Source organism: Quercus lobata, chromosome 7 (assembly GCF_001633185.2).
Source record: "Quercus lobata isolate SW786 chromosome 7, ValleyOak3.0 Primary Assembly, whole genome shotgun sequence".
Lineage (NCBI taxonomy): Eukaryota > Viridiplantae > Streptophyta > Magnoliopsida > Fagales > Fagaceae > Quercus > Quercus lobata.
In genome coordinates this window covers 1,430,625-1,574,803 of record NC_044910.1, presented here as the reverse complement: position 1 = coordinate 1,574,803, position 144,179 = coordinate 1,430,625, and the positions used below count along the sequence as shown (strand labels likewise).

Here is a 144,179-nt window from a genome sequence, read left to right as displayed (position 1 = left end):
TCCTTCCTCTCTCTACCATGAAACAGCAAGAACTCTCTCTCCAAAGAACCACAAGCACAGCCAGAAGCACCAGAAGAATCCTCCCTTCAAATTCAGGCCACACTCGCTCCATCTCTGACGACAACATCACCGCCAACATTTCTCAAAACCTCTTAATCCCAAAACCCTATTCCCCACTAGTTAACAATTCCCTCTCTTCATCCACAAAAACCAAAACCCTCTCTTCCTTCCTTCGCTCTCTCCTCAACTTCTTTTCCTTCCCTTCCGTCCTCCCTTCTTGCAAATGGCTTTCTTTCCCTACAAACCTATCCTTCAACCCTTCCTCAGGCCGAAAAGTCACTGGAACCCTCTTCGGCCTTCGCCGAGGCCATGTCACCTTCGCTGTCCAGCTCGACCCTCGCTCTGAACCCCTTCTCCTCCTCGAACTCGCCATGTCAACCTCTTCTCTCGTCAAAGAAATGTCATCCGGTCTCGTCCGCATTGCCCTGGAGTGTGACAAAGTTAATGTTACCGTTAACAGGAAGCTCTTCCAGGAACCAACGTGGACGATGTACTGTAATGGGAGGAAGTGCGGGTACGCGGTGTCGCGCGCGTGCGGGGAGTTCGACTGGCACGTGTTGAGCACCGTGCAGAGCGTGTCGGTCGGCGCCGGAGTGATTCCGGTGGTGGAGGACGCGAAGAAGAGCGGCGGATCGGAAGGGGAGTTGCTGTACATGAGAGCGAGGTTCGAGAGAGTGGTGGGGAGTCGTGACTCAGAGGCGTTTTACATGATGAACCCAGATGGTAATGGAGGGCCTGACCTTAGTATTTTTCTTCTCAGAATATGAATGGGTATGAAAAATAGCTAGGCAAAGTTGAAAGAGTAAACGAAAGAAAAGAAAAGTAAAAAAAAGAAAAAAGAAAAAAAAGGGAAAAGTTATGTTAATGTTGTGATATGTAAGATTAGGAAATTGTAATGTGGAAAAGGAATGTTAATTTGTAATTTTGTATGGTGTATTTTTTTTTAAAAATGTATGTATTATCATGTGAATTTATCTTTGTTCTTAATTTTATTTTCGAATAGGCCTTATTACACACACACACACATATATATATATATACACACATGCATATAGAAGAAAATGTCAAATAGTTTTATTAATTTTCTTTAAGTTAATAATTAAGTATATTTTGTGGATTCTAATTAATTCAACCAGTAAAATATTTTATCATCTAATAAGAGATTTGTGGTTTAAATTTCTCTTATACTAAAAATCAATTAATATCTTGATCGAATAATTATATGGTGAACTTCATAAATTAAAATTCTATCGTATTTATAAACAAAATTATATTTCTATTTTATACATACAACAAGAAGAAAATGTCATGTAGTCTTATTAATCTTATTAATTTTCTTTGAGTTGATAATTTGTGAATTCTAGCTAGTTTAACTATTAAAATATTTGATCATCGATTAATATATTTGGAGTTCGAACTTTGCATACACAAAAAATTAACTGATATCTTGACCAAAAGATAAAAAGCAATCATTATTCCTATAAAAAAGCGTGGTTTATAACTAAAATTCGATCGTATTTATAATCAAAATTATATTTTTACTATAAAAAAGTGGTGTTTATAACTCATAACTAAATTGTATTTATTATTCCTATATTGGTGTTAGCACTTCTTAACAAGAACATATTATTTTGATTAAGGAAAAAGAAAACAATACATCTGTATATGCAATTTTTTCACAATTTTTTCTTACAATTAGTGAGATGGTAAAATATTAATGGCAGAAAACAAAATTGTGTTAATAGTAGGACATGTGCAAATCAAAAACAAGTTACTACTCTATCTAGTTGTGAAAAAATTATAAAAAATGTTGTACATGTGCATGTAGCATTACTTAAAAAAATTACAATTATTATTAGTTAAAAAAAAAGGTTTAGCTTACTTCTAGTACTTTTTTAATTGGACATCTCCCATTATTTTAAATATACATCGGCAAGTGATTGTGGGTTTTAATCTCCACATTTTATTTAGTTAGTGGGTGATGTGGCAGTTTTAATAATAATAATAACCCTTACAAACTGATTTGATAATAAATATGATTGGTTTTACTTAAATAACATATAATAAATGCATGAATAATATATATATATATATATATATTTATATATTTTTTGGGATAAACTACATATTTGGTCCCTATCTTTTACACCATATTTCAATTTTATCTCTAATTTTTCAATTGTGTTAATTTAATCTTTAACCTTTCAGTGTTGTGTCAATTTAGTACCCGTTTAGATATTGATTATATTGAGTGAGTTTGCATTTTCTAGCGTTTCAAGCTTTTTTTCATTGAGAAGAGTGTTTTAGTACTTTCCAGTGGGTCTCGTGCACTATTCACAGGACCCACAAACCTCTTTTTTCACCAAAACTTTCATTAAAAATGAATTTCACGGCACTATTCACATATTTAAAAACTATTTTGCTACAGTGGGTCTCGTGCACTATTCACAAGACTCACAAACCTCTTTTTTCACCAAAACTTTCATTAAAAATGAATTCCACGACACTATTTACACATTTAAAAACTATTTTGCTACACTGTTTTCGTTTTCAATTTTCAGTTTTTAGTAAAATAAACGGTATCCAAATGGACCCTTAATCCCTACCGTTATCTCTTGGATGAAAATCACTGACATGAAAAATGGCTAAAATAAAAAAATTAGTTTATTGTCATATCAACAGAAATTAATTTTTTATTTTAGCCGTTAGCCACATCAACAATTTTCATCAAAGAGATAATAGTAGGAATTAAATTAACATGATATTTAAAGGTTAGAGACCAAATTAACACAATTGAAAAATTATGAACCAAACTAAAATATAGTATAAAAGATAGAGACCGAATATGTAGTTTTTCCTTTTTTTTAATGATTAATTTCATATTTAGGATTTAAATCTCTAAGTATCAATATATATATAATCCCGTAAAAAAGAAAAAAAACCCTTTAAGCAAGCACGGGGATTTTGATTGTAGAGAAAGAGGATCTTTTTTCTTTCCGTGAGTGCGTGCATTTTGGTTGTACCAAATTAAGCGAACATTTTCAAGACTGATGGGCACGCTTGTCATCTCATCTATCCCAAAAACCAGGATTAAGATTACCACAACTTGTTTTTGCGGCGTTTTTTGGCAATATTTTTCTCTGCGTTCATTGGATGAGATTTCTGAAGATAGCTTGGTGAAACTTCTCTAAGCTAAGGTCATGATCTCTTTTTTGATTATTTTAGAAGAATAAGGGCGTGACACTCGGAGTAAGCAAAATGTAAAATTTGGAGGTACGTTGTGTTTATAAAAAGCTGCAAAAGTAAGATTACAACTTATGATAAGTTAAATTAAATGTTATAGTTTATAGTATGTAAGTGCATATTTCTCGTGCCACGCAGTAATCATTAAGGACGATATATTTTAAGGGCAAAATTTAGCTCCAAGTTCTATTAAATCAAATTGAAGTTTAGAAGTGAGGGAAGAAATTAAACTTGGCTTAAAGTGTGTTTTCTTTTAACCATTGAAGCTAGGTAATTGTTCCCTTACAATTTTTTATTTTTTATTTCATTGGGAACATACATTTTCTAAGTTCTGATTGCTTAATTTGCAAATTGCAACCATTGGAACAATAATTTTTCTAGATCCAATCAAATAAATGACATTATAGCAGAATGGTTAAAATACAATCAGTTGGGTAAGCAATTTGCTAGAGCCATAGTTTGGAGTAGATGGAATATTCGTATTGATAACTTAGGAATAACTTGTACTGAGGATATTATTATAAGCGGTTCTAGAGCCACTGGTCCCAAGGGATCTTATTGGATAGGGCCAGGGGTCTCTACTAGCATCATTAATTTTAGATGCCATTTGGAGCCATCGAAACAACGTGATACACAACGATGGCAAGGTGAATCTAATAACCACATTGGTTAAATTAGAACAAAATTTTTATGAGCATGTTATTGTCATGGACACAAGAATTTTTTTGAGCATGTAGTTGCTGCTGTAAAAATTGAGAAGGCAACCATTGCGTAGTAGCTAGAGATGATAGAGGAGATATACTAAAGGCATGGGCTAGAATTCTCGATATACTTTTGATCCCATTGGGATACATAGTGTGTTTGCCAGTTTATTGACTTAAATGTGAAATAAAAAGTGACTTTAACAAATAATTGGACTTATTTCAAATAAGTGAATTATATCTTTAGTATGTGACCAACTGGCCATATGTTCTTTCAAATGTTTAATGCACTTGTCTAAATAATCAAAGCACAAAAGAAAAATGATCCCACCAAATTTAAGTCCTATCAAATATAGTACATAAATGTCACTTTGATCTTATTAGATTCGTTCTTCGATCAATTGTATGTGACACTTTCAAATTGAAAGATTGTGAAATAGTTTCCTACGCCTCACATTGATCTTTCATTGAATATATATATATATATATATATATTTATATATATAGGGTTGGGTTTAAGTTACACTTGATGTAACTCTAAGAAATGTTATACTACCCAATAACTTGTTATTGAATTAATATTTTAAAAATCCAACCATTGAATTACATGCTCCACATATTCTTAACATGCATGCCAATTTCTATATCAATCGGATGCTATTTACCATTTGATCTATAAATTCATCTTTTATGCATTATTTTAAACTAAAAAAATTTGAATTTTAACAATTGATTGATGACATGACTATTAATCTTTGATTACTTCGAAATTTTGCAAGTATGAAGAATATACGAAAATAATGTAATTTAACAGTAGATTTGTCAATATTTGCATCCAATTAAAAAATATTGAATGATGTAACATTGTTTAGAATTACACTAAGTATAACTTGAATCCAAACCATATATCTATATATATAGAGAGAGAGAGAGAGAGATTTACTAACATGTGCCTTTAGGGCATATATTAGCAATCCATTTTAGGAAACTTTTTATGGAAAAGCGAAAAAGTAATTCATTGAGGAAATAATCAAAGATAGCTGCCCCCCATTTTAGAGTATATCGATGACTTTGAGGAAATAATCAAGCTAGCCCCCCATGCAACTTGGGCATTTGGTCCCCCAAGTGGACAATGTGATAATATATCACTAAGAAAGTGGCTCGACTAGTTGCCCAAACCAGAGAGAGCATTTGGTTAGTAAGAAAAATAATTGGGCGTATAGGCCTAAAATCTTCCAGGATATGAGGAAAGTGTCACTCATATAGTGCATATCATTCGCTATTGTCACACAGACAAGTCACAAGTCTTTTCCTAGCTACATGGTGAATATTCGCCTCTGAAATCTATATGCTGAGTGCAATAAGTTTGAAGATTCGGAATTAGTCAGGAAAGTGTGATAAGTATTTAGTACAACTGAAGGGAAAAATAATTGAAATCCTAAAAAGAAAAAGAAAATAAAAAGAAGAAAAAAGAAAGAATGAAGCACATGTTACTAGAAGCATATCTTGCTATTTTAGAATTGTTGTCAATTTTAAGATAATATAAGAAGTGTTCAAAGTATACACAAACATATACATTCATACAAATACAACAGTCCATATGTTTAGGTATTAACTTATTGATGAATTATTTGACTTTCTTGGCTACACTTAAAAAAACATTTCCTTGATGTAGAAGCTTACAATTAATAATTCGACTTTGAAAGTACAAGCATTTGTGTCATACTGCTAAGAGATAACTACTACTAGAATCTCTCTCTCTCTCTCTCTCTGACGAAATTAGCAGCATATGATAATACAGAACAATCTAGTGTATATATATATACATACCCAGAACATATAACAACAAGAGTTGGTGAGTTTGATCAATACGATCACATTGCACATGCATGCAGATCAAAGACATATGAAACGACAATCATGGTTGCACTAATATCAGCTAAAATTATGGTTGAGTAGCTAAAATCACTATTTCTTAGCGATTTAAATTTTTGAGATAATCAATAATTTATCATGATACTAAAACAAAGTTTAATCCCTGTTTCCACTCTAATTATGATTTAAAATGTTAAAAATTCCACATTTTCAGTTCACTTTTTAAGGGGGTAATTTATCAATATTAATCTAGATAGATATTACGCTCCAATGTGAACTAATATTTAACTTTTAAGACCAACTAGATCAACACAAAGAATGCAAATATTTTAATGTGCTTCAATGTGAACAGATATTAACTATTAGGACCTACTAGATTAACACAGAGAACGCAAACATTTCAGTGAATTAGAGGAAAAAAAATATAACAAGATATAGTTTCACATAATTGTACATGACTGTGTCCTTTCTTCTCCATTTTATTTTTTCCTATTTTGAAGGATTGAAGCTATATATATATATATAAACATGTAAGTTTAATTCTATGCATTTGTCCTTTTCATGAATGGCATCAAGCCAGATAGCAGGGAGTACTTTTGACAGCATTTTTCAGTTTTGGTTTTAAATTATTTAACATTGTAAGATGGTATTAGACCACTCATTAATTATTATCATCATGACTCATGAACTTGATTGTAGTCACATGACCACTAGTAACAATAGCAACCAAAGGTCTAGTAGATATATAGCACTAGAGAATAATAAATCAGATGAGAGTATGAGACACGAAATTAAAGAAACCGTGGGTTAATTAGGACCCCACCTACCACGCAAGACAAAAATGCCCTAAAAACAAGCTTACGATATGTCCTCTCTATATTTTCCTTGGTCTTCACCTTATTGGTTATAAGCATAATTCATGGCCTGCAGGAAACGCAAATTCTGGCTAGAGGAGCGGTTGTGCCCCCTTTTCCTTCAACAATATGATAAAATTTCTTTGCTTGATTCCTTAGAGAAAAATAAAATAAAAAGGTTTATGATGTATGATTTTGTTTATCACTTTTATTTATTTCCTGTTTTTATTGGGTGATTAGCCAATCTATTGAACAAATTTCAGATATAAATGGATTTGATAATACAATATAGACAAAGTTTAGTTACAAAATTTGTTGTAGCTTAAGGTTACAATCTTACTCAATATCATTAACATTATTACATATTTTGAAAATCTAATCGTTAGATTGCATGTTCTTTACGCTCTTAATACATATCAAATTTTGCGTCAATCTGATATTATTTACTATATAATCTATAAGATTATATTTAATGCATAATTTTAAATTACAAAAACTTGCAATTTAAACAATTTATTGATGACATGGTTATTGATTTTTAATTTTCTAGAAATTTTGCAAGTGTAGAAGATATAAAAATAAAATGTAATCCAGTGGTGGAGATGTCAAAATTTACTTCTAATAAAAAGATATGGACAAAATTTAGCTACAAAATTGGTTGTAGCTTTACTTAATATCATTAACATTACTACATATTTAGAAAATCTAATCGTTGAATTGCATGCTTTTTATGCTCTTAATTCACATATCAAATTTTAATTATGTCAATTAGATATTATTTACGATAAGATTTATAAGATTATATTTTATGAATAATTTAACTTGTAATTTAAATAATTTATTGATGATATAGTTATTGATTTTTAATTTTTTTGAAATTTTGCAAGTATGGAGAATATAAGAAGAAAATGTAATATAATGATGGATTTGTCAAAATTCACCTCTAATAAAAAAAAAATATTGAATAAGGGTGCGTTTGTTTCGACTTCAAATGAATTCCGGAAATCAATTTCCGGAAAATGGAGCGTTTAGCTGTGACGGAAAATATTATTTTCCGGAAATGAATTTCCTGTTGACCGAAATTTGAAGCCTTGACCACGGAAATGAAAATCTGCCTTCATTTTCACTTCAATTGATTTCCGTGGCTTGCAAAACGCAGAGAGAGGGAGAGAAAAAACAGAAAACACAACACGCGAGCTTGAAAGAAAGAACAAAAAAAAAAACAATCTACCTCACACCCAGTGCTCCGATCCGGCGAACGAGCGTTTGAAGTCGATTCAAACGCACCCCAAACGGCGATCGAACGTCACACCCAGAGCGCCGCGAAGATCGCGCCGTCGCGAGATCGCGCAGTTGATCGCGATCTCGCCTTCGACCGAGATCGCGATCGACGGCGCGATCTCGCGAAGCGTCGATCGCGAGATCGCGCCGTCGCCATTGATCGCGATCTCGCGCTGTCGCCGTCGCCGTTGATCGCGAGATCGTTGATGATTTTTTCTGGATTTGTGTTTTCCTTCTTCTTTTCCAAACACCAGAAAATATTTTCTGGAAAATTTTTTGAAATGCAATCAAACACATGGAAACATTTTCCTTTTCCGGAAATTAGCATTTCCGGAAAATATGTATTTTCCGGAAAACGATTTCCAGCAACCAAACACAGCCTAAGATTGTAACCTTAGGCTATAACCAATTTTGTAACTAAACTATGTTTAGAAGATATTAAGTAAAGTTGTAGTTTTAAGTTACAACTACTTTTGTAACTAAACTTTATCCATACAATACTGAGAGTTGCAGACTTGAAGTTAACTTAATTGATAACATGTTTTAAGGTTTGAATAAGAGTTTTGGAAATAAATGTGCATACACTAAAAGAAATATATTGATATTTTGATTTAATAATAAAACGTTATTATCATAAAGCATATGCCATGGATGAAGATTAGATTACCATGCAAACTGCCTCAGTCCTCACTGTACCAAGAGGACCATGTGATAGTCAAATCTAGTACCGCAGGCATGGCTGCACCTGCACTAACACTAATAGTCAAGAAGGCATTTTTCTTGACTTTCGAAGTATCAAAGTCAGTTTTCCCCGAGAAACAAGGCCACAAGTTTGCCATCCCACAATTATTGGTAAGAAAATTACGTTCTTATTATTATTATTTTAGTAAACATTATTACGTACCTCAAAAATTAATGGGAATAGTCAGGAAATTATAAGATATACTTAGGTTGCAATGAAATTTGAGGATTTGGAATAAAGGAGATTTTGACTTTGTCCGCAAAGTATTTGAATGGATTTTTAATTTTTATTACAAATGAAGTTTGAAACTACAAAAATTAAAAATAGTTTGCCAAATACCCTGTAATTTTTTATACGTGCTTTAACTGATTTTTGATGAACTTAAGAAGTTATGATAAAATTCCCAATTTCTTCCTTGACCTTCTTAAGGCTATAATTATATAGTAACAAAATTGGGAGTTGGGAATGGTTGGGAATAACCAATTAGTTAAGTAAACAAATTCTAAAATTCTTCAAGTTATCTCTATTTTTTTTAAAAGATAAAATAAGATTGAACTTATGATGTCTACTCCATATAATAATTATTTTATTTTTTGTGTAGGTGGGATTTGAACTCAAATTCTTTATTTGGTACAACAAACTTTACTAATTGAGCTAAATTAAACCCTATAGTTTAAATTATTTTTTTAAAAAAAAGGGTGATTGTAAATTAATGGAACACTGTACAATGAAAAAATAAATTATATGTTTGAATAATTAGTACTAATTAATAAACATATTTAGCATTCAATTATTAGAAAGAATAACTAAAAAAATTAAACAAGGAATAATTTGTACCGTAATGTACCAACTCTCGTTCATTTGATGTTTTCATTGATCTGGTTAAATTTCATGACAATTAGAATCATAAGGAATAATTTTCTTATATAAAAATTAAAAAAAAAAAAAAAAAAACCATAAAGATGCATGCATGTAACTTGCCTGCCTAGTCAGTGCATCCTTGTTGGCAATGGCACTGCACAAACGGAAAGTGAAAACTAATATGGTCTTCTTTTTCACCAAGAATAATGACAATAAGATGTTGTATATGTATAAGTTCAAAAAAAAAAAAAAAAAAAAAAAAAAAAAAATCTAAACAAGTGACAAAGAAAGCATAAGAGCACATGGAAAAGGAAATCTTGGTCACGGTTAGAGTAGCATATATTATTATTAATCCAAGAAAGATATGTGGTGCAATGCTGTGTGGCTTGTGAAGAAAAAAAATGCAAGACTGCAAGGAAAAGAAAGAAAATGAGTTCGATAAGATATTTGAAGAGAATATACATTGTCGGCCCAAAGACAGTTGATTGATATTTCTTCAATCTCTATAGTCTATACAGCTAATTAACCTAATGCATAAACATATGATTTTTTAAAGCTTTATACACCTGTCCTGGTCAATAGCCTCCGAAAAAAAGAACTTGTGTTAGAATCTCATACAATCATCTAGAATAATAATTGTTAAATGATTAAATTAACATAGTAAGTTTTTATGATAATTGGTAATTTATACTATGTTTCATTTTCTGTTGTTTGCTTCCTTCCAATTACTTTGAGAATGGAGAATGCTTCCAATCTATGCCCTAGGTTTGGTTTACACGTGCAAAGTAGGTATCATCTCCTAATCCAATCCTGAAGAGTCATGACCCAATTTAACAAGTCCAGTTCTACATGACATTGCATGGTGTAAGTGTCTAGATAATTGGGAAAATTGTGAAAATTAATACTGCTTAAACAAGTTTCAGATTGCCAAAGATGTTTAACTACTTCTACTTGTTATAATAAGATTTCCTTCCCAGCTCAAAAGACCAGTAATTAATACAATATTGTGTTAATATTATAGAATATATATATATATATATATATATATATAAGGTCCATATTATTAGACACAATCTAATGAATAAATTGTTACAATTGACTTTAATGGAACAATAAAGCAACGGCACAATAAAAGGCTACAAGCATTACTCTTGCTAATGAATAATGCTAGAGATATAAACTATTTTACAAAATTTTTTACAAATTGCTAATGTGATAAGTGATTATTGGTAAATGAAAAAGTGACATAAATAGTTGGCCTAGATAAAAACTAATAAGAGGTTGGTCACATCAACATTTTATAAAAATGTTGTAAAATAATTTGTGGATATAAAATTACTCTTGCTACTGAATAATACTAGAGATACAAATTATTTTATAAAAAAAATTTACAAACTACTAAGGTTGTAAGTAATTATTGGTAAATGAAAAAGTGATATAAATGGTTGGTTTAGATGAAAACCAATAACAGGTTGATCACATCAACATTGTAAAATAATTTGTGACTATAACATTACTCTTGCTAATGAATGATGTTAGAGATACAAACTATTTTACAAAAAATTTTACAAACTGCTAATGTAGTAAGTGATTATTGATAAATGAAAAAAATAATATAAATGGTGGGCTTAGATGAAAACCAATAAGAGGTTAACCACATCAACATTTTGTAAAAATGTAATGCTAAATATACAAACTATTTTACAAAAAAAAAAATTACAAACTGCTAATGTGATAAATGATTATTGGTAAATGAAACAATGATATAAATGATGGGCCTAGATGAAAACTAATAAAAGGTTTGCCACATTAACATTTTGTAAAAATGTTGTAAAATAATTTGTGGTTATAGCATTACTTTTGCTAATGAATAATGCTAGAGATATAAACTATTATACAAAAAAATTTTACAAACTACTAATGTAGTAAGTGATTATTAGTAAATGAAAAAGTGATATAAATAATAGGTTTAAATGAAAACCAATAAGAAATTGGTTATATCAACATTTTGTAAAAATATTGTAAAATAATACAAAATATTGTAAAATAATTTGTGGTTATAACATTACTCTTTGCTAATTGAAATTGATTCAAATGTTTGCTCACAAACAATAACTAGAATTCTTCTCAAAAAAAAAAACTAGAACTGCCCACCTCTTTTCCCAGAGGCTAGATATCTAAGCGTAAATGCCTAATGGGCAAAAGGGACTCTAATGAAAATCTAAATGTTGTCATTCAAACACAATCTAATAAATTTTCTTGTAGTAAGGAAAAAAAAAGGGGAGAAATGGTCGAAGAAAGAAATGAACAGACCAATACATAAGAGGTTGTGGTTCCTGTGAAAGAAAATTTGCTTTTAAATTCTAACTTTATCAGTTATATTTTTACTAATTATAGTTAAACTTTGGTATAAAGAAGTTTATAGAAATTTAGAATATTCAGTTATTAATATAAATAATATGGGAAAAGTGTTATTTTTTTCAAAATTCAAAGGAAACTAAGTGTTTTTTCCTTTCAAATTTAGGATGAAGTTTCATTTTTCAAAATCTCAAGAAATATGAGTGTAATTAGTAATTACCCATTTATTTTATTTTATTTCATTTTTTTAATTCCAACCAGACTCAACTTAATCCATGTAATACATAAATATATTCAAAACCATATGCATCCTGTTCCCTACTCGCTTTAGGCCTTTATCAACCAAGCAATAAATTCACTTAAAAAAATAGACATTCTTCAAAAACCATTAGATAGTTAACTCGCTTAAAAGTTTAAGGTTTAAACCCTAAACCTCCCAGTCTTCCACTATCATTTTCCAGTAATCGTAACCTGAACAATGTGATAGATATTCCCCCAAGCTAATAAGCCCTCAACTGTTATTATGTGAATTGCTTCTTCAGCAGCATTGTCTTGAACACTAAAGCCCAACCCGATTACACATAGAGCCCAAAAATACAAATAATTGAACATGAGTTACAATCAAATTACAGGGAATAAAGTCAACAAAAACTATATATATATATATATATATATAAATAGCAATACAGATCAAAACAACAAAGTCACCACCCAAAAAAAAAAAAAAAAAGGCAGCGTACCCAGGTCTACCAATGATCAGGACAGACCCAAAAACATACAGCAGAGCAGCTGCACAACGAAACAGCCAGACACACTAGTCACTAACAAAAAGAACTCAACACAAAGCAAACAGCACAAAGACAATGTAAATCAGCTTTATCAACTAGAAACAACCCAAATCATCTAAGCAGCCACCAAAGCACCAAACCAGCAATACAAACTGCTCAAAAGCTCTGAATTAATCCAATGGGTTATATTCAGCTTTAACCCCAAGGAATAATAGCTGCATCCCAAACCAGCTTGTCAAAATCAACCTCAGCACTCCTATATCTAATACCCTCCCAGGCAGTTTTGCAAGCCATTGGTAGCAGGAGTCCAAACCAGAGTTTCTTCCCCATAAAGCTGTACTAACTGACAATCTTGATGCAGATGTTTTTGGTCCAGGGATCTAGGAGATCTCCATTGCCATTGCCCATTTGCAAGAACGCTAGACACCTTAGCAGATGGATAACTACTTGCTGCAAAAATTGCCCGAACATCAAATTTAAAACTAAGAACTCCTTGAGGTTGCCAATTGTCATACTATGTGTGTATTTTGCTACCATCACCAACCCTCCATTTGAAAAAACCTCTTACAGTCCCTCTAATCTTCAAAATCTGCCTCCAACCCCATGAGCAGTTCTGGTGTTTTAACCTCTCAAAAGATTAGGAGGTTCCATGCCACTAGGCCCTGCTTGATTCATGAAATTGCAATGCTTCTTGTGATTCAAGTGTAGCTATACTTAGTATTTCTTGTCGTTCTTGCCAGCTAGTCCTCCAAAATTTGTTGTGCCAACCATAGGAATAACTTATCTTAAGCTGTATGATAAACATAAGATGAGAATAAATTTAGGAAAAATGTGTGCGCACAAAAGAAAATTAAATATGTAAAACCTTATTGTGCTCATTTTAGTTTTCGTGCCAGTACCTGGTTTTCCAAACGAGCATCACCAAGACGAACATGGGCGGAGCCATGTTGAAGGGTGGGAGGGCCATGCCCCCCCCCCCCCCCCCCCCCCCCCCCCCCCCAATTTTTGAAATTTTTTTTAAATATATATATAATTATTTAATATTTTCAAAATTTAGTCTACAAAAATAAGAGTTAGCCCCCCCTAAGTATTTGAATTAGTCCAATGATGCTTTAAAAAAAAATAATTGGTCTAATAGTTATAGAGACAATTTTATTTTTTATTATAAAATGTGTTTTTATATCTGTTAAATATTTGAAAAAGTTTGACACCAAACATGTTTGAATTTATCTTTTTCAACTTGTTATGTGGCGATTAACATGTTATTGACTCATTAAAAAATTATTGTCACTAAAACTACACATGAATGTCTCTTTAGTTGCCACATAATGGGTCAAAACAAAATAGTTTTAAATATGTTTGGAGCTTAATTTGTTCCTCCAAGTTTTGGATCATTTTTATTTTTGAAAATTACATTAGTTCAATTGAATAATTTTACTTACATTAGTATAAAATTTGACAATTTTTGTAGAAAATGAAACTTTTTAAGAATTTCACTATGAAAATTGTGAAAATGTATTTTATTGATTTTATGAAAGATAGCCATCAAACATAATTTTGATTGAATATATTAAGCTCTTTTTTTGTTGGGTGTGTATATATATAACTTATCAAATAAAAAAGTGTGTATATATAATAAAAAAAGCATATGTATTTATGTGTGTGTATGGGGTTGTCTTGATAAATATATTAGTGTTGCAACCTGGCCCCCCCAAACAAAAATTCCTGGCTCCGCCTCTGAAGACGAACCTTTGGTACATGAGCAATCTTTAACCAATCTTCTTTGCATTTTCTAATCAAATCAGGACACACTGTAATATTCAATCGTCTTAGTGTAGTGAGACCTTGCATCCCCTCAGGGAGAGATAACAACTGACAGCAATTGTCAATCCCAAGTTGCTGAAGTGATTTCAAACTTGGCAGCCACTCCGGCAAATTGGTGAAATTTTCACAATCTCCAATCTCTAGCATCTGTGAAGTGTTTGCAGATCGTCTGAGCCACTGGGGCAATACCTCCAACTTAGGTAAGCCTCTAATCAGTAATTTCCGAAGGCTCAACTTGAGATTTTGACTGCCTTCTCCCTCCATCAAATTAAGCTCTTTACAATTCACAATGATCAGGATCTCTAGGGCAGTTAGGTCTCTGATATTGAGGGACAAAGAGGTCAAACTTGGACAGTGTGCAATAGTCAATGTTTGAAGATTGATGAGGTTGAGTTGCTTATCCCCTTCAAACAGACATATGAGATTCTCACATCTAGCAATAAACAAAACTCGTAGAGAATTCAAGCAGCCTATTGCCTTCTCCAACAAGCATTCTTGATTACTTGTAACCACCAAAAACCTAAGGCTAATCATGTTCCTTATGCCTTTGGGCAACCGTTCAAGATTTTTGCAGTCAAGTATTAAAGTTTGTAAATCATGTAGCTTGCAAATGAAATTAGGAATTTGCTTGATTATGTCATTATCTGATAGGTCAAAAAATCTCAAATGTTTCAAAGAACCAATAGAACTTGACAACAACACCTATGTGGGGGGCGAAAAAATTTTCCTTTCGACAAATAAGATTTATATTGGGTTGGAAGTCTAAACCGAAACTCGATGATGGGCTTGATGCACGGCCCAAAGGCTATCAGTAAAGATCCAAGGAGTCCACTATATTTTATGCCTTGGGCCTAGATTGGGACTGACAAGAGTGGCCCACATACATATTTTAACTTTGTTGGTCGCTTAATAGTTGCTCAGTTAACTTCATGTTGTGTTAAAGGGTTCAGAGTCCAAGCCTACACAAACAACTTTGGCCTTGTGGTAAATGCATTTCACATCTTAAAAATGAAATCATTCTGTTTAGCCTCAGTGCATTAGATAGCTTATGAAGCGATTATTTAGAGGATTGTGATTTAGGTGATACATCGGACCATTTCTCACCAAAATATGATAATTGACAACCCATTTTCACTTTTCAGTCCACCTTTTACTAGCCTGTGTCAACTGAAAGAAACATACTTCATAACATCATTTATTATCTATTTTGCGCTTCTAAAACTTTTTTTTTTTTTTTTTATAATAATTATAACCGCCATCTTGTGTAGGATTGTGGAGACTCCTCGATCATAGGAATGAATTAAGGATTGTAAGATCTTACCTTTTATTAAAAAAAAAAAAAAAAAAAAACAATGATTCCACAAATTATGCACAAAAAATATTAAAAATTCAATATACCATATTTTCAAACTTTATATGACTATATCTCTATTAGCTTTCCTAGTAGTAGGACTTCAAACTAGTCAGGCCAATTATCAAACGTATTTCTAATTTTCTATTAGCTTTCCTACTACTAGGACTTTAAACTAATCAGGCCAAATATCCTTTTGCTGAACTAGTCGGGCTAAATATCAAATGTTCTTTATTGTTCTTTTAATTTTATTTCAAACATGAGCCAAGTTCGAGCTTATTTACAACTTAGATTACATATTTTAATTTGGTTCATTAAATTGTCAAACAAGAGCTAGTTTGAACAACAGAATTGCCAAGTTTTTTTTAATGATGTTCAAAGTCTTCATTCTCAAAATTTTATATCCACTGAATTAATAAATTATAGTGAAAATTATAGTATGATATAATGATTTTTCTTATGAAAATTATTACAATTAGATTTACCAACATTGAAAAATTATATACATATACATATATATATATATATATATATATATAAAATATTATATTATATAGATTTAAATCAAGTCTCATACCCACAATCTTGTTCACAAACACATTATTATCTTCGAACTTGACTCGTTCAATAATCGAGCCCAAACTTGGACTTAGATTTGGCTCGTTTAATAAATAAACAAACAAACATAAAAAAAAAAAAAAAAAAAAAAAAAAAAAAAAAAAATCCTTACAAGTTGAGAGTTAAATGGATTTTTTTGGAGAGCTTAATGCGGAAGATGGGTTTTATTAGTAGATGGGTAGAGTTGGTGATGGCAACAATCAAATCCATCTCATATTCCATTTTAATCACTGGAGTACCTTGAGGTTTCATCAAGCCAACAAGGGGGATTCGTCAAGGCGATCCTCTATCTCCCTACCTATTTTTGTTGTGCTCGGGGGGGTTAAATGGACTGCTTGAAAAAGCCATGGCAGCTGGTGATCTTAGGGGTTTCTCACTTTGTAAGAATGGTCCACAAATTTCTCATCTATTCTTCGTCGATGATAGTTTGATTTTTTGTCGTGCGAAGATGGGTGATGTGCAAGCAATTCAATCTGCCTTAGCCAAATATGAGAGAGCATCCGGGAAAAAAATAAATGGCGCCAAGACAAACCTCTTCTTTAGGAAATCTGTCCTTGATAGCACCAAAACAGATTTGAAGAATTTCCTAGGTGTACCGGAAATCAAGGAGTATGAAAAGTATCTTGGGTTGCCGGTGATGGTGGGAAGAAAAAAGAAGGAAAGCTTTATTTATATAAAGGAGAGGATTTGGGGGAAACTCCAAGGGTGGAAGGAGAAACTCTTGTCATAAGCCGGAAGGGAGGTGTTATTGAAAGCTATTGTTCAAGCTATTCCCACTTTTGCTATGAGTTGTTTTCAACTAGGCTCCACTTTTGCTATGATAAAGAATTTATTTTGGGGTCAACCTGGTGAGAGGTGTAAGATTCATTGGAAAAATTGGGAGTCTTTGTGCTTGCCAAAAATTGAAGGTGAGATGGGTTTTAAAGAGCTTAGAAAATTCAATGATGCCATGTTAGCCAAACAAGTGTGGCGGCTGGTCCATGATAAAGAGTCCTTATTCTACCGGGTTTTCAAGGCTAGTCCCTATTCTACCGGGTTTTCAAGGCTAAGTTCTTCCCATCGGGTGATATTTTTTCAGCTCAAGTCAAATCTGGTTCTTATGCTTGGTGAAGTATCCTTAAGGCTTGATATTTAATTGCTAAAGGTGCTAGATATAGAGTGGGTAATGGCCAAACAGCCCGGATCTACCAGGACTGCTAGCTGCCAAGGGAAGGGTCAAGTAAGGTCATCTCACCCCCCTCTTTGCTATCTGCTGATGCGAAGGTAGCACACCTTATTGATGCTAATTCGGGTTGGTGGAATGTGTATCTATTAGATAGGGTTTTTCTACTGTTTAAGGCACAAAAAATAAAGTCCATCCCCCTCTGTTTGACTCCTCAAGAAGATACTTTAATTTGGCCAAAATCCAAGGATGGTCAATACGTTGTGAAGCTTGGCTACCAACTGTTGTGTGCTAGAGAGAGTAGTGGTTTAGTTTCGGGGTCTGTTGGGCTTTGTGGATCCTAGTTTTGTTTGATTCGGTTCAGCGATCCGACCCGACTCGAATAATATTGTGTGATTTTTAATGGGAGATTTACTGAGGCTTAGTCCATGGAGCGGAGGCTTGGGCTGATAGGTCCAAGTCGGATTTTTTGGCTCGTTTAGCCCATTGTGAAACCAACTTTGGTGATTAGGGTTATTATTATGAGTCGGTTGCCGTGTTTTTATAAAGAGAAAAATTGTAGCCGCACTGTGTATTGTATTTTTCGTTGATAATAGTGAAATCCCTGCAACTCCGTGGACACAGGCAAATTGCCGAACCACGTAAATATTGTCTTGTGCGTTTGATTGCTTTCTTTGACATGTGTTTTCTCTATTTTTTTTGTTTCTCACAGGTTGGGATTTCGGTTAAATTCCCTACAGGATCAACTAATGAGGTGAACAAAAAAATGTGGTCGGGCCTTTGGAGGTTGAAAGTGCCAAATAAAGTCAAGACCTTTGCGTGGCAGGCTTGTACTGAGTCACTTCCTACTTTGGCGAATTTGGCCAGGAGAAAGGTGGTGCTTTCAAATAGCTGCACTAGCTGTAATAGAGAGCTTGAGTCTGTGATTCAGGCTTTATAGGGCTGTGAGAAGGTGAAGGTGGCTTGGGGTACTAACTTTGATGAGTTGCGTATTGCAACAAAACCAGCTTTATCTTTTGTTGATCTTTTCAAGTTGGTGCTGCAGAATCCCCGTGGAGCTGAAGGATTTATTATGGTTTGCTGGTTCATCGGGAATCAGCGCAATAAAATCAGATTAAATGAGGCAGTTGCACCCTTTGAGAAGACCTCTGATCTTGCGTAGAAGTACCTGGCGGACTTTCAGCAGCAATGGGCGAAGCCTGCATCAAAGAAGCTGCTGAGGAAAGTCATTTGGAAGCCCTCTGATACAGGTATGTTGAAAACAAATTTTGATGGAGCAGTTTTTGAAGACTTTGGAGCAACAGGAATTGGCGCCATGGTTCGTAATTCCTCCGGTGAAGTTCTAGCAGCCTTATCCGAGATTATTCCCTTGCCTTCATCCATTGTAGCGTTGGAAACAATTGCAGCTAGACAGGCTGTACTTTTCATCCGTCAGCTTGGTTGTAGTGGTTCAATTATGGAAGGGGATTTTGAAGAGGTTATTTTAGCTATCAAAAATTAGAGTTTTTAGCACCCGTTGGTGGGTCATTTAGTTAAAGACATTGTGTCTTCAGTCAGTACGTTGCAGTACTCTTCTTTCTCTTATACACGTCAGCAAGGCAATGTATTAGCACATGCTCTAGCACGACGAGTGAGATTGTCTTTTCCTGCTTTAGTTTGGATGAACTCCATTCCTTCGGATATTTATAAGTTTTTTGTATTTGATCTTCCAGTAATAAAATGATTTTTTCGGCCTGTTCTATCAGGCTTGTTTCTCAAAAAAAAAAAAAAAAAAAAAAAACCCTTAAGAAAATGATTAAACAATTACTTTGAAAAAATCTTAAAATTTTAACTTTAATTAATAATTCTTCTATGGTATGGCTTTCACTTCACCTATTCAACTAATAACAAACAATTGCAAATTTAAGCCGATAAAATTTACATACCTAATTATGAAACTCATTATACATAACTCAAGAGCAAATTCTACCATAAAAAGGAAAATATTAAAAACAATATATATCTTGTCTCTATGACAAACCCAAATTATCTTCTATAAACAAATCAATATTAGAAGTTTGGAACAACTGTTTCTTAGGGGAAATGGAACTACTTATTTGGCACCTAAATCTAACCCAAAAGATTAAAAAAGAAGTAAAGAGTGATGTTTAAAGATTAAAAAAGAAGAAGAGAGGGGGGGGGGGGGGGGGGACTAACTCACTAAAGTTCTGTACCAGTTTCCAATGAATGTAAATTATATCAATCAAGTTATGATATTTCTTCCTTAACTTTTTTAAGACTATAGTAACAAACTTAGGATTTTGAAATAGTTGGGAACCAATTAAGTAAACAAATTCTAAAATTCTTCAAGTTATCTCTTTCTTTTATTTTAAGATACAATATGATTGAATTTATGGTGTCCACTTTGTATAATAATAATTATTTATCATTAATTTAAGACACAAATTGTTTTTTTTTTTGTGTAGGTGAGATTCGAACCCAAATTCTTTACTTGGTACTACAAACTTTACTAAATGAGCTAAATGAAACCCTATAGTTTAAATTATTTAAAAAATGGGTGATTGTAAATTAATGGAACACTGTACAGTGTAAAAATACATTATATGTTTGAATAATTAGTACTAATTAAGAAACATATTTAGTGTGCGCGTTGGAAATGAGACTGTTGGGCTTAACCTCACTTGGGCTCACAACTTATTTATAGGGTGGGCTTTAGGATTTCCTACTTTGGGTCGTTCTCGGCACAGAAACTCAGAGTAATATCCCTCCTCCCTTCCTAAATGACTGTTTTTTCTCACTTTTTCTGAACCCCCCTTTCTTCCCCAACTTCTCCTATTTATAGCTCTAAGTTAGTGGGGAGATCATGATTACTGCCATTGTTAGTGCAATTGAAGGTCCAATATTATCTGTTGTAAGTGGATGTTTAGGTGAGAGTGGAATGCAGTGATTATGGCTTTGGAACTTGGTTCCAACTTAGGTGAATATGCTTGGTAGTGATGTTCCTTAAACTGCCGAGCATCCTATGGTACGTCCGGACAAGGTTTCATTGATTATTCGGGAAATTTATGCCGAGCATAGGTTAGGGGCCGAGGCTCAAAACTCGTAGTTCGTGAAGGTAGTTTCAAGCAGAATTTAAAGTGATGGGGCCGTGCCATTGGGCCTAAGCCCAGGGTCCATCTGGGTCTTAAGACCTCGGTGCCGTACATTTAGCATTCAATTATTAGAAAGAATAACTTAAAAAGACAAGGAATAATTTGTACTGTAATATACCAAGTCTCGTTCATTTGATGTTTTCATTGATCTGGTTAAATTCCATGACAATTAGAATCATAAGGACTGAACCATAGTTGAATAATTTTTCTGATAAAAAAATAACCATCAAGATGCATGCATGTAACTTGCCTGCCTAGACAGTGCATACTTGTTGGCAATAGCACTGCAAAAATGGAAAATGAAAACTAACATGGTCTTCTTTTTCACCAAGAATAATGACAATAAGATGTTGTATATATATATAAGTTCAAAAAAAAAAAAAAAAATACTAAACAAGTGACAAATAAAGCATAAGAGCACATGGGAAAGGAAATCTTGGTCATGGTTAGAGTAGCATATATTATTAATAATCCAAGCAAGATATGTGCTGCAATGCTGTGTGGATTGTAAAGAAAAAAGAACTAAAAGAAAATCACAGAGAATGTAACTATGCCAATAAAAGTGCAAGACTGCAAGGAAAAGAAAGAAAATGAATTCGATAAGATATTTGAAGAGAATATACATTGTCGGCCCAAAGACAGTTGATTGATATTTCTTCAATCTCTATAGTCTATACAGCTAACCTAATGCATAAACATATAATTTTTTAAAGCTTTATACACCTGTCTTGGTCAATGGCCTCCGAAAAAATGAACTTGTGTTAAGAATTTGTACGTGTTAGAATCTAATACAATCATCTGTATAGTGATCGTGCATGTCTCGTTAGAGTAATAATAGTTAAATGATTAAATTAATATGGTACATTTTTATGATAATTGGTAATTTATACTGTGTATCATTTGGCTTCCCTTTGAGCATGGAGAATGCTTCCAATCTATGCCCTAGGTTAGGCGTACACATGCTAATTTCTAAATAGGTATCATCTCCTAATCCAATCCTCAAGAGTCATGACCCAATTTATCAAGTCCATCTCTACATGACATTGCATGGTGTAAGTGTCTAGATAATTAGGAAAATTGTGAAAATACTACTTAAATAAGTTTCAAATTGCCAAAGATAACTTGTTATAATAAAATGTCCTACCCAACTCAAAAGCCTAATAATTAATACCATATTGTGTTAATATGGGTTTCAGTTAACTTAACTAGTAAAATCTCAAAACTTTATATATATATATATATATATATATATAAATTGTGCTAATATTATAAATTATAGGTCCATATTATTAGACACAATCTAATGAATCAATTGTTACAATCGACATTGATGGAACAATAAAGCTACAGCACAATAAAAGCCAAGGCTAGCAGCATAACACTAACATTTGCTAAATGAACTGCTTGCATCAATCACTGACTGTGAGATGGGTCAATAAGTCATTGGTCATTTTGGGATATGGATCACTCTAAATATTGACACCAAACCTTTCCAGTATTTTTTATTATCTTCCTTCTGTGTTAACTCTTGAATTTTTTTTTTTTTTTAGTTATAGAGTTTCAGTGAACAGTGTCTATTTTTGATGATTGTGCTCTTTATTATCAAATCAAGATACCAATCGATTTTTAGTGTAGGTGAAGATTGAACCTCAGATCTTTTATTCAACCATTAAAGATTTTACCATTTGAACTAACTGGAACTCACAATTATCTCTTTAAGTTGATTCCAATGCCTGCTCAAAAACCATAATTAGAATGGCCCATCACACTTCCTAGCAGGCTACATATCTAAGCCTAATGGATTAAAGGGGTTAGGTTATTTTCACTCTTCACTCTTATGAAAATCAAAAGGCATTACAGGGATTTATTCCTAAGTAAGAAGAAGAAAAAGAAAGGAGCAGATCAAACCATAGGCGGTGTCTTATTGGGGCCCAGGGGCTGTGAAAGAAAATTGAAATCCGCCCAATTAAGAAAATGCGGGCTACTGCAACGGGTTTAGCCTGTAGTATCAAATGGACCTCAACGTGACAAAGTTTGGGCCTCTTGAACTACTTTTTCTCTGTTAATTTAATTTCAAGGAGAAAAGTAAATGCGGTGTTGCAGGTGTGTATCCCAACCCACCTCAAAAAACCTATTATTATTTTTTATTATAGCTCCGTTAATTATATAATTACCCTTTAATTATTTTTTAATAATCATCATAAAATGGATACAAAATTTTAATTCTATTATATCTATTAAATATAATAATAATTGAATAAAAAACTATTTTTATTAAGTCTAAAATTAGCTAAACCAGAGTTAACCTAACCCAAATCAATTTGTACAGTGTTAAATTGAGAGTTTCTTATGACCAACTTAAGAAATACCGAATGTAGTGAAACATGACTATAATTATTCAGTAATACTATAGACATAAACTATTTAATTCATTTTTACAAACTGTTGTTGTGGTTAACTTCTTACTGATTCTCATTTGTACTTACCACTAATATCATTTTTTTTATTTACCAATAACCACTCGCTACATCAATAGTTTGTAAAAAAATTTGTCTCTAACATTTTTCATAATTATTTGTTGGACACACTAGGATACTTGTATTTTTAAGTTAACAGATTTAGTTTGTATGTTTTTTTCCAAAAGAAAAAAAAAAAAAAAAGTATGCTATGACTTACGAGTTATTCTTTTTCCATTTTGATAAAGTCCATCTTCACAGTCCCAATATTTATAGATAGTGTAAAATTTGAGAAAGCTATTCAAATAATATGAATGATTTCCTGATGATGATAATAATAATAAAAGGATGCTTTCAAGTTATGTGAATATATAAAATCTTCATATTTTACTAAGGATTGCTAATGCTAAGATTACATGTGAAGATTTTTTAAATTGTAACAATTTGAAACAATCTTTATATTCCTTCGTACAACTTTGTATTTTTTTATTATAAATATTTAGGTAATTTTTTTTTTAATTGTTACCTTACTACCTACCTCATAAATGTATTCACGTATATGTTTTAAAGAGTAAGTTACTAAAATATTTAAGCTATTAATAATTTGAATATATATAAACACTATTTATAAAAGGATTCTTTTTTTGGAACTGAACTTTTATATGATTCGAAAATACCCTCTAAAACTTACGTTTAACAAAAAAAAAAAAAAATTGAGAATAATTCAGTAAAAATATATTTCAAATTTCACTTAAATTGCCTATAAAATAAAATACTTTCCTACTAATCTATGTTTTCAAAACAAACTAATTCAAAATTTATAATAAAAAAAAGAAATTATGACACTAAAAAAAAACAAAAAATTCTCATCGACTGCGAGTGATGAGGCTATTATATATATTCAAATTATATTTTACCTTATATATTTTATATTTAACATAATTTAGTAAAAAAAAAAAAGGTAATTACTCTTTATTTTCTTAATTCGAACTAGATTGGATGGAAAGCTCATTTTCAAGTATTTTATTATGTTTTTTTTTTTTTTTTTTCAAAACTATATGCATCTTGTTCCCTACTCTCTTTTATCAACCAAGCAATAAATTCACTTTAAAAAAAGAAAAGAAAAAAGAAGAAGACACTGTTCAAAAACAATACAAGAAGTTACCTGGCTTAAACCCTATACGGCTAAAACCTCCCAGTCTCCCACCATCATGTCATTTCCAGTAATCGTGAGCTGAGACCAATCGTGATCAATAAGCCCACAACTCAACTCAACTGTTATAGAAGAGAAGATGGGATTGGGAGAGGCAAAGAGAGTGGTAACTAACAAGAAATTGAAGGGGTTGGGGGAGATGGCTTTCGCCGTCGGCGGTGGCCCCGTCAACTGGTTCCCCGGCCACATGGCCGCCGCCACACGCGCCATCAGAGACCGCCTCAAACTCGCAGACCTCGTCGTCGAAGTCCGCGACGCTCGCATTCCTTTCTCCTCCGCCAGCCACCACCTCCAACCCCAGCTCTCCTCCAAACGACGCGTCGTTGCTCTCAACAAGAAAGACTTGGCCAACCCTAACATCATGCCCAAATGGATTCGCTACTTCGATTCCTGCTCCACCAACCAGGATTGCGTCGCCATTAATGCCCATAGCAAGACCTCTGTTAACAAGGTTAGTTCACTGTTACTTATTACTCAATACTGACTAGGTAACGAGCACGGACACCTTCCAAACGTGTCCGACACGCCGGGATACTCCGCATGCGTGTCCTCTTCTTCGTTTTGTGTGTTTTGGGTTAAAATTCAATTGGCAAATATAGTCTCCCTCAATTTGTAAAAATATGGTCATTTTATGATTTTTATCAATATCTCTCTTAGCAAATTATGCAATTTATTCAAAATATTCTGTGTCATTTAATATATCTTATTGTTTGATGAGTATTAGTTTTAAAAAAAAAAATGTTTAAACTGCTTAAGAAGGACTGGATTGACTCATTTTGACAAATTGAGGTACTAAACTAAATTGACAATTTTTAAATGTTAAGGACTAATTTGACAATTGAAGTAAATGTCAAGAGACTAAATTGAAATATTAAATGTATCTATATTAATTAATTAATTATTTGTTGTATCAATTGTGTCCTAAATTTTTAAGAATTATGCTGTTGTATGTGTTAATGTCAGTGTCCTTGACTCATTATTTATGCTTCTCAGATAGTGATAGTAACTTGTCCTCTCTCTTGTCTTATCATGGTTCATGTACCGAAAGCTTCTTGAGCTTGTGGAGTTCAAGCTAAGGGAAGTGATTTCAAGGGAACCTACACTACTTGTTTTGGTGGTTGGTGTTCCTAATGTTGGCAAGTCGGCTTTAATTAATTCAATCCATCAAATTGCATCGTCTCGATTTCCTGGTAAGTTGTTACTATGTTTTTGCTAGATTATGGTTGGATGTCATTGTCTTGAAATGGGACTGTGGTGAAGGTTATTAAATTGTTTTAACAGTAACAGCTTCGGTTTTCTTTCATAGTGCAGGAGAAGATGAAGCGAGCTACAGTCGGCCCATTGCCCGGAGTTACTCAAGATATTGCTGGATACAAGGTCAACTGATTCTGTGTTTTATGGTTTATGTACCTTTGAAAGTAATAAGAGACTGAAATTTTAGCTTCATGTGTTTTTCATACTTGTTAAACATTCAATAATTAAGACTAGATGTTTGGGATTGGACCCTGATATTGATAATGTTGGTAGGAAGATGTAGGTTTGGTTGTGAATTGTTTGATTGACCATTATCGCTTTATATTTAGATGATGTTCTTGCTTTTATGTGCATTAGACTGTTTGCAAGGAAGTTATTTCTGACTCATGTTATATTATTTGACCACAGGTAAAGTGCAGGGGTTATACTATGAGTCTATGACTTGGATCATATTTTTGCCCCATTCGATTGGTTGTCACCCCCCCCCCCCCCCCCCCCCCCAAACACACACACACACACACAAATCCCATCCTCTGATTTGCTAGCTTTCTACTATTTTATTCATTTATTGTTTTACTTCTGATTTTCTTTTAAGCTGGTATGTTTTGGTAGGTTTATATGTATAGTGGAATAAACTATTAGGCTTAGGTCTCTGGTTTAATTATCAAAAGTTTGTAATAACTAAATCAGTTGCATATGCCTTACTTTTTTTTTGAGAAACCACCCCTGGAACATATGCCTTACTTAAAGACATGTTTTGAAAATCAGGTCAAATCATCAAGCATTTGGCTTAAATCTCACTGTTTCTTCTATATGCTGCTACCATTTTCCTTCCATTTATATCTTTTGCTGAATATTTCTGTATGAACATTTTTGAAACCCCCACCCAACACACACACAAAGACACAAAAACCCCATCCTTTGATTTGCTAGCTTGCTTACTATTTTTTTCGTTTTATTGTTTTACTGTTGATTTTCTTTTTAAGCTGGTATCTTTCAGACTTTCAACAGGTTAATATTTATAGTGGAATAAACTATTAGGCTTAGGTCTTTGGTTTAATTATCAAAAGTTTGTAACAACTAAATCAGTTGCATACGCCTTATTTAAAGAAATGTTTTGAACATCAGGCCAAATCATCAAGCATTTGGCTTAAATTTTAATGTTTTCTTCTATCTACTGCTACCTTTCTCCTTCTATTGTATATCTTTTGCTGAATACTTTTGTTTAAACATTTTTGTATGTTTAGTTGTTGACATTGAATTTTTTAACTGCAGATTGCACATCAGCCTAGCATATATGTCCTAGACACTCCAGGAGTATTGGTTCCAAGTATCCCCGACATAGAGACAGGACTGAAGCTAGCTCTTACAGGTATCATCCTCTTGCAAATAATTTCTCTTAAGTTTCTTATGAGATCTCTGGATCGGATTAAGTAATTTTGGGTGAGGCCTAAAGTTTTATGCCTGAAGTTGTGTTGGTTTAATCCTTCTTTTGACCTCCAACCAACACAGGTTGCCCAAATTGCTGCTTGTAAAATTTTCAACCTTGGTGTCTTGAATTTTATCCTTATTTTTTCTTTTACTATTGCTCTTTTTTTTGGGGGGGTTTTGTGTGCGCGGGGGAGGGTGGGGGAAGGAGGAGGGGGGGTGTGGGGCTGGTATTGGTTCAGGTCAACATAAAATTACTATTGCCACATTGTATTGCTTGTTCTATCAAATAAAGCTTACCAATTTCTTAAATTCACATGAAGGGTCTGTGAAAGATTCAGTGGTAGGTGAGGAGCGTATTGCACAATACTTGCTAGCGGTTTTAAATACTCGGGGGACCCCCCTTCATTGGAAGCACTTGAACAACAGGAGACTGGAAGGGATTCGGTATGATTCTAAGGAAAAACATGAGTATAACCTTAAAGATCTTCGGCCAAAAAGGAGGAAGCTGCCAAATGACTCTGATGTATTTTACGTTGAGGTAATATAGGATGGTTCTCATTTACTCAATTTATGTAGGATGGCCTAAGTATTTTAAAACTTTTTGTCATTGGGACAACATAGATCCGAATGAACTTCATGATAAGTCTTGTCGTAGGATTATTACATGGGTATTGATATCATCTTCATTCTCCTGAATTGATGGCAAATGATCAGCATGAGAAACTAGTTTTGGGACAGTTAGTTTTCTTGTCACGAACGAATTAAGTTTTGATAACATATTTTCTGGTCATGAATGATTTACAAAGAGCTTTTAGTTTTGATAAAATGTTTTACTTGCTGGTTATGGACATTCATGTAGAACATCATGAAGTTATTCTAATGTGCTTAGTGTATGAAGGGGTTTTTCATGCCCAGGCAAGATAATGTAAATCTAGAAATGTTGGTAAATGCTAGACAGTGTAAATGAACTATCATTTTAAATATGGCATGCTTAATTTGAAACAGATGATCAGCAATTCAGAGAAAAATTATCTTTATTTATTTATTTAGTTTTAGTTGATGGCTTTTTAAGAAGGATGAGAAGCTTTTTTTATTTTCGGTGACTGTAATGTTCTTTTGTTAATACTTAAAAAAAAAAAGAAGAATTGTTGAAAGAGTGAATGACAATAATTTATGGTAGGGATAAATGAGCAAACAACAAAAGCTTGTTCTAGGGTGGTTGAGATGATGTCAAGGTAAGCAAAAGGTAGTATATTGGTATTTGATTTAGAAGTAGATAAGAGAAAACTTACAAGGAACCCTATAGACTATACATAAATTGAGGAAGAGTAAATTCACATGTTTTGCAATATCATTGAGAAAGATTGTGTTGCTCAAGGTCGATATTTTGATTTTAATGAGAAGATTTGAAAAAGAATAAATGAGATTAGTGGTAAGAGATAGGAGAACAAACATTTGTCACTACATGGAATCAAAAGCTGCCAAGCTTTTCCAAATATATATATACACACACACACACACACACACTCTAGCTCTTTTTCAGGTTACTTTTTATGCCATTTGTAGTTCTTATTGTTGTAGCTTAGATTGGTTCTCCATATAACCTGTGAATATTTTGTTTTATTTTGTCATTTCTGATTTTTTTGTTCTTTATGTTTTCCCTTTCAGGATCTTGTCACAGAAGTCCAATGTGCTTTGTATTTAACTCTGTTAGAATTCACCGGTAATGTAGAAGATGAGAGTGACTTGGAGGGTCTTATAGAGCAGCAGTTTGTAGCACTGCAGAAGGCATTTAAGATACCTCATAAGGCCTCAGAAGCTCGTTTGATGGTATCAAAAAAGCTTCTTACTTTATTTAGGGCAGGTAAACTTGGTCCATTCATCCTTGATGATGTCCCCGATGCAAATACTGTGTCTTGACTTGTTAGTCACTTTTTTTTTTTGGGTGTAACATTACAATTGTATATGCAGGTCTTTTATTTTTCCTCCTCTTTTCCCTCCTACTTTGTTGTGTTAATGTCTCAAATTTACTCAAGTTGTATTACAAAGCTAACAGATGCTTGCATGTGTTGGTGAGTTCTTGTCACATTTTTAATGAAAAATCTGCATTCCAAATGCTAATGATGCTCCATTTTGGACACACTAGATGATAGCAATCTTTTTATTTTTATTTTTTATGGGATTATAGCTATCTTTGTGTCCAAAATTAGTAGTTATGACTCAAAAAAACTAATTACAAATTGCTGCTTAGATTGATAAGCGTTTTTTTTTATTCCAGGTAAAAAATAAAATAAAAAAACAAAAACAAAATGGCTGGCTCTTAAAATTCCATTACATAGTCTGTCTGGTTGGGTGTAAAAGGGAGAGGATGGAAAATGAGAGACTTCCCTTGATTGGTGTGGTGGAAAATGAGAGACTTCCCTTTTTTTTTTTTATTACAATCTTTTCTTTCATCTTTTGAGTAAAAAGAGTATAATAGTAGGGTTTTATTTCAACATGGTCACTAATTATTCTAGTGAGTAGCAAGCAGTTGATTCAACAAAAAATTCAAAGCTGAATCTAATTTAGAAAATGATTAAAATTCATGAGAGGAGACCAAAGTTCATTGGTCCTTTGCTTGTATGATGTAGAGCAAAGTTGATCAATATGAGATATTATTTTTAAAAAATTGAAGGCATTACTCAACAAGACTGTTTGGAAATGGTTGTTGCGTTTGAGGATTGAATTTTTTTTGGGTTTTTGGGTGTGTTTGATTTGTGGAGCTCTGGGTTTGAATTACGATGAAGTTAGCTTCCCTAGGATTTCGTTTTTTGGGCAAGATGACAGGGACCTCATCAAGGTGGTTTTTTTTTTTTTTTTTTGGCCAAGGACCTTTGCATTGTTCGAAATTGAGTAACACATTTCTACCCAAAAAAAAAAATTTGTGTAACATTTGCCTTAGAAAAAAGTTGGATTGATTGCATAATTTCTATTATTACTAAATACATTTTTTATTAAAAAAAATTGTGTAACATTTGCATCAGTTTGTGCAAAAATTCATGTTTATTTTAGTATAAAAACCTTTTTCTTTTTTTTTTTTAATTTCACACTCATTTTTCAAAAACACTTACATCATATTATCTATTATACTATACATTTTATTTTATTTAAATAATCACTATTCATTCTTTATTTATTATTATTTTCACAAAGAAATGGAGAAAAAAAAGAGAGGAATTTGATGAGACAAAAGGTGAGAGAAAAAAAAATTAAAAATAATGATATACAAATCTACAGTGTGTATATTTACAAGTTTACTGTAGTAATTTTGCAAATTTACACATCTGTAATTTGACTGATATGAGTAATTTTAGGGTTTAAATGTGTAAATTAAACATATTTTTCTATTATATACATCTTCATGATACAAATGCCCTAGTATAAATGTCATCATAAAGTATATTTTGGTTAATAGCAATGGTAGTTTGGAAGAGTTTATTTTCATAAGTTTGTATTGTATTTATAAAATACATTAGGCAAAAGCCGCAAAAGTATACTTCAAAATATTGTAAATAAGCTAAATAAACTTCTTAAATTAAAGCTGTAAATAAACCTGATAAACTTCTCAGGTTAAAGCTATAAGCCTATAAATAAGCTTGATAAATTTCTTAATTTCTCTTAAAATAAATAAATAATTTGAAAATGTAAAGTTATTAAATCTTAAACATTTATCTCATATTTGTTCTTTAACATGCACAATAAAATCCCACAACAAGCTAAGATGTTAGATTACCGTAAGTCAAAATAAAAAGAAATAAAATAATAATAAAAAATTACAGCTCAAAATAAGAGTGTTGTGAAAATGTTTTACTCCTAATTCCTAAACTTTCTAATCTCAAAAAACTAGATATAGTTTGTGTCAATGTAAGTTCTTCAACAAACAAAAAAGAAACATACTATAGACTAGGCAGAAAAAGAAGCAGCAACAAGACACTCTGTTGGACAATATGGGTCTCAAAAATCCCATTTAGAGCATTGATGATTGAACTGGGACCTTATCATAAAAAAGGCTTTTAACTCGCAAGACAAGGGAAAAAAGACTTATGCTTATCCTAAAGTAGAAAATGGGCGACAAAGACCCAAGACTTGCTAATTTTGATTAACTCGTTACTAATTCAAAACTCGTACTTCCGACCGCCACCCCTTTTCAATGTCGACTCCGATTCTAAGAGCAAATTACTATTCTTATGTCTTTGGCTTTCAACTAATTTTGTGTTTGATGGAGAATGGATTATCTCATATGTTGTGCCAATAATAGCTGTCTTCTATGAAATTTTAAATTAAGAGAAATATAAAGCTTAAATCTTAAATTCAATAAGTCTATGTTTTCGATAAATGTTTGACATGTAAAGAATCCATGAGCAGAAATTACACTTTTTTACTCTAAACTATATCTCATTTTACATTTTATCCCATGAACTATTAAAATGCATGATTGACCTCCTAAAGTTATAATTCTATAACACTTAACTCTCTGCCGTCTATTTTGGTGTTAAGTCTAATGGATTGAAGTATTAAATAACCTATTTACCCTCTATCATTTGTTTTGGAGTGAGAGGTGAATTGGTTTTTTAATATTAAATTTCATTAGACTTACACCAAAACAGACAGCATGGGGTGTAGTGTTACAAAATTATAACCTAGGAAGTCAATTGTTCATTTCGATAATTTAAGAGACGAAGTGTAAAATATGATATAATTTTATGGTAGAAAAGTGTAATCCCCCTAAGTAGAATGAATAAAATTAAAGTTTAAGTTTCAAAAGAGATGGGAAAATTAAGGTATAAACTTGATGAAATATTTACGTATCTCTACAAAAGTTCACTTCAACATTATAACATTATTATTCTCATACCACCTACCATTACTATAGTTGCTAATCGTTGCCACAACCAACACCATAACAATGCTACTGCTACAATTTTCATAGCCACCCATTGCCATCACCATTACAGTTATACATTATCATCACCACTACCGTCCACCTTCGTCACCACCACCACCATCATCACTAAATCATTACCCCAATAATACAATAGTTCTTTTACTTCTATAATATCTAATATCTTAATTATTAAAAATATAAATTTATACTGGAAGAACTAAAATTCCTAACAATTTAAATCATGCCATTTTCAAATTCCATTAATACCATATATGTTGTATGGAAAATTTTATGCTACAAATAATCTCTTGAAATAGAAATAGGTTATAGGGGTAAAGTACTACATTCCACTAACAAAAATTTACTATTTTTTGTGCAATTTAACATTTGTTGTGCTTCTTTGAAAAAAAACACTAAAAAAGAAGGGGAAAAGCTAACGGATTCTCTAAAAGTAATGGTTAATGAAATATTTTTGAAACTTTTTTATTAGAAAAGAGAAAAGCAACTAAATTTTTTTATAGTTTTTTTTTTTTTTTTCTCATAAAAGTGATATTAAAACTTTCTTAAAATAATTTATTAACAAATGTTTTAAGAGCGTCCATTAACTAAACCAAAAAAGAAACACTAGAAAAGAGATCATAAACCATGCTTCATTAAATGGAGGTTTACTTTAAGCCTAACCTTATGAGCTTCAAAGGAGTTGAATACGGGATTGTAAACAAGTAGGTTTAAGTATTAAAAGTTCAAACTTGTTAGTTTAATTTTATTTCAAACACGCTCATCACCAAATTAGATTATAAGTTCAAGTTTAGTTCATTTACTTATTGAGCAAGTTCGAGCTTATTCACAAATTAATTGATTATTTTATTTCCTACATTAAGTAAAATTCCAACTAAAATCTTTTACCCCTTCACAAATCTATAAATTTTTTCTACAAATAGGTTGTTTATGCTATAAATAAACTACAAATAATGATTTAACATCATGTGAACCAATTTAGAACGTTATGCAATCCAATTTTAAGTCTATATAAATATATTTTTGGACAAGTATACATATAAATATATAGTTAATTCAAGCCCTTGCCCTTATCTTCACTGGCTTGGCTTGTCCACGAATTCATAATTATGTTTGAGCTTAACTCGTTTTATAATTGAGCCTAAAGTTGACTTGAACTTAAACAAATGAACATTAACAAGTTTTTCTCAAGTCCAACTCAAATTGTTTATAAATAACTTGGTTCATTTTCTAATTCTACTTAAGTGTGCTTTTAACAACACTATTATAGGTAGTATTTATTACACACACTTGTTGCATACACTTTTACGGATGAGAAAGTTGCACAAAAATAGTGATTTGAGTCACAATTTCCAAGCTCAAAATTGTAATTTAAAAAAAAAAAAAATTATTTAGAGATACTTGCATAAAACAAGTATTTCCCTAAAAATAATAAAACTTAAGTATTCATTAAAATTCCCAATTAAATTCAATCACAATTGTATTGAATTTAATTGTCTTCGGAAAATTAAATACTATTTATGCATGTTTCATTTAATTAAGAAACCTAATATATCGCATCTAAACTATTCTGCCTAAATTTTACCCCCACTAACAAATATGACTGCAGACAGCAAACCTGCCAATGCGGCGTCGTTTAATGCCCTAAATATGTTGGGTAGGAAAAGCCCAAAAACACCCTTAACCACAATGCCATATGCTTTCATCACATTTAGCCCACCACTATATATCCAGGCATCCTACCATCATAAACATCCATGTAAAATCGTGAATTTATAAACCTTAGAATCTTGATCTCATAACCAGTTACCCAAATATATGTATGCCACAACTGGGTCATTCCAAAATAACAAACCACACAAATGAACAAACAAATCACAAAAGACAACCATTTACAAATAAAATAAAATAAATATCATGAAAGAAAACCAATCACAGTCCAGATATACATTACCATGTACATAAATCGTGAACCAAACAAAACTGAATCACAAAATGTTATTCATCTGAAAAATAAAACTAAGGCTATGAATTGTTCACAATAAAAAACCTGCATATGAGATAAGAACACAATGTGTATCATGGCCCAGCACCGTCGCTCAATTTTCTTACTAGGTTATAATGGCATCACCACTACCAGGACCAAAACTAAAACAATCGTGCCATATATGAAGGGGAATATATTGTTTATCATTGAATCGTACAATAGCTACATACAACAAAGTAACAAGATGACCTACTCATTTGCACGCCTAGACTAAAGGAACATGAATTCTCATTTAACCCCAAAGGAAACCCCCAACCCTCCCCAACAACTTCCAAAAACATTTTTTTTCCTCTCCTTTTCCCTGTTTTCTTCCTTTATTTCCTCCAGCCAAATGTAAAAAGGGCAAAATAAATGGCCAACCCACCCTAGAATAATTGAGATAATTAAACACTTGTTCGATAGCTGAAGCAATATCTTCATTGATGAGGGTCTGCCGAGCTCACAACAGAAAACACCTTTCAGAACATTCTATCATCTCAAAAATGTAAATCCTGACCAATTTAGTCACAATCATGTTAGCACAGTGATAATACTTCACAAAAACCTGCAGGATCTGCTTGAGTTTTGCAGAATCTCAAAAGACAAATCTATACGGTGGGGGTACTTTGCATGCAGTCATGTGATCAAGCAACTGTCAATGAAAAATTAAAAATGTGCAAATCACAGACTGCCAAGTGGCAAGGAAATGCTTGTGACCTTGTTTGTGCTTAAGCTGCAAGGCCAGTGAAGAAGTCAACAAATGCCCACACATTCCATATCCCACTTCATGACCAAAACAAAAGGCAGTACAAGCTAAAAGATTCCCAGATATGAATGGATGCATCAACACATGGCCAGGAAACATCAAGAAATTAATGTTTTATTCCAGTACTCCAAGAAATTCTTCAACAATCAATGTTAAGCTAAACTTTTAAAGCCCCAAATGTCTAACTAGAACCTCATTCAATGCAAAACCTACAGATATATAGAACAGACTTCCTATTTCAATTTCTAACATAGGAATCAGAAAATGCTGGACCCCACCCCTGCCTAAACAAGCAAAATGATTATAAGCCAACATAGAAATTTTCTTTTGACAAAAATTTCCCCTTCTCATCTGTTACAAACAAGACAACAATTTCAAGGTAGAAAACATTCTCTAGACTTCCACAGCCATGGATAGAACTAAAATTTCTCTTGCCTCACAATAGCTAACAAACAGCAACCCTCATGGTGTAAAAAAGTTAGGTTCCTTTCCAAGCCCAACATGAGGGCCAGCTCCACAGGATAATTCTAAAATTACCTGACACATGGGTGAGGGCATTTGCTATGTTCTTGGAGGAACGGTCTCATCTAAAGTGAATAAGTCAAAAAGGCTAATCAGCCTATAAAAGGAGAAACTGCAATTGTATTAACTGTTGCTTTAGCAGTACAGAAGATGCAAGACACATTGCAAAGAGCAAAAGGGAATAACTGGATAAGTCAAAAGTTAATAACAAATCATGCTCATAGAGATTGACAAGAGCATCAGTCCCTGGTACTTTGTTCAATTAGAAATTTGTTGTCAAGAAAAGCACAGTCCAGATAACAAGAAATATGCAGATAGGTTATAGCTCATACAAAACAAGTGATACATACATAAAAGAATCTATGTACCAGCTATTAGTGTAGCTGTTATCATCATCCAATAATAAGAACATCAAAGTAATTTCCTCTTTTTTCCTTGGGAGGGAGGGGGGAGATGTTTCTTTCACACAAAAACACAAACTTTAGAAGTATGAAAAAGAACTCTCAGTTGGTAATTAGTTCTAGCTCAAATCACTTAAGAATGGGGTGGAGGGTGACAACTTGTGTTCAGACTTCAGAATCCATTGTGTGAATTTGTTAATTATCAATTAAAAATAGAGCCAGTTAACCTAAAAAAGACAAATGAGAAAACAAACTACTTTCCAAAAAAACATTTTTACTTTATTGAACATAGAAGGTGGAGTATTATAGAAGACACACAACATATTCCACCTTTCTTAATCTCATGGCACAAAAATTATTCAATAGCTTACATGTCTACAGCCACAAATATACACAGCCTAACCCTAGAGAAAGATTATCTCACACTATTAACATCAACAAAAGACAAGTAGCTTGAACACTACTGTTCAATTCAATATGTAACCAATTTACCATAACAAACCATAAACTCTTATTTCAGAGCTTGCAAGGAGAATAGTTGTAAATTGACGTTATCATTAAGATTTGTTGTCAGAATTTTCAATTTATTTAGTTAGAAGAATAATTTGGGGATCATCTAAACATGTAAACCAAATAACCAATTTCTAAGAAAAAGAAAGCATAATCTGTTAAAAATCGTGACCATCTAAGGAGTTGTGTTACAAACTTTGTTTGCTATATACATGTATATTGAGTACCAACAAATTTGTTAAGAAGCCCATATTATGCAAGGCATTGCCAAGTAAAGAGCATAAATATGATAGCAAAAGCAACCAAGGCATCTACAATTATTGTTTAATAGGTGTGCATGAAAACTGGAAAATATCAACACAAATGGATTCTAGACTATTACACATGAATCAGAACAAGTGAGATCACAAGTGCCCCTTATGAAGTGAACTGATTGTATGCACTACCAGACATATATATAACATGCAAAATGAAAATTTAAAACTTGCCAATGTATGATGGACCTTTATACTCTTCTAGGGCCTAACTTGCAAATGTTTTATGACTAAAATATGCAATAATAACTTCATTGAAGTCATCGTTTTGAGCACTTTCTGAAATCAGTGCCAATCAAATGATGGACATAATCAAATTATGGCCAAAATATTGAATTACAAAGTACTTACCTTATAACCTGCCTCCTTTGGAAACACTAAGAGGTGCCAACCAATTGAGCTATAGGACTATTGGATACTATTTAGAAATATTAAATCCACACCGAGTCCATAAACATGTATAACACCTTTAGGTATCCATGGATGGGAATAAAGCTGTTTACGTGCAATATGCACACACAATCACTTGCAAGACTCTATTCCTAATTCCAAAGTAGGAGATGTGCATTTAAAATTATCCGTATTGCCTTTTGTAACCACATGATGAATTTAAAAGAGTTTATGCCGTAAAATTCTTTTTATATTCTTTTTTTATCATTCTGAAAATACATTCCATAACTTGTTAACTTACGTGGGTAAATGTCACCTCTTCCTAATCAAAGTAAACCTTACTTCTAGAACACTTAGGAGCTGATATCTGGGGGGAAATCGTACAAACCAATTGTTTTGCTAATGGAAAAGATTTGGCTCCAACCACCAATAGAAAGATGCCATGTGGCTTGCTATATGCATTGCACATGACTCACTTGGTTAGTTGAGTTAAGTGAGTCATGCAGTGCACATGACAAGTATAAATGGCATCTTCCTATTGGTGGTTGGAGCCAAACTCTGTCCTCTGCTAATGCTCTTCTTAACATTGTTCATTAATTTCTGCTCACCAGAAAACAATGCTTCAATCAAACTATTCACAGGCTTGACTGACATTTCATCCATACCATAAACCATACCATCATAATGACTTCAACTAAAAACAAAAAATGCCACTAATTTTATAATTTTGTAACTTAATAAATCAAGTCAAACCCCTCAAAAATTTCAAACCCTGCACAATTGGTCAATTTAACAGCTAATGGAGGAAATATGCAGACTGCCAAAATCTAATATCTTTAATAGCCACACAATTCTGAATTCTTTTACCTGCCACATAAGAACTGAAAGAAGACATCAAAAGACATTGCGTACGCTTAGAAGCATAATGAATATAAGAACAAAGTCATAAGCAAGGTACTTCTTCCACCTACCCCAAAATACCTTAAATAATAAGGCATATTTACCTTCTTTACAGTATGGAAAAGGGCGTGCAAGAGACAGCTTCAGCACCATAGCATTAGGATAGCCAAAAAATCCTCAAAATAAAAATGGTCATTATGATCAAAACTAAAAACAAGTTAGGAAAAGCAATCAACAAAAGTTAGCAACCCAAAAAGGTCGAATGAGATGTAACATAAAACGTCAGTAACATAATATTGGAAAAAAGTTCAGATAACTGATAGAAAGAAAACATTAGGAGACAGACATTCTGTAAAAGGTAACAAGCAAGCAACAAAAGAATTTTAAGTCCTACAAGAGCACCCAGAGATTCATAATAATAATCATATAAGTGGCTTCTCCAATACAAGACTCTACAAGCTGAACTACTCCAAGTCTCTGCAAATGTCATAACAGCACAGCAAGGTTAAAGATGTGAGTCCCAACTTCCAACAAAATCATGGCAAGAGGAAAGAAATCAGGTTGACACATCTCCATGAAACATCAGCCTGTCAAAATTTTACATAATAACAATGAAGAAGAGTTAAGAACAGCAAAAATAAGATAAGAAACTAATTTTACAGTGAGGGGCATACACTAAATCTTAATTATACAAAATAATTTATTACAGGTAGAAAATTATTGTTTAGAAAAGATATAAATCTTTTGCTCAGAACAAGGTGTGGGAACTGTAAGTGAAATTATAGACACAAGATTAACTCCATCACTGCATGCTAATGCTTTGAGGATGAAAAAAGTAATGGGGAAAAAAAGGAAAACCTTTATTAAAGCAGCACCTAAAACATAGGCTTTCCTCTCCAAATGTTGGCATGTCAATGAATATCAAACCAGGATGTTGAATAATATCATAATAATTTATTTGGATTGCTGTCTCACCTGTTCTCTAAAAAACCCGTCATATATAAAAACGACCAAGAGACATATAATGTATCCAAGTATAACAGGGTACACGGATACATCATCTTTAAAATCATTATGCTATAGCTTTTTACATTCTTGCATCCTCTATTCCTCTTTCTAAAATGCTGCACACTCATAACACGGTAGAAGAAGGTTGCTCTAGAACAACAAAATTATAATCTAACAGAAGGGCAATTTACCATAGAAACACACAACTTTAAATAAAAACGTTTTTTTTTTCCCAATTACATGTGACTTAAAATCTTAACTAAGATCCTTGAATTTCTAACAATGCCAACAAGAGATCTATGAGATGCTATCATTTTGATTTAGCTTTCACAGGTGAAAAAGATATTCACTTGCCACAACATATAGTTATGTGCCCTTCATACCTAGCTCCATTTTGACTAAACTGGATGCTGCAAAGACCACTTGTTAATCTTATAAAAAAAAGGGGGGGGCAAAGACCACTTGTTAATCAAAATAAAAATCAATTAAGTAGTAGAAATTTAAACCATCATATTCACAAAATTAAAGGATAAAATAGTTAGTGACCAAATCAGGTTCAAGCTTCATCAGATGGGCAGAGCAGCTATCAAGTCAATGAGCTTTAGAAAAAAACCAAAATGTAAATGTAAACAGGACCAAATTGAAGCAAAAGGATGTGAAAGGCATACCTATCAACTTGTTGGTAACAAAAGAACCCAAATTATTTCATCTCTGACATGAACTTCTCATACTCTGCATCTGCACCATAGTTTGTCTTCTCTGCAGAAGAACCAGGAGGGGGAACCTGTGGATTTGTGGCCCAGGGAACATTTCCAATGCCCTGTGATTGATCAGCAGTTGAGCCAGGAACAGATGCAGGAGGCGGAGGTGGCGGTGGAACTGCACTGTAATAAGATGGATAGCCATATGAAGATGTGGGATATGTAGGTTGTGGCGCTGCAGCCATAGAGTTCCCATACATATTGGTTGGTATAGATTGAGCAGAAGTACTGTTTTCAGTTTGCACTCCAAGAGGGTAACTTTGTTGTGCTTCACTTGAAGTTGGAGGCTGAGAAGGGGCACCAGGGGGAACTGGCTGCACAGGTGGAGGATACTGTACACCATAAGGTGGCATAGGTTGACCCTGGACAGGAGGATACATGGTTGAACCAGGGGGAGGAGGAGCATAAGGAGAATAGTGAGGAGGAACAGGAGGTCCCCATGGAACTGGAGTGCCCCCGTAACTTGGAGGTGGCGCATTCCCAAGAGGGCCACCTGCTGCAAATTGTTGAGATGGATAGGCACCGAGGGGCTGGCTTGAAACAGGATATGTGGGCATTGCCGAGGCTGGTGGGCCGGGAGGCACAACAGGCTGAGGAGGCCTACCGGCAACTCTCACCGCAATAGTCCGCCCCTCTAGCCGATAACCATTCATGCTTGCAATGGCATTATTGGCCATTTGAATATCTCCATACTTCACAAAACCATACCCTTTGCTCAGTCCAGTAACCCTGTCCTTGATAACCTTAGCCATCACAATATCACCAAAAGGTGAAAACAAACTGATCAAACCATCATCGTCAAGAGTAGGTGGCAAGTACCCAATATACAAGTTTGTATCATCAATTTCCTTCGTGGGTTTGACCACAGTTGCCCCTAATCCAGCATGTGATGTACTAACAGCATTCCTAGTATTATTAGCCCAAGGAGGATTGCTTTCTGAATTACTAGTTCCAGAACCAAGTGCCAACATAGTGCTTTGTTTGGTTGATGACTCAGGAACTGAACCTCCTAACTCTGCCAAAAAGTTCTGATACTCATCATCCATCTTCTTTCCAGTAGTCCCTTTCACTGGACAATCAATAGTTGGATGCCCACCATCACCACATATCTTACACAACACATCACTCTTAAAAGTCGAAGTACGCGAAGGGCACGCATACTGCCGATGCCCCGGTTCACCACACAACCTACAATACTCTTCATCCCTTATTGTCCCGTTCAATGCCGCCAGCTCCCTAAGCTGCTGCCTCTTATGCTCATTCAACACCTCATCCACCGGCTGCAACAGCTTCTCCACCATCCCCGCTGCAGCATCAAGTGCATCCTGCGTATCCGCCTCAACCAACACATGCAAATCCTCATTTTCAGAAGGATCAGGCTTCAAATCCCTCTTCTGCTGCAACCTACCCTCCTTCACTGACCCTTTACCCCGGATCACAATCTTAGCACCCGTCTCCCTCTCCATCCTCTTCTGGGTATTCCCTCTTGGCCCGATAATAAGCCCGATAAAATTATAACCCGGGTACTCCTTCATCGGTATATAAAGCTTCTTCTGAAGCTTGGGTGGCCTATAATCCGCAGGCGGCTTAAAAGCCGGGTTACGTTTAATAATCTGGGAAATAATCTCAGTCCTCTCTCGGTTCAATCTCTCTCGAGCACGATACTCCCTAGTGTTAATCCTAATTCCCATATTATCATAAATCGGTTCCGGTGAAGGAGATCGAGCCCCTTCAGGTCTATCATCTAAAGGCAAACCAGACGATAACATTCGACTAATCTCTAAAAGCCTACTATTCAAAGCTTGAATTTCAGGATCAAATTCAATACCTCCAGTGAGTTCTTTCATGAAATCAGGGAGCTGAATCGGCAACGAAGTCGGCAGGGGCTTGGGCTCATCGTCGGCCCATCGCGACTTCCTCTTCCGCGGCCCACTGCCCGATTCGCCACTGCCGTTGCCATTCTGGTTGCTGCTATCGACGCCGTAGACAACGATGCTGTTATTGTTGTTAGAATCGGGCTGCGGATCCCATCGGCTGCGGCGGCGACTACGTCGGCTGGTGGTTTCCTCTTCGCCGCCGGAACAATCCTTGTCGGTGGTGCCGGTGCCGCTGTGGGTGTTGTTGGTCAAGCCGCCGTTTTCGGAAAGCAAGGGTTTGTTGGTGGGAAAAGAGGAATTATTATTGTCGTCGAGGGTATTTTGGGGAAAATCGTTGCAAGGGTTTTGATCTGGGATTAGGGTTTCGGAGTGAGGAGGTGGTGGTTGTGGTTGGTTTTGGTGGTAGTAAGAGGATTCTAGGGTTTCCGGTGGAGGAGGAAGAGGAGGGTCTAGGGTTTCGATTTGCGCTTCGTTGATGTTTGCTGCTGCTGCTTCCATGATTTTTCACTGTTTGTTTGTGTATCTGAGAAATGTGAATCTCTCAGAGATTTATGAGGCAGAGGAAAAAAGCTAGAGGCTAGAGCTTTATTTGGTGTAGGAGACTTGGCGACATACGTGCCCCAAGTGAAAGTTTAAATACAATTCCCTTCAATGGGCTAGAGTCGTAGGCCCAAGCCCTGACATTATTAATTTGGGCTGGCCTTGTGGGGGCCCGAAAGGAAGTGACTGTTGAGATTAGAGAAGACTTTTTAGAGTTTGGAAGAAATGGGGCATCAAGACCTGTCCAATTCCTTCTGATTTCTGACCTTTAGAGTTTGCTTATAAATTATAATTGTTGTCCATGCATCTCGTAATTCATAGGATGGTTGTGGACTTGTGGTTGTGGTAGATGTGAGCTTGTTTAGTTGACAATTGTTGGTTTCCTAGTAGATTATTTGTCTTTTGTTGTTGTACAAGGAATACTAGATCAAATGTGATCAATATGAAGGTTTTTTTTTTTTGGCTAAATAAGAACTTTATTGCTCAACCTGAACAAAGGGAGAAACAAAAGAACAGGGCCAAATTCCATCTCTATCCAAAACCGGCAAAATCGAAGAAGGCAGATAAGAGATGGAAACCGGCCCAGTCCAATTTACAAGAGTTGCCCATTGGGCCAAAAGATGGGCAGATACATTGCCCTCTACAAACAAAAGAAAATTTTACATTGTTAAAGTACTTTACAAAATACAAAATATCATCACATAAAGATTTAATGCTCCAATTGGGATCAACATCTGCATTACGTGCTCAATAACATTCCAAGCATCACCCTCTATAATGATATTCTCATAACCTTCACTAGCAGCAAGCATCATGGCACTCCAAGCTGCTTTAGCTTCCCCCACCAATGGACTACTGGAAAGAAACTAGTCAGACTAAGCTTTCAAGGTATTACCCATATAATCTCTACTAACCACTACTATTGTGGTTTTTTTCTTCCCTACATGCAGCATCAAAGTTCATTTTAATCCAATTGGAAGGAGGCGACAACCAAGATACATCAAATATATACATATATTATACGAGTAATAGATCTAATGACACTTCAATACCACTTATTAGTTTGGTGGTATTGTCTAGTTTTCCTTTAAGTAGAACCCAAGTTCGAATCCCTCACCCCCACTTATATAGAGCACTCCATGAAACCTACAATCCTCTCTTTTGTGAACTCAACTACAAAAGTGTGGCCAAACAAGGTCCACCTTATTGACCAATAACTAGTTTTCAATGAGCCAACATTATTGGTGGCCCAAGCTTGGCCCCCAATAAACCATGCCCCATAGTTGGATGTATGGCTCCTCAAGCCCAAGGCCAATAATGCTTCACATGACCTACTCTCTTTCAATTGAGCCAAGGGCAGGCTAAACCAAGCATCACCAACCTACTTTGCTAAGAGCAATGCTAGGGATACAAAAAAGTCCACAACTTTTGCCACAATTTACCAAGTGGCAAGTTGTAAGTGGTGGAGATTTGGACCTACCATTTTACCTCCATCATTCACATCTCGTCACATGGCGAGTTGTGACAAAAGTTATAAACTTTTTTTGTGTCCCTAGCATTTTCCCTTTGCTAATGAACCATAGCTATACTAGCCTAAACACTTAATCTCAAACCCTAACCCACTATTGAAGATCCTTCTAGGAAGGAACTATATAACACGTCTACGTGACAAGCAAAGCTGACCTAGCACCATCACATGTTCTAATCAACTATGTCAATCAATCGCTCATCCATAGCTACTAAATAGGGTAATTGAAACTTAGGTGACATGGACAATACTTATGATTATACATAAGGTCTTTAAGTTGATCCCTAATCTTTAGGGGTAGGGCACTAACATATACTCAAATTTGTAATATGGCTAATGCCACTTGCTCAAAATACCAATTTGAAGTTAGCTTCTAACTAAACCAAAAGGTTAGAAGTCCTTCACAATCATTTTACCTTGTTGACACCCCATTTTGCAACCTGCATTTAACCTGACATAGAGAGTAAAAGAGTAATTTCACCTTAGAAATATGCATCTTTATTTTAGTCACTAGATCATTATCTCATTTCACCAAAATGATCTTGATGTTGTAACGATCAAATCGACAAATTATAAGCTCTAATTGGACTATCAGATTGAAAGTTATCATCAAATCAAGTTTTAATGGCCGAGATGTACTATCACAAATTGAGTCCGACTACATGTAATTATGAATAATTGATTTCAATTTGTTATAAGTATAATCAATTTGAGAACGATGATGTGTCATAATTTGATTGATTAGGACTATATTTTACAGTGGGGTTGCATACACTTAATTAACTAGATAGTTAAACATTAATTATTCAATGAGTAATTTGTGCAATTATCTTTTAATTATGGTAAATTTGGAACCAATTAAGTCTAAAATAGAAGTGATTGGAGCTATCTAATGTTAATTGGGAGCTAATTTGAGACATATTAATGTTAATTGTGCTGAAATCATTTTCTAACAAATGAACTTACATACCATTTCATCTATATCTCTCAGAATATTTTGAATCTGTGAATGTGGTTAATTTTTCCAAAAATTAGACATCTGGGGCTTCAATTTGAGTATAAGAACGAGACAATTCCAATCAAAATTGAGTCAGATATGACTATTCGAAGTTGGCTCTACAGGCTGTTACAACAGCTATAGGAAAACCGAATTTTGGCTTACTCCTAACTCCCACCAATCTTTCCATTTAATGCACTAGACTTCCCCCAAGGCTAAAATGAGGTCTAGGTTCATGATTCTTTGTCAACCCTCATTAAATGGCTTTCCATTCATATTTTCTCTACCACTACTATATAAACCTCTTCTCTCCTTCATTCCAAGACACAACACAAAAACCCCCTCTCTTCTCTTCTCTTGAGTTCTAGTGAAGTTGAGTAGTATTGTCATATCTTGGTCTTCCTAAGACTCAAGGTATTGAGTGAGACTCATTCTTCCTCTCCTAACTCTTTTTTTCCTCCACCATATAAATCTTGCATGAAGGTATAATCTATTTCCCTAACTATTTTTTGTGTTACCATGATGAGAATTTAAGATTAAAACATGATAGTAACTATTTAAATTCTCTTGAATATGTTTGAATATTCTTAAATGTTCTTATATGTTTTTCATATGTTCTTGGTTGTTCATCACATGTTCATGTATAACACTAGTTTCAATCTTAAATCCATATCAAAAACATGAAAAAGATGTTTGTTTAATAATTCTTTTTAATTCTTGAATCTAGGATATCACCATCCACACACATTCACTATAATTTATTTTTCAATCCAAATGAAATGCTTAATAAATTGAATTAGGGTTTATCACATGCACACACTTTAAATTCAACATGCAAATTATTGATAACATATTGGATGATGTGATATGAATGTTGGCCACCATAGTCTAGAAAACCGGCTTCACCGGGCAAGGTAGGTGCCTAATACCTTCCCACCTTGTAACATAGCCTCCGAGCTTAGATCAAGGGTTAGTAGATCAAATGTTTATCTATGTAATTTTCGATTTTTAGATTGTAACTAGGAAACAAAACCATGTATTTTATCTTAGATTATATTTAGGACCAAAACTATGTAATTTTCCTATGATCAATGTAAATTCAATTATAAATTAATAAAATGAGAAATTTTTCAATTTTGGTTTTCTTATTTATTCCAATAATTAAATAAGTGGCGACTCCATTGTAAAACTTTTAATCTAAAAGGAAAAATATAATTAGTCGAACCTCTATTTTGAGAGGCAATAACAGGACTCCACCCATTCACGTGGGTTTGGCCCGACATCCTAAAAAAGGGGGGCCGGGGGCCCGATCTCTTACAACACGACTCCACCCATTCATATGGATTTGGCCCAACACCATAAAAATGGGGCCAGGGGCCAGGGGCCAGGTCTCTCACATACCTTGAATACATTGATAAACAAACTTAGCATAGCATTTTGTGTGCCCTATCAGGATATGGCCATTGCTATTAACCCTTAACCTTGAGCATAGCATAAGGATGAGGTGTAGTTAAAGGGAGCATGAATGTACTTGATAGGAGTATGCATGTGTTGGGTTGAGGGGTTTTTCAATCCAACCCACCATGGTCGGGTTGTAAAAACTCAATCTAACTGAAACCATCATAGGTTTCCAACCCAACCCAAACTATGTGGATCGGGTTAGACCCATGGTATGAGCATTTTTTTTTTAATATTTTTAAAAGACAAGTATTAGAACAACAAATTTATAAGATCACCAACACTAATAATAGATTTACTAATCAAACCTGAGCAAAGTACCAAATTTTTACAAACTATTTGATTAATGCATCAAACCAACACAAAATAAAAGTAAATATATAATCTTATAAATTTGTTGGTAGTTCACCAAATCAAAAGAGTAAATAATAAAACCATATGATATATATTTTAAATATATATTAAATATAGGTAGGCTGGGTTGGGTTTGGTGGATTTTTGAATTTGTTGATTCGCACCCAACCCAACCCACTATAAAAAAAAATGGCAACCCAACCCAATCCACCAACTCCTAAAAGTTAGTTTGGATTGGATCGGTTTTGGCATATCAATGGGTTGACTGCACACCTCTAGTACTTGACGACAATGTGTTAATTAGCAACTACGCCTACACTATTGATGGACTACTACTGAGAATATTACATTAACAGTTTACATGCCTAATCAATACCTAAGTGATAATGGCTTAATTTTGCATATTTATAAAATTATTAGAAAGTATTATTGTACTTATTTTGTGTTAATTCAAGCATTTTACGTTCTTTGATTTGGTTAAATGCTAAGAATTCATCAATTTTATGCCACACTTGAATTTGTTAAAGTCATGGATTTTGAAGAATTATCACAATCCTTAAGAAATGATTTTAGGCTATCTTTGTTTATTATGAGCCTTTATTATTATTTTTTTCTTGGTACATTACCACATTAAATGCATTGCAGCTACCTTTCTGGATGCATTTATGTGGAGAAGACCTCTGAACAGTACTACCTTGGTTACCACAACTCACAGAAAACTAAATGGGGTGTTTGATGGGACAGATACTCAAGTAAGGGCTCGGATGATCAATAGATGTATGGTGAAGATGGTCCAAAGTGGGATATATAAGGGTGAAAGACCCTTCATGGAAGGGGATCAGAAAAATAGAAAGAAAACATTGTAGCAATCAAAATTGTCCTTATATTCAACTATGATTGATATATATATATATATATATATATATATATATATATATAATTGTGACTTCCTTGGATTGAAAGTCTATTGATATTAGTACCTCTTATTCGTGCTTGATTGTCATTTAATTTAATACTAACCGTTGTTCGACTCATTAGAGTTTAGTTATTTGACCCACTCTTTACAAATTTATTGTATTGGGTTCATTGGGTCGAGATCCCATACATTTTGGGTTTGGGCCACTAATCGGGACCCTACAATGAGCACAATTGATTTTTTAAGTTTTAAATGTGCGCTATCTGTCTCTCAAATTTAAATCCATTAATCTGTCAAAGAAAAGTATGTTAATTTCTTTGACAGAAAGCTTATATACAATATATTAAAAGGAGGTATGACTTTCATTATTTCAACATGGGCTCCTGCTCAACATTTTTAGCATGGGCCACTTGCTGATAAGGCTTGTTTAAAGTTTAGACCCGTTAAAATTTAAAACTAATTATTTTATGGGTTCATGTACATTTTTCTTTTTCTTATATTTCTCTTTTGAATTGTCATATATTTTTTGAATTGTTTCAATAATTTATTCTTTAATTATATATTTTTTTTGGCATTCTGGAAGTTTTAATATCTAAATTTGTGTAGTCATACACACACACACATATATATTATCTATAATTTGTAGGCTCTAAATCTTCTGATTCATTTCAATAGTTATAGTTATGAATTATTCTTTTGAATATAACCTATCTTTTTCTTATATTTATCTATTGTTTAGTTATATATATTTTATTTTGTTTCAATAATTTTTAAGCAGTGAATTATCTGACTCTTTAATATTTTTTGGTCTTTTAGAAGTTTTAATATCTGAATTTTTGAGTTATTTTTTTGCTGTATCTGAAACTGTCTGAAATTGTTTTTGTAAGCCATTGCATGTTCAAGGAATGATTTTTTCATCAAGTTGTAACACAAATTGAAGTCATATAATAACAAATTATACAATAGTGTAGTTTCTTAATTAATTTAAGATTTTATAAAATTATTTTAGCGTACCTTACAAATAGGTAGGTTTTAGCATGAGTTAACAACTAGTTATTAATATTAATGTAGCGATAATAATAATATTAAATTTATATCAAAATATATATATATATATATATTTATATATTAAATTAAAATAATAAAATTGATTAAAAAAATTAAAATACTAAATGAAATGAAATAATCAGGTAATAAAACATTGCGATTTGTGATGTGATGTTTAGCATATTCCCCTTTTTATTATTATTCGGCTATTCCTACGGAGTACGAGAAAGGGAAAAGGAATCTTTGTTCCTTATTTTTTGTGGATAATATCTATTAATCAGAATCAGATGACACCAAAATCGCCGGTGGCTTTCCCTCGTTAAGAATTAGAAATCTTTTGTTTTACCAAAACCAAATCGGATCAAATTTACTGAAATATGGTACTACTCTATCTATCTATCTATCTATATGGTTTGTTTGCTAAAATATAGTATAAAAAGTGTAGTGTGTAATATTATTGAATTGAATTGATTTTATGGGTTAGGCAAGCGTAAGCGGTGATGATAAGAAAGAAAGTGAATTGAAGCTGAAGCTGAAACTGTATTCACACTGGAGGAGCAGTTGTTCGTTCCGCGTTCTTATTGCTCTCAACTTGAAAGGTACTTTCTTTCTTATTTCTCTTTATTTATTTATTTATTAATTCTTCAGTCTATCTTAATTTTTGATGATGATGATGATGATGATGATTAGGGCTGGAATATGAGTACAAAGCAGTTAACTTGGAGAAGGGAGAGCAATTCAGCCCCGGTGAGAATAGAATTAGTATCAGATGACCTTTACTTTACTTTACTTTCTACTATTGTTTTTATTAATAATAATAGTAATAATAATAATTATGTATGTATGTATGTATGTATGCATGCATGGTGTAACTAAAAAGAGTTTACAAAGCTCAATCCTATTGGTTATGTTCGTATCTATCTATTTTTTTTTTTTTCCTCATTCTACTTTCCCTATTATTATAATTATTTATTATCATCAATTCTTCATACAGTTTTTAACTAACTAACTAACTAACTAACTAACTAACTTACACAGTATTTAGAAGAAAAGTACCCCCACCACCATCCATTGTTGCCTCAGGATCTTCACAAAAAAGCCATCAATTTCCAGGTATCAACTGCATCTCATACTGCCTATAAACTTAATTACACTCATCTCATTTTTAACCATCTTTTTTCCATTTCTTTCCTTTCTTTTTTGGATTTTACACTTTTCTTAATCATAACTATAATCTACAATTAATTGATGCTCACACCATAAAAAGCTTGAAACAGTTCTTTTTCTTTTTTTTCTTTTGTTGATAAATAACGAAAGTTTATTAATCAAAATACCCATGTACATCAATCTCTTAAATTACAATGATCAAGCATATCTAAAATTAGAACATGGAAAAGAATAAAAAACACAACTGCAATCCAGTAAAGAGTGTAGAAAGAAATATTTTAACTCAAGAATAGACCATTCTATTCCCTCAAAGCATCTTGTGCTCTGTTATCTCCAAATACACCATAAGACACAATGTGGCACAGCCCTCCACAAATCCATCTTTCAATGTTTACCAAAAAGGACCTTGCAAAGCTGAAAATAGGTCAGTAACACTTTGCGGCATAACCCATAGAAGACCAAACAGAGCCCATACCATAGTCAATGGGACAATGAAGAAGAAGATGATTCACTGATTCCCCACTTCTTTCACACATATAGCACCAATCCAAAACTGTAACTCCCTTATTCCATAGAATATCAAGTGTCAGAATCTTCCTAAGGTGGCAGTCCACGAGAAGAAAGCAACCCTGGGAGGGATCTTTGAGTGCCACACAAGTTTTCCAAGGAAAAAGAGTATCAGGTGTTGAGTAAAGGGAGAAATAGTACTCACGACATGAGGCTGCAAGGAGCTGATGGCATATAATTGCACTTGGAACTACCTCTATCGTTTTTTGCCACATTAATAACTTGAAAATTGTTTCTGCTTCAAATTCTATCTTGGTGAAACTTATGCAAATAACCACCTATAATTTACATTGAAGAATGTATATAAAGCCTACTTCACTTGCTAAGCAAACTGGGTACACATTGAAAAGGATGGCTATGCCACTATGCCAGCTATGGCTATTTTGAAATAAACTAATTTCTTGTGGATTGGTGCCTAGGATCAGGATCCTCTCCAATTTCTTTGAAAATGAGAGTTTCCACCTCATGTTTAAGATATAGTTTTCATGAATCTAAACATGTATATATATGGTGCAACATCATTTAAAATTCTATTCCACCAAATAATGAATGATTACTAATTTTAAAGGAGGTGGCATCATGTTCACCCTTAGATTTGTTAAATACTAGATCTACACTTTGAATTGGACACTCTCTATTTCAAAAGCAAATGGGGAGTATTATTTACCAAACAACCTTGCAAGCATGCCTACAAGTAATTGTGTCTCACATGGTGAATAACACTAGTATTGTTCTTTTTTATATGTTGGATAATATGTTTGAAAATCCCTCTTTGGCTTTACTTTCTTTTCCAGCCTTGAGGATATGGTATAATGTTTTGAGCTTCCTGATCTAATCAGGCATGATTCTTTGTTGTACCTGATCCATTTTTGCTAATATTCACACATGTTTTTGCAAGTATGTTTCAGATTTAGACACTAATGGGGTTGCTTTTATAACTGGATATGTAGGCTGCCAATATTGTTTCCTCGAGCATACAGCCTTTTCAAAATATAGCTACACTGGTATATATCTGAGTGAGACTGTTGTGGTTATATACCCCTATGTTGTTATTTTCATGAAATTGTTAGAACTTATACGATATAAGTTTTGTTTTGCTGCTTTTCCTCCTATATACAGAAGTGCATTGAGGAAAAAATTAGTTCTGATCCTGATGTGAAACTTGCTTGGCCTCAACATTATATCAAAAAAGGCTTTGTAGGTAAGATTTGACTAAGCTGCACAGTACTCCCCCCTTCCCTGGCAGGTGGGCCCCAAAGCAGGAAAAAAATAAAGATGTAAGATTTGAAAGAATAAGTAGATACCAGATCAGTTCTGGATTGTGCTACACACTATAACATTTAGACATTGTTAGATTAAATGATTAAACTCATAATTTCCTAATAGCTTAAGCTTTTGGGACAATTTGTAATTTATTATGGTATTAAAGTAGGAGGAGCTGGGTTCAAACCATGTCTTCAGTTTACCTCCCATTTATAAAATTCCCACATGTTGGGCCTTACTTAATAAGGGCAGTTTAGGCCCACGCGTGATGGTAGAGTGTTAGATTAAGGTTAAATTTACCATTTTCTAGTAGTTTAAGCTTTTGGGACAATTGGTAATTTATTAGACATAATACCTAGAATTAAAATTAAGAAGTTTTTGTGGCCCATGAAAGCAGAAAACTCAAAAATATCTTTCTACCATGCCAGACTTGGATGTTTGAAGGCTGGTTTAATTCAAAAGCTGATGACAAGACCAATCCCTCCAATCCTGTTACACTTTCTTTTAAATTGAGAAAACGCATATAGAAATTTAGTAAGATGTAAGTGAAGTTATCTAATAAATGGTATTTGCAAACATACGTGCACTATAAAGTTAAAAGCTGAGAAATTAGTCCTTCCATGAGCCATTTAGGAGATGCAGCTAACTAATGATATCGGATCCTGATTTTTATTATCTGTATCAGTTCCAAACTCCCTCCATGGTCCGTGGTTAATGAGATTAGCAAATAACTTTGGCACATTGTCAATAGACTTGATACTAATTTCTTTTGTAAGTTCAATAGAGCTTACTACAAATGGACACTCAACTGGAGTAAGGAAGACATGTTAAGTGGACAATTGACTCTTGATCTGGTGGAGGGATTATACATGTTTGTTTGTTTGGAAAATCAGATTAGTGTTCATATCTCCCCAAAAAATCATCCAAATAGTTTGGAGGAAAACAAGGGCTTGTATAATTTGATTTTCATGGATTATCTTGAACTTTTTGTGCCACTATGGGATGGTTTCTGCTCCTTAATGGCTTTAGGCTTATTTTGATTATTATTTGCATTTGTTTCAGCACTCGAGAGGCTTTTAAAAGACTATGCTGGAAGATTTGCTACTGGAGATGAAATTTACCTGGTTTGGTTTCCTGCATCATCTGTGTCTGTGCCTGCAAACTTGTATACTGTGTGCAAACATTTGAAGAGTCAGGGTTTTGGAAATTTCTACCAACGTTTTACAGCTGTTACAAATGCTTTTCCCATTTTCTCTATCTACATTGAATGTACAAGGTGCCTAACCATAAACACATAATCATGCACCCTAAATTTGTTGAAACTAAATTTAAAATTGATCACTGCATAGAGGAAGACTAAAAGAATGGCCATCGCTATGAATTTTCATTTTACTACCAAAATGTTCCAATATTGGTAGGGGCTCCTTTGCTAAGTAAGTCGTCAACCATCCTGAAGTTGGTCTATCTTCTACAACCAAACAAAGATTTTCTTTTGCTAGCTTGTAAATCTATTACAACCTTAAGTATTGAGACCAACTGACAGCAGAACACAATGTAAAATAGCAGAACCCACTTCTCAATCTTTAAGATTGCAATCTGAAGATGGTTCTTCTTCCAAACCCAAACCATGGATTATGAGACATGAAGGCACCATACTCAACTCTAAGCACTAAGTTTTTGATAAGCACTAAGTTTTTGACTTAAGTATATAAATATACATAATTGTGCTGAAGTCAGTATTTTGATGCAGGGAATGTGATGTGCTTCTGTTTAGGCTAGATTGAATTTGGGAATGCATTCTAATCACATGGGACATATGAAATACAGCCCTGAAGCTTAGCTGGCCATGTGCCATGTCACTCCTTCGTGCCATGTCACCATACCATGTTAACATCTTCCATGTATTGCATTAGACTTGCATCTTCCATGTATTAAATTAGACTCTTGCATCAGTCTTATACTCTACACGTATTAGTTTCACAGTGCATGACATGCTAGAATTTCACTTCCTAAAATACTACATAACAGCAGCTTGCATGGATTTAGTTTATGAGTTAAGGTGTTTCTCTTAATGTAATGTAATGCATTGCAATTTTTTGCAGGCAGATTTGTTTCTAGCTGCTCAGATTCATGCAGCAATTAAATGGTTCAATGTTGACATGGTAGTGCTCATTCTATAATTAATGTGCAGTTACATTTGATTTGTAGAAAACATATATAATTTATATTAATGGGAAAAACGTTGCAGTCTTGAGTCTTGTAACAATTATTTTTCCTTCAGAAAAACTACTAACAAAAGATAAAGGTTAGGGGTTGATTTTCAATGTTCTCATTACATGTATTAACTTTATCTTCAAACTGCTTTAATGTCAAATTGTTCTTTGACCTCGGCCATCAAGAGTTTGTGGAATTACAGTAGTTAAAAAAAAATTTATGACCTTGTATAGTCTTCTTCTGTCAGTGAAAATCTTGTTTCTGGTCTGAGATGTATGAATTTCTGCATCCTCAAGCTAGAATTGTTGCTATGGATATTTTTGGATTTATTAGTTATGCATTGGTTGCCCCATTTGTTGCTTCTTCTACCTTGTTTAATGATTATACAGCTACAAACTCTCTCTCTCTCTCTCACACACACACACACACATGCAGAGAAATATGCATGATAACACCTATATTTAGTAATCTTGAAATTTAGGGCCTACTTTAAAATTTTTTTCTGTATCTGTATCTGCTGACAGGTTTCTCCTTTTTTTTTTTTTTTTTGAAGACTCAATTCCCTCTCTTATCCAGATTGAATGAGGCATACAATGAGATACCGGCTTTCCAAGATGCTATGCCAGAAAAGCAGCCAGATACTCCTCTGGCAAGTGCTAGTTAAACCAATGGGTTGAAAAGGTACGTAGAAACATCGTAGAAATCAGAAATTATTAGACATTTCTTATTGATTAGGTGTGTCTAGAATGTTTGTTGTATATATAGACACACACACATGCACATGTGGCCGACCCTAACTAATCTGTTCAGGATTTATATCAACCCTAAATTTGGGATTAGGGTTTTGATGTTATTGTAGTATATATGAGTTAGGTTCAACATTGGATGATGTGACCTCCACGACCATCGAGCTTGCTAAATATCAAAATTAAGAACTATCTCATCTAAAAAATGGTCAAAATTATGGTAAAAAATGTTTGATAAGCATATGGAGGACATGTAATCCAATGTTAGACTTGAGAAAACATTAATTAACCTAATTGAAAGTTTTGAAGTGATGTAATATCGCGAAAAGAGACACCATTTGTAACTCGAACCACAACAATACCGCACATATCCTAGAACAGGGGGCTATATATATATATACACATATTTGAATTTTTTTGAAATTGTTTTAAGATTACGCTTCCAATCTCAAAATTACAGCATAAAGTGCCACTGCTAGATGATCAAGCTTCAAGATAAAGCTTTTCAAGGCATATTTGTATGAAGATAAAGGTGCTGTGATGAAGGTTGTCACCTCATGGAACGTTGTGGAATAATGTGAATAATAATAGATGGTGAGCTGATACATACAATAAATGGTTTGGTTACCTGTTTGAAGTTCCTTGAAGTTCAGTTTGCTTTTGTATCCACTAAAATTATAGTTTTGTTTACCTGTTTGTTTTCTTCCTATTGTATACCAATAAAATATCATATTTCTAGCAGAAAAAATGTGTTAGGACTTCCTTAGAAACTCTTTTACAGTTCATTTAATAACCAAATAAAAATCTGCAGTAACAAGTTTAGATGTAGACATTGTCCTTCGAAAGGATGAGACGTACCAGTTGGCTAGAAAGACCAGTAAATTAAGAAAGACTGTGGAGCTTTTATTTCAATTTTTTTTATAAATAATTTGTGAGAGGCTTATTTAACTATATATCCACAATTGGGAAGGAAATTATCAACCTGCATTTGAGAAACGATGGTTAGAGAGTAGTGAGCTGAAGTGCCTCATTCATTCAATTTGTATAATGCGAGTCTTTCCCTCCAGGAGAAGGTTATTTTTTATTTTTTTGTTTGGGGGGGGGGGGGGGTTGTCTCTGAAAAAGGATCTATATTAAAATGAAAAAGAGAATTATGAAACAGAAACTTGAGTTTACAGAAAACTGGATACAAGTTACAACATTAAGAAGCGAGGTGGTAAAATCCGATGAAAGTACAGGATCATGTACATTGCTTGTGCATGACCAATGGCATGGCTTTCTAATGCCATGCAGGTGCCTACACATGGCAGGCTGGTGGTTGCACTTAGGCATAGTATGGCAAGCTGCCATGGCTGCTACTTCAATGTTGACAACTTTGAGGGAAGATAGTGCCTATAAACAATTAAACATGCATCAGAAATTGTTCAAATAGTAAGCAATTTCAGCGTGCTTGAAAACAGTGATACATAATAAGCGAACCAACATGGCAGGTTAATTGGCTTTTTGCATATTTTTTGGTCATCCAAGCTAATGCTAGGCTTGACTTTGGTCAGCATTTTTTCTTCCTCTTTTTTGTACTACTTGTGCTTCCCATATTACTGGCATGATTAGTTTATAATCAGAGTATAGCATTTCGCTTGGCTTCCCAAACGTCTTTTCATAGAAGTGCCAGAGTTCTGACCTAATCAAAGGAGATATTAAGTAGCAAAATTAGTTGACGAGAATTACAAAAATGTTAAAAGAAAAATATGAAGAAGATAGTATTTGATACGGAATTATACTATTCATATAGGAAAATTTTTAGGTACTTCCGGAACACGGAGAAATAGTGCTCCCTCCTATCACATTCATAGTAGACTCCACCATGAATTTAATGAGCAGACTCCACAATGAATGTGAGAGGAGAGAGTATAGAATACCTAAGAATTATTCATTTGTATGATATATACACACACACCAGTATGCCAAGAACTGAAATGGCGCATACTTCCCATATACACGTTTAATATCTCTCTGTACCGTTTGAACGGTGGAATTTCTCACATGGACCTGCATTAAGAAAACGTCAATCATATTCATATGTTTAGGTTTTCAACGGTAGGGGAGGAATTTCTCCATGCATTAAGAAAACGTCAATCATAATGACAAAAGCATGCGGAAGAACCAAAAGGGTACCTTTCTTAGATGCCGAATAGTTTCAGAATCTGTTGGAATGACAGGGTAATATCCCATGCACATAAGCACATTGGCACTGTAAAAGTACCTAATCCATCAATTTCTTTCAACTGTTTAGCCAACTTATCGTAGTTGCTGGATTTGGCAAAGCTTGCTCCTTTACTGACCTCCTCAAGTTGTGCTAGTTGAATCCTGCCTTCAACAATATCCCGGGCAAGTTTCAAAATGCGACTTGCTCTATACCCAAGATTGCATCTTGAAGCCAGAAAGCCTTCATCAAGATTTGCTAATTCTGTTGGGCTAGGAAAATTTCCAATGGTATCATAGTCAGAAGCAATGTTGTGTGGCAATGTTGTGTGGTTCATCCGCAGCCTGACAAGTTTTGCAGTTTAGACATGAATAATCATCATCATCATCGCGTACAATATCAGCTGGAACACAGTCTGCTTTGATAGACCCAGAATTTGTAAAATTCGTTGAAACCTTGGACTCTTGTGGTATGGGTGTGTTGGGAATGAAGTGGTCCTTATCGGGTTTTGGGGTATTAAAGTTGATACTTGCAGCAGCAGCTGCAGAATCAGCCACAAATAACAGACTGGATGATTGAGGATGCAGTTCCAAGTGAAGCTCACAAAGTGCTCTAGCCATGCTTAAAGTCTTGGACCACCTCTATTGAAGTCTTATTAGTGTTGGCTTAGCTAATCTAGTGGTCTAGTTACTAAAAGGAAATAGACCAGTGATTTTGAAGTTTTTACTCTTTTTGTCGAAAGAGTCATATTTATGGTCCAAGTTTTATCTATTGCAAAATGGAAGTAGTAAAAAAAGAGAGAGAAACTGACTGGCAGTTGCAGAGGAGCATGCACTTGACCATGTCTTCAAACAAGGTAGGAGACCTAAACACCCTGCCCACAAAGCTGCTCTCCTTCTTCTTCTTCTTCTCATTGTTGTACATATTTCGGAACTCTCTCACAGCTCTCTCCTCATCTTCAGACAAACGCAGCATTCGTGACACCTGAGCCAGCACTGATTCTCGATGTTGTCGGGAGAGTTATGGCAGTAAACGCGGACATGGAGTGAGTGAGGGGCCCACTGGTGTTGAGAAATACGGACCATCACTGATTCTGAATCTGAATCTCCAAGACGGAGTGGACGGAGAAGTGTCTTGGAAACGGGGTCCCACTGATTAGGTGGCATCATGAACAGTACATGGCTACACACTGCTTTCTCCAGTTCAAAACTGTCCTCCTCCGCTGCCCCCTGTGGCAACTCTAACACACCACCACCCCACCACTACTCATCTTTTAGTTTTACCACACCAAGCAACCAAATGTATTTCTTTAATATATATAATACATGTTACTCCAAATGTATGTATGTATGTATTTATATTTATGTTACTCCTATGGTGGGGAGATTCTTACTTTTTTATATATGTGTTGCGCAGACAAGTACATGTACAACTACATTTAGGACCTATGCCATAAGAGTGCAGCGCATGGTAAGCAGTAGGAAAATTTTAAGTAGTCTAAGATGGAAAGATTGTGCTCAATCCTTTTACATTTAAGGTGAACTTTACCATGAATTTAATAAATAGATTCCATAATGAATGTGAGAGGAATGAGTATCATTCTCCGTGCTTCGAGAATACTTAAGAACTAGTCGCTAACCCGTGCGATACACGGACTAGTTAAATAAAAAGATAATTAATCAACCACATGGTAAAAAAAAAAAAAAAAAAAAAAAAAAAAAAAAACTAAAAGAACCAATAAGAGACTAATTTGTTCATCAAGTAATCAATCTAAGTAGCATCATAGCTCATGTACAAAACTATTAATCTATTGTCAAAGGGTCAAATGACAATGTGGAAAACATTTCATAAATAACTTATTGATAACAGGTATATAGAGAGGGGACTTTCGTAAATCATCAATGGAATTGGAGTCAACATCTCATTGCAAATGGAATGTAGCTCTATATCTAAAAGTAAAGTTTCAATCATTCTCTTTCTATAAAACATTATCGAAACTATATGTAGTTTACCTTGGTTTCAAATAGAAATTACTTGAAGAAACAACTATATCTATGTCCTCAGCACCATACATTTCCATCACGTATTGCTGTGTCAAGCACGCCAACACAGTGAAGAAATAGTTACCAATACATGCTCTCACCAATCATAGAAGTTGGAATGCTAGATTGTGACGATGCAGAAGATACCATTGCCATACCATAAAAAATATTCTCTCTTTTGTCTTTAGTCAACTTCAATTCCATTACTCTTTCCACAAAATTGTAAAAAATGAAATGAAAAAGCATGAAGTAAACTTTGACGTCACAACCATCAGGAATGTTGTTTTTGCTAAAAATTGAGGGATGAGGGATTCACATCCATCACAACTTGGCAACAAAATTCATTCCTCTGCTTCAAGTTCATAATTTCTGTAAAAGCCATAAAATGTAAAATACTATCCCAAGTTTCACTATTGCAACTAAAACCTTCATGACTACCTATTTTATATGCTTACAATTAATCATTAAATAGGAAGATAAATACTTGATAGATCTCATTTACCTACTTTGCCCAAGTGCTTCAACATCTTCCAAATAACCTTCTTTTTTTTTTTTAATTTAATTTTTTTAATTTTCTATTATTATTATATGGTAACATCTTCTAAATTACCTATGACATGGGTGTGATGATTTAAAAAAGAAAAAAAGAAAAAAAACATGAACTTGATATTTTTTTTTTCCTGAGATTGATTACCTCAATCCTATCTATGTCTATAACCTTGAGATTTTGGAAACCTGACTGAGCCAAGTCTTTTAGTAGCTCATAGCCCAATCCATTAGCCCCTACTACTAACACTTTTGCATATTTTGCAAGATCCTCACTCAAGTCTCAACTACCACCAATTAAAACAAAAACCTTAAAAGTTTTAACATATTTGAATAAGGATTAAACCCAAGAAGATTGAAGCTGAAAATTGATAAGAAAGAGCAGTACCATGTAGGGGTACCGTGTTTGCTGATTAAGTCCATGAAATAAAAGAAAAAGAACTGAACCCATAAAAGTTGAACGAAAAATAAAGACCCGGATATTATAAACTAAAGAAAATAAAAATTACTTTAAGAAAGTGAGTGAATTTGAAGGAAAATTTAAAAGAAACATTGCCATCACATAACCAAGTATATGCTTTGAAGAGCATCCCAAAAAATAAAAACCTATACCTAAAAGGCCATGAAAGGCCAAAGACAACCTTCATGGCCTTCTACTTTGATCTATCATCATATAATCTTTTACAGAGGCAATTTGAGACTTAAAGATTCCATTTGTGGCATTGTGAGATGATAGCCTACCCTAATAAATAAAAATAGAATTGGTAAAGCAAATAATACCTTCATAGATTTCATCCTATCCAATGTAGTAATGATGTCCATTTTTCTTTTCAAATCCAAGGCTTTTGTTCTCTAAAGATTTCATTGCATCTTCCATCTCTCCAACTTCTCTTTTATGGTTATTGTCTCTGCTGCCTAATGAATTAAAAGAATAATCAAAATATTTTGTCAGAAACCATGTTATATGTATAAAAGATTCCAAGACTTTTATTTTTATTTATTTTATTTTACCTCATCCTCTTCACACAGGTTCAAAATTTTTGGCAGTACCAGACTCAACAATATAGTTGAAATTTTATGGGTCAGTCTTGACGGTAAGCTTAGAAAAGCATCTGTACATTTGAAGTAGAATCAGAACCTTCGAATATCTAAATAATTGTCACCAATAACATCTACTTATGGGGAGCATCATGCATGCTTGACCCCTCAAAAGCCTCTGGGTTGAAGACAGGTGAGTAGTATTTGTCTAGCACCTTCCTCTCTCCCATCCTTCAATTATTAAAACCAAGAAAATTTTCAAAATCCAACACCTAATTGTAATGTGTAAGACACAAATAAATACTAAATCATAAGAAACAATTTGTTAGTAATCTCCATCATTTAATCAAACAAAACACATCCACTCAGCTTCTTTTTACCAGTCAGCATCTGATACCAAATACCCCCCCCCTTTTATTTTTACAGAGAAAAGAGTTCAGTCAACATCCGATACCAAATACCCCCTTTTTTTTACAGAGAAAAGAGTGCAATAGTGATACATATTGTGATTTCCTAGAATGAGCCAACAATTATGAACAGTCGCATGATAACAAAGTCAATGTTTCGTACATTTTTAGTCATATAATATACAAACGAATAAAAGAATTGAAAGTCAAAGATTTCAAGTTTTTCATATCTCCTCTTAGATTCATTGTGACTGCTTTGGTTTGCATTAAAATTATAAAATATGCAGATTGAAGTGGCTTTTCATTCTTCTTCTTATAGTCATGCTCCAGTTCCTCCTAACACATAGACAACTAATAATTAAATAAAACATATATAAAAAAAATATGCCAGAGTTCCAAAGATTGGTCATTTGGTTGCATTTAGATAAATAATAATAATAATAATGGAAAAGAGAAGAACAAACAATTTGTGCAAGAGTATAAAACTAAAAGAGAAGAAAAAGAATCTGTCCAATACCAGAACAATCTGTTCAACTCCATGCTTCATTTGGTTGTGTCAAATCAGCAATTAATACAACAATCTCTTCATCAGTATTAGAGGGCATCGGTCTGACAGTAGTGAAGGGCCTCCCGTAGATCTCTCTCTCTCCAACTCTCTCTGCACAATGCATATTCATTACAAAAAAAAGAAAAAAAAAGAAATCAAAATTAAATCGCTAAAAACTATAACAGAACAAAAGGGCCTGAAACATAATTGGAACAGAAAATTAACAACAAAAGGCTTGCATTTCTTCTCAGTGTCAAAACAAAGGTCATATACCTGTATTCAATAGGTTTTCAGACTCGGACTATTCATTGAACCATAAAAGGGAGAGATTCAAGGTTTTTGAGGTCGAACCGAGGTCGAACAGCGATGATGTTATAATTAATTTAATAATTAATTAAACCCTAAATATAGATATTAAATTTATAAAACTAGCAAAATTGAAAATATATCTATATATATGAGGGAAATTTAATGATTTTCAAGCATATATTTAATAATTAAATAAGAAAGTTAATAAAATAAAATAATAACCATGAAAATATTAAAATTTATGATTAATTTTTGAAGTAAAGTTGAATATCTTTGAAGGATTTTAATTATAATTTTTTTTTATTCCTTGTAAGAGATGGATAATTTAATTAAGTAGAATAAAATTGTGTTAAGTTTTTTTTTTTTTTTTTTAAATTGCTAAGGGGTTGGACCGCACTGTTCTCATCAGTTCGTGCGGTCCAACCCTGGTTTTAGTGGTTCACGGAATTAACAAAAAATCCGGTTTTTATGCCTAAAAAATCGGTTTTTATCCCGGTTCTTGGTTTTCATGGTCCAAACTCCCGGTTCGTTCTGGTTCTGAAAACTATGGTATTCATAAAAAGCAAAGACTTCATATAGCGTGAAAATACCAGAATTGTTATTTTCAAGAGAAATACCTGTTGGGGAATGAGTCGTGGGCAACTCATTCCCTTCGTGGCCTAAACAAAACTTGAAAACTCCTAAATAACAATAAAAAATCAAGCTATAATCAAATTAAGTAATAGAACTTTGACTAAAACAATCAAATCAGGGAGGAGTAAAATAAAAATCAGATAATGATTCATAGATATAAAACCCAAATTGCCCAGATTATAAACCAACCAATCAAATCTTCATTAATTTTGACCCTTTTTTCAAGTAGAGAAACCCCCTGATAGGATTAAAATCAAAAGCACATTAAATTATCAAGTAGATTATAAAGTTAGCCTAAAAAAAAAACACAAAACCGCTTAGTAACAATCGGAAATTAAGCGAAAATTGAAATTAGTAAATATATCTTTAACTAAAAAAATCAAAATAAGAAGGAGGAAAACAAAAATCAGATAATAAGTCATAGATTAAAACCCAAATTGCCCAACAAAAACAACAAAATTTCCCATTTTTTAATCAAATGAAAGCAAACCCAGATTATAAATCAATCAGGACTGTTCAAATTTTGATCGCATAAACACAATAAACCTAAAAACCCTAGAATATGAAACTAAGATCAAAAACCGAAAAACAGAAGGCAAATAATAGAAAGATTCAAAGAGAGAGAGAGAGTAGAAACATGTGGATTTGAAATATCTTTTCCCTTCGTGGCTTGTGTTTGCTCCACTACCTTCTTGTCTAATAACCTGGATATCAAGCCAAATAAATAAAAACAAAAAACAAAATAGAATAGAATAGAACATGAAACTGAAACTTATCGACAACTGTGTGGAATCGGAAGATGGAGGGAGATCGGTTTAACAGTAGTGAAGAGGCCTCCCTCAGGTTTCTCTCTCCAACACTCTCTGCATCTTATCAGATTTCTCTTTGTTTTACGGTCACAAAAGCTCTCTATTCTTTATATCTCTCTCTCTAGTCATTTTTTTATTTAATATAGAGAAGCAGAGCATCAGGTTTAGGGTTTAGAAAATTTTTAATATAGAGAAGCAGAGCATCGTGTAGGGTTTAGAGAATTATTATTATTATTATTATTATTATTATTATTTTAATATTGTGCTGACATGGAAAATTGTGGGAGCTTCAAAATCTTCGGTTTTATATATATATATATATATATATATATATATATATGTATATAGAATATATAGATTACTTGTAAGTAGTGGGGATTCTAGAATTTTACCCTTATTTTTTAAAAATTTTAGAAATATGTCATTGTTTTGAAACTATGTAGGTATATGCCCCTGTTTTGAAACTCGATTTTCTCAAAATCGAGTTTCAATGTAATACTCGATTTGTAGAAAATCGAGTTATGCTCGGTAAAACTTTTAAAAAAAAAAATTGCATGGAACTCGAGTTCATGGAGCTCAAGTTTCATTAAAAACACCACTATAGGACAATCAAAACGTAGCTATAGGTTATGCCCGATTGAACTGAAAAAAAAAAAAAAAAAAAAAAAAAATTGCATGGAACTCGAGTTCCATTAAAAATGCCACTATGGGACAATCAAAACGTAGCTATAGGTCATGCCCAATCAAACTTAAAAAAAAACTTGCATAGAACTTGAGTTCATGGAGCTCAAGTTCTATTTAAAACGCCACTATAAGGCAATAAAAACGTAGCAATAGGTATGGAACTCGAGCTCCATGAACTCAAGTTCCATGCAATTTTTTTTTTTTTTTTGTAAGTTTGATCGGGTATAACTCAATTTTCTACAAATCAAGTATTTCATTGAAACTCAGTTTTATTAAAATTGAGTTTCAAAATAGGGGCATATTCCTAAATAGTTTCAAAATAGGGACATATTGCTAATTTTTTTTAAAAAATAAGGGTAAAATGCTAGAATCCCCCATAAGTAGTAACATACTTTTTGGGTGGGAGGGTGGATTAGTTGGTTAGAAAGGTCTCTTGATTAATTGCACGAGGAGGGATGATAGTTATACTATGATATAAAGAGTTTTTTTAAGAAGGTTTTAACCTATAGCGTTTGCTCATGATGATAACTATTTATCATCAAACAAAGACATCAATCGGTGATATAAAATTGAAATTGTGTTTTTAGATGGAATGTGTATGCATAACTTATTAACATATGCAACTATAATAATAGGGTACATAAAATCTTTTGCAAAGATGATTGATTTTTGAACAACATTTATCAATGATACTACATTTAAATGTCTGTTTGGGATCTGCTTATTTTACTGAAATTAAAAACTTTTTTACTGAATGTACTGTAGATAAAGGTAAAAGTCAACTAACATGAATTTCCCAACGAGCCGAGTTGCTTTAACATCTAGTTTTTCATCCTGTAGTTCACAGTCTTCTAATAGTAACGGGCCATACAGATGATAAGGATTCGAGAAAGTGAGAAGAATAAGTAACCATAGTGGCATGCACCATAGGGCTATAGCAAAAAAAAGCTGAATAGTAAAATAAGTTGGCAAAAATAATCCATGCCAACCGCATACTTGTACTTTTATTATTTATTTTTTATTATGCTCAATTCCAACATTACAATACATGTCAATAATTATGAATAAATGTATTGAAGATAGAGGTAAAAGTTAGCGGAATTAGTACAGTGGGGCCCATGAATAGTATCAAAAAATGTAGTGAGACCCATGAATAGTGGCAAAAATAAGCTAAATAGTAAAATAAGTTGGCATTGACTTAAAAAGCCGGCTTTTGTTATTATTTAGCTTATTTTTGCTACTATTCATGGGTCTCATTGTACTATTTCAACTACTTTTTAGCTTTATCTACAATACTTTCAGCAAAAAATTTTCAGTTTCAACAAAATAAGCTGTTCCCAAATGGAACCTTACTTTTTATTTTATTTTATTTATTTATTTTTTTTTAGCTTTGTCTACAGTACTTTCAGCAAAAAATTTTCAGTTTCAGCAAAATAAGCTGTTCCCAAATGGACCCTTATTTTTTTTATTTTTTTATATTTTTTTATGATCAACTCCAATATTACATTACATGACAATAATTATGAAAAATTAGTCACAACCCTACACATCGTGCGAGAATATTTGATTATTTTAAAATGAAATGTAATATATAATTTATTTTTAAAAAAAATTCATAAAATTATATATTAGGATTAATAATCTATAACAAAGCGTTTTCTCATAAGAGAATTTCATTTTCTTTTTTATATAACTGTTTACCAGACAAACAAAGGGCAAGCGTTTTTTTTTTTTTTTTTTAAAGTAATGAATTTTGTGTTTCCTATAAATAAAAAATTATATATATATATATATATATATATATATATATTACTTTATATTATATTAAGATTTTTATCAACTATTCATATTATGAGCCAATTTGGTAGTGATAGGATATAGTGTGGATTAAAATTTTCCAATTATGACATTTAAAAAAGAATGAGAAAAATAGTTTTTTCCTGCCATTAAAAAATTTCAACTTGTAGCATACTACTTTAAAATTATCTTTAATTCCAAACCAATCTATCTCTTTTGAAGTATACAAAGTATAATCATAATCAAAAATAGCTTTTTCCCATAATTAAAAAAATTTCAACTTGTAGCATCCTACTTTGATATTATCTTTAATTCCAAACCAATCTATCTCTTTTGAAGTATACAAAGTATAATCATGATCTTTCTTCTTGAATACATTATTTATCTGAATACATCCATAAAAATACATTGAATCAAACCATACTTATATGAAGATACTTTGCAAAAAAACTAAATGTCTTATCAATCATCGGTTTGCAAAATTTCATATTAGTCATCACTTAACAATGATTAATTTGATCAATTAGAAAAATAATTTGTTATATATCTGTTAAGATTATTTTCTCTATAGAAACTGCAAATTTGTCCACCCAAAAAGATAAAAAAAATAAAAAATTATTAGCAAAATCTCATAATTAATTTTCTATGTGTATCATTATAATAATTAATAATAACAACAACAATAACAAAAATAATAATGAAAATACAATTGTGAAAGCTAAAATATGTCACTAATTGAATTTATTTCCATTTGATTAACCTTTGCTTTTATCTGAATAAGTGGTACTATATAGTATTTCTAGTACAATTATTAAGAGTACTTTCTCTACAAAAACTACAATTTTGTTCACCTAAAATGATTTAAAAATAAACAAAATTTAGTAAAGTCTCATAGTTTAACATCTAAATGGATCACTAAAAAAAAAAAAAAAAGGAAAAAAAAAATTTGATCAGGAATTGGAATACCAAAAAGAGTAACAAATGTGAAGTGACAATTAAATCAACAATAACAAAAAGAAATATTAGCAGGAAAAAAAGTGATTGAAACAATTAAAAAAAAGCATCAAAAGAGACAAATTTGGAGAGAGAGAGAAAGACAGAGACAGAGAGACAAAGAGAATATTGACCTTTTTACAGTGAACAACTTGGAAGGAATAGGGGAGAGGTGGAAATGAAGTAAAAGAAATTTATAAGAAAATCAAGTTGGAAGAGTAACGGTGGAAGCAAATGAAAGGTTCAAAAAAGTGAAACCGTAGAATTTATGAAGATGAAAGGTTGGAAGGGTGGAACTGAAGAATTTATGAAAATATAAAGGAGAAAATTTTAAATTTTAAAAATGAAATCAAATGAAATTAAGAAGTCATGATGGAGAAGATGAAAAATTGAACTAAGAAGACAATGGTTGAAGAAGATGAAAGGTTAAACAAAGTAAAAATTGCAACAAAAAAAAAAAAAAGAAAAAAGCTGCTAATGGCATGGCACAAAAAGAGCTTTGTAAAATTTATTTTAAAGTTTCCATTACTATATAATAGTATAGATAGATATGTATGAACATTGTTTTTGGTTTTAGATTCTTCATTGATTTTATTGCTTAGTTAGAAACATCTAAATTAAAGTAGATGAATTTGTAAGTGCAAAGTTATATATAAAGTTAAAACTGCCTAAGATGAATGTGTAAAATCAAGGCCCGCTTAGGGCTGAATTTTAGAAAGAGAACTTAAGCCAGAAAAATGGCTACTTACCTTTTATTCGAAGTATTTAGCAAAAAACCTATGTTTTGAAACTTTTTATTGTTAGCATTACATAGTATTCACATTTAATTGTGACTTGTGTGTGCTATGTGTTTTTTCACATTGGTAATGTCTAGCTAGTTCTACGCAAAATTTTCAAAAAAATTAAGTGGCAAAATATGCGTAGAATGTTGAGTTCGATATTAGCAATATCGAGTTCCAAAAACAAGAGTATTTTGCTAAATATTTTGAAAAAAATGAATGTTTTGTTATATACTTTAAAAATAAAAGGTATTTAGTCATTTTTCCCAAATTCAAGTACTGCATCTAAGTTTTGAACTATGCTTATTTACCCCTCCAATAACAATATGTCACATCAGCATTATCACATTTTATTGAATAGAACTGGCAACACACAATACTTAGAATACGTTTGGATACAGCGTTTTGTATCAATGTTTGTGTTTGGCTGAAGAATGCGTCTGTCAGTGGGTTCCGTGCACTGTTCATGGGACCCACAAACCTCTTTTTTTAGCAAAATTTTCATTAAAAATTGGTCCCATGACACTATTTACATATTTAAAAATGATTTTGCTACAGTGTTTTCAGTTTTCAGTAATAAGCAGTAGCTAAACAGACCTTTATTCATCAATACAGTGAATACACTATAATCAAAACTCATGATATCAAACACCCATCCTCCTACAACTCAAGAACCATCTATCTCCAACCAGCTGCAGATGTTACTAGAGCTTGGAAAAGAAGCTGAAGTTGCTGCGAGCATGGTACTTTTTAAGATCTGGCCTTTGTCACTTTGAACAACAATCCGGTCTTTGTCAAGAATAAGGACCTTCCTTCAATTCCTTTTAGATTGCATTGCAACTACAATTTAACAAAAAAAAAAAAAAAGCAGGACAAATACATAATCTTCAAATAAATAAATGTAATGTTTTAATCTTAACAAAACAAAAAGAAATTGTTGAGTCTCTCTCATGAATCCAAACCTCCAAATCTTTTTAAGAAATTAGTGACTACGCAGAAGCAGGAAAGTTAAAACCAATCTTTTGGGGATTTTTCTTTTACAAAATAAATAGATAAATATACAACTATTTCATCCAGTTATTAATAAAAAATTAGAGGTTTAGAAACCCCAAAAGCCAAAATGCTACCTTATGGGAAAAGCTTTATCCCCCAAACAAAATTTCTTAAATTTTCACAACTGGTCAAAGAAACTATTTTAACAATTTTACTTAAATTAAAGTTTACATTTGTGTGGTTTAGTTAGCTCAACTGATAAAGTCTTTGATAGATGCATAAGAGATTTGGGGTTCCATCCCTGCTTACACTAGAAACTGAATGGTGTCTTGGTTTGATGATAAAATACTATCATTAGGAGCGGATGCCAAAGGTTAAAACTCTCTCAAAAAAAAAAAAGGTTTACATTCATGTCTCGTATCTGGCCTTTGTCATTTTGAGCAACAGCAGACCATCGGGAGGTCACAACCACCACACTTATGGTGGCTTTGACTTTTTTTCCAAACCCCTCACAATGTCTCCGCTAGCTTTTGGCAGTATCTTTCGGAGGTTTGGAGGTCGGTGGGTCTTGAGTGGTAGGAGATGGGTTTTTTATCTCTTGGATTTTGATTTTGATTTTTTTTTAAAAAAAAAAAAAATTGGGTATTAATGGGTATGCATGTAAATATCGAGTTTTGCCTCCTTATTAAATTTAAGGCTAAACTACACTTTAGTCCCTTAAATTTACTTTATGAACACAATTGATTTTTTAAGTTTTAAATGTGTGCTATTTGTCCCTCAAATTTAAAAAATGAACATTGAGAAGTCATTTTGTTAATTACTGTTAATGTTATTGCTATATGACTAACAAAACAATGTCGAAGCATCTTTAGCCGAGTTGGTTTAATACAAAGCAACCACGTCAATTAAAAACTTATGTAAGCTCCATCCAACCCACCAAAACTATAGAAGTCTAATTTTCTTTTAGCAAAAACAAAAAAATGCCAAACTCAAACTAACACATCCTAACATTTATCAATCATGGCCGTCAAAGCTCATGATGATCATCCACCTATTTCACCCAGCTGGACTGGTAACTTTAGGTATAAAATTCTATAGATATATATTCCCCAAGATAGCTCACAAAAGGGACTCACATAAAAACCCAAAAGAGAAGAAGAAATTTGAGGTTGATAGAGAGAGATCTGACTATGAAATTGGTTGAAGAGAAGCAACGGTTAAGGAGGACAGTTAGGTCACCTCTGCTCCTCCAATGCCGACTGAGCCCTCTTAAAGATTTGCTCCGACTTTGACTATTCGACCCAATTAAGAAACTCAAGCCCTTCTCAACCCAAAGGAGACATTCACTCTCAATCCAAAGAGCTCCATGGGTCCAGGTATGGCGGAGGGTCAAAGGTTGATGGTGGAGAGAAGGTTGTCATTAATTTGGGATGGAGGAGGGAAAGAGAAGAGGGATGAGTGACAGATTGAAGAGATTGTTCCGTTTGTTTAGCTTATATGGACCTAACCTGGATTTGAATTGACATGGCTTATTTTGGTTGGTCCAAGTGTGTAAAAAGATGTCACACCATTATTCTATTGGCCACATATATAATAACACTAATATCTATTAACAAAATAACTAACAATGCTCATTTTTTAAACTTGATGGACTTAAAACTTAAAGGACCAATTGCGTTCACAATCTAAACTCCAAGAATCAAGAGTTTAGTTTTGCCACATTGTATTGCTTGTTCTATCAAATAAAGCTTACCAATTTCTTAATTCACATGAAGGGTCTGTGAAAGATTCAATGGTAGGTGAGGAGCGTATTGCACACTACTTGCTGACAGTTTTGAATACTCTAGGGACCCCCCTTCATTGGAAGCATTTGAACGACAGGAGACTGGAAGGGATTCGGTATGATCCTGAGGAAAAACATGAGTATAACCTTAAAGATCTTCAGCCAAAAAGGGGGAAGCCACGAAATGACTCTAATATGCTTTACGTTGAGGTAATATAGGAATGGTTCTCATCTATATATATCTAAAAGCTAAAGTGTAATATTTATTGCTGCTAAACTCCTATTGCATCACCTCATCGCCACGTCAATCATCACATAATTATTATTTTTCTTATTTATTTTTTATTCTTATTTTTTTTACAAAAAAAATAAAAAGATTATAGACTTTACACATTTATCTTAGACAATTTTAACATTATATATTAATTTTTTCCTCACATATTCTCCTACTTTAATTTAGAATTTATTTTTTATTCTTATATAAATCAACTGATTAAACTATAGACACAACTTTCTGTCTCCTAGGAAGTTACAAATTTTGCACCTTTTATATTCCTTTCCAGTTTCCACAAAAAACAAAAAGGAAAAAAACTTTTTTTTTTTTTTACTCTCTACGCTCTTCTTTCTTTGTAATTTATTTCTTGCACAACTTTGAAACCAACGCCACTTCGTTTAAGAGGAGTAATAGTAGAAGAAAAAGAAGGAACATGAGAGGACTGTCTGCGGTCTTCACCCTGATAGAGCATCTCTTCTTTCTCCCACTATTTTTTCCCATAATTTAAATGGTTAATTTGACATGCTCTGTTTTTTTTTTTAATCTTTTTTTTTTTCTGTTTTTTATTGTTGTGTTTGGTTTTGGGGACAGAACTTCAAAGCATAAAAGCCCTAGAACAATCTGTAAACCAAAATCTACAATTTTTTATTTATTTATTTTCATTTTACTTTCTACTTCTAATTTGTTTTGTGTTTTCTTCATTACAAATATGCCTTTCTTTTTTGGTTTTCAGGAAACAAAAGTCTCTTCTCATGAAAACTTGCAGCAAGTTGTCGTCCTAGCACAGATTCTAATATGTACATCTTATTTCTTTTTAAAATTTTATTTCTGGACTTTGTTTGCTTAAGTAATCCAATTTATTGCTCTCTTAACACATTATTATTATATTAATATGCACTTGAATATTGTCCTAGCAACGTTGATCGAATATGGGCTCAAATTGCAAATTTGGAATTACTAAGTTGTAAGTGTAAAACCACATAAGTGATTCATTTTAATATACATACCTGTTTAGGACGTTTTTCAGTGATTCATTAAGTGTTGTTTCTTTAGGGACAGGCTCCTCTCCAGTTTTAATATCTCCTGTTGTCTCCTGTTTTTACACGGATGACTGACAGTTGGCAAGTAAAAGATCCAAGGGCTAAAAAAAACTCACTTCTCTTTCTTCCTCCAACATCTCTTTCCATGGCAATTTTAGATTTTCTATCCATTTGTCTTTCTCTCACATCTCATTCTTCACTTTGTTGTTCCTCGCCCTTCTCTCTCTATCATTAAAACTATTGCTTGAGCCTTTCTCTCAATTCCCTTTTTCTCTACAAAATTACAGTCCCTATCTCTTATCTCTTCAGATCTGTCATTACTTTTTGCTTTTGTTTTTGTGGATGGGCTGGGTTTTAAGGGATTTGGGTTCTAATGGAGATGAGAGTGTTGTTTGGGCAAAGTCTCATTCATGATGGGTCTTCAAGGATTTCAAGGATTTTGATGTTGCTTTGATTCTCATGACGGAAAAGATTTGGTTTTGGGTGCTCATCATTTTAATCGCAGTTGATGGGTTTTATCAAAATTTGGGTTCTGCAACTTTTTAATCCATATATGTTGTCTTGTACAGCCCCTCTTTTGCTAAGAAATCACTGGGCACACAAGAAAATGACTTGAAGAAAACCAACCAAACATAGAATAGTCTCTAGTGAAAAGATTTGAAGGAAAGCATTTTCTTGATTTTTTTCTCAAGATCAGATCTTCCTTTTTTCCATTCTTCTCCGGAAAGCTATGGTCTTGATGCCTTTGTTGATCAGGTGGTTGTAATGATGTTGGAGAGAGGAAAAAAAAAAGACAAATGGAGAGAAAATCAAAAATTTTTGTGGAAACTGGAAACAGAGGCTGGAGGAAGAAAGAGATATGGTCTTTTTCGCCCTTGGATCTTTTACGTGCCAAGTGTCAGTCATCCGTATAAAAACGGGAGACAACAGGAGATATTAAAACTGGAGAGGAGCCTGTCCCGTTTCTTTACACGTGATGTTTTGTTGGCCCAACTTTAGCCCAAAACACCGATTCCTTCAAGAAGGTCACTCTTTTCCTCTCTCTCCGAAAAAATCGGATCATATATTTGTGAATCATTTTAATTTTTATTTAGTTTTACTAATTCGTTTATTTTCAAATTACTTTTAGTTTGAGCATCGTTGGTTTCAAAAGTCATTTTGGATTATAAGACTCTAATCTGCACCTAAGAATTTGTTAAATTGTTTGTTCGTTTTTCAGATTTCAATTTGCCTCCAATAAGGTTCCCTTTCTTTCTTTCGGCATGTTTTCTTTTTCCTTTTTTCCTTTTTATTGTTGTGTTTGGCCGCAGAGAAAAGCTCAAATATTTTCGGTAGTATAATTTGAGTTTATTTATTTATTTGTAGGTGGTATTGACAACTTTCATTGTGATTTAATGGTTGGGATGGTGCACACGAAAGCTTCTTCGAGAGAAACTTGGCCATTGTTGGTGGCAATGTACGGTTAGTGAGGACAGTTATGACTTGTGAGGTGATTGGAGCAACGGTATTCCATATTACCTTTCTGTCACTCTTAATTTCTTGCTTAAGGTAATAAAAGGTTTCCACCTTCTGTTGGGTTTGAATACAGTGAATACACTATAATCAAAACTCATGATATCAAACACCCATCCTCCTACAACTCAAGAACCATCTATTTCCAACCAGCTGCAAACGTTATCGGAGCTTGGAAAAGAAGTTGAAGTTGCTGCGAGCATGGTACTTTTTAAGATCTGGCCTTTGTCATTTTGAACAGCAATCTGGTCTTTGTCAAGAATAAGGACCTTCCTTCAATTCTTTTTAGATTGCATTGCAACTACAATTTTTTTTTTTTTAAAAAAAAGGCAGGACAAATACATAATCTTCAAATAAATAAATAAATCTAATGTTTTAATCTTAATAAAACAAAAAGAAATTGTTGAGTGTCTCTCTCATGAATCCAAACCTCCAATTTTTTTTTAAGAAATTAGTGACTACACAGAAGCAGGAAAGTTAAAACCAATCTTCTGGGGATTTTTCTTTTATAAAATAAACAGATAAATATACAACTATTTCATCTAGTTATTAATATAAATTAAAGGTTCAGAAACCCCAAAAGCCAAAAAGCTACCTTTTGGGAAAAGCTTTATACCCCAAAACAAAATTTCTTAAATTTTCACAACTGGTCAAAGAAACTATTTTAACAATTTTACTTAAATTAAAGTTTACATTTGTGTGGTTCAGTTAGGTTTAACTGGTAAAGTTTTTGATTGTTGCATAGGAGATTTGGAGTCCAATCCCTATCTACACCAAAAATTGAATGGTGTCTTGGTCTGATAATAAAGAGTTATCATTAGGAGTGGATGCCAAATTTTGAAACTCTCTTAAAAAAAAAAAGTTTACATTCATGTCTTGTATCTAGCCTTTGTCATTTTGAGCAACAACGGACCATCAGGAGGTCACAACCACCACACTCATGGTGGCTCTGACTTCTTTTCCAAACCCCTCACAATGTCTCCGCTAGCTTTTGGCAATATCTCTGGAAGGTTTGGAGGTTGGTGGGTCTTGAGTGGTAGGAGATGGGTTTTTCATCTCTTGGATTTTAATTTTGATATATATATATATATATATATATTAATTGGATATTAATGAGTATGCATGTAAATATCAAGTTTTGCCTCCTGATTAAATTTAAGGCTAAACTACACTTTAGTCCCTTAAATTTACTTTATGAGTGTAGGGACAGGGGCCCAAAATAGTATATTAAGACTTGGGCCTTATCCGAAGACATTGATAGGTCAGAGGAGGAGCAAATAATTGTTAATTGTTCCCAATTAAAGTCTCAAAGGTGGGGAACAAGTGAAAGGTTGTCCTCCTCGGATATGATGAATATAGTTCACAATATGTACTCCATCAATTAGCGTAATCTTCCAAGAAGCTCTAATGATAGAGACATGCCTTATGAAAATACGAGAATGAAGGAAACCTAAAAATATCTAAGGGAAAGCTGTCACTATCACATTAAATGCACTGCAGCTACCTTTCTGGCCGCATTTATGTGGAGAAGACCTCTGAACAGTACTACTTTGGCTACCACAACTCATAGAAAACCAAAGGGGGTGTTTGATGGGACAGATACTCAAGTAAGGGCTCGGATGGTCAATAGGTGTATGGTGAAGATGGTCCAAAGGGGGATATATAAGGGTGAAAGACCTTTCATAGAAGGGGATCGGAAAAATAGAAAGAGAACATTGTAACAATCAAAATTATCCTTATATCCAACTGTGATCGATATATATATATATATATATATATAATTGTGACCTCCTCGGACTGAAAGTCCATTGATATCAGTATCTCTTATTCGTGCTTGATTGTCATTTAATTCAATACTAACTGTTGTTCGACTCATTAGGATCTAGTTCTTTGACCCACTCTTTACAAATTTATTGTATTGGGCTCATTGGGCCGAGATCCCATACATTTTAGGTTTGGGCCACTAATCGAGATCCTACAATGAGCACAATTGATTTTTTAAGTTTTAAATGTGCGCTATCTGTCTCTCAAATTTAAATCCATTGATTTGTCAAAGAAAAGTATGTTAATTTATTTGACAGAAAGCTTATATACAATATATTAAAAGGAGGTATGACTTTCATTATTTCAACGTGGGCTCCTGCTCAATATTTTTAGCATGGGCCACATGCTGATAAGGTTTGTTTAAAGTTTAGACCCGTTAAAATTTAAAACTAATTATTTAATGGGTTCATGTACTTTTTTCTTTTTCTTATATTTCTCTTTTGAATTGTCATATATTTTTTGAATTGTTTCAATAATTTATTCTTTAATTATATATATTTTTTGGCATTTTGGAAGTTTTAACATCTAAATTTGTGTAGTCATACACACACACACACACACATATATATATTATTTATAATTTGTAGGCTCTAAATCTTCTGATTCATTTCAATAGTTATAGTTATGAATTATTCTTTTGAATATATCCCATATTTTTCTTATATTTCTCTATTGTGTAGTTATATATATTTTGTTTTGTTTCAATAATTTTTAAGCAGTGAATTATCTGATTCTTTAATATTTTTTGGTTTTTTAGAAGTTTTAATATCTGAATTTTTGAGTTATTTTTTTGCTGTATCTGAAACTGTCTGAAATTTTTTTTGTAAGCTGTGGGTTCGGGAGGTCTACAATCCGGCCCAAACTCTATCTGGGCCCGGGGCCCGTGCCGAGGAGGTATTTTGCCGAGGACGAATAATCGATAGCCGGGGTGTCAAGGGGAATGGCTGAGAAACTACCCTGTCCTCGGTATTCCAGAACTTCAATAGGAAGACCAACATCTTGGTGGAGGCTATCCCCAAATAGCCCCCTGAAGGGGATGTGTGTGGAATGGGGCCCATAGGGAAGCAGGGTGTAGAATTGGATCAAGGAAAATGCGTCCCCTCCGCATTAAATGCCTCTGCCAACGCCCAGATCCGATTAATGAGAAAAGACGTTTGGACGGTGTAAACTTCAATTTTCGCAACTAGTAGAAAGTAAGAGGGGACGGTTGATGGGATGGATACAGAAATAAGCACCTGCCTGACCAACAAGTGGAGGGTTAGGATCAACCAAGACGGACTATATAATAAAAAGGTAGGTACACCAAGCAAGAGGCTGGGAAAAATGGCCAAAAACCAGAGCCTCCCAGCCCACCTTCAGTAGTAAGACTCCGGGGGTGAAGAAAACTTAACCATGTATGAACACCACGAAAAACCCACCACCTGGTGACCAAGGCTTAGCCTTTCAAACCCACACTCTACAAATGATATTGTTTGGGCCTTTTTACGTGCGAACCTAACGTTACTACGGTTCGTTACGAATCATGTCCTTACATAAGCCATTGCATGTTCAAGCAATGATTTTTTCATCAAGTTGTAACACAAATTGAAGTCATACACTAACAAATTATACAATAGTGTAGTTTCTTAATTAATTTAAGATTTTATAAAATTATTTTAGCGTACCTCACAAATAGGTAGGTTTTAGCATGAGTTAACAACTAGTTATTAATATTAATGTAGCGATAATAATAATATTAAATTTATATAAAAAAAAAATATATATATATATTTATATATTAAATTAAAATAATAAAATTGATTAAAAAAAATTAAAATACTAAATGAAATGAAATACTCAGGTAATAAAACATTGCGATTTGTGATGTGATGTTAGCATATTCCCCTTTTTATTATTATTCGGCTATTCCTACGGAGGACGAGAAAGAGAAGAGGAATCTTTGTTCCTTATGTTTTTTGTGGATAATATCTATTAATCAGAATCAGATGACACCAAAATCGCCGGCGGCTTTCCCTCGTTAAGAATTAGAAGTCTTTTGTTTTACCAAAACCAAATCGGATCAAATTTACTGAAATATGGTACTACTCTATCTATCTATCTATCCATCTATATGGTTTGTTTGCTAAAATATAGTATAAAAAGTGTAGTGTGTAATATTATTGAATTGAATTGAATAGAAATGATTTTATGGGTTAGGCAAGCGTAAGCGGTGATAATAAGAAAGAAAGTGAATTGAAGCTGAAGCTGAAACTGTATTCATACTGGAGGAGCAGTTGTTCGTTCCGCGTTCGTATTGCCCTCAACTTGAAAGGTACTTCTTTCTTATTTCTCTTTATTTATTTATTTATTTATTTATTAATTCTTCAATCTATCTTAATTTTTGATGATGATGATGATGATTAGGGCTGGAATATGAGTACAAAGCAGTTAACTTGGCGAAGGGAGAGCAATTCAGCCCCGGTGAGAATAGAATTAGTATTAGATGACCTTTACTTTACTTTACTTTCTACTATTGTTTTTATTATTAATAATAGTAATAATAATAATAATAATTATGTATGTATGTATGCATGTATGGTGTAACTAAACAGAGTTTACAGAGCTCAATCCTATTGGTTATGTCCCCGTGCTTGTCGATGGGGACTTGGTGCTTTCCGACTCTTTTGCCATCTTACTGGTTCGTATCTCTATCTATCAATTTCTTTTTCTCATTCTACTTTCCCTATTATTATAATTATTTATTATCATCAATTCTTCATAAAGTTTTTAACTAAATAACTAACTAACTAACTTACACAGTATTTAGAAGAAAAGTACCCCCACCACCATCCATTGTTGCCTCAGGATCTTCACAAAAAAGCCATCAATTTCCAGGTATCAACTGCATCTCATACTGCCTATAAACTTAATTACACTCATCTCATTTTTAACCATCTTTTTTCCATTTCTTTCCTTTCTTTTTTGGATTTTACACTTTTCTTAACCATAACTATAATCTACAATTAATTGATGCTCACACCATAAAAAGCTTGAAACAGTTCTTTTTCTTTTTTTTTTCTTTTGTTGATAAATAACGAAAGTTTATTAATCAAAATGCCCATGTACATCAATCTCTTAAATTACAATGATCAAGCATATCTAAAAAATTAGAACATGGAAAAGAATAAAAAACACAACTCCAATCCAGTAAAGAGTGGAGAAGGAAATATTTTAACTCAAGAATAGACCATTCTATTCCCTCAAAGCATCTTGTGCTCTGTTCTCTCCAAACACACCATAAGACACAATGTGGCACAGCCCTCCACAAATCCATCTTGATGTTTACCAAAAAGGACCTTGCAAAGCTGAAAATAGGTCAGTAACACTTTGTGGCATAACCCATAGAAGACCAAACAGAGCCCATACCATAGTCAATGGGATAATGAAGAAGAAGATGATTCACTGATTCCCCACTCCTTTCACACATATAGCACCAATCCAAAACTGTAACTCCCTTGTTCCATAGAATATCAAGAGTCAGAATCTTCCTAATGCAGCAGTCCACGAGAAGAAAGCAACCCTGGGAGGGATCTTTGAGTGCCACACAAGTTTTCCAAGGAAAAAAAGTATCAGGAGTTGAGTAAAGGGAGAAATAGTACTCACGACATGAGGCTGCAAGGAGCTGATGGCATATAATTGCACTTGGAACTACCTCTATCATTTTTTGCCACATTAATAACTTGAAAATTGTTTCTGCTTCAAATTCTATCTTGGTGAAACTTATGCAAATAACCACCTATAATTTACATTGAAGAATGTATATAAAGCCTATTTCACTTGCTAAGCAAACTGGGGTACACATTGAAAAGGATGGCTATGCCACTATGCCAGCTATGGCTATTTTGAAATAAACTAAATTATTTCTTGTGGATTGGTACCTAGGATCAGGATCCTCACCAATTTCTTTGAAAATGAGAGTTTCCATCTCATGTTTAAGATATAGTTTTCATGAATCTAAACATGTATATATATGGTGCAACTTCATTTAAAATTCTATTCCACCAAATAATGAATGATTACTACTTTTAAATGAGGTGGCATCATGTTTACCCTTAGATTTGTTAAATACTAGATCTTCACTTTGAATTGGACACGCTATTTCAAAAGCAAATGAGGAGTATTATTTTCCAAACAACCTTGCAAGCATGCGTACAAGTAATTGTGTCTCACATGGTGAATAACACTAGTATTGTTCTTTTTTACATGTTGGATAATATGTTTGAAAATCCCTCTTTGGCTTTACTTTCTTTTCCAGCCTTGAGGATATGGTATAATGTTTTGAGCTTCCTGATCTAATCAGGCATAATTCTTTCTTGTACCTTATCCATTTTTGCTAATATTCACATATGTTTTTGCAAGTATGTTTCAGATTTAGACACTAATGGGGTTGCTTTTATAACTGGATATGTAGGCTGCCAATATTATTTCCTCAAGCGTACAGCCTCTCCAAAATCTAGCTACACTGGTATATATCTGAGTGAGACTGTTGTGGTTATATACCCCTATGTTGTTATTTTCATGAAATTGTTAGAACTTATGTGATATAAATTTTGTTTTGCTGCTTTTCCTCCTATATACAGAAGTGCATTGAGGAAAAAATTAGTTCTGATCCTGATGTGAAACTTGCTTGGGCTCAACATTATACCAAAAAAGGCTTCGTAGGTAAGATTTGACTAAGCTGCACAGTACTCCCCCCTTCCCTGGCAGGTGGGCCCCAAAGCAGGAAAAAAAAATAAAAATTTAAGATTTGAAAGAATAAGTAGATACCAGATCAGTTCTGGATTGTGCTACACACTATAACATTTAGACATTGTTAGATTAAATGATTAAACTCACAATTTCCTAATAGCTTAAACTTTTGGGACAATTTAAAATTTATTATGGTATTAAAGTAGGAGGAGCTGAGTTCAAACCATGTCTTCAGCTTACCTCCCATTTATAAAATTCCCACATGTTGGACCTTACTTAATAAGGGCAGTTTAGGCCCACGCGTGACGGGAGAGTGTTAGATTAAGATTAAATTCATCATTTTCTAGTAGTTTAAGTTTTTGGGACAATTGGTAATTTATCAAACATAATATCTAGAATTAAAATACAGAAGTTTTTGTGGCCCATGAAAGCAGAAAACTCAAAAATATCTTTCTACCATGCCAGTCTCGCATGTTTGAAGGCTGGTTTAATTTAAAAGCTGATGACAAGACCAATCCCTCCAATCCTGTTACACTTTCTTTTAAATTGAGAAAACGCATTGTAAAGTTGTGATTTACAAATATGTATTTTGTTGGCTTTTATTTCATGCCAAATTTGATTGTAATTTTATTCAATCTTTTGTACCTTGTATCTGTTGTGGGACTTTATTGTAAGGGTTGTGTGATAGTGAGAGAGAGTGTGAAGACTCAAGCTATTGAAGCAAGGAAGGTTTTCGCGGGTATCTCGCGACTAAGCATCCCGCGAAAAGATGCATGTGCCCTGCACATGATTGGAATGCGAAGAGTCTGTACAGATGGAGACAGCTATGTCACGCGAGTATCTCGCGGGTAAGGCCATCCCGCGAGACACGCGCGAGACATTCTGTTCTGCCAGTCTGTACTGCCTGATACACACTTTCTGTACCCTCATTATATATACCCATATTACCCACAAATGTAACTGAGAGTTTCTGAGAGAAAACTCTAGCAAAAACACTTGAGAGTTAGAAATTGTTATACCAACAATTCTCTACACATTTTTTTTTGTGGAATTTCCTTATCTCCTACCTCTCCATTTCCATACCATTGAGAGGTCAATAGCCCAAACACTTACCACACCTTTTGAGAGTGTCCAGTGAGGTTGTTTTGGTGCTGCTAGGAAACATTGAAAGAAGTCAAGGATGGCAGATGCAACATGGAGCTTGTTGCGGGATCCGGAGAGCTAGACAAGACACGGTTTCGAGAAGCCTTGTTGGAGTAAGAGCTTGGAAGGTTTAGGTACAGAGGGTAAATTAGGCTTGGAGGGTCTTTTGCTTACCCATGTATCTCAACTGATTGTCTAGTGGATCGATTACCGCTTGGAGGACGGCGGAGAGGTTTTTCGCCGAGTTCTTCGGTTTTCTCTTCGATAACAGATCTCGGTGTTATCTGTGTTTGCATATCTTTTCCCTACTTTTTTTTCATTTTATTTTACTGCTGTGTTGCTTTAAATATGGATTAGAGTAGCTCTCGTGCTTATATGTTTGTGTTTACACTATTCCGCACTTAGTATTAAGTTAGTGTAAAATCAACCAAGCCATAATTCAAATTGGGGGTCTAAATAAGCTCTTGTGTTTTCACACATTTCGAGTTTTCACGCATATAGAAATTTAGCAAGATGTAAGTGAAGTTTTCTGATAAATAGTATTTTTCAAACATACGTGCACTATAAAGTTACAAGCTAAGAAATTAGTCCTTCCATGAGCTATTTAGGAGATGCAGCTAACTAATGATATTGGATCCTGATTTTAATTATCTGTATCAGTTCCAAATTCCCTCCATGGTCCGTGGTTAACGAGATTAGCAAATAACTTTGGCACATTGTCAATAGACTGGATACTAATTTCTTTTGTAAGTTCAATAGAGCTTACTACAAATGGACAGTCAATTGGAGTAAGGAAGACATGTTAAGTAGACAATTGACTCTTGATCTGGTGGAGGGATTATACATGTTTGTTTGTTTGGACAATCAGATTAGTGTTCATATCTCCCAAAAAAATCATCCAAATAGTTTGGGGGAAAACAAGGGCTTGTATAATTTTATTTTCATGGATTGTCTTGATCTTTTTAACAACTGGGTTCCTCTCCCTGGAAATTCCAGTCACATGTGAACTTTTTGTGCCACTATGGGATGGTTTCTGCTCCTTAATGGCTTTAGGCTTATTTTGATTATTATTTGCATTTGTTTCAGCACTCGAGAGGCTTTTAAAAGACTATGCTGGAAGATTTGCTACTGGAGATGAAGTTTACCTGGTTTGGTTTCCTGCATCATCTGTGTCTGTGCCTGCAAATTTTCATATACAATATGCTGCACTGTGTGCGAACATTTGAAGAGTCAGGGTTTTGGAAGTTTCTACCAATGTTTTACAGTTGTTACAAATGCTTTTCCCTTTTTCTCTATCTACATTGAATGTACAAGGTGCCTAACCACAAACACATAATCATGCACCCTAAATCTGTTGAAACTAAATTTAAAATTGATCACTGCATAGAGAAAGACTAAAAGAATGGCCTTCGCTATGAATTTTCATTTTACTACCAAAATGTTCCAATATTGGTAGGGGCTCCGGCTTTGCTAAGGAAGTTGTCAACCATCCTGAAGTTGGTCTATCTTCTACAACCAAACAAAGATTTTCTTTTGCTAGCTTGTAAATCTATTACAACCTTAAGTAGTGAGACCAACTGAGAGCAGAACACAATATAAAATAGCAGAACCTACTTCTCAATCTTTAAGATTGCAATCTGAAGATGGTTCTTCTCCCAAACCCAAACCATGGATTATGAGACATGAAGGCTCTAAGCACTAAGTTTTTGACTTAAGTATATAAATATACATGATTGTGCTGAAGTCAGTATTTTGATGCAGGGAATGTGATGTGCTTCTGTTTAGGCTAGATTGAATTTGGGAATACATTCTAATCACATGCTATGTCACATGGGACATATGAAATACAGCCCTGAAGCTTAGCTGGCCATGTGCCATGTCACTCGCTCGTGCCATGTCACTCGCTCGTGCCATGTCACTCGCTCGTGCCATGTCACCATACCATGTCAACATCTTCCATGTATTAAATTAGACTCTTGCATCAGTCTTATACTCTACACGTATTAGTTTCACAGTGCATGACATGCTAGAATTTCACTTCCTAAAATACTACATAACAGCAGCTTGTATGGATTTAGTTTATGAGTTAAGGTGTTTCTCTTAACATAATGTAATGCATTGCAATTTTTTGCAGGCAGATTTGTTTCTAGCTCCTCAGATTCATGCAGCAATTAAAAGGTTCAATGTTGACATGGTAGTGCTCATTCTATAATTAATGTGCCAGTTACATTTGATTTGTAGAAAACATATATAATTTATATTAATGGGAAAAACGTTGCAGTCTTGAGTCTTGTAACAATTATTTTTCCTTCAGAAAAACCACTAACAAAAGATAAAGGTTACGGGTAGATTTTCAATGTTCTCATTACATATATTAACTTTATCTTCAAACTGCTTTAATGCCAAATTGTTCTTTGACCTCGGCCATCAAGAGTTTGTGGAATTACAGTAGTTAAAAAAAATTTATGACCTTGTATAGTCTTCTTCTGTCAGTGAAAATCTTGCTTCTGGTCTGAGATGTATGAATTTCTGCATCCTCAAGCTAGAATGGTTGCTATGGATATTTTTGGATTTATTAGTTATGCATTGGTTGCCCCATTTGTTGCTTCTTTTACCTTGTTTAATGATTATACAGCTACAAACTCTCTCTCTCTCTCTCCCTCTCTCTCACACACACACACACACACACACACATGCAGAGAAATATGCATGATAACACCTATATTTAGTAATCTTGAAATTTAGGGCCTACTTTAAAATTCATTTCTGTATCTGCTGACAGGTTTCTCCTTTTTTTTTTTTTTTTTTGAAGACTCAATTCCCTCTCTTATCCAGATTGAATGAGGCATACAATGAGATACCGGCTTTCCAAGATGCTATGCCAGAAAAGCAGCCAGATTCTCCTCTGGCAAGTGCTAGTTAAACCAATGGGTTGAAAAGGTACGTAGAAACATCGTAGAAATCAGAAATTATTAGACATTTCTTATTGATTAGGTGTGTCTAGAATGTTTGTTATATATATAGACACACACATGCACATGTGGCCGATCCTAACTAATCTGTTCAAGATTTATTTCAACCCTTAATTTGGGATTAAGGTTTTGATGTTATTGTAGTATATATGAGTTAGGTTCAGCATTGGGTGATCTGACCTCCACGACCATCGAGCTTGCTAAATATCAAAATTAAGAACTATCTCATCTAAAAAATGGTCAAAATTATGGTAAAAAATGTTTGATAAGCATATGGAGGACATGTAATCCAATGTTAGACTTGAGAAAACATTAATTAACCTAATTGAAAGTTTTGAAGTGATGTAATATCGCAAAAAGAGACACCAACACCATTTGTAACTCGAACCACAACAATACCGCACACATCCTAGAACAAAGGGCTATATATATACACATATATGAATTTTATTGAAATTGTTTTAAGATTACACTTCCAATCTCAAAATTACAGCATAAAGTGCCACTGCTAGATGATCAAGCTTCGAGATAGAGCTTTTCAAGGCATATTTGTATAAAGATAAAGGTGCTGTGATGAAGGTTGTCACCTCATGGAACGTAGTGGAATAATGTGAATAGTAATAGATGGTGAGCTGATACATACAATAAATGGTTTGGTTACCTGTTTGAAGTTCCTTAAGTTCAGTTTGCTTTTGTATCCTCTAAAATTATAGTTTTGTTTACCTGTGTGTTTTCTTCCTATTGTATACCAATAAAATATCATATTTCTAGCAGAAAAAATGTGTTTGGACTTCCTTAGAAACTCTTTTACAGTTTATTAAAAATCTGCAGTAACAAGTTTAGATGTTGACCCTGTCCTTCGAAAGGATGAGACGTACCAGTTGGCTAGAAAGACCAGTAAATTAAGAAAGACTGTGGAGCTTTTATTTCAATTTTTTATAAATAGTTTGTGAGAGGCTTATTTAACTATCCACAATTGGGAAGGAAATTATCAACTTGCATTTGAGAAACGATGGTTAGAGAGTAGTGAGCTGAAGTGCCTCATTCATTCAATTTGTATCATGCGAGTCTTTCTCTCCAGGAGATGGTTAAAAACTCAAAGCTTGCATAAACTTTTTTTTTTTTTTGGGGGGGGGGGGGGGGTGTTTCTGAAAAAGGATCTATATTAAAATGAAAAAGAGAATTATGAAACAGAAACTTGAGTTTACAGAAAACTGGATACAAGTTACAACATTAAGAAGCGAGGTGGTAAAACCCAATTAAAGTACAGGATCATGTACATTGCTTGTGCATGACCAATGGCATGGCTTTCTAATGCCATGCAGGTGCTTACACATGGCAGGCTGGTGGTTGCACTTAGGCATAGTATGGCAAGCTGCCATGGCTGCTACTTCAATGTTGACAACTTTGAGGGAAGATAGTGCCTATCAACAATTAAACATGCATCAGAAATTGTTCAAATAGTAAGCAATTTCAGCGTGCTTGAAAGCAGTGATACATAATAAGCGAACCAACATAGCAGGTTAATTGGCTTTTTGCATATTTTTTGGTCATCCAAGCTAATGCTAGGCTTGACTTTGGTCAGCATTTTTTCTTCCTCTTTTTTGTACTACTTGTGCTTCCCATATTACTGGCAGTGATTAGTTTATAATCAGAGCATGGCATTTCGCTTAGCTTCCCAAATGTCTTTTCGTAGAAGTGCCAGAGTTCTGACCTAATCAAAGGAGATATTAAGTAGCAAAATTAGTTGACGAGAATTACAAAAATGTTAAAAGAAAAATATGAAAAAGATAGTATTTGATACGGAATTATATTATTTGTATAGAAAAATTTTTAGGTACTTCTGGAGCACGGAGAAATAATGCTCCCTCCTCTCACATTCATGATAGACTCCACCATGAATTTAATGAGTGGACTCCACTATGAATGTGAGAGCAGAGAGTATCATTCTCTGTACTCGGAGAATACCTAAGAATTATTCATTTGTATGATATATATACACACCAGTATGCCAAGAACTGAAATGGTGCATACTTCCCATATACACGTTCAATATCTCTCTGTACCGTTTGAACGGTGGAATTTCTCACATGGACCTGCATTAAGAAAACGTCAATCATATTCATATGTTTAGATTTTCAACGGTAGTAATGACAAAAGTATGCGGAAGAACCAAATGGGTACCTTTCTTAGTGCCGAATAGTTTCAGAATCTGTTGGAATGACATGGTAATATCCCATGCACATAAGCACATTGGCACATGTAAAAGTACCAAATCCATCAATTTCTTTCAACTGTTTAGCCAACTTGTCGTAGTTGCTGGATTTGGCAAAGCTTGCTCCTTTACTGGCCTCCTCAAGTTGTGTTAGTTGAATCCTGCCTTCAACAATATCCCGGGCAAGTTTCAAAATGTGACTTGCTCTATACCCAAGATTGCATCTTGAAGCCAGAAAGCCTTTATCAAGGTTTGCTAATTTTGTTGGGCTAGGAAAATTTCCAATGGTATCACAATCAGAAGCAATGTTGTGTGGTTCATCCGCAGCCTGACAAGTTTTGCAGTTTAGACATGAATAATCATCATCATCATCGCATACAATATCAGCTGGAACACAGTTTGCTTTGATAGACCTAGAATTTGTAAAATTCGTTGAAACCTTGGACTCTTGTGGTATGGGTGTGTTGGGAATGAAGTGGTCCTTATCGGGTTTTGGGGTATTAAAGTTGGTACTTGCAGCAGCAGCTGCAGAATCAGACACAAATAAGAGACTGGATGATTTGAGGCTGCAGTTCCAACTGAAGCTCACAAAGTGCTCTAGCCATGCTTAAAGTCCTGGACCACCTATTGAAGTCTTATTAGTGTTAGCTTAGCTAATCTAGTGGTCTTGTTACCAAAAGGAAAAAAGACTAGTGATTTTGAAGTTTTTACTCTTTTTGTCAAAAGAGTCATATTTATGGTCCAAGTTATATCAGAGTAGTAGTAAAGTGTGAGATATGAGTTAGTACTACTACTTATTAGTACTTACATAGTAAAGGTCATTAATCGACACGAATGGGAAGGCATAATGTCAAACAGTTGGCAGGTATGGGAAATGAAAGCATACATTTATCTATAGCAAAATGGAAGTAGTAAAAAAAGAGAGAGAGAGAGAGACTGACTGGCAGTTGCAGAGGAGCATGCACTTGACCATGTCTTCAAACAAGGTAGGAGACCTAAACACCCTGCCCACAAAGCTGCTCTCCTTCTTCTTCTTCTTCTCATTGTTGTACATATTTTGGAACTCTCTCACAGCTCTCTCCTCATCTTCAGACAAACGCAGCATTCGTGGCACCTGAGCCAGCACTGATTCTCGATGTTGTCGGGAGAGTTATGGCAGTAAACGCGGACATGGAGTGAGTGAGGGGCCCATTGGTGTTGAGAAATACGGACCATCACTGATTCTGAATCTGAATCTCCAAGATGGAGTGGACGGAGAAGTGCCTTGGAAACGGGGTCCCACTGATTAGGTGTGTGATACCCCAATTTGATTGATTGTATGATGTGTGTGGGTGTGTGATGAGTCCCATATCAGGTATTTACTGGGTAGATCTGGGCTTTATTAACAACTGCAAGGAGCCTCAACTGTGACTAGTCCTTTTGAGGTATAGCGCAAATGTGGTTAGCGCTTTTCCTTGAGTCGTTACATAGGATATCAGAGCCGGCCCAGTAATCCTGTGTGGGTTCAGAGATACTACCCCACAAAATGGGCCCTAACGAGGACGTTAGGGATTTAAGTGGGGGAGATTGTGATACCCCAATTTGATTGATTGTATAATGTGTGTGGGTGTGTGATGAGTTCCACATCGGGTATTTACTAGGTAGATCTGGGCTTTATTAACAACTGCAAGGAGCCTCAATTGTGACTAGCCCTTTTGAGGTATAGCGCAGATGTGGCTAGCGCTTTTCCTTGGGTCGTTACAAGGTGGCATCATGAACAGTCCATGGCTACACACTGCTTTCTCCAGTTCAAAACTCTCCTCCTCCGCTGCCCCCAGTGGCAACTCTAACACCACCACCCCACCACTACTCATCTTTTTTAGTTTTACCAAACCAAGCAACCAAATGTCTTTCTTTAAAATATATACATACATATATATATATATATATATATATATATTTATGTTACTCCTATGGTGGGGAGACTCTTCTATACTATTATTTAAAGAGCTTTTTTTGTTTGGATTCCTCATTTTTTAGTGTAACTCTAACTTCTACTAAAACATTGCCTAAAAAATAGGACCACTTTTCTGTTAATTTTCAAATTACATTATCCACTTATAAATTAGATTTTTAAAATAAAAATTATATATATAAAATAAAATAACACAATTTTTTTTTTCTACAAAATAGGACTACTAAAAAAAAAGCCTCATAAATAGGACCATTAAAAAAAAAAAAAAAAGCCTCATCACACACGCGCGAAGCGCGTGTGATGAGACTAGTATTTATATATATATATATATATATGTGTGTGTGTGTGTGTGTGTGTGTGTGTGTGTGTGTTGCACAGACAAGACATGTACAACTACATTTAAGACCCATGCCATAAAAGTGCAATGCATAGTAAGCAGTAGGAAAATTTTAAGTAGTCTCAGATGGAAAAATTGTGCTCCATTCTCTTACATTTAAGGTGAATTTTACCATGAATTTAATGAATGGACCCCATAATGAATGTGAGAGGAAGACCATCATTTTTCATGTTTTGAGAATACTTAAGAATTACTTGTAAGTAGTAACATACATTTTGGGTGGGTGGGTGGGTGGATTAGTTGATCGGAAAGGTCTCTTGATTAATTGAACGAGGAGGGATGATAGTTATACTATGATATAAAGAGTTTTTTTTAGAAGGTTTTAACATATAGCGTTTGCTCATGATAATAGCTTTTTATTATCAAACAAAAACATCAATCAATGATATAAAAATTGAAATTGTGTTTTTAGATGGAATGTGTATGCATAACTTATTAACATATGCAACTATAATAATAGGGTACATAAAATCTTTCGCAGAGATGATTGATTTTTGAACAACATTTATCAATGATACTACATTTAAGTGTCTGTTTAGAATCTGCTTATTTTACTGAAACTAAAAACTTTTTACTAAATATACTGTAGATAAAAGTAAAAGTTAGCTGAAATAGTATAGTGGGACCCATGAATAATACCAAAAAGTGCAATGAGACCTATGAATAGTAGCAAAAATAAGTTGAATAGTAAAATAAGTTGGCAAAAATAATCCATGCCACACACACACTTATACTTATTTTATTTTATATGATCAATTCCAACATTACAATACATGTCAATAATTATGAATGAATATACTGTAGATAAAGGTAAAAGTTAGCGGAATTAGTACAGTGGAACCCATAAATAGTACCAAAAAATGTAGTGAGATCCATGAATAGTAGCAAAAATAAACTGAATAGTAAAATAAGTTGGCATTAGCTTAAAAGGCCGGTTTTTTTTTTTTTTTTTTCTTTTTACTATTTAGCTTATTTTTGCTACTATTCATTGGTCTTATTATACTATTTCAACCACCTTTTAGCTTTATTTACAGTACTTTTAGTAAAAAAATTTCAATTTCAGCAAAATAAGTTGTTCCCAAATGGACCCTTACTCTTTTTTTATTTATTTATTTTTTATTTTTATGATCAATTCCAACATTACATTACATGTCAATAATTATGAAAAATGAGTCACAACCCTGCACATCGCGCGGGAATATTTGATTATTTTAAAATGAAATGTAATATATAATTTATTTAAAAAAAATTCATAAAATTATATATTAGGATTAATAATCTATAACAAAGCGTTTTCTCATAAGAGAATTTCATTTTCTTTTTTATATAACTGTTTACCACACAAACAAAGGGCAAGCTTTTTTTTTTTAAGTAATGAATTTTGTGTTTCCTATAAATAAAAAATTATATATATATATATATATTACTTTATATTATTGTAAGGACTAAATTTGAATTCATAGCCTACTACTTGGATGGACTAAGGCCCAAAAAGCCCAAAATAATGAATTTGTAGAGTATGAGTTGGAAAACTGGGTTGTAGTGGATTAAACAAACACTAAAGGGGATTCAAATGACAAGAGAATGAAATGAAATGGGGGTGTATTAGGGAAAAATCGTTCTCAGCAAAGTTTGAAGATGTCAGTTCTTATATAATTTTTCTCAAGTCTAATTACAAGTATGATTTCTGAATGCTACAATGTTTTTCTCCTTTTTTCTTGATCCTCTATCTTGTTCTTTCCCTCTCCTTTTATATTCCCTTTCTTTTCATCTCCACCTTCCACGTGCATGCTAGACGGTCGTTGTGGATACTTGTCCCATCAACACTTCCTATAAGTCCTTATGTAGTAGCTGTAAGGCTGGAGTCTACTGTTTAGGCATCACCTCCACATTAATGCGGCTAGAGAGTTAGCTACAGTACTTTTAATGCGGAGGCAGCAGCTTTCTCCTTAGATACTTTAGATCTTTCCCTTGCTTGATGCTTCTACAATGCTTATCAACACCAATGAGATTTTTTGGTGAGGTCACTCTGAGCAATAGACAACTTCTTCGAACCTCGGCATTGGTCAGCCGAGGGTGCCTTTATCCTCGGCCCCTTCTTTTGGGTCCCTATGAGCAAAACTACCCTCTATTTGCTAACTCGGCCTTCTCTAACAAAGATGTTTCTTCTTCGGGCAACCTTTCGTCCTTGGATTGGGCCCCAGGCTCGAAATATAAACCAATGACGGACTCCTGGGCCCAATATCCTTACAATAGCCTTTCGAGATTCTTCTTTCTAGATCCTCGAGAAGAAAGGAGAATGTCGACGTCACCGCGCCTGCCCTGTGTTCATTTCATCTCATTTCTGCTCATAAAAACGCCTTTTTAATTGCCCAAGACATGCTCCTGTCACTTAGGCTTACGAGGCGCGCTCCTCATTAAATTTTTATGGCCTTATGTCCCCCACGACATGCTCCTAAGAAAGCTAAGGCTTTAGCCGAGAAGGTCAAGGATGAGGTAGAGAAGGCCAGGGATGAAGTGGAGTAGCACGGGTACGAAGTTGGGGTGGCCGAGACCGAGGACGCCTTTAAGGCCAAGGTCCCTGTAGTATGTAGAACTTACTGTGCCTTGACATGGGATGAGGCCCTTAACCAGGCCAGGGTTGAGGCCTCTTCCATGCTCAGGAAAGCAGAAAGTGTCTACTACCCCCCCCCCCCGTTATACGGTCTTCAAGCTCTGCAGACTCCAAAGCCGACCCAGTGTCCTCAGAGGTAGGTGAAATTCAAGGCAGCCCACCTGAAGCTCCTCCTGCAGCCAACACTTCTCTAGAGGGGGCAAAGCAAGCTGAGGGTTCCACAGAGCCAAGAGAGGTCATTGAGGAAGTAGCCCAGGGCTTTGACCTACCCCCAATGGCTCCAAAGGGTCTCTCCGGGGACAAAGAAACCTCTTAGAATATGGAGCTGGTGTTGGCAACCCTCTCCATACCCCCAAAAGAGGATCCTAAAGACGCCAAAGTGCCTTACTTGAGTAACAGAGTAGTTTTTTCAAGTGGGGTCCCAGTTGCCATTATTGGAAAAGGCTAAGTTGGTGAAGTTTTTGGAAGTCAACATTGATACATTTGCTTGAGCACTTATGATGTACTAGGGATTGATCCTGGGTTTATATGTCATCAATTGAACGTGAATCTCAAGGCTACACCATGTAAGCAACCTCCTCGGCGCTTATCCAAAGAGCATGCCGAGGCAGTAAAGGTAGAAGTAAACAAATTAAAACAAGCTGGAACAATTAAGGAGATCTTTTACCCCGAGCGGTTAGCTAACACTGTGGTAGTAAAGAAGAAGAGTGGGAAGTGGAGTGTGTGTGTATGTGTGGATTTCACTGATTTGGATAAGGTTTGCCCGAAGGACCCTTTTCCCATACCTCAGATTGATTAATTGGTGAATGCAATAGTGGGGCATCCTTAGATGAGTTTCTTGGATGCCTTTTAAGGGTATCATCAGATACCTCTATCATTGTCTGACCAAGAGAAGATAACTTTTTGTGCTCCTAATGGGAATTACCACTATCGTGTAATGCCCTTTGGCCTTAAAAATGCGGGATCCACGTATTAAAGAATAGTGACGTGGATGTTTGAGTCACAGATTGGGAGGAACATAGAGGCCTACATTGATGACATGGTGATAAAGAGTAGGCAGGTAGAAGAGCACTTGGTAGATTTAGGGGAGGTATTCTCGGTGTTGAGAGAACATAAGCTATGCCTGAACGCGTCTAAATGTTCTTTTAGGGTTAGCTCGGGAAAGTTTCTAGGCTACATGATAATGCACTGAGGAATTGAGATCAACCCCAATCAGATTAAGGCCATTAACATCTTACATCCTCCTCGGAATCCCAAAGAAGTGCGGAAATTGACTAGGATGGCAGCGGCTTTGAATAGGTTCATTTCTCAGTCAGCAGACATGTGTTATCCATATTTCCACTTTCTTCATAAGTGGAAGGACTTTCATTAGACCGAGGAGTGTGTAGTGGCCTTTAAGGAGCTTAAGCGATATTTGTCAAGCCCCCCAATCCTCTCTAGGCCTGAGAAGGAGGAAGTGTTGTATGCGTACTTAGTAGTTACAAATTATGCTGTCAGTCTGGTCTTAGTCAAAAATGAGGATGGGGTCCAAAGTCCGGTCTACTATGTTAGTAAGTCCTTACAAGAGGCTGAGACACGTTAATTACCCTTGAAGAAGGCAGTATTGGCCATTGTGCATGTCACTAGGAAGCTTTCTCATTATTTTCAGGCTTACACTGTGGTGGTGCTTACCCAGCTCCCTTTGCAAGCTCTTCTACGAAAATCAGATTATACAGGTAGAATTGCTAAATGGGGAACCAAGCTGGGTGCCTATGATATCAAATACATGCCTCGGACTGCAATAAAAGGGCAAGTCCTAGCAGACTTTATGGAGGAATTCACCGAGGGTACAGTAAGTGAGGAAGAGAAAGAATTGGGTGTTATGACCACCTCGGCCATGGTTATTCCCCCTTGGGAAGTTTACATTGATGGTGCAGCTAACCGAAAAAGAGCAAGGATAGGGATTGTGTTAATCACTCCCGAGAAGCTGGTAATGGAGAAGTCATTGTGATTGAGTTTCCTAGTTATTAACAACGAGGCTGAGTATGAATATCTGCTAGCTGGAGTGGCTATGGTTAGTAAGCTAGGAGGAGAAGTGGTAGAGTTCTATTCTGATTCTCAGTTAGTGGTAGGCCAGGTCAATGGGGAGTTTGAGGCTCGAGATGAGAGGATGCAAGGATATCTTGCTAAAGTAAAGCAGGCTCGGGCACCGTTTAGGAGCTTTCTTTTAAAGCAAATCCCTAGAGGACAGAACTCTCATGTAGACTTTTTGGCGATGTTGGCAACTTCTCTGGGATCAAATATTCCACAGGTTGTTATTGTTGAAGACATGGTTAATTCTAGTCTTACAAGGAAGCCTTGGGTCGAGGAACATAGCATTCAAGTTGGGCCAAGCTGGATGGACCCCATAGTAACATTTTTGAAGCAAGGTTTGCTGCCCAAGGACAAGGGGGAGGCAGAGAAAGTGCGAAGGAGGGCTCCTCATTATTGTTTGTCAAGGGAACAAAAGTTGTATAAGCGATCTTACACTGGGCCGTACTTATTATATGTGCATCTTGAGGCAATAGAACCTTTGTTGAAAGAGTTGCATGAAGGGATGTGTGGGAGTCATACAAGAGGAATGTCTTTGGCCTATAGAGCCCTCACTCAAGGGTATTGGTGACCGAGCATGCAGAAAGCTTCTTAGGATTATGTGAGGAAGTGTGACCAATGTCAGAGATATGCCCCAAACATTCATCAACTAGGGGGAGTCCTGAATCCACTTTCCAGTCTTTGGCCATTTGCTTAGTGGGGCATGGATATAGTAAGACCCTTTCCTCGAGCCATTGGGAACCGAAGGTGGCTCATCGTCGGGACAGATTATTTTACCAAGTGGGTAGAAGCAGAACCACTTGTTAACATTAAGGACATAGATGCTAGGAGGTTCATTTGGAGGAATATCATCACTAGGTTTGGTGTCCCACACACATTGGTCTCAAATAATAGTCTTCAGTTTGATAGTAAAGCCTTCTGAAGATATTTTGGGGAGTTGGGGATTAGAAACAGGTATTCTACACCTGCTTATCCTCAGGGAAATTGCCAAGCTGAGGCTACCAATAAAGTTATAGTGTCTGGCTTGAAGAAGAGGCTAGATGATGCAAAAGGGAAATGGGTGGATGAATTTCCCCATGTTTTGTGGACCTATCGTACTACACCTCAAAGATCAACTAGAGAAACTCCTTTCTCAATGACCTATGGGGTAGAAGTGGTAATCCCTCTTGAGTCAGAGTTCTCGACCCTAAGAACTGATCAGTTCAGTGTTGAGGAAAATAACCGTCTACTTTCAGACAACTTGGATATGGTTGAGGAAAGGAGAAAGGTAGCTGTAGTAAAAATGGCACATTACCAACAAAGACTTAAGCAAGGGTATGATAAGGGAGTGAGATTAAGGCCTTTAGCCCTAGGAGATTTGGTTTTGAGAAAGGTGAAGGGAACATTGAAGAACCCCGCCTGGGGATAATTGGTGCTTAATTGGGAGGGGTTGTGCAGGATAACTTCAGTGGCTGGCATTGGGACTTATTACCTAGAAGACTTGGATGAAAATGTAATCCCATGTCCATGGAATGTAAATGATTTGCGGCGTCATTATTATTAATGCTATGAACTTTTTGTTAATCATATTTGGTTTATTTGTATTTCATTATGGATGCATTTGGTGAAGTAATCGCTGTGCATGGAAAAATTCTAAGTGTTAAACAGAACCTCAGCTTTGTTCAACTCCTTGAGTCACAAGCCTTGGGTAAATTAACCTTGCATGGAAAAACTCTAAGTGTTAAATAGAACCTCGGCCTTGTTTGACTTCTTGGGTCACAAGCATTGGGTAAATTAACTTTGCATGGAAAAATTCTAAGTGTTAAACAGAACCTCAACCTTGTTTAACTCCTCAGGACACAAGCCTTGGGTAAATTAACCTTGAATGGAAAAATTCTAAGTGTTAAACAGAGCCTTGGCCTTGTTTGACTCCTCGGGTCACAAGCATTGGGTAAATTAACTTTGCATGGAAAAATTCTAAGTGTTAAATAGGACCTCGGCTTTGTTCGACTCCTCCGGTCACAAGCCTTGAGTAAATTAACAGTTATAGAGAAAGCTTCTCAGTGTTGACCAGTATCTATGTTGAATGTGGACCCTCAGGTCACACAGGAAGTTGCCTAAGTAAGAAGTAAAGTTAAGAAGCTTGAGCGCTTCCTCGAATTCTAGAATCAGTGCCAATGGGTTTGTTTCGAGATTCCAAGTCCAACCTAAGGTAAGTGTTGATTGATATTTCTCTTAAGTTCTATGGGTTATTCTAGTAATTGTTTTATAAGTCGTTTCAGATTGAATAGAGGGAGAGGAGGTGTTTCTTAAGTAAATTACAAGTTAGTGTGTTATAACTGTTTCCAGGAAAAGAAAATAACATGAAATGTAAACTGACAAGTACAAATTAAACAGATGAAAAAGAATAAAATAAGATTTGACTTTTTTCATTAAAGTTGGGGAATTGGATTACAGCAGAAGGAAAGGGGGCACAAACTAAGCCTAAGCCTAATTACACAGTTAAGTAGTAACTTCTAAGCTAAAGCTAGGCTATGTTGATGCTTATTTTTCCTTCCCTCCTTTCTTTTCTAGCTCTTTTTCTTTCTTTTTCCTTTTCAGCTGAGTGACTTCAGTTGCCTCCTCTACCTCCATGTCCACAACCTTTGTTGGAGTTGGCTGCTCTTTCCCTTTTTCTTTGGCTGGAGTGGTAGATGGGGTGGCGGCAGGCTGGGCTGAGGAAAAGTGGGGGCTATGCTGGGGTCAGTTGAAGGCTGAGAAGGACTAGGGGCCAGGCGCAGGGCTAGAGGGTACTATACCCTATCAGGAGCCCTAAGCTCCGATTCAACATTTACCCCTTTATGGTTAATGCCACTTGCTCAAAATACCAATTTGAAGTTAGCCTCCAACTAAACTAAAAGGTTAGAAGTCCTTCACAACCATTTTACCTTGAATACATTGATAAAACAAACTCAGCATGGCGTTTTGTGTGCCCTATCAGGATATGGCCAATGCTATTAACCCTTAACCTTAAGTATAGCATAAGGATGAGGTATAGCATGAATGTACTTGATAGGAGTGTGCATGTGTCGGGTTGAGGGGTTTTTCAATCCAACCGAACCCATCATAGGTTTCCAACCCAACCTAAACCATGTGGATTGGGTTGGACCCATGGTTTGAGCATTTTTTTTTTTTAATATTTTTAAAAGACAAGTATTAGAACAACACATTTATAAGATCATGAACACAAATAATAGATTTACTAATCAAACCTGAGCAAAGTACCAAATTTTTACAAACTATTTGATTAATGCACCAAACCTACACAAAATAAAAGTAAATTTATAATCTTATAAATTTGTTGGTAGTTCACCAAACCAAGAGTAAATAATAAAACCATATGATATATATTTTAAATATATATTAAATATAGGTAGGCCGGCTTGGGTTTGGTGGATTTTTGAATTTGCTAATTCACTCCAAACCCAACCCACTGTTAAAAAAAAAAAAAAAAAAAAAATGGCAACCCAAACCAATCCACCAACCCCTAAAAACCGACCCAACTCGACGGATTAGTTTGGATTGGATCGGTTTTGGTAGATCAATGGGTTGACTGCACACCTCTAGTACTTGACGACAATGTGTTAATTAGCAACTACACCTACAATGTTGATGGACTACTACTGAGAATATTACATTAACAGTTTACAAGCCTAACCAATACCTAAGTGATAATAGCTTAATTTTGCATATATATATATATATATAATTATTAGAAAGTATTATTGTACTTATTTTGTGTTAATTCAAGCATTTTACATTCTTTGATTTGGTTAAATGCTAAGAATTCATCAATTTTATGCCACACTTGAATTTGTTAAAGTCACGGATTTTGAAGAATTATCACAATCCTTAAGAGATGATTTTAGGCTATCTTTGTTTATTTTGAGCCTTTATTATTGATGGTGAACTAAAAATCGGACCATCTCCAGTTCGTCCATAGAGTCGTCCAAGACCAGAAGGGTCGTCTAAGACCAGAAGGGTCGTCCAAGACTAGAAGGGTCGTCCAAGACCCAGAAGGTCGTTCGGGTCATCCAAGACTCGGAAGGTCATCCAAGACCATAAGGGTCGTCCATGACCATAAGGGTCGTCCAAGACCAGAATGGTCGTCCATGACCATAAGGGTCGTCCATGACCAGAAAGGTCGTCCAAGACCAGAGAGGTCGTCCATGACCAGAGAGGTCGTCCAAGACCAAAAGGGTCGTCCAAGACCACAAGGGTCGTCCAAGACCACAAGGGTCATCCAAGACCAGAAAGGTCGTCCATAACCAGGGAGGTCGTCCAAGACCAGAAGGGTCGTCCACGACCAGAAGGGTCATCCAGGACCGGAAAGGTCATCCAAAACCATAAGGGTCGTCTAGCTCACGAAGTGACCTAGACGATCTCCCAACACTTAGGAAAAATTCCGAAGATGGATTTGTCTACACCAGCTTGTAATTTAGACCACGCGTTACTATTTTATCTTCTTCATCGCTATGGCAGTTATAGAAGATAAGACTTCTTATTCTAACTGCTATAGCGGTTGTGGGAGTTGAGTCTGAATCTTTGGAATCTCCATGAATATTGGGGCGGTTACTAAACAAGTAACCGCTATAAGGCCTACTATATAAAGACTCATCCATGCAAAATAAGAGGGAGTTTTTTTTTTTTTTCACTATTACATAAAAGTTGGGAATTCCTGAGTTTCCAAAACACAAAGACTAACTTAAGCATCGGAGGGTTCTTGGCCGGTTCACCCCGGTCACCTTTGATCTTGTGTTTGTTTCTTTTCAGGCCTTCCAAGCAACCATTAGCCCATTGAAGCCCGGAGCATTCAGCCTACTGATTTTCTGTGCATCATCAGTTGGCGCCGTTTGTGGGAAAGTTAAATTTGTATTTTGCAATTTATCTTTCTTAGGCAAAAGGCTGTATGGTCCGGACAAGGTCCATGGCCACTAGTCCAAGCCACCAGGAGAGTGGGAACGCTTCCAGCCACCCCAATGCTCACCAGTCAGTACCTATCATGCAACCGCCTTCTGTCCCACAAATACAGTCCATGGCAGCCGCCATGGCGTCAAAATCAAGAACTGACCCGAGAGATCAACCAAACGAGGCAACGTCATGAATGGTGCGCAGGAGGGAAAGCTTAGAGTCAAGAAGTTAGAGAAGGAGAAAATATTATTCCCCTTTCATAGCTTCCATCAATAGTTATCCCTTGCCTTCCAAGTTCAAGATGCCTTCCTTGGATTCGTATGATGGAACACGTGACTCGTGTGATCACATTGCAACCTTCAAGACCACAATGCACCTTCAAGGAGTTCCAAATGAGATAATGTGTAGGGCCTTCCCAACCACCCTTAAGGGGCCAGCATGAGTGTGGATCAGTAAAATACCTCCGGATACTGTTGGTTCTTTCGAGGAGTTAAATAAGTTGTTCGTCAACAACTTTATTGGAGGACAAAGGCATAAACGCTTCTAGTCCAGCCTGTTGACTATAAAACAAGGAGAAAATGAGAGCTTGTGGTCCTTCATCACTCGCTTCAACAGGGAAGCCCTGATGGTAGACGAGATGGATGACACGTTGCTGTTGGTAGCCTTCCACAATGGAGTTAGTTTGAATGTATTCATCCATAAGCTTTATGATTAGGAACCACAAACCATGGCTGAACTCGTCCATTCAGCCCAAAACTTCATGAATGCAGAGGGTGCAATCATTGCCAAGAAGAGGAAGAGAGCAGAGCGAATGGAAGCTGATCTCCCATGCCATCCTGACCAAGGCCCTCGTCCAAAGAAGGCCCGGATGGGAGAGAAGAAAAACAATAGGAAGGCAGGTTTGTCTTCAAGAAGGAGTCAGCACTACACGCTCTTGAATGTTCCACTTTATCAAGGGCTTTTGCAAATCAAGGATTACCCATCCTTGAAGTGGCTAGAGAAGATGAAGGGAGATCCTAATAAGCACAATAAGAACAAGTATTGCCGCTTCCACAGGGACCACGGGCATGACACGGACGAGTGCTATGTCTTAAAGTAGCAGATAGAGAATCTTATCAGGTATGGAAAGTTGAGGAATTTTCTTGGATGAGATCATAAAGACGAGAAGTTGAAAGGAAAGGTAGAAGAACCATCACGGCCCTCACTTGGAGAAATAAGAGTTATTGTAGGAGGAACTTCAACAGGGCAATTTTCCAAGTCAAGAAAGACATACCTGAAGGTGGTGCAGAATGTCCAACTCTCTGGATGACCACCAAGGACGAGGGGGACAGACGAGGAAAATGAAGAGCAACTTTGTCTTAACCTCGATCTAATAGACGAGGTAAGGATGGATGTAGAGCAGAGGACAACAAGATATAAAAATCTTATGGCTAGACAATATGATGCAATGGTGAAACCTAGGCGTTTCAACATTGAGGACCTCGTCCTTAAAAGGGTCTCTTTGGCAACCAGAAACCTAGCTCATGGAAAACTAGGGCCTAACTGGGAAAGACCCTACAGGGTTGTCAATTGCAAAAGACAAGGATCATACTACTTGGAAGCCCTAGACGGACAGAAGCTAGAGCACCCTTGGAATGTTGAACATCGAAGAAGATAGTATCAGTGAACGAAGTTGGAGTTATGTGTTACTTCCCTCATTTTTATTTATGTTTATTGCTAGTACTACATGTTTTTAATATTTTAATTCCCTAAAAAGTGCATTAGTTTCCAACTTCTACGCTGTCTATGGACGAAATTGTGATGGACGAAGTCATGGACTTAGTCTATTTGTACATAACTATTTTTAATTCCCTAAAGGCACTAGCTTCTAAGCATGTGCCATGCTTGTGGACAATGTTTATATTGTGTATATACAGTTTGGATTCCCAATGTATACAATGTTGTGTGAATTCCTAAATTTCATGTTGTTTTCATTCAAACTAATCCACAAGAAGGCTAAAAGCCCAAGACGAGTAAAATCTCTGGACGCAGGGATGTAACGTCTATAAGCTTTCCTTAAAATAAGGATAAAGCAAAGAAAAATAAACCTAAGGTATATTCGTCTAATTAATGGACGAGGTAAAACCTAAGGTATATTTGTCTAACCAATGGACGAGGAAAAATATGAACGTAAAAATATTCAAAATCCATGGATGAATTTGACCGGCTAAACAGTCCAATCTTTGGACAAGTAAATGCTGGCAACATCTTGCCCAAAGACGAGTAAAGGACCGTCCAGCCTATGGATGAGGGATAATGCAAGCTATAAGTCAAATCTATGGACGAATAAAGCTAGCAAAAGAAATACCTTTCATAGACAAGTTATACTTGTAAAATTTAAAGAATGGTAAAAGTGTTGAACATAAAAAATTATTCTAACATGGACGAGCTAAATGCCTTCATGAGTGGACGGACCACACTTGAAAACCATAAAAAACGACATGGACGATGTAAACAAAGGAAATTTGTTCATATAGTTAAGAGGAGATAAAATGTCTTATAAGTGGATGGACCACACTAAAAACCATAGAAATAACATGGACGATGTAAACAAGGGAAAATTTGTTCATACATAAAGCATATAACATATTCAACACCAAATGAAGAATGAAAATGGAAGTAAATATTCATTCATAAAACATAAAAAGAGTAGACGACCATCATCCAAAAACCCTTAAATTGTACATGCCAATAAAGGCAGTTGTATCTGTTATCATACATCCATACATTTGGACGGGAAGATTGTAATTAGATAAAACTTAAAATAAGCCCCCCCCAAAAAAAAGGGCACCATGAACAATATATAAAAACAAAGTTAAATTGAAGATTACTTTGATAAACCACTGAGAGCATCCCCAGACTTTGGATCATCCTTGGAAGGCTCAGTAGAGGCATCGTCCATGATATTTACATCCTCAGAGCTCGTCTGAAGCAAAGAACTCTCAGCAGAAATTGGAACCTTGAAGACATTAAAGTCCATCTTAGGATAGGCTTCCTTAGCATCGAAGTGAAAGTCCTCGTAGCCAGCAGCATATTGCTTGTCCAGACGCCTAGTGAACTCGTTAGACATTTTGAAGGCTTCGATTGCTTCGTCCATTGCTTTCTCTAAGGACGAGGATAACTTGGCATTTTCCTTTATGGTGACCAACACGAGTCTCCTTAAGCTCCTTAACTTGATTCCCCAGCTCCCTCTCTACTTCCAAAAGACAAGTAAGCTCCTCGCCAAGCCTGATCCTCTCTCCCTTTTTCAGACGAAGCTCGTCCTCCAACTCGTTCTTTTTTGCCAGAACCTTAACATCGTCACTCAACTCCCTAGCTTGCTAGGACGTAGCATAAAACTTTTCCATTGCCTGACATAGGAATGGACGAGGAAGAGTTAAAAATTCTCAAAAAAAAAAAAAAAAAAATCAACAAAGAAAATGCATGGCCTTCGTCCAACACTAAGATAGGAGGAGCCTCAACAAGAGTTGAAGGATGAGTCTTGCGAGGAGGTCTACCAACAAAAGGATGAAGAGCTTCAGTCTGGATGGCTGAAGGAGGAACTTCAGAAGAGACCAAGTTCACAGCCAGTCCGTCCAGGTATGCCATCGTATCTTTGGATTTGGGGGCCTTGTACGAGGGGGTCATAGAAGGGGGCTTGTTAGTTCTGACCTTCTTCAGATGTCGACGACTAGTAAGGTTTCTAAGGTCCACATCAATGGAGATACCCTTCCTCTTCCAAGCATGAGGTTGGATGGTGGGGCTCTAGACGACCAAAGGAACTAGTTTGTCCTAGAGAACTTGGACTTCCTCCTCCTCAATCCCATTGGCAACATTCTTACCCTTGTTCTCCTTCATGGTGACTAGTCTTATACTGGAGAAAGCATGAAGAATTGGACAACTAAAAAAATAAAAATAAAAAATTTTGAAAGACGACTCTTACTTCGATGAGTAGTCTCCTCGTGAATGATATTCTCCTTAGTGGGCTCAAGATGACGAAGCGTTGCCAAATTATGGAAGGACCTATCAAGATAACTGCGAGCTTTTTCTATAGTCGTCTAAGTGTGGACGAGTAACAACTGCATGGACGAGAAGAATTGTTAGATGAGGGAAAGAGCAAATGAAAAGATGAAGTAACTTCAAAGAAAACATACCCTCAGGACGAAGACAACCTAAAGCATTGGTAAAAGGAGGGAACAGAGTTCCATTTACATCGATTGGGTCCCCAGCCCAATTTCCAAAGACGAAGAAAAATTTCGTCTTCCGTAACCTATTAGAAGAACTACGACCCCTAATCAACTATAAATGACATTCTCCTACTCGTCTTGAGAAGGAGTCTTGGATGATTCAGCCCTCTTTGAGGAGCTAGCTCTAGAACTGGAAGTTAGCCTCCACCTCATCTCTTCCTGGAAGACCTCCAAAGGAACTCCAAGAGCCCTGGATGAATAATGCTCGTCTTGGGAACTAAAGCTACTACTACTACTCTTGGTGCTACTGCTACTTCCATTGGACTCATCCTGATACTCGTCTATCGCTCTCACAGTACTACCACTAGATGAAGACATGATAGGAAAAATACAGAATTTTCTAAGGCAAACCTAAGGATGAAGAAAAAGAAGAAGTACCTAACGAAAGCCTAAGGACAAGGATAACTAGACAAGGCTCCTGGACGAGATGGCAGAGGAAAATATCAGAAAAATGAGAGGGCAAGAGAGAGATTGTACCAATTTATAGGCACCAAGTCAATGGGTTGATGTGGACCAACCAGAAGCTAACATGTGGCAATCTCCTCAGTAAACGAATCGACATAATACGTTGACCAATGAGATCATAACATGTAGCACAATCTGAGGTGTCAAAAATCGACAACAACAATGACACCACGTGGCATGCCAATTGACTAATGAAACATCGACACATGCGAAAAATGAACAATGAACAAGAATTTTGCTACAGGGACTTAGACAACTCATGGACAAAGGGGGCAACTGATGGTGAACTAAAAATCGGACCATCTCCAGTTCGTCCATAGAGTCGTCCAAGACCAGAAGGGTTGTCTAAGACCAGAAGGGTCGTCTAAGACTAGAAGGGTCGTCCAAGACCCGGAAGGTCGTTCGGGTCATCCAAGACCCGGAAGGTCATCCAAGACCATAAGGGTCGTCCATGACCATAAGGGTCGTCCAAGACCAGAATGGTCGTCCAAGACCAAAAGGGTCATCCAAGACCACAAGGGTCATCCAAGACCAGAAAGGTCGTCCATGACCAGGGAGGTCGTCCAAGACCAGAAGGGTCGTCCACGACCAGAAGGGTCATCCAGGACCGGAAAGGTCATCCAAGACCATAAGGGTCGTCTAGCTCACGAAGTGACCTAGACGATCTCCCAACACTTAGGAAAAATTCCGAAGATGGATTTGTCTACACCAGCTTGTAATTTAGACCACGCGCTACTATTTTATCTTCTTCATCGCTATGGCAGTTATAGAAGATAAGACTTCTTATTCTAACTGCTATAGCGGTTGTGGGAGTTGAGTCTGAATCTTTGGAATCTCCATGAATATTGGGGCGGTTACTAAACAAGTAACCGCTATAAGGCCTACTATATAAAGACTCATCCATGCAAAATAAGAGGGAGTTTTTTTTTTTTTTCACTATTACATAAAAGTTGGGAATTCCTGAGTTTCCAAAACACAAAGACTAACTTAAGCATCGGAGGGTTCTTGGCCGGTTCACCCCGGTCACCTTTGATCTTGTGTTTGTTTCTTTTCAGGCCTTCCAAGCAACCATTAGCCCATTGAAGCCCGGAGCATTCAGCCTACTGATTTTCTGTGCATCATCAATTATTATTATTTTTCTTGGTACATTACTGCTAGTAACCCATTTAAGCCTATTATTCTAGCTATTATTTCTCAAACCCTTTACCAAGTATTCCAAGAATGAGTGCAATCAAATTGTCTTATTGTGATAAAATAGTTGGAAGAAAAGGACTCAAGAAAAAAAGATTCACAATCAAAAAGGGAGAAAAATGTTGAAAAAAAAGGAGAATGTGAAAGAGGAAGAAATTTAGAATGAATTTGTTGAAATTTTGAAGGAAAAAAACCAACAATGTGGCTCACGCCCATATTGGAGTTGAGGAGGCCTTTGAAGTAGTAGTTTGGAAGGTTTCAAGTAGGCATTTAGCGATTCACTCAAGAGATTGATGAGTATTGCCAATGTCAAGCCTTGGGATATTAGTTTAACTAGTTAGTTCCTTGAAGTGAGAAATATAATGGCCAAGTGTCACTCACTTTGTTGCTAGTCAATTACTTTACTACACAGTACAAAGTTCTTGTGGGGTGAGGAGGCAAGGGCTAGGGTGCAAGTCTCCGAGTGAAAGCTTTACACACATATACACTTAAATTAGGCTAGAGTAGAATTTTTATTTTGTATCCAAAAAAGAAAAAGAAAAAGATACACCATAAATACCCTTCATGGTTTTCTATTACAAGAAAATCTAAAAGGTCCTAAAAGGATTAACTATTTAAATATGGATTGAACTCTAAATTTCTTATTCAATTATAAGAAACTTTACTAGTAACTGAAACCCACATACACACATATATATAACATAAGCTCAACCTAAGATTTTGTGATTTGGGTTGTTTAGCGCTCTCCAAGCTCGACATGTGACAAAATCCACAATAAACTTAGGAAGGGATTGCATAGATTTCTAATGGCAAATGGCAAGCTACAATTAGGACATGTCATTTATACTTAACACATGTTAGGTTTATAGCCCATTATGCACCATGTGTCGAGACATCTAATTATAGAATACTTTATTATGTACATCCTTCTTCTTCTTCTGTTTTTTTTAGCACTACTACGTACATCCTTAAATTACTCTTAAATAAATGATATTATTGATTTACCCCTTATGGAAAATGCTAGGAGCTACAAATTTTTTTACAAAATGCTAATGTGATAAGTGATTATGGTAAGTGATAAAATGATATTAACTATGGACCCAAATTTTGAGTGAAAATACTAAAATCATAAACTATGTTACAAATTGCTAATGTGGTGAATGATAATTGATATGTAAGAGAAAACATTTTCCATCCATCAAGGACCAAATTAGCATATTATCAAAAAGTTATGGATCAAATTGACATATTTGAAAAATTGGTGGCCAAATTGACACACAAACTAAAATTAGGAACCAAATAAATAATTTATTCCCAAAAAAAAAAAAAAAAACTCATCTAATGGACTAAGAAGTTACCTGCCTATCAAAAAATCTGATCTCACTGACTCTCACTCTAAACTATAGAGTCATTCTTTAACTGTGGGTACCTAAGGCATGCCTAGGCATGCTTGCAACGTCCTAGGCATGTATGGCAACGTCCTTGGCCGACCTTGGCATGCCTTGCAACGTCCTTGGCATGCTTTGGCATGTCCTTGGCATGCTTGGCAACGTCCTTGGCCGACCTTGGCATGCCTTGCAATGTCCTTGGCGTCCCACATCGAAGGAAACCCCCCCCCCCCACTTTCTGCCTTCTAAGTTGTGAAGTAAAGGGAGTAGTGCACCACAAAGCATCTCTGATCAGAGAGGCTTGGTGGTACACTACTCCCTTTGCTTCATAGCTTATAAGGCAAAAAGTGGGGGGGGGGGGTTTCCTTTGATGTGGGACGCCGAGGACGTGGCAAGGCATGCCGAGGTCAGCCAAAGACGTTGCCATGCATGCCTAGGACGTTGCAAGCATGCCTTAGGTACCTACATTAACTATTTTTACACTTTGCTCTACATATACGGTAAGAAACAAAATCCACAAATCACAATCATAAAACATCCAAGAATTCTCTTTTGGGTATATTTTGTATTTTGATTTTTCATTAAGCAAATCTAAATCTCTGGTTAACTACACAGACTTTTTTTTTTGGGTGCTAAACTAGACAGACTTTGTATGGCCATAACGAGCGTCTAAATGTGCTGCTCCAGGTAATACTTGTTCCTTTTTGGGGTTCTCTTTGATGATGCATCCATATTAGTTAAATTGGAGTAGTAAATTTCAGATCTTTACTCTTCAAATTATTTGGTTTTTGCTATATAGGAATCGGCAACTACCATTAAAAAACCGATTAGAATTGTTTATTCAAATACCCCAACCAAATCTCTTCCAAATTCAGATGATTTAGACCTACAGGACACCTAGGAAAAAATAGGTAACTAACATTAATTTCCTAACTATCTAGTTAATAGGTTCAGTTTTGAAAGTAATTGGTTTTCTAACATCTCGAGTCTGAAAGACTCGATTTAGGGCCTATAAATCGAGTTTTTGAGACTCGATTTTAGTCAATTGATCACGTCCGATGTGGATTTTTTTCCACGTAGAGCCTAGCTGGAAATCGAGTCTTAGAGACTCGATTTCTAACTCAAAAATATTTTTAAAAACTTGAACTCTCATAGATAACCCAAAATACCAAAAAAACAAATTTAAGAATCAATCCCAAAGCTCAGATCAGAGCTTAGAGGCAGATCAGAGGGAGAGAAAGAGCTGGGTCGCGCGAGCCCAGGCAGCGCCATCCCAAAGGCTCAGATCAGAGCTTAGAGGCAGATCAGAGGGAGAGAAAAAGCTGGGTCTCGCGAGCCCAGGCGAGACCCAGGCGCCGCGCTGCCTGGGCTCGCGAGACCCAGGCCGTGCGCGGCGCCTGGGTCTCGCCGATCTCTCTTTCTATTTCTGGTGTTTTTTTTTTTTTTTTTTTTTTTTTTTCTTTCTCTGCTTTCTTCCCTGACGTTGTGGTTCCTCACTGAGTTGGTTGTACATATAACACTTAGAAATCGAGTCTTAGAGACTCGATTTCTGTGTTCCCAGGTGGCAAAGTTTGCCACGTCGGCAGTAATCAGAACATAGAAATCGAGCGTTTGATGGTTGATTTATTGGCCAAAATCGAGTTTAAAAGGCTCGAGATGCTAGAAAAAAAATTAGTTTTGAAACCTTAACTACTAACTAAATAGTTAGTTTTTTAGTGCTAGTTACCTATTTTCTCCGGACACCCACATTGCAGTTTCAAGTCAAGGTAATCCTTAAAAAGTCATTTTTCTGGTTCTAATTTTTGTTTTGTTTTGTAATTACTAAAACCAATATTTGCACAATTGTTCTCATCCTTATAATTTTCTGCTTGGTAATTTTATCATTTATATATGCATTTAGAATCAAGGTCTACCAGAGTATTATCTACGACGGATGAGGAAGAGCAAGATCAAAGAACTAACCTCATCAGGGAGGTCACAGATTCACTTGAGGAAGCAAATGACTCAAATGAGCATCATATTGACACAACCACTCACAAGGACATTAGGGAAGATACAATTGATGCAGATGACCAGGCTGACCAGTCATCAGATAATGCCTCTCAAAATATGGTATATGATATATACTTTTTCCCTTTAACTTGCTTCTTTTTTTATTTTTTTTTATTTTTTTTTTTATGATTGTCTAATTTGTACTGGTTGCTGCTGCTCCTATTTGTAAAAGTCTTTTGATAGCTCTGTTTTATGTTAAAAATAGAATTGTATACATTATAAATGCTGTGATACTTCTCCGCTCCTCATCGTGCTTGGGGTGCTCTTTTGTTGACTTGATGTTTGTTAGTGGGTTTCATCATCTAACATGTTGTAGTAAAATCTACTGTCGGACTTGTCATTCAGATGTTGGAAATAGTATGTCCTAATAATCAACCAAAAAAGAAAGAAGTCATTCTGACTATCTTGTTTATTGCTTGGATACTGCTCATCCCTAGCTTGAATGTTTATGACTTAATATTTGAATTTTTCTTTAACATGTTATATCATATCTCCTTGCAATAGGGGTTAAACTATTACATTTGATATTGATTTTGATCATTATCATTGTTGCCTATTGTTATTAAATTATTTTATCCTGAATCATTTGATGAAATATGCTTTCTTTGCAAATTTCTTACTTCTGATTCATGCATATTATCTTGAATAACCGCCTCCATGCCAAACTCAAAGAACTAACCTCATCACTCATCAGGGAGGTCACAGATTCACAACCACTCACAAGGACATTGGGGAAGATACAATTGATGCAGATGACCAGGTTGACCAGTCATCAGATAATGCCTCTCAAAATACTCAAAATATGGTATATGATATATACTTTTTTCCCTTTAACTTCCTTTTTTTTTTTTTATTGTCTAATTTGTACTGGTTGCTGCTGCTCCTATTTGTAAAAGTCTTTTGATAACTCTGTTTTATGTTTAAGATAGAATTGTACACATTATAAATGCTGTGATACTTCTATGCTCCTCATCGTGCTTGGGGTGCTCTTTTGTTGACTTGATGTTTGTTAGTGGGTTTCATCATCTAACATGTTGTAGTAAAATCTACTGTAGGACTTGTCATTCGGATGTTGGAAATAGTATGTCCTAATAGTCAACCAAAAAAAAAAAAAAAAAAGAAGTCATTCTGACTATCTTGTGTATTGCTTGGATACTGCTCACAGCCCTAGCTTGAATGTTTATGACTTAGTATTTGAATTTTTTTTAACAAGTTGTATCATATCTCATTGAAATAGGGGTTAAACTATTACGTTTGATATTTATTTTGATCATCATCATTGTTGCCTATTGTTATTAAATTATTTTATCCTAATCATATGATGAAATATGCTTTCTTTGCAAACTTCTTATTTTTGATTCATGCATATTATCTTGAATAACTGCCTCCATGCCAAACTCTGGGCCGTTTTGTCCCCTATTTCCCCTATCTACCATGTGGAAAATTGGAAAATTTATAGTGCATTTTAATCTTCTTTTTTTAATTATTTTCCATTTTCCTCCAGGAAATAAAGGACGAGCAAAAATCCACTCAAACTTCAAAGTAAGGTTAAAAAGAAGGAACGCATAAACCTGACTCTAGCATACAGAATGACCAAACAGCTATGCCAGATACTCAGCTGCGGCAACTCAAAGATCAGATCATCAGGGCAAAGGTTTATCTATCCCTCCCAGCCACAAGAAACAATCCTTACTTTACAAGGGAGTCTCGGGGGTGGATGAAGGAAGTTTAGCGAGTACTTAAGGGATGTGAGAAAAGATTCTAAACTGCCAAGGAAGTAATCTCCTCTTTTAACATATTAATATGCCAACAACCAAATTTTTTCGAAATTTTCCTTAAAGTATCGATCTGTTATTAGGTTCTCCTTTGGCTTGCTATTTTTTAAATTCTCCCATCTTTCTCTGCCTTAAATTGTTTGTATGGTTTATTTTTATGCAGTGCCTATGACAAATTGAAGGCAATGGAACAAACATTGGCCAAAGGAAAGCAGCTTCAAGATGACTATGCTTCTGTGGTGAAGAAGCTGAGGGCTATGCAGCCTATGCTCCACTCAACCGAAGAGCAGCTCCGAGTGCACAAAAAGCTGACTATATTCTTGATTCAATTGACAGCAAAAACGATTCCTAAAGGTCTGCATTGTCTTCCATTGCACCTTACAATTGAGTATTATACCTTGAATTCTTCTCAACATGACTTTCCAAATCAAGAGAAGTTAGAAGACCCTCAGTTGTACCATTATGCATTATTCTCTGATAAGGTATAAGCAGCAGCAGTTGTTGTAAACTCAACTATAACATATGCTAAGGTAATTTTCACTCTTGATATACTTGCTGTTTCCTTTAATTGCTAAGAAATAAATTTTGGAATGGCTATTCTAAGACTCTTGTTCCCACATCCTCTTTCTTTTGTCGAACTTCCCCACCTGCCAAAAAACAAAAAAACATTAATTATCCGCTATTTCATTGTTTGATATTTTTTGTTTGACATCTCAAATTTATTGTTAGGAATCCTGGGAGGACCCTTCGAAGCATGTTTTCCATATTGTTACTGATAGGCTAAATTATGCAGCAATGAGGATGTGGTTTTTGGTAAATCCACCAGGCAAAGCTTCTATCCTGGTTCAGAACATTGAAGAATTTCTAAATGCAAGTTATAGTCCAGTTCTCAAGCAGTTGGGTTCGCAGTCCATGATAGACTATAACTTTAGAGCTCATCGAGCCAATTCTAATTCAAATTTGAAGTACCGGAACCCAAAATACTTGTCTATCCTAAATCATCTTCAATTTTATTTGCCAGAGATCTTCCCAAAGCTCAACAAAGTGTTGTTCTTGGATGATGATATCATTGTAAAGAAGGATCTCACTGCCCTTCGGTCCCTTGATTCGAAGGGGAATGTTAATGGTGCTGTTGAGACTTGTGGAGAGAGCTTCCATCATTTTGATCGGTATCTGAACTTCTCAAATCCTCTTATCTCAAAGAATTTTGACTGTCATGCATGTGGATTATATTGGAATAAACTATTAGGCTTAGGTTTCTGGTTTAATTATCAAAAGTTCGTAATAACCGAATCAGTTGCATACGCCTTATTTAATGACATGTTTTGAACATCAGGCCAAATCATCAAGCATTTGGCTTAAATCTTCATGTTTTCTTTTATCTACTACTACCTTTCTCCTTCTATTGTATATCTTTGGCTGAATACTTCTGTTTTGAAAGTTCAAAAATGTGTAAAAACACCTTTGAACGTTTAGACCCCCAAATAACAACTTAATCAATTCAAGCAATATGTCAAATAACTAGTGTGCGGAAACTTAACATATGCTATAATATGAAATTGATTAAATACTATCTAAGCCAAAACAAATTAAAATCCACAGCAGATAAATGAAAAGGCAAAGATAGAGAGGAAGGAAGATGCAAACACAAAGACAACACACAATGTGTTATCGAAGAGGAAACCGAAACCCTCGGCGTAAAACCTCTCCGCCGCCCTCCAAGTGGTAAACAATCCACTAGAAAATACAGTTGGGATACAAGGACAGCAATAGACCCTCCAAGCCTAATCTACCTAGTGCACCTAAGCCCTCCAAGCTTCTTGCTCCAACGAAGTTGCGCCGAACCTTTTTCTTTTCTAGCTTCCCGGATTCCGCTACTAGACCATAGCATCAACCAATGAAGATTGGATCCTTCCTAACTGCTTCCCAGAAATCCAAACGACTGTCTCACAGTGATGATGATGGTGAGAACCAGGTTTGGTATAAAGCCTCTCAAGGATTTGACAATGGAGAGGAAGAGAGTTGAGGAATTTGAAGAGACTCTAAGGTAGAGATTGTGGGTGAAACAATCTGGTTTTTCTTTAGGGTTTCTCTCTCAAAATTCTCTCTGGAAGCTCTCTTTCAATCGTGGGTAAAAGGGGTATTTATACTGGAGTGGAGAGGAATGTGAAACGCCAGGTTTTTACAAAACAGGGGTGGCTCGCGGCTTGACCAAGTCGCGAGATCCAGTCGCGAGATAACCGTATGGCCAGTTGTCCTGTTTTGTCCTGTAGTGCTCCAGCTAGCATGACTGTTCATCTTCCAGCATGCTTGGTACGTGTGCTGCTTCCGGCGGCTTGCAGCCGCGAGTCACCCCCGAGTCCCAGTCGCGAGTCTCTGTTTTCTTGCACACTCTTGAGCAATCTTCACTCTATCTCACTCACTACCCTTACATCAAACCCACCTAAATACAGGGTTACTAAATGCTGAATTACAAGAAAATTTGGCACGGAATAAAGCCAATTAGATGGTTGAATAAATTCAACCTTACAATCTCCCCCTTTGGCTATTCCGTGACAAAACCCTAAAACAGACTCTAGACTTAACATGTGAGTTGGGAACAGTTGAACAAAACTCACTCACACCTAACTCTAGAAGCTGTGAAGCACTTGAATCATATGAACATAATACTCCTGAAACACAACAATACACCATGATCATTGTAAGCAGAAAATTATAAAATGCATATGAAACAGGCAATATGTGATCAAGCAAAGATGGAGTTATGAAACAAATCATGGCTTGATCAACCAAGTGAACACCACAAGGTAGTGATCACAGTGCTCATTCACACTTGGAATGAACACAAGGACATACAAGTTAACAAGCACAAGGCAAGACACTTGTATGTTCAACACTCAACCAATGCATATCACACAAGGCATATGCATCTAGGAACAATCCTACAAGGGCACAAGAGTGACAGTACATAAACCAAAATGCATATCATTTACATTAAAATACTGATTTTTAACATAGCATAAAGGCTGCACTAAGCAAGGTACAAACCATAAAGCCTACAAACTATGCATAAAACATAAACCCTAAAAGCTTACAAAAGCACATGGGTACAAATACTAAACATCCTGAATAACATCATCAAAATATATTAAAGTTTAAACCAAGAGTATATGATAAGAGTTAGAAACAACTATACACCAAAACACAGTGTATCAAACCCATATAAACAATAATTAGACCAACAAACATAAACCAAAAACTATAAGTTTAGAGGATAAGACTAAAAACAAAAGTATGTGTGTACTCCCCCTATCACTATGCACACTTCCCTTTGAAACTTTCTCCCCCTTACTGAATGCTCTCCCCCTTTTTGTCAGGAATAGCTAAAGGCTCTCGTCCAACTTTCGTTGAATATCATCCAACTAATTCTCCATAGTCTCGAGACGCATTTGGACATGGTTGTTCGTGGAGTAGAGAAGTACCACAAGCTCATCAACGCGTTTCTGAATATGCTCAAGTATACTGCCGACTCTATCAGTATGAGGAGCAGTCTGTGCTTGCGGAATACTAGCCGGTGAAGCTTCAGGAACAGCACGTGATGTAGATGTGGTATGTGCAGGTGTCTCTGAGTCAGGGGCAGATGGAGTAACCGGAGAGATGTGAGCACTCCTTGGTGATTTAGAGGAGTGACTTCTGCTAGCTTGAAGAGTGAACAAGGAAATGGGACGTTGACGAGTCAGCATTTTTCCATCTGCAGGAGGAATAATGCCTTCACGAAGAATGAGCTTCATGATGAGACTGCAAAATGGAATGACTCCTCGAGCTGCAGATCGACACGCGGTCTTCCTTAAGGTGTAGTAGATGTGAGCACATATATCAATGGGGGCCCCTGTAATAAGGTCACAAAGAAACAGAGCTCTCCCAAGATTGATGAATGTAGTGTTGGACAGTGGGTAGAGATTGGTGAACATGATCAATTTCAGTGTGGTCAGCTCAGGTGCAAACTTTGCGGTGCTGATGGAGGTTCCTGCACTGGATACTTCATGATCGTATCCTAGGATTTGTAAAATTTCTCCAACTTCTGGATTTCGTTCATCGTAAGGAGTTATATTCACATTCTGAGGTCTGGTGATGCTGAGAAGATCTGCTATGGAGTCTGGGGTAACACTAAACTCTGTTCCTCTGACCCAGAAAATGAGTTGGGGTCCAAGATCAGTTGCATTGGAGAAGCATTCTTTGACCAGTTCATCCATTGGATCATCAAAGTTCCCAAACAAGTTTGCCCAATCTCGTTTCTCAAAGATTCGAGGGATGAAAGTGGTCCCTAAGGTATTAAACTCTACCACCCGTTCCACTATAGTGGTCGACTTGTCAAACACGTTTGAGTAGACATGTGAGTTAAGAGGAAGTCTGAACCTATCCTCATTGGGGTCTTGAGAAGCCTGAGATGATAGTCGAGTCCTTTTAGCAACCGGTGTTGTTGGTTCGTCAGCAACAATGTCTTTACCCTTGGAAGATCGACGAGACATCTGCAAGAGAACAGACCCACAGCAAAGAACCAAACAACGATACCACACAAGATAAATGTCAACAAATCCAGTGAAAACAAAATTTCAATATATAAACACAAATTGAAGATATTGCAGTCCCAATCAAACTACCAACAATACAAAGGAGCACAAAATGATAGGTGCAGCAATATGTTGATAGTGCACAAAGACATAGATGGACAAAACAAATAACAACTGTCAATGAGACAAGTTATCATGATCATGAGATGCAAACAGATACAGCAGTCGATCATTTAGAGCAGATAACATAAAGAACTCCACAAGAGACATGAATATGGGAAAAAAAATTTCAGCATGAAGAACAAATCATCCACACTAGAGCACTTGGTTGAGAGACACACATTATGAAATCTTAAAAACTCAGTAAACAATACCTAAATCCAACGTCAATACACAAGCAAGTGAAATGAATAAGTCAAATAAACACCAAACCCATTTAAGAAAAGATTATCAAACTCAGCAATAGGCAAAAATCAAAACAATGAAAAACACAATGTGACCGCTCAACATGAAAGCAGGCGAGACAAATATCAAACAAGACACGCCATACCCATTACACAAAGAGAGAAGTATTTCAAACACAATATCAATCCAAATAGTAACAAAAATATCCAGGAAAAGGAAAATGAGATTGAGAAAGCAAAACCCATACCTTTTCTTGATGATTTGGATAAGAAATGAAGCACCAATGAGGGTTGAAAATGGATTCACGAAGTGTTTGGAAAGGAGGAAGTTTTGAGAGAAGATGAACAGTTACAAATGTTCGAGGGAAAACTGAAAAAGATTTAAAAACTGCTCTTATTTCTGCAAAACACGCGTTTTTCGCGACTGGATTAAGTCGCCACACAGTCGCTAGCTCAAACCGCCAAAACACACAAGAACAAAAATTTGAAAAATTTTTCTAAGTGTTTTTCGCGACTGGAAGGTCTACCCGCGAGTGAGTCGCGAGCTGAGCCGCGAAAATCTCTGAGTAACCTCGCAACTGGACCTTCCACTCGCGAACAAGTCGCCAAAAATGACCAGCGAAGATGCGACTGAGGCTCGCGACTTGACATACCCGCGACTGAGCCGCCAAAATAGGGCAAAACAGGTTTTTTGAAATTTTCAGATTTTTTAAACAAAATACTTTCCAAAAACATCTAAAACACTCAAAAATCTTTTTGTGCTTGAATTAACAAAGATAGAGCATGTGAAAACACATTTCTTCAAGTACAATCACACAAATGAATATGGCATTTATTGAGCATAAACTTGTGTGTTGTGTGTGGATATCAACAATGAGATAGTCCTTAGTCTAATGTGAAGCTTCAATGATCAATTCAACCAAGACATACACAATTAGCACTAGATCATGTGACCCATCTCAATTATAGAAGTATGTATATATGACCTCCCACAAAACTTGATAACATAATTTGGAGCTTTACATTTGACTCCACTTTCAATCAATAACATTTGATCTTTTTGATCTTTTGAGTCAACCACCTCTCATTGTGTGAGTGATATTTGATATTTCACTTTAATGAATAAGCCTTTGGCTTTTTGAATAAACTTTCACTTTAATATAAGGTCGCTTACCCTTTTTCCTAGTCAAATACTAGAATGTGCGACAGGCTTTTGCAGCTCAATATCTCTTTTTATTTGGAGATTTACAGTTGGTGAGCTCTCTTTAGCAAAACAAAAAAAAGAGTGGGAAGATATATAGACACAAGTCTATGCATGTCTCAAGATCAACATAACCATTCACTAATCATTCATGACAAGTTTGAAGATCTATTTACAACAATCACAACGATTTCAAGATTTCTCCCACAAAGATATGAGTGCATGAAAACAAGCAATGCTCGAAAATGTACAAAGTCATTAGCACAAAGGTACAAGGCAAAACAAGTTTTGAGACAAAAACTCAACAAAATCAATCAAGCTTTTTGATTTTCTAAATTTTTATGTGATTTTTGGATTTTTGACACAAGAAGCAAAAAGATTGAAAAGACAAAATCAAAAATATGCACAGGTAGACAAGCAAACAACCAATAGCAAAAACAGCAAGCAACACAAACAAACAAACATTGTCACAAAGCATAGGAAGTATTAATGCATGGACTTGTTATAATGCTTATGCATGAGTACCCTTTTTCACCCACACGTCACTTGCGTTTGGGGTGATTTCCGTATAGGATTGGGTACGGGAGTTAGGGCTTTCAAACCTTCGTGAGAAGCTTTCCAAGCAGTTGGTGAATGCACCAATCATCTTCATCACGTTCATCATTCCGGGATCACCATTCTGATCTCTAGATTGATCTCCAGCCCAAATTCTTCTATCATTTCTTGGTCCTCCTGACCTTTGAGGAGTTGCACTATTCTTTGCTCTCAACTTTTGGCAATTTGGTCGAGTATGCCCTTGAAGTCCGCAATAGTGGCACACATAAGTTCCTCTAGGACCTCTTTGAGGTCGTGGACGTGACTTGGCACGAGATTCAGACCTGCCCACAGACTGATTATGGGGATTTAACATCCGTTGGTTCACCACATTCTTCTTCTCCTCCACCTCGAGCTTCTCACCAGTAAGGTTAGCTACAATTGGATCTTTGGCCTTCACAAACTTCACTTCTTTAGTGACATTTCCAGATGAACTACTTCCTCCGGTATATCCCAATCCGGATTTGTCTGAAAAGCTCTTTTGAGATGAGATAACATCATCTAGCTTCTTGGTGGTGACCCTCTCTACTTTAGCATTTGCTTGCACAACCTCACTCTCAAGAAATCTTACTTTTGTGTAAGTTTCGGACAACTCACCATTCAGAGTTTCTATCTCACATTTGGCCTCCCTATATCGGATTAGGAGACTTTTGTAGTCCTCCTCAGCCTTCTTCATTTTTCTCACAGCAGCCTTGGCCACCCTTGTGTACTCCCCGGACTTCTCCAAGAGTGAGTTATAATTCTCCTGAAGATTTGCTGTGCTTCCATCTTCTTCAGCATCCGATTCTTCAACAATTCCTAGTGAGTCATCATCACTATGTTCTCCAAGGTCTCGCACAAGCAGATTCAGCTCATCTGAAGACTCAACATGAGCAATAGTCATAAAAGCCGAATAGTTCCCCTCTCCATCACAGCTCTCTTCAGATTCTGAGTCAGACGAATCCGAGTCACTCAAGGTCGTGGCATACACTTTACCTTTCGATTTCAAATAATTTGGACATTCCTTCTTAAAGTGTCCGTGTCCGTTACATTCGAAACAAGTGACACCTTGTGTAGATTGGGATTCTTTTCCATCTTTCTTTTTGAATTCCCTCTTTTCCCTTCCAGAACTTTGGAATTTTCTTTTATCATTAAATTTGCCATTATTTTTGAATTTCAAGAACTTTCTGAAATTTTTGACAAGGTATGCAACATCTTTGTCAACCACATCTTCTCCCGATGAGTCTTGATCTTCCACGTTCTCATTAATGGTCTTTAGAGCAAGAGATTTACTCTTCCGTTGATTGGGCAGCGACATCTCATAAGTCTGAAGAGAACCAACCAGCTCCTGCACTTTGATGTCATCGAGGTCCTTGCTTTCTTCAATTGCTGTCACTTTAGTACGAAAACTTTCCGGCAATGATCGAAGGATCTTCCTTACAATCTTTGAGTCCTCCGTTTTCTCCCCCAAGTTGAACTTGCTGACAACCACTTCATTTAGCTTCCCATAGAAAGAGTCAAAAGACTCATCCTCACTCATTTTGAGCTCCTCAAACCGAGTGGTCAGCATTTGTAACTTGGTGTCTTTCACTTTCTTCGTGCCTTCATAGGTGGTTTCCAAAATCTCCCATGCTTCTTTGGCAACGGTAATATGAGAAATCCTGTGAAATTTATCTGGAGACACACCACAGAAAATAGCATTGAGTGCTTTACTGTTAGCATTAGATGCAGCAAGTGCTGCCTTATCCCATGTGGATTTGGCTGCCTCAGGTTTGGTCCAACCAATCTCAACAGCATCCCAAACTGATTCATCAATAGAACATAGAAAAACTCTCATGCGAACCTTCCAAAAAGCATAATTACTACCATCAAAATATGGAGGTGCATTTAGGGATTGAGACCTATCCATCTCAAAAGGGAGTCAAGGATCACACAATGGTAAAGAAACCAATATCAGTGTACCCGCTCTGATACCAATTGAAAGTTCAAAAACGTGTAAAAACACCTTTGAACGTTTAGACCCCCAAATAACAACTTAATCAATTCAAGCAATATGTCAAATAACTAGTGTGCGGAAACTTAACATATGCTATAATATGAAATTGATTAAATACTATCTAAGCCAAAACAAATTAAAATCCACAGCAGATAAATGAAAAGGCAAAGATAGAGAGGAAGGAAGATGCAAACACAAAAACAACACGCAATGTGTTATCGAAGAGGAAACCGAAGCCCTCGGCGTAAAACCTCTCCGCCGCCCTCCAAGCGGTAAACAATCCACTAGAAAATACAGTTGGGATACAAGGACAGCAATAGACCCTCCAAGCCTAATCTACCCAGTGCACCTAAGCCCTCCAAGCTTCTTACTCCAACGAGGTTGCGCCGAACCTTTTTTTTTTCTAGCTTCCCAGATTCCGCTACTAGACCATAGCATCAACCAATGAAGATTGGATCTTTCCTAACTGCTTCCCAGAAATCCAAACGACTGTCTCACAGTGATGATGATGGTGAGAACCAGGTTTGGTATAAAGCCTCTCAAGGATTTGACAATGGAGAGGAAGAGAGTTGAGGAATTTGAAGAGACTTTAAGGTAGAGATTGTGGGTGAAACAATCTGGTTTTTCTTTAGGGTTTCTCTCTCAAAATTCTCTCTGGAAGCTCTCTTTCAATCGTGGGTAAAAGGGGTATTTATACTGGAGTGGAGAGGAATGTGAAACGTCAGGTTTTTACAAAATAGGGGTGGCTCGCGGCTTGACCAAGTCGCGAAATCCAGTCGCGAGATAACCGTATGGCCAGTTGTCCTGTTTTGTCCTGTAGTGCTCCAGCTAGCATGACTGTTCATCTTCCAGCATGCTTGGCACGTGTGCTGCTTCCGGCGGCTTGCAGCCGTGAGTCACCCGCGAGTCCCAGCTGCGAGTCTCTGTTTTCTTGCACACTCTTGAGCAATCTTCACTCTATCTCACTCACTACCCTTACATCAAACCCACCTAAATACAGGGTTACTAAATGCTGAATTACAAGCAAATTTGGTACGGAATAAAGCCAATTAGATGGTTGAATAAATTCAACCTTACATGTTTGAACATTTTTGTATGTTTAATTGCTTACATTGGATTTTTAATTGCAGATTGCGCATCAGCCTTGCATATATGTCCTAGACACTCCAGGTGTATTGGTTCCAAGTATCCCTGACATTGAGACAGGACTGAAGCTAGCTCTTGTAGGAATCATCCTCTTGCAAATAATTTCTCCTAACTTTTAGTTTAAGATATGCTAAACTATGCTTGATTGTTGTAAACGGACAAAAATAAGTGCCACCTCTCTCTAACCACTATTAAGAGAAGCCATATCCCTACTCAACTGGAGTTGATTTGGTTGCAACAAACTAACTGGATCAGCTTAAGTAATGTTGGTTGAGGCCTAAAAGTTATATGCTTGAAGTTGTGTTGGTTTAATCCTCTTGTTGACCTCCAACCAACATAGGTTGCCCAAACTACAACTAGTAAAATTTTCAACCTTGGCGTCTTAAATTTTATCATTATTTTTTCTTTTACTATTGCTCATATGTGGTTTTTTTTGGTTTTTTTACCATTGCCATATTGTATTGCTTGTTCTATCAAATAAAGCTTACCAATTTCTTAAATTCACATGAAGGGTGATGTAGGACAACCTAGGCTTCCCACCTAGATTAGTCCTACCGTAGACCTTAGGCTTCCCACCTAAGGTGTTTGGATTCACCACCAAACAAACATAATGCAATCTCTACAAATAATCTCAATAATAATAATCATAGTCTGTGAATACAAAAGAAATCATCCAGAGCTTTATATGCAGCTTCCATGAATCACAAAGATAAGGATAAACTCTGTTAAACAAATCCTAAACAATTTCAAATACTAATCTAATAATCCTAAAAAATTTCAAATACTAATTCGATAATCCTAAACAAAGGATAATGACGAACAACTAATCCAAACCAACTCAAATACCAATCCAAACTAAACAAATAACTACTTTACAATTTGAAATTATCCACTGAAAATCTAAAATGAAATATTGAAATAAGATTTGGTTATGCTCCTGCATTAAAGGGTTTGTGAAAGATTCAGTGGTAGGTGAGGAGTGTATTGCACAATACTTGCTAGCAGTTTTAAATTCTCAAGGGACCCCCCCTTCATTGGAAGCATTTGAACAACAGGAGACTGCAAGGGATTCGGTATGATTCTAAGGAAAAACATGAGTATAACCTTAAAACTCTTCGGCCAAAAAGGAGGAAGCCACCAAATGACTTTGGTATGCTTTACGTTGAGATAATATAGGATGCTTCTCATTTACTTAATTTATGTAGGATGGCCAAAGTATTTTAAAACATTTTGTAATTGGGACAACATAGGTCCGAATGAACTTCATGATAAGTCTTGTTGTAGGATTATTGCATGGTTATTAATATCATCTTCATTCTCCTGAATGGATGGCAAATGATCAGCATAAGAAAATTGTTTTGGGACGGTTAGTTTTCTTGTCATGAACGAAGAGCTTTTAGTTTTGATAACATGTTTTACTTGCTAGTTATGGACATTTGTGTAGAACATCATGAAGTTATTCTATTGTGCTTAGTGTATGAAGGGGATTTTTATGACTAGGCAAGAGGATGTAAATCTAGAAATGTTGGTAAATACTAGACAGAGTAAATGAACTATCATTATAAATATGCCATGCTTAATTTGAAATAGATGATCAGTAAATTCAGAAAAAAATGATCTTTCTTTATTTATTTATTTAGCTTCAATTGATGGCTTTTTAAAAAAGGATGAGAAGCTTGTTCTGGAGTGGTTGAGATGATGTCAAGGTAAGCAAAAAGATGGTATTTGATTTAGAAGTAAATAAGAGAAAACTTACAAGGAACCCTATAGGCAATACATAAATTGGGGAAGAGTAAATTCACATGTTTTGCAATATCATTGAGTAAGATTGTGTTGCTTGAGGTGGATATTTTGATTTCAATTAGAAGATTTGAAAAAGAATAAATGGGATTAGTGGTAAAAGATAGGAGAACAAACATTTGTCACTACAAGGAATCAAAATCTACCAAGCTTTTCAAAAATAGTTTTCTATATATAAACACACTCTAGCCCTTTTGCACGTAACTTTTTATGCCATTTGTAGTTCTTATTGTTGTGGCTTATATCAGCTGGTCTCCATGTGACTTGTGAATCTCCTATTTTATTTTATGTCATTCCTGAATTTATAGTTCTTTACAAATTTTCCTTTCAGGGTCTTGTCACAAAAGTCCAATGTGCTTTGTATTTAACCTTGTTAGAATTCACTGGTAATGTAGAAGATGAGAGTAACTTGGAGAGTCTTATAGAACAGCAGTTTGAAGCATTGCAGAAGGCATTTAAGATATCTCATAAGGCCTCAGAAGCTCGTTTGATGGTATCAAAAAAACTTCTTACTTTATTAAGGGCGGGTAAACTTGGTCCATTCATCCTTCATGATGTCCTTGATGCAAATATTGTGTCTTGAGTTGTTAGTCACTTTTTTTTCTTTTTTTGGTGTAACATTACAATTGTATATGCTAGTCCTTTTTTTTCCTCCTTTTTCTCTCCTACTTTCTTGTGTTGATGTCTCAAATTTACTCAAGTTATATTACAAAGCTAACAGATGCTTGCATGTGTTGGAAAGTTCTTGTCACATTCTTAATGAAAAATTTGGCTTCCAATGCTAATGATGCTCTATTTTGGACGCACTAGATGATAGCAATCTTTTGTTTTTTGATGTGTGTAAGGACACAATTCGTAACGTACCACAACAGTGTTGGGCTCGCTCGTAAAAATGCCTAAACAATATCATTTGTAGAGCATGGGTTTGAAAGGCTAGGCCTTGATCACCAAGCAGTGGGTTTTTCGTGATATCCGTACATGATTAAGTTGTCTTCGCCCCTGGAGTCTTTCTCCTGGAGGCGGGTTGTGAGGCTCTGGTTTTTGACCATTTTTCCCAGCCCCCTCTATGAATTACTCCTTTTTCCTTTTATACTAGCCTGTATTTTTTTATCCTTCGTCCACGTGTAGGATCGACATTCCAAGACTGATACTTGTCCCATTAGCCCATACCCGGAGTGGTTGGGGGTGGTTGAAAAAGCTGGAGAGTATGGCTTTGTCAGGTGCAGAGTATTGAATGGCAGTAAGGGCAGCTTTCCCTAGTCGTTACACTTTCCAGCATACCCTTTTCTATTGGCACAAATATTTTAGATTTTTTCCCAAGTTGTTTCTATACCATTTTTGGCCTTTCTTCCGAGGAGACTTCGGACAAGCCGAGGACTGAATCGTCCTCGGCTGTATCCCAAGGCTACTTTGTACTTGTATTACCGAGCCTGGGCCATAACCTTCCTCGGCTTGGGCCTTTGGGCTCCAACGAATAAATGGAGCTGGCCCAAAAATTGTTGGGCCCCACAATGTGATTATAGCAATCTTTGCGATTTTTATTCCAACATTGATTACAAATTGCAGAGATATATATATATATATATATTTAAATGGATGGCTCTAAAAATTCCATTGAACGTTCTGTTTGGTTGGGTGTAAAAGGGAGAGGAAGGAAAATGTAGGAAAATGAGAGGTTTTCTTTGTTTGATGTGGTGGAAAAGACAAAAGAGGAGGAAAAGTAGAGGAGAAAATGTTTAAATAAATGGAATTTACAATTTTGTCTATTTTTTACAATCTTTTCTTTCATCTTTTGATGTAATAGGAGTATAACAATAGAGTTTTATTTGAGCATGGTCACTAATTAATCTAGTGAGTAGCAAGTAATTGATGCGAGAAAAATTCAAAGCTGAATCTAATTCAGAAAATGATTAAAATTCAAGAGAGGAGATCAAAATTCATTGGTTCCTTTGCATGTATAATGTAAAGCAAAGTTGATCAACATGAGATACCATTGAAAAAAATTGGAGGCATTATTCAACAAAACTGTTTGGAAATAATTGGTGAAATCATTCATATTGAGGCGCTATTTTTCTTAAATTTTAAGCATTATTTAGTTGTTAACAAATGCAATGATCGTTTTGGTTCTAGTGTCCTCAAATTTGAAAAAATGTTGTTCTTTTTTAAGTTTTGTGCCTTCTTTTATTTTAAGTGACACTCTTCTTTATTTATTTGGGGGGGGGGGGGGGATTGTGTTACTTGCTTTCATATATTTATTTAAAAAGGGTTGTGATTAAGTTACACCCTCTAAATATTAACCATATGATCTTAATATTGACCAAATTATTGTTATTTTAATTGGACTTTAGCTCTTGGGTAGTTAAATTTTAGTTCTTAGAAGTTCAATCCCGAATTTTAATGGGATATCAGAGAATTCCATTATATAATTGGCCATTTCATGTTATCCCCTCAAACTATTTTCCAAAAATTTTTGTGGGATTGCATTTATGTTCTTCAATTTTGATATGGACAATATTAGAGTGAATTCCAACAATATAAAATTCAATAACTAACATGATAGTAGTGGAGATTAGAGTATTTCTTTTTGAGAAATCAAAGTTTTCTAACTCCTTTGGCATAAGAAGGATTTGAAAAATGACACTCATTATTCCCAAACATGATAACCAGTAGCCTATAATCATTGGTGTGTCATTTTTTCTCTAAACGTATTCTTAATATATTATTTATAATTTTGGTTTAAGTTAGAAGGAGCTTTTGATGGAAATGAAAATTTATAATTCCAAATACTAATGCCACCCCTTTCAATGCAAATTATGGCCCATATTTTCTAATTAATTAAGCATGTTAATATACACTTTGCTTACTGATTACGAAAAAGAATCATAAAACATGAATATAAGAATATATGCTTGCACATACCAATCCATGGATCTCTCAACTTTATACACAAGGATGTACTCACACCAATCTATGGATCTCTCAACTTTACACATAAGAATGTACTCAATGGAGTATACACATCACTTATTTATTTATTTATATCTTTTACATGGAATTACAATGACTTACATGTTTATTTATTTACATCATTTAGTGCTATATTTATTTAATTACATCACTTGAAAGCAAATTAAATAACATAAGTATTTATTTATTTACATCTTCTAATCCAAATTGCAATGAAGGAATGCTTACAAATTCTGGAAGGAATTTGTGACTTTGAATTGAGCAATGTTCATATTCTATTGGATGTGACCAATGTTGAACTCCTGAAATGTAATTTGTAATTATATAGTATATAAGAAACTTACCGTGAAAATAATACTATGAAAAAAGATAATATAATAGAAAAATAAATAAATAAAAATTTAATATATTCATTAAAGATTATTGGTGCCAATGCCTTGCTGGCCAAACTTTGAAACACAATGTTCCATAAACAAGATTTAATTCCTTCATAAATTAAATAGATCAATGTTTCTTCTTCTATTCTTCTGTTTTTCTCTTTTTCATTTGTTTTTATATATTTGTGAGCAAAAGGGTGTGGGAAAAATAAAGATTTAAAAAGCCATTTGAGTTTTGGAATTTATTTAATTTTCATCCAAAAAATATTTCTTGTTTTAATTTACTGTAAAACTATTTGTACAAAAAGGGCTTTTGTTATTTATTTAACGAAATTAAACATAACCAACATTCAAGAGATCAGTACCCATTGACAAGCATAAAAACTAAAATATATAAACCATAATAAATAATTAAATAGTACAAAGAACAAAAATATAGATGGAAAAGAATAAACCACGTTAAGAATAGAACAATACTTTTACTAACACAAGAAAGAAGAACAAGAAGACAGATCTACCCTTACCTCTTCTTCTGATGATAACGATGAACTTCAACTATCCTCGTCGAGTTCAATCTCTGGTACATGAGCAATCTTGTGTGAATCTTCTTCTCTGCATTTTCTACTCAAATCAGGACAACCTCTGATCCTCAATTCTCTTAGTGCAGTGAGAGCTTCCATCCCCTCCGGGAGAGATGACAACTTAGGGCAATCGACAATCACAAGTGTGTGAAATGATTTCAGACATGGCAGCCACTCCGGCAAAGCCTTCAAATTTTCACATTCTACAATCCATAGCAGCTGTAAAGTGTTTGCAGATCCTTGGAGCCATTGGGGCAAAACCTTCAACTTAGGTAAACCTACAATTATCAATTTCTGGAGGCTCAACTTGAGATCTTGATTGTCTTCTCCCTCCATCTCCATCAAACTAAGCTCTTTACAATTTATAATTGTCAAGATCTCTAGGGCAGTTAGGTGTTTGATACTGAGTGATAAAGAAGTCAACCTTGGACAATCTATAACAACCAATGTTCGAAGACAGGTGAGGCGCCCCTCCATCCCTTCAAACAGACATTTTAGATTCTCACAATCATCTATTATCAAAAATCGAAGAGAATCCAAGCAACCTACTGCCTTTTCCGACAAGCAGGTATGCTTTGTTGTAACAACCAAAAACCTGAGGCTGATTATGTCCCTTATACCTTTGGGCAACCGTTCAAGATTGCTGCAACTATCAAGCAGTAAAGTTTGCAAACTGTGCAGCTTGCAAATGGAATTTGGAAGTTGCTTGATTCTGCTATTCTCTGATAGGTCGAGATATCTCAAATGTTTCAAACTTCCGATAGAATTTGGCAACACCTCAAAGGATAATTTGCTCAAATAGAGCACCCGCAAGTACTTAAATCTTGAGATACATGCTTTAAGTGTGGACATGGGTTGCTCTGTTTTGAAAATGATAGTCTGAACTTTGTTCAACCTCTCTAATTGTGTTGTAACTTCTTGCCCACTCTCCAAAATTGACAGATGACAAACTTCTGCAGCAAGGGTGGACGTCTTGGTCACTACCGAACACTCACCTTTGGCAATTGAGATTGCAAGATCATGGACAAGATCATGCATTTTAAAGGTATAACTGAACAAAGCATCTTCATATACATCTTGAAACAAAGATCTTGACATTAACTCCTTGATATACGAGTCACCAATATCTTCCAAATCTTGATTTTCATTGTCAGGTGATTGAAGAAGTCCATGTGCCATCCAAAATTGAACCAAAATGCAATTTTTGAATTCATAATCCTTTGGAAAAAGAGAGCAATAGGCAAAGCATTGCTTCAAGTGAAAGGGCAATAAATTGTAACTGAGCCTCAATGCAGGTAAGATGTCACCCTCATGCTGTTTTAAATTCCATATCTCATTTTTAATAACAGATTTCCACTCTCGTTCATCAAATTTTGAATAAAGTAGGCTGGCTAAAGTCCTTACCGCCAATGGAACCCCTTTACATTTTTTAACAATGTCATTTCCAATTTCTAAGAGGTTTGGATACTGTTTTTCTTCTCCTTCCTTAAATGCCAATTTCACAAACAAAGACAAACAATCTTCTTGGGAGAGGCTATCTAAATGGTATGTAGGAGCAGTACGCATAATATTAGCAACCGACTTATTTCGTGTTGTCACTATGATTTTACTTCCATTGCAACCACCAAGCAACAAATCTTCCAATTCCATCCATTTATTACGGTCCTCATTCCAAACGTCATCTAAGACAAGTAGAAATTTCTTATCTTTTAAAAGTTCTCTTAATCTCAATTGCAACTCTTCCTTACCCAAATTATCTATAAATTTCTTATCTCCCAAAAGTTCTCTAAAGTTATTTTGCAACCCATCCACACCAAAATTCTCATCAATCTTATGAATTGCAGATTTAAGCATATCTTTTATCAACCTTGTATCATTGAATTCCTGAGACACACACACCCACATTCTCAATTGAAAATGAACAACTACCTGTTCATCGTTATACAACAACTTGGCAATTGCAGTCTTCCCCAAACCTCCAATCCCAATGATAGGAATTACATCCACATTTCTGCTGGAATTTTCATTTAGGTCCGTCAAAAGATGTATTATATTTTTTTTGGCATCATCCCTTCCGATGACATTCCGAGGATCAACAAAGGAGTGCATCTCCCTCCTTTCCTGCATATTTAACTTTCTATCTTCAAGTCCTTGACCTTGAGCAAGATTGAATTTATCTTTCTCAGCTGCAATTTCATCTACCCTCTTCCTAATACCTTTGATTTTATGTGCCATTTCAAAACGGACTAAAAGTGGATTAGAATTTGAAAATAAACGACTCACCTTTTTGCTTGTGCTCCCGTTTCTCTTCATGACTTCCTTCTGCAGAACTATGTACTGAAATTCATCCAGCACATTCTCGGCATTTTTAAGAACGTCTTTGAGCCCCCCTAGCCAAACACTTAGCCTATGGTCACTTGCTTGCTTCTCCTCAGCATCCAAGAGTACGGCTTTGATGGCTTTGACAGTGCCCTCAAGCTTTGTCAGATCACTTCGGACGCCCCATGCTGAACTGAGCTCTTCGTAAGTAACCGATCCAAGCAGCTCCAGGACCTTCACTGCGATGCCGTAGCCAATTTCAGCCATGTTCTTGGTAAAGACTAAAGAGCAAAGACAATCGAATGTCAAGATGAATGACTGTGCTTAGTTGCAAGAATGGTAAAGTTTAGAACATGAAAACAACAAAGTAGAGAGTCTTTTATTGGAGTTGGTGAGAGACTTTCAAAGTCTTTTACGCGTGATTGGAGGGTGTGGCCGTGTGGGGACGGAGCTCTGTACCGCGCATGTGCAGCCACAATATATGGTCTCTATTCATTTATGATTATTGGTATAGTTTCTATTCACCACCGTTCACCAATTTAGATATTTCTAAGTCACCAGATATAGTTTGTATGGTCTGAGTAATTCTCTCTCTCTCTCTCTATGAATATATAATTATATATATATATATATATATATTTTTTTTTTTTGAGATCATACGCTCTTTTCATTTTGGTTGGGTCCATCTTCACAGTACCAATATTTATAGTATAAATTTTGCCAAAGCTATTAAAATAAATATGAGTGATTCAAAGTTATGTGAATATATAAAGTATTCAGATTTTACTAAGGCTTGCCAAGATTAAATGTGGATATTTCAAAGTTGTCACAATTTGAAATACTAATCTTTATACTCCTTCATATAATTTTAAAATTTTTAAAGTTCTTAGGTAAATTTATTTATAAAATAACTATGGTCTTACTACCTGTTAATGTATTATTGTATATGTTTTAAAGAGTACGTTACTATTTTTTTTAAAAAAAATTATTTTCTCCATAACTAGTACTATTAGTTAGTATTTCCTCAAAAAAAATTTCCTCAAAAAAAAAAAAGAGTTAGTATTATATAAATTATTGATTATTGATTAAGAATCAAATCACTAATTTGGTCCATTGACTATTAGCCATCAACATTATCTCTAAATCCTTAAAAACAAGTCAATTACATTCTTGATACTTATGTTAAAAATGAAAATGATTAACATAGAGGCATGCATTCAACCCACCAATCCAACAAATTTAACCCAATCCAACTTAATATGTCATTTCAAATTGGGTTTTTTTTTTTTTTTCTTTTCTTTTCTTTTTCTCTGTGGGTTAATAGGTTAAATTCTAAAAAAGGAAAAAAAAGATTTGGATTAGATTAAGATTAGCAAAATTTTTTATTAAAAAAAAAAAAAAAAACTTAACTCAATCTATGCTATTAATAAGTTGAAAAATTATATGCAATTTTTTTTTTCAAAATATTTTTAGACTTTATATATATTTGTTGGTTTGATATGTCTAGATATTTTACTATTTAGTTTTGATGAACTTGAACTATTAGACTTAATTTTGCTAATTAATTAATACACAACTCAGAAAAATGATCCACAATATCAAGAATTTTCAATGAAATACAAAGAGAAAAGGCACAAGACTTTATCTTTATATAGCATACACTATGACCTCTTTTTCTTTATTGAAAAAGTATAAAGTGAGATTTATATAAGTGCACAAATAAGATTTAAGTGATGATGGCATATAAGTAAATAATTTTTTTTTTTTTTTTTCATTTAGATTCCTCAAAGCTCAAGTTGATTAGGAGGGGTTTTTATTTTATATTTTAATTCCAACCCAACCCTATCGATTCCATTCAGCTCATTTTCAATTATTTTTTGCAAAATTGAGTTAAAATTAAAACTAATAACAACTAACAACCTATGATTTGTTGTAAAAATGTTGTAGACATAAAACCTCTTATAAAAGAGACTTTCCACTCGCTGGCTCTTGAGAAATTAAATTGTACAAACATGCAGCTCCTCAACTCAACCGTTATTTGTGTGATAGAAGATGGCTTTGAGAGAGAGAGAGAGAGAGAGAGAGAGAGAGAGAGAGATTGGGGAAAATGGCTTTCAACACCAGGGCATATGACACTCTCCATCAGAGACCCCCTCAAATTGTTGTCGAAGTCCGCATTCCCTTCTCCTCTGCCAGCCACCACCTCCAACCCCAACTCTCCTCTAAATGACTAGTCATAGCTCTAAACCAAGGTTAGTTTTTTTTTATATTTTTTTATATTAGTGTATATTATGGTGACTAGTTAACAACCACGAACACCTCCACTTTGTGTCGGACACGCATGGACCGAATTAACTCATTTTCGCAAATGAAGTACTAAATTTACTATAAAAAAATCTTAAGGACTAATTTGACAATTGAAGTAAAAGTCAAGAGACTAAAATTCAAATTTTAGCTTTTTTTTTTTTTTTTTTCAATTTTCTTAAAAAAATTCATTTGATTTTAGACATGTTTTAAAATTTTTTTATAGTAATTATCTATTTTTTAAACTTAAATTAAACATAAATTTGGCCCGTTTGATAACAGTGTTTAAACTTTAAACAACAAAAACTGTTATTTAAACACAACAACATATATTTCCACACACTTTTTCACCCATATGTATTTCCACAAAATTTAAACAACATTACTAAAAATCTCTTACCAAACAGGTCTGCCTGTAAATGAAGATTTAATTTTTTATTTAATTAATTATTTGTTATATCAACCTTGTCCTAATTTTTCAAGAATTATGGTGTTTTCGTGTCCTATCCTATATTGTTTGTTTTAATGTCAATGTCAATGTCAGTGTTAATTAGTGTTTTTGTCCACGTTTCTTAGATAGTAAATGTTTTTGCGAAATTATGATTAATGTCATTGTCTCGAAATGGAACTATGGTGAAGGTTATTAAATTTTATTGAACGTTAACGTCTTTGGTTTTCTTTCATAGTGCAGGAGAAGATGAAGTGAGCCATAATTGGCCCATTGCTGGATACAAGATCAATTGATTTTGTCTTTTAAAAGAAATTGAATTTCTAGCCTCATGTTTTTTTCGTACTTATTCAATAATTAGGTCTTTGTATTTGAGATTGGACCCTGTTAGAAATACTGAATGAATTGTATTGTATTTCATGAATAAAAGAATATACATCAGTGCCTTAATATAGGAGACCTATGTGTACGGTACAAGTAAAGTGTAGTACAAGTACAAGTGTACTATACAAGTAACCTAGTTGGGCCTAAAGCCCATAACATAATATACGTTAACAGCCCCCCTCAAACTCAAGGTGGATGTGAGACCAGCTTGAGGTTGTCAACCAAATCACGAGTGCGTCCCTTAGGAAGTGACTTGGTGAAGATATCTACAAGTTGATCTTTGGAGGAGACGGAGAAAAGCTTGAGAGCACCATGGACAAGATGATAACGGATAAAATGACAATCAATCTCGATGTGTTTAGTCCGTTCATGGAAGACATCATTGTGAGCAATATGAATGGCACTCTGGTTGTCACAATAAAGGGGAGTAACAGAGGATGTGGACACACCTAAATCCTTAAGAAGCCATCGTAGCCAAAGGAGCTCAGATGTGGTATCAGCAAGGGCACGATATTCTGCTTCAGTACTAGAGCGGGCCACAAAGGTTTGTTTCTTACTTCGCCAAGAAATCAAAGAAGAACCAAGGAGAAAGCAATAACCTGTAGTGGACCTGCGATCAGTGGGATCTCCTGCCCAATCAGCATCAGAGAATGCACGGAGTACAAGAGGAGACTGAGCTGAGTAGAAAAGGCCATGAAAGAGGGTGCCCTTCAGGTATCGAAGAATGCGCAGAACAGCAGCATAGTGAGTTGATCGTGGAGCAGACAGATACTGGCTCACCTGATGAACAGCATAGGAGATGTCTGGACGAGTAACTGTGAGATAAACTAGGCTGCCAACCAATCGTCTGTAAAGAGAGGGATTAGACAATGGTTTCCCCCCTGAGGGAGTCAGATGCGCATTAAGCTCAACTGGAGTGTCAACAGTCTTACTATCAGTGAGTCCAGCTCGAGACAAGAGTTCAGAAGCATACTTAGTTTGAGTAAGATAAAGTCCATCTGCAGAATGAGTGATTTCAAGACCCAAGAAATAGCTGAGATGTCCAAGATCTTTCATCTCAAATTGCTGACTGAGAAAACCCTTGAGTTCTTGAATGCCACTGAGGTCATCACCAGTTATGATCATATCATCCACATACAGGAGAAGTAAAATAGTGCCTTTGTCAGTGCGACGAAGAAATAAGGCAGAATCATAATGACTGGCCATGTAACCCAAATGAGAGATGGTAGAGCTGAATTTGGTAAACCAAGCTCGTGGAGCTTGTTTAAGGCCATAAAGTGCACGTCGAAGGTAACAAACCTTGTTTGAGTCAACAGAGAGACCAGGAGGAGGTTGCATATAAACTTCTTCATTTAAATCCCCATTAAGGAATGCATTTTTGACATCCATCTGAAAAAGATCCCATTTACGGGCAGCAGCAACAGCTAAGAGGGCACGGACAGATGAGATACGAGCAACCGGAGCAAAGGTCTCTTCATAATCAATCCCATACTCCTGTGTAAAACCTTTTGCAACAAGACGAGCTTTGTAGCGCTCAATGGACCCATCAGAGCGAGTCTTAATCTTGTAGATCCACTTACAACCAACCACAGATTTCCCGGGAGGGAGTGTCACCAAATCCCAAGTATGATTTTTAGATAATGCATCAAGTTCCTCTTTCATTGCAATCTGCCATAAAGGGTCAGTGGAAGCCTCACGATAGGTGTGAGGCTCATGTAGTGTAGCAAGAGCAGTGTAACAATGATAGTCAAGTAAATGTGCAGGAATAGATCTTACTCGAGTTGAGTGACGAGGTGGAATGTCTTGTGCAAGATCTTCAGGCGGAGCAGGAGCAGGGGACCCAAGCTCAAGGTTGGGGTTGGGTAGCTCGTCTTCAACCTGTTCATCTTCCACCTGTTCATTAAAGGGTGAACTAGGAAAGGGATCAGTGATATCTGGTGGTTGGACAAAGAAGTCTACAAGAGAATCAGGAGCAACTACAAGAGGATCAGGAGCAGCTACAGAAGGAATATGTGCCTCATCTGGAAAAAGATCTAAAACAGAGGAGGAAGATAGGGAGGCACGAAAGTGAGAGAGCTCGACAAAGAGGCGATGTTCCCAAAAGACAACATTGCGGGAAACACGAAGACGATGAGAGACAGGGTCATAACACCGATACCCCTTTTGAGTTTCGCCATAGCCAAGAAAACAACAAAGCCTTGACCGAGGCTCAAGTTTGTTATGCTCATGTGGCTGAAGAAGAACGAAACAAGCAGAACCAAAGGAGCGAAGGTGGTGATAGTCTGGAGATGACCCAAAAAGGCGCTCATATGGAGTTTGATTTTGGATAACCGGACTCGGAATGCGATTAATAGCATGAACAGCATGAAGAGCAGCTTCGCCCCAAAAAGGAGCAGGAACTTTGGCAGAGAGAAGGAGAGCACGAACAGTGTCAAGAATATGACGAAGTTTCCGTTCGGCTCTACCATTTTGCTGAGAGGTACCTGGACAAGTCAGTTGATGAACAGTGATAGGAATGCAATAGGAATGCAAAACAGCTTGGAAAGCATATTGAGTATATTCAAGAGCATTATCAGATCGAAAAATTTTGATGCGTTTGGAAAACTGAGTTTCAACCATTTTTGCAAAATTAGAATATACTTGCAATAATTCAGAACAATGTTTCATATTAAAAATCCAGCTATAGCGAGAGTAATCATCAACAAAGACAACAAAATATCGAGACCCACCAATACTAGAGACAGAGGAAGGGCCCCAAACATCAGAATGAATAAGGTCAAAGATATCAGTGGATATTGATTCACTAGTATTGAAAGGCAAAGCTGGTTGTTTTCCTAATTGGCACGAAACACAATCAAAATTTTTTGTAGACACTGAACCTAACAAACCTCTAGAAGCTAATTGTTGTACCCGAGAGGAAGATGCATGACCAAGTCGAGCATGCCAAAGTGCAAGGGAAGGAATTGAAGAAGCTGTAGCAGCTGCAGCAACAGAAACAGGAGCAACAAGTGGAAGACGAAGGTTGTCCACGGGAAACATACGCCCAACTCTGGGACCAGTCCCAAGCTCCCGTCCCGTCCTCGGATCCTGCACAATACACCCAGAATAATCAAAGATAATGCGATAACCCAACTCAGCTAATTGTCCAACAGAAAACAAATTATAAGAAAGGTCAGGAACATTAAAGACTCTAGGAACCGAGAGATTGGAGGTCGCAACGGAACCTATATTATGACCAGACATTGTGGAACCATTTGCTGTGCGAATATTAAGAGAGTGTGGTGCAGGTTTAAGGTCAGAAAATAAGGACGAGTGAGGTGTCATGTGATTGCAACAAGCAGAATCCATAAGCCAAGAGGTAGGAGACATACCAGATAAAACTGAGAGAGAAGAGGAATAAGATGCATTATCAACCATACGAATGACATTGGCGATGATATTTATAAGGTCATCTCTGGAAATGGTGAAAGTGGATCTAGAAGACTGAGACTTTGCAGAGACGGGAGCCATAGGTTGGACACTCTCAGTGTTAGCAACAGTAGCAGCAGAAATGGAAATAACTGATTTGTTGCGTTGATAGCAAGTCTCAATATTATGGCCAAAACGTTTGCAAAAATTGCAAAAACGTTTGTTGGATTATCGGCGACGATTGTTGCAAAAGGAAGAAGACTTGTCCTTATTCTTCATTTTGAAGCAAAATATGCAAAAATGGACTGCAAAAATGAAATCTACGCGAAAAACTGGGTAAGGAGCACCTGGACAGAAAAAGTCAACCCCGGAAAGTCAACGGTCAACGGTGGTCAACGGTCAACGCTCGGTCAACGGCCAGAAGATGACGTCACGGGATGACGTGGCGATGACGTCAGCAGAATAGTGGATGCTGACGCAGCTAGGGCTGACGTGGCAGTGAGATGACGTCAGCAGACCAGGTGAGGGCGTGTGCAGGCACGTGGCAGCAAGTCGACGGCGCGTGGCTTAAAAATTCGGCGCGTGGCGGCGCGTGATCTTCGAAGCAGCAACTTTGATCGGCGCGTGAGGGCGCGTGAGGTCTCCGATGGCGACGAGGCTTCCACGGATGTGTAGATCGGCGCAGGACGATCTCAGTGGTACCTTCAAAAATGAAATCGGAGCAATATTTGCAGCGGTGATGCAAAGAGCAGTGGTCTGTGTAGTGTGAAACTCCTGAACGACGGCGGCTGCAGGTCCGGAACCCAAGGACGACGACTGGATGACGTCGGAGGTTCAACGGCGATAGGCTGCGGCGGCAGTTGTGATGGCGGAAGCGTTAGTAAAAGAAAGGAAGTCACACAATGAAGACAAGACTGCTAAGAAAAGGTCAGAACAGTGGCTCTGATACCATGTTAGAAATACTGAATGAATTGTATTGTATTTCATGAATAAAAGAATATACATCAGTGCCTTAATATAGGAGACCTATGTGTGCGGTACAAGTAAAGTGTAGTACAAGTATAAGTGTACTATACAAGTAACCTAGTTGGGCCTAAAGCCCATAACATAATATACGTTAACAGACCCTAATATGGATATTGTTGGTAGAAAGATGTTGTGGGTTTGTTTGTAAATTGTTTGATTGACCATTATCACTTAACGAATAGTTGGTGTTGTTGCTTTTATGAAAAGTGAACTGATTGCAAGGAATTTATTTATGACTTGTGGTATATTATTTGACCACAGATAAAGTGAAGGGGATTACAATGACTTCTGTTATATTTCTGGCTTAATTGATTGATTCAACTCTACCGATTCCTTTCCCCTTTCTGTTGTTGATCTGCTGCTGAATACTTCTGTTTCAACATATTTGTATGTTTAAGTTTAAATGCTGACATTGAATTGTTAAGCTGTAGATTGTGCATCAGTCTAGCATATATGTCCTAGACACTCTGAGTGTATTAATGGTTCCAAGTATCCTTGACATAGAGACAGGACTGAAGCTAGCCATAGGTTGAAACTCTATAATTTATTTATTTTTTTATATATTTTAAAAAAACCTCTTTAAATGAAATATTACTCCAAGGAAAAAAAGTTTTATAAATTCAATATAAAAGAAGAATTAAAAACAATCAGGATTCGTAAAACCTTTGAAGTCTATGCCAATGATGCAACCTCTGCAAACAACTTTCTTACTTTTAGACCACATATCTTTAAAATAACAAGATATGTGGGTAAATAATAAATATTTGTCAATGAAACACGAGGGGAAAAGGCACAATATTTTATTTCTCAATAGCATAGACTATGACCTACTTTTATTTAGAGGAAAACTATAAAGTGGAGACATAAAAATTAATTAAAAAAAAAAAAAAATCAATGAACATCTTTCCTCAAACACACTTGAGCGAGGGACATATGAGGCTTTTGTTCTTTAATGATTTGCTTGAGCTTGCCTCTTCTTTTGTTATTAGAGTATGGTACACTCTTTTGTGCTCTTCTAAAAAGTGGTGACATAAAAATTAATTAAAAAAAAAACAAAATCAATGAACATCTTTCCTCAAACACACTTGAGCGAGGGACATATGAGGCTTTTGTTCTTTAATGATTTGCTTGAGCTTGTCTCTTCTTTTGTTATTAGAGTATAGTACACTCTTTTGTGCTCTTCTAAAAAGTGGTGACATAAAAATTAATTAAAAAAAAAAACAAAATCAATGAACATCTTTCCTCAAACACACTTGAGCGAGGGATAGATGAGGCTTTTGTTCTTTACTGATTTGCTTGAGCTTGTCTCTTTTTTTGTTATTAGAGTATGGTACACTCTTCTATGTTCTTCTAAAAAACAGATTTTACCTTAATTAGTCTAATGATTCAAAATTTAAAAATATAGCAGCAAATTTGAATTCAATACAAGTAAAAGTCATGACTCGTTAGTCAACACTAAAATTTGTCGGTGTATTTTGCACCATTAAATTTGGTTGAATTGAGTAAATTTTAGAGTTCTCAAGGTGAAGAAATTGGGCTGGGTTTTTATTTTGTATTTTAATTCCAGCCCAACCCAATATCGAATCCATGGACAGCCCATTTTCAATTTTTATTTTTTGCAGTACTTTATCTACCGGTAGGTCCACTACCAAGGAAGTTGCCACCACCATTTTCAATTATTGTTTCAATTTGTTTGTGTGATAGACTATGGGATTGAAATTGAAATTGGGTTTCAACGCCGGTGGTGGTGGTGGGCCCATCAAATGAACACACGCGCCATCAGAGACACGCCGGTGTTGTGGTTGAAGTCCGCATTCCCTTCTTCTCCGCCAAAAAAGAAAGACTTGGCCAACCCTAACAAACATCATCAAGATTTAATCGCCATTAATGATTAATGCCCAAAGCAAAACCTCTGCGCACAAGGTTTGTTATTAGTGAATATAGCGTGCTAACAACCACGGACACCTCGAGTTTGTGTCCGTGTCGGACACGCCTGGACACTTCACGCGTGTCCTCTTTGTTTTGTGTTAGGGGGATTTTTTTTTTTTTTCCTTTCTTTTTGGGTGGTTGAAATTCAATTGATTCCCTCACCGTGTAAAAAATGAGTCAATAGGAACATTTCATCAAAATCTGTTAGCCAATGATACAATTTAAACATTCATTTTAAATTACAAATTTTACTAAAAACGTTGTCATTTCATAGATCTTATTGTTTTATGATTATATATATATTTTAACAGAATTATGTTTAATTTGCTAAAAGATTTGGACCGAATTATTAGCTCATTTTCACAAAATGAAGTACTAAATTTACTAAGAGTAAATCTTAAGGACTAATTTGACAATTGAAGTAAATGTCAAGAGACTAAAATTGAACTTTAGCATTTTTTTTAATTTAAAAAAGATTCATTTGATTTTAGACATGTTTTTAAAAATTTTGACAGTAACTATTATTAAAACTTAAACTAAACATAAAATATGTCTATAAATATGAAGATATATTATTCATTTGATTAATTCTTTGTTGTAGCAATCCTGTCCTAATTTTTCAAGAGTTATGGTGTTTTCGCGTCCTGTCCTATATTGTCTGTTTCAGTGTCTGTGTCAGTGTCAATCAGTGTCTTTGTCCACTCTCTCTAATATTTTAGAATGCGTGTGGTGATGATGGTGTTTTATCATGGTTCATGTACCAAAAGCTTCTTGAGCTAGTGGAGTTCAAGCTGAAGGAAGTGATTTCGAGGGAACCTACTATACTTATTTTCATGATTGGCGTTCCTAACGTCCAAGTAGGTTTTAATTAATTCAATCCATCAAATTGCATAGTCTTGCTTTCCTAGTAAGCTATTACTATGTTTTTGCTAGATTATGTAGTTTGAATGTCATTGTCTTTAAATGGAACTATGGGGAAGTTTATTAAATTTTATTGAACAATAACTGCTTTTGTTTTCTTCCATAGTGCAGTAGAAGATGATGTGTGCTACTGTCATCCCACTGCCTGGTGTTACTCAAGATATTGCTGGATACAAGGTGAAGAGATTCTGTGTTTTATGGTTTATTACCTTAGAAAGTAAAGAGTGACTGAAAGTCTAGTTTCATGTGTCTTTCACAGATATAGTTGATGTTGCTTTTATGAGAAGCAAACTGATTGCAAGGAATTTATTTCTGACGTGTTATGTTATCTGACCACCAAGGATGCACGGACGCGGCTCCCAGGCCAGCGCACCCGCGTCCGACGCGGCGGGACGCGGCGACGCGGGAGGGACGCCGCAGACCGCGCGTCCGTCCCGCGTCGTGCCACGTCGCGCCACGTGGCGGATCCCGACTCGGGCCGACGCGGCCAAAATCGGCGCCGACGCGGCCGAAATCGGGCCGACTCGGCCGAAATCGGGCCGAATCGGTCCGTATCGGCCATATCGGCCGGCGACCGATACGGCCGAAACAGGCCGGAATCGGCCGAAATCGGCCGTGAAAATCGCCGGAGAGGCCGAAATTCTGGCCTCAGATGCGTTTCTTGCCTTATTCTTTCTTTGTTTTGTGAATCAAGTATATTAATGTGTTTTTTAAGAATATTTTAATAGTAAAAATATATAGAAAATATAAATAAAAATATTTTTAATAATTTTTTAATTGCCGAGTCCCGCCGCACCCGCACCCTACTTTTTCAAAAATTGCCGAGTCCCGCACCCGCACCCGCACCCGCACCCGCACCCGAGTCCCGAAACGCACCCGTGCTTCATAGAGTGACCACAGACACAGTGATGGTAATTAGATTACAATGACTTACTATAATCTATCTTAATTGGTTGATTGCCACCCCCACCCCCCAACCCAATTTTGCTAGCTGTCTTACTAATTCTTATTTATTTTTTTACTTTTGATTTTCCTTTTTAGCTGGCAAGCGTTTGTAGGTTTACATGAATAGGAAAATAAAATATCTGGTTTATGTATCTGGTTTTATTGCCAAATTGTGGTCTATGGTGTTTGGTTTATTTGGGGCTTGTTGGGTGATGTTGAAGAATGTTGTTGAGTTGTTAGCTTGCTGGCCTGATTGTTTTTGTCATCATCAGAATGGGAATTTGTGGATGGTTGCCCCTGCATTGCTTGATGTGGTGCTTATGGAGAGAGAAGGACAATTGGAATTTTGAGGATACGGAGAGAGCTATGCCTGATCTCAAATTACTTATCTTTAGAACCCATTTGGACTGGATGTCAGCTTTGCATAGTCAGCCATTATGTTCTGTTTTTGATTTGATAGATTCATGTAACTTGCATGATTGATTGTTTGGTAATTGAAGGTGTTTGCTCAATGGGTTTGGCATCTGCAAAGCAAGATATAATATATATATATATATATATATATATATTGCTAAATAAGCATGACATAATATTGAACCTTATGTTGCTTATTCATATATCCATATACTTTTAACTTGGAAGATTTTAATTGATAGTTAGTAGGTCCATGCGTAAAAATAAGTGTGGGGAAAATTTATGTTTTCAGCGTGCATAGTATGGTTTCATCATGGTCCTTTTATGGAAAGGGCTTGCAATCATCTTTGTCGTGTGTAGCAGTGCAGGTAAACATCATCTAAGACAAGAAGAAATTTCTTATCTTTTATATGTTCTCTTAAACGCATTTGCAACTGATCTATGCTCAAATTCTCCTCAATTTCAACTGCTGATTTGAGGATTTCTGTTATCAATCATTTAACATCAAAATCCTTAGACACACACACCCACATTTTCAATTGAAAATGCCTAACTACCTGCTCATCATTATACACCAACTTGGCAATTGTGGTCTTCCCCAAACCTCCAATCCCAACTATAGGAATTACACTGACATTTCCTTCAGCATCATGCTGCATCAAAATATTTATTATCTGTTTTTTGTCATCATCCCCACCGATGACATTCTGAGAAGGAATAAAGGAGTGGGTCATGTTCCTCCAATACGTCGTTGTCTTCCTATCTTCAAGTTGTGCAGCAAGATTGAATTCAGCCTTAAGATCTGAAATATCATCTACTCTCTCTCTCTAATACCCTTGATTTTATGTGCCAATTTCAAAACTGAATGCAAGTGGATTAGAACCAGAAAAGAAATAACCCACCTTTTTGCGAGTGCTCCTGCTTCTCTTCATTACTTCCTTCTGCAGAATTTGATATTGAAATTCATCTAGGACATTCTCTGCATCATTAAGGACATCTTTGAGCTGTCCTAGCCATTGGTTCAGCCTATGGTCACTTTCTTGCTTCTCCTTAGCATCTAAGAGTATGGCCTTTGATGATGCCGGAAATAATACCACCAGTGAGTCACACGTTCCTCGTACGATCGCCAGTGGTACCTGCACAACGAAAGGGAATAACCTAGCAGAGAGTACCGGTGTGGTACCGGCCAAACACCCTCCGAAGGTCAAGTTAGAACTATTCTCACTGCTCTAGAGTGCTAGAGAGGGTAAATTATGCGTACCTTGGTTTGTGAGGGTGCTTGGGTTTTTATAGTAGTAGATGGTTGACCTCTTTTCCTTGGAGTAGAAGTCTTTTCTTTATAGGAGTCTTCTTGGACGTATTTTGCGGGATTCTTTCCATATAGGAGTCCTTAGGTTCCTTGAAACGTGGGGAGCAAGTTATTTTACTTATATACGTAAACGTACAGATCAATCAATCCGTAGACTGACGCCGTCAGTTTAGGTTTGCCCCGTCTGCTCAAGTTTACTCCCGTCTGTTCAGTTTTACTCCCGTCAGCTATAGGATGCCCAGATTCATGTGGAGTTCTCTTCCTTTATGCCTCCGTCAGCCTTGAAGAAATGCTAACGGTAAAAGTATCTCGTCACCCTTGTCAAGCTTGGCCCGTCACTCTTGTCTAACTAATTTAATCCTCATCACTTGCCCCCTACTCCATACCTCCGTCAGACTTTATACTGACGGGTTATGGAGTTTGTTTTATAGGGATATCGTTCGCGTGGATCTTGTGCATTTAATGCCTTGGACAGGTGGCTCGCTCCTATTGGCTCTGCTTTTGACGAGACGTCGCCTCGTCTTCCGCGCCATTTTTTCCATATATAAACAGCACCTCCCCTCATTTTTCACTATTTCATCCTTGCTGATCTTGTGGAGAGAAAGACCGTCGCCCTCCTTTCGTCAGCTTCACTTCCGTCGGCTTATCTGTCGCTGTCTTTTAGAGTCGTCCAGAAGGCCTCCATACCGGTAAGTTTTCATCTTCTCTCCCCTTCTTTCTTCTTTTCCCTTTTTTATTTTTGCCTCATTAGTATGGTCGTCAGCCTAGGTACTTAGCTTAAAACCCGTCACTTGTAGATAGTCAGATGTCAAGTAACGCGTCTTGTGAGGAGTCGTCAGTCCGCGAAGGAGCGGGCTACGACGAAACCTTTGGTTCTGGAGATGAGTCAGACTTCTCCCTTCCGTCAGAGAGAGGGTCGTCAGCCCAATCTCCTGACGGCGATGAGAGCTTTGTCGAGGGAGATGAGGATGAGGAAAGAGGGGATGGAAACGACGGGGATGGAGTGGATGTTGATGGGGAGGATAGTGACGGGGACGAGAGATCCAGTGAAGCAACCTCGAAAGGTCCCGGAGATAACCGTCCCTTCATCCTTCCTGAGGATTGGGCCGTCAACAAATTTTCGCCTGGGATGAGTGGTAAAGTTTTTAGGGAGTTACGGGTTCGTTACCAAATCCCAGACCACATCCCCCTCCGTCTCCCTACAGAGGATGAGAGGTGTTACTCCGGGAGGACAGCTGACGTTGGCATGTATGATGCCATGTTTGCTGCTGGTTTGAGGTTACCGTTGACGGCTCTACACCGTCAGCTTGCTGACTTCCTTGGAATATCCGTCACCCAGATCGCCCCAAGCGCCTAGAGGACTTTCATAGGAGCTGAAATCCTTTGGGGCAGTTTTAGTGGGGGACACCGTCAGCTCACGTTAGGAGAATTCTTTTATTGTTATAGGCCTCACCACATCGCCTCGTCTAAGGGAACGTATCATTTTAATGCCCGAGAGAAAGGGCTAAGGCTAGTGTCAGATATGCTAGACTCAAATAGGAACTGGAAGAGTCGGTATTTTTTTGTTGAGGGGACGGATTGGGTTTGTCGTCAGGAAGAGTGGGCGACGATGCCCCGTGGTTACTTTGACAACACCTGGGCCTTCGTCAGGGATTCAGGTTAATCCCGTCAACTATGAGGCTCGTGTGCTTTCTGAGGCGATGCTAACAACACTTTTTATTTCTTTCAGCTTATACTCGTCCGCACATAACTGACGAGCAGGAGGAGTTCATCCAACGGATTCTGGAAATTCCTCTGGAAGAACGTAAGTGCAGGGATTTGATCACCCTTGACACCCTTCACTTATACTGTGGGGGTCCGGATCCGTCAGCAGAAGCTCGAAGGTTGGAAGAGTTTGCACGCCGACGTGAGTAAGCTTTTATTTATCCCGTCAGTTTTATTCCTTCGTTACCTGCCCCAACGGTGTTCTTTATGTTGTAGAAATGGACTCTGCGAAGCAAAGGATAAGGGCTGCCGCAGCCCGTCAGAAGGAGGAGAGAAAAAATAAGGAGGCAGCAGGGGAGGCCTCGTCAACTCCCAAGGTCGTCGCTAAGGTGGCGAAGAGGAAGCCTGACGGTGATGACAGCCGTCCTTCAAAGAAAGCTGCCGTCACTCTTAGGGACGAACCACTGAAAGAGAAGTCCCTTCCTAAGCCTAGTCATGGCGCGGGCAAGGGGGTGATGACCTCTACCGGTCCCGTCAGCGAGGGCCCCTGCCGTCTCCTGACTCACAAGGATTATGCCATTGGGGAGGTTGGATCCCTGATAAAACCGACGGATATTGAACCTTGTGATCAGGTGGGAATGGAGGACCTAGGGGCGTCAGCCCTCTTTGACCTCACCAGGGTATGTTTACTAAAATTTTGTTTGGGGAAGCTTTGCTTTGCTTTGGTATACTTTTCAACTGACGGATATGTTTTCTTAGGCCTTGGTGCGTGTCAAGGCCCTTCAAGATCGTTGTGTGGCGAAGGAGGGGGTCGTCACTCGAGTTCGCAGTCATAATACGAACCTGATGAACTAGCAAGCTCAGTACAAGGATGCCGTCCGTACCCTCAACAAGGAGCTGCAGGAAGTTAAGGAGAAGCTGACGGAGGTCAGCAGTCAGAATGATAAACTCCAGGAAGAGGTGACGGCTCTAGGTGAAAAGCTGCAGATGGCGGGGGCTGACGTGATTAGAGATTTCAAAGTGTCGCAGTCCTTCTTTAACTCGTGTGGTGAATATTATGGCACCGGGTTTGAAGATTGCCTTCAGCAAGTCGCGTCGGCCTACCCGGAGTTGGATTTGTCCGGGATCACCATGGATGACGGAGACGACAGCCTCCGTCAGCCTACTCCAAGGCGCGACGACAGTGTGGTCCTAGCCCAGCCTGCTGCCAATCCTGTTGCTTCTGATTCTCCTGCCGTGATTGTGGATGTTGAAAACCATCAAACTGACGGCAAGGATGCTGACGTTCCTGCCCCTTAGCTTTTTGTATTTTGGCCATGTATAAAATAATTGTATTGGAGAACAGTTGTAATTTCAAACAATTTTTAAGTGCTCTCTTTGTTTCCTTTGGGCTTTTGTTTGTGTACAGTTGTGTTTAATTTCCGTAGCTTTTATATCCCCTTGTTGATGGTGGCCTTAGACGAAATTTTGGTAAGTATTCCCGTCTACTTGGATCGCGTCAGTTATTTTGTACTATTGGAAGCCCCTGTTGGCATGACGTCGTGCCTAGGCTCCAAGCTTCGTCGGCTTGGTGGCCGTTGGTTTACAGCTCTTGCTGTTGGTTATTGTTTTAAGGTCGTCAATCTCTTTAATCCGTCAGTTTGATGACTCATTATTGTATGTCTTGGTTTGAGAGCTACGCCCACATGATGACTGCTTCATCTAATAGTCGTCAGCTTTTTAGCCTCTAGCTTTTTCCTATCGTTATTTTCACGACCTTAGCTTTGATGTCTTTGACATCTTTTTGGCTCGTTAGTTTTTCAGGCCTGGATGTTTTTAACATCCCTTTTTGGCCTGTGAGCTTTTTAAGCCTTGATGTATTTAACACCTTCGTTAGTCCCTTAATTTTTTAGGACCTCGTCCATATGATGATTGCTTCATCTTTTGGACCGTCGGCTTTTTAGATTTTCTGGGCCGTCGGCTTTAGCCTTGATGTCTTTGACATCTTTTTTGGGCCGTCAGCTTTTTAAGCCTTGATGTATTTAACACCTTCGTTAGTCCTTAGTTTTTAGGACCTCGTCCATATGATGATTGCTTCATCTTTTGGACCGTCGGCTTTTTAGGTTCTCTGGGCCGTCGGCCTTAGCCTTGATTTCTTTGACATCTTTTTTTGGTCCGTCAGCTTTTTAAGCCTTGATGTATTTAACACCTTCGTTAGTCCTTAGTTTTTAGGACCTCGTCCATATGATGATTGCTTCATCTTTTGGACCGTCGGCTTTTTAGGTTCTCTGGGCCGTCGGCCTTAGCCTTGATGTCTTTGACATCTTTTTTGGTCCGTATGTTATGGACTTAGTGGTTTTGGCCGCGAACTTAGTAGACCATAAAAAAAATATACTTCAGTAAAAACTCCTCTTATTGCCATGCATTCAAATAAAAGTAATTAAAACCAAATCCTGCCCCTTAGGCTAAAAAGAAGAATTGTTGCAAAAGATTAAAGTAAATGATAGTTCTGAGGAGTGATACTAAAGTCTTGTTGGAATGTAAAATAAAATAAGAAAAAATTGAACTTCGTGCTGTCGCTCCTACTGGTAGTACTTTTGTAGGTGCTCGGTGTTCCATGGGTGCGGCAGTTTCTTTCCTTCCAACGTCTCTAGATGGTATGTG

The 144,179-nt window shown here is 35.8% G+C and overlaps 7 protein-coding genes and 2 long non-coding RNA genes across 13 annotated transcripts in view; 6 read left to right on the top strand and 3 right to left on the bottom strand.

Moving 5' to 3' along the window:
- Positions 1 to 982, top strand: part of LOC115952540 (protein MIZU-KUSSEI 1) — a 1,812-nt gene extending 830 nt beyond the window's left edge. The window contains exon 1 of the mRNA XM_031069707.1: positions 1 to 982. This exon is cut by the window's left edge and continues 830 nt beyond it. Within this exon, the coding sequence (XP_030925567.1) occupies positions 18 to 827 (810 nt within the window). The 5' untranslated portion in view covers positions 1 to 17 and the 3' untranslated portion in view covers positions 828 to 982.
- Positions 983 to 24,446: 23,464 nt separating this feature from the next.
- On the top strand, positions 24,447 to 29,345 carry LOC115951355 (short integuments 2, mitochondrial-like). Its single transcript, XM_031068569.1, has 6 exons — positions 24,447 to 24,990; positions 25,588 to 25,729; positions 25,846 to 25,916; positions 27,069 to 27,165; positions 27,545 to 27,762; positions 28,893 to 29,345. The coding sequence occupies exons 1-6, from the start codon at positions 24,619 to 24,621 to the stop codon at positions 29,142 to 29,144; spliced, it is 1,152 nt and encodes a 383-aa protein (XP_030924429.1). The 5' UTR covers positions 24,447 to 24,618; the 3' UTR covers positions 29,145 to 29,345.
- Positions 29,346 to 34,152: 4,807 nt separating this feature from the next.
- Positions 34,153 to 42,238, bottom strand: LOC115953501 (splicing factor-like protein 1). The gene is made up of 2 exons (XM_031071187.1): positions 39,672 to 42,238; positions 34,153 to 38,582 (listed from the first exon to the last, which is right to left on the bottom strand). The coding sequence occupies exon 1, from the start codon at positions 42,137 to 42,139 to the stop codon at positions 39,704 to 39,706; it is 2,436 nt and encodes an 811-aa protein (XP_030927047.1). The 5' UTR covers positions 42,140 to 42,238; the 3' UTR covers positions 34,153 to 38,582; positions 39,672 to 39,703.
- A 6,451-nt stretch (positions 42,239 to 48,689) lies between these two features.
- Positions 48,690 to 84,296, top strand: LOC115954326 (glutathione S-transferase zeta class-like). Of its 2 annotated transcripts, none has more exons than XM_031072254.1 (11): positions 48,690 to 48,861; positions 48,966 to 49,080; positions 49,172 to 49,228; positions 77,243 to 77,328; positions 77,451 to 77,525; positions 79,102 to 79,155; positions 79,271 to 79,352; positions 81,609 to 81,670; positions 82,657 to 82,716; positions 83,335 to 83,462; positions 83,988 to 84,296. In XM_031072254.1, the coding sequence occupies exons 1-10, from the start codon at positions 48,859 to 48,861 to the stop codon at positions 83,443 to 83,445; spliced, it is 705 nt and encodes a 234-aa protein (XP_030928114.1). In that variant the 5' UTR covers positions 48,690 to 48,858; the 3' UTR covers positions 83,446 to 83,462; positions 83,988 to 84,296. The 2 variants fall into 2 exon arrangements, with proteins under 2 accessions (XP_030928114.1, XP_030928113.1); XM_031072253.1 differs by lacking the exons at positions 48,690 to 48,861; positions 48,966 to 49,080; positions 49,172 to 49,228 and adding exons at positions 76,529 to 76,729; positions 76,848 to 76,962; positions 77,055 to 77,111.
- LOC115954329 lies at positions 51,404 to 54,275 on the top strand. 2 transcript variants are annotated; one of them, XR_004083880.1, is made up of 3 exons: positions 51,404 to 51,492; positions 52,541 to 52,602; positions 53,581 to 53,610. It is a non-coding gene; the product is annotated as an uncharacterized LOC115954329 (long non-coding RNA). The 2 variants fall into 2 exon arrangements; XR_004083881.1 differs by lacking the exons at positions 51,404 to 51,492; positions 52,541 to 52,602 and adding exons at positions 52,610 to 52,754; positions 54,246 to 54,275 and having other exon boundaries at positions 53,581 to 53,640.
- LOC115954328 lies at positions 55,614 to 56,952 on the bottom strand. The gene is made up of 3 exons (XM_031072255.1): positions 56,614 to 56,952; positions 56,396 to 56,487; positions 55,614 to 56,119 (listed from the first exon to the last, which is right to left on the bottom strand). The coding sequence occupies exons 1-3, from the start codon at positions 56,674 to 56,676 to the stop codon at positions 55,972 to 55,974; spliced, it is 303 nt and encodes a 100-aa protein (XP_030928115.1). The 5' UTR covers positions 56,677 to 56,952; the 3' UTR covers positions 55,614 to 55,971.
- A 23,451-nt stretch (positions 84,297 to 107,747) lies between the features above and the next one.
- Positions 107,748 to 119,137, top strand: LOC115952398 (probable galacturonosyltransferase 4). 3 transcript variants are annotated; one of them, XM_031069570.1, is made up of 4 exons: positions 107,748 to 107,839; positions 108,539 to 109,291; positions 109,539 to 109,978; positions 118,685 to 119,137. In XM_031069570.1, the coding sequence occupies exons 2-4, from the start codon at positions 108,995 to 108,997 to the stop codon at positions 118,713 to 118,715; spliced, it is 768 nt and encodes a 255-aa protein (XP_030925430.1). In that variant the 5' UTR covers positions 107,748 to 107,839; positions 108,539 to 108,994; the 3' UTR covers positions 118,716 to 119,137. The 3 variants fall into 3 exon arrangements, with proteins under 3 accessions (XP_030925430.1, XP_030925429.1, XP_030925427.1); XM_031069569.1 differs by lacking the exon at positions 118,685 to 119,137 and having other exon boundaries at positions 108,539 to 108,808; positions 108,973 to 109,291; positions 109,539 to 110,223; XM_031069567.1 differs by lacking the exon at positions 118,685 to 119,137 and having other exon boundaries at positions 108,539 to 108,811; positions 108,973 to 109,291; positions 109,539 to 110,223.
- A 4,277-nt stretch (positions 119,138 to 123,414) lies between these two features.
- Positions 123,415 to 127,203, bottom strand: LOC115953747 (putative disease resistance protein RGA4). The gene is made up of 2 exons (XM_031071516.1): positions 124,369 to 127,203; positions 123,415 to 123,769 (listed from the first exon to the last, which is right to left on the bottom strand). Exon 1 carries the CDS (start codon positions 127,009 to 127,011, stop codon positions 124,396 to 124,398), a length of 2,616 nt encoding a protein of 871 aa, XP_030927376.1. The 5' UTR covers positions 127,012 to 127,203; the 3' UTR covers positions 123,415 to 123,769; positions 124,369 to 124,395.
- Positions 127,204 to 136,811: 9,608 nt separating this feature from the next.
- Positions 136,812 to 137,501, top strand: LOC115953393. Its single transcript, XR_004083689.1, has 3 exons — positions 136,812 to 137,100; positions 137,271 to 137,341; positions 137,424 to 137,501. It is a non-coding gene; the product is annotated as an uncharacterized LOC115953393 (long non-coding RNA).
- Positions 137,502 to 144,179: the final 6,678 nt, after the last annotated feature.

Excerpts from the sequence above, each read along its gene's own strand:
- LOC115951355 (XM_031068569.1), top strand. The coding sequence starts at position 24,619 with ATGGGATTGGGAGAGGCAAAGAGAGTGGTAACTAACAAGAAATTGAAG. Across the intron at positions 24,991-25,587 it reads GCAAGACCTCTGTTAACAAG|CTTCTTGAGCTTGTGGAGTT; the intron begins GTTAGTTCACTG and ends ATGTACCGAAAG. Across the intron at positions 27,166-27,544 it reads ACTGAAGCTAGCTCTTACAG|GGTCTGTGAAAGATTCAGTG; the intron begins GTATCATCCTCT and ends ATTCACATGAAG.
- LOC115953501 (XM_031071187.1), bottom strand. The coding sequence starts at position 42,139 with ATGGAAGCAGCAGCAGCAAACATCAACGAAGCGCAAATCGAAACCCTA.
- LOC115954326 (XM_031072254.1), top strand. Across the intron at positions 81,671-82,656 it reads CTGGAGATGAAGTTTACCTG|GCAGATTTGTTTCTAGCTCC; the intron begins GTTTGGTTTCCT and ends AATTTTTTGCAG. Across the intron at positions 82,717-83,334 it reads AAAGGTTCAATGTTGACATG|ACTCAATTCCCTCTCTTATC; the intron begins GTAGTGCTCATT and ends TTTTTTTTGAAG.
- LOC115954328 (XM_031072255.1), bottom strand. The coding sequence starts at position 56,676 with ATGTGCATGGGATATTACCCTGTCATTCCAACAGATTCTGAAACTATT. Across the intron at positions 56,488-56,613 it reads CTATTCGGCATCTAAGAAAG|GTCCATGTGAGAAATTCCAC; the intron begins GTACCCTTTTGG and ends TTCTTAATGCAG. Across the intron at positions 56,120-56,395 it reads TTTCAGTTCTTGGCATACTG|GTCAGAACTCTGGCACTTCT; the intron begins GTGTGTGTGTAT and ends TCCTTTGATTAG.
- LOC115952398 (XM_031069569.1), top strand. The coding sequence starts at position 108,995 with ATGGAACAAACATTGGCCAAAGGAAAGCAGCTTCAAGATGACTATGCT. Across the intron at positions 109,292-109,538 it reads ATGCATTATTCTCTGATAAG|GAATCCTGGGAGGACCCTTC; the intron begins GTATAAGCAGCA and ends ATTTATTGTTAG.
- LOC115953747 (XM_031071516.1), bottom strand. The coding sequence starts at position 127,011 with ATGGCTGAAATTGGCTACGGCATCGCAGTGAAGGTCCTGGAGCTGCTT.